This window comes from Drosophila biarmipes, unplaced genomic scaffold (assembly GCF_025231255.1).
Source record: "Drosophila biarmipes strain raj3 unplaced genomic scaffold, RU_DBia_V1.1 ptg000005l, whole genome shotgun sequence".
NCBI lineage: Eukaryota > Metazoa > Arthropoda > Insecta > Diptera > Drosophilidae > Drosophila > Drosophila biarmipes.
The window spans coordinates 5940200-6084378 of NW_026114527.1; the positions used below are offsets into that span (position 1 = coordinate 5940200).

Here is a 144179-nt window from a genome sequence, read left to right on the forward strand (position 1 = left end):
AAAGTGAAATTTCTCGTCGATATCTATCAATAAGGCCAAAAAAAATTGCCACTCCCACTCTAACGCTCACAATTCACCGAACACTGTGGCAGCCACAGTTTTTGATTTGTTATTTTTTATACCCTTGCAGAGGGTATAATAATTTCAGTCAGAAGTTTGCAACGCAGTGAAAGAGACGTATCCGACACCTTATTATATTATATTATATTCCCAATATTATAAGATAATATCTCAAAAAGCCCCAAAGCTAAATTTTGTTTCATATTATTTTCCCACCAATATTCCGATCAATCATATGACAGCTATACCGATTTTTTTCCGAATTTGACAAAATGCAATTCGAAATTCGATATCAATTAAAAAATGCTATTTCCAAGCGTAGGAGGTTGCATGATAAAAAACACCATAGATCTAATTTTTTTGAAAGGCGTTTTGATAAAATAAACCAACTAACAAATGCTTGCCAAGAATAAAACTTTATTTAAGACAACATTAATGAAATCTGCATACTACAATTTTTATATTTATTTTGGGTTATATTAAAAAAAACATTTTATTAGTTCTACAAAAACAGTCTGAGACTGTTCAGCCTGACCATGGTACCAGTTTGCTCGAACTTCAAAATACCCAATTTCGGAGTAGCTATTGGAATGTTGTGTCAACTAATTATAATGAGTACGGTACTTAGTTTTGCAGTGTGTAAAAGAAGTTTTAGTTATTAAGAAAAAATATAAAAACATGCCGCCTTTTCAAAAAGCACTGTCGTAAAACGTGTGCCATTTTTGCTTTCTTTCTATATGTTTGGGAAATAAGCTTCTTTTTTTAAATTCTTGATAATTTACAAATGTAACTAAACCAGTTCAGCAGACGCAAACAGATGATGAGGGCTGTAGTACGTAGACTGGGTAATTTAACTTATTTTGTTCATTTTTTTTCTATTATTTTGTCAAATATGCACTTTAAACAAGTATTATTTATGAAATTTTGCATTAAAAGCATACATTAAGTTTAAAACTTATTGGAAAATGGAGAAAATAAGTCAAATAAAATACAGTTTAATGGGTTGGTTTCTAAACACCGTCCCTTGATATTGAAATAGCGGGTATGGGGCGCTTTTTAATCAAGCGTTCCTACTTGTATACTTTCACTTCTCTCTTTTACTGCCTTTAGGTGAGTAACGTATATCTGACTATCAAGGCACTTGACCAAAGCGTTCTTCCTTCTTTTTCCAACGCTTTTTTACACAAACATGTGAACTGTAAGTAAAGAGCGTTCTCTATATTATAACTTATTTTGGTTCGTTGAGCCGATCAGAGCGGAAAAGTTTTAAAGCGCTTACAGCGGTACATGTGTAGACAGGTGTGTCTCGGATCCCTCCGAACTTATTCAACGTGACGTGTTCCGCACTAAAGGGATTACATCCACGGCATTCTAATATACCCACAAGTGAGTATATAATGCACGGGTCTGGTCTAGTCCAACGCCCCGCACTAGAAGCTATAGCTATGTACATAGCAACCACCCCAGTAGCAATTTAAGTACTTGCTTGTCGGGCAAGCACTTCCCCTTGCGTAGGGGTGAGATCTATCTAAAATCTCTTCTGTTCTTTGGGTCGCAGCACCCGAGTTGTATAAACGCAATATCCACGTCGAGCCCGGAGACTCTACCCGCGATATAGGTGTCAACCACAGCCACCACGAAACTCCCACTAGGGGGCCGACCTCAACGAGTAGCCTTGGAGAACCAATCAACCCGTGGAACCGAAATTTCAGGCTCGGTGGGCTTCACCCCTTCAGCTCCGACAAGGGTCCACTTTCAAGACATAGGAAGTATAGCGAGCTTGTAAACAGGGCGCCAACAGGTTCCCTTGGGGGTGCGCAGCCAGTAGGCCTCTTGAGTAGGCCTGTTGCGCTCTTTACCTCCGGTTCCCACCGCCCACCAAAAAGCGGAGCCCTGGATGGGCTCCCCCTGTTTGGTGTGCGTGATCCCGCTCAGCCGTCCAGTAGAAGGGGATATCCAAATGCTGCCCTTAGGCTCGTGGGCGCGGCGCGACCGCGAGCGGTGGCTGCAACTACCACCAAAAAGCGGAGCCCTGGATGGGCTCCCCCTGTTTGGTGTGCGTGATCCCGCGCAGCCGTCCAGTAGAAGGGGATATCCAAATGCTGCCCTTAGGCTCGTGGGCGCGGCGCGACCGCGAGCGGTGGCTGCAACTAAGAAGCGGAATAATAGGATTTTTGACGGAGGTTGCCGGAGTTTTGCATAGAACTTGTGTTCTTTATTCTTTGAATGACGAAATTGAACTGACTTTAGGCTAACCAAAATTGAATTTCATAGCGGCCTCGCAAATATGCCGGATGCCCGGAATCCGGCCAGACGCTGTGTCAGCGAGCTCTTGGACGACCGGTCGTCACCGTCGCCCAATTGACTTAGTTAACTACTCCCCCTCGAAATGATGCCGCCCTCGGCTGACCCCATTTGGGCAATCATCTGGGGCCCTTTTCTGGGATATGTCATGATTGACAAATCTGGTTTTGTTAAACGTGGCACTATCGGTAAAGGTGATGAGGTATGTACCCCGTATATAGACATAGTGCCATTGTCCACACTCACGAGAGCGGGGCCATCATTTACAATGACAATCCCATCGTCAACGTATGTAGCGGGATGCAGGTCACTTTGCTGGATCTCGCAATGCCTCCAACGTGGAGTTCTTGAGCGCACGATCTTCATAGCGCCAGCTGGCAAAACGTAGCTCCTTGTGTTATGGAGCAATGCTTCACCGTGTGGATCTCCCCGTCGCATTCCGCTATTACGTTCTCTTTCAGCATGAGCATGGTGTCGTGATGCTACACGGGAAAATAGTAATATTATTGCAGGCTGACTTTATTTTAGGAAATTTAATAATAAAGTGTAAAATGTTAACGGATTGTAGGATTTTAACGAATGGTACGGATAAAACGTCCTTAATCGCGGTCTCAGTGGGCTCTTCCATTCACACACTTTCCAGGTCTGCATGGTCTAGTATGCTAGGGCTAACGACATTAACTTTGGCAAGAGCTACTGCGAGCATTGTGTTTTGCAGCTCCATTGCGATCGTCCTATTTCGAGTTTGTAATATCTCAAATAGGTGCCTTATATCAATTTGTGATTCTTTAGCCGACCTCAGGGGTTGATTGACAGTTGTGGAAATTCTATTGATTTGGTCCTGTATTTTGTTATTGATATTTACTTGCCAATTGTTTGCATTTGTTAGTTGGACTTCATTAAATTTAATTTTTTCAAAATCTTCAGCGTCTGGAGTTCTCGCCACTACTTTCAACGCCTGGGTACTCTATGATGGATGCTCAACGAGTCGACCAGGTCGCGCAGGTGAGCGACATCAACGCTCAAGAGTTTTTGCATGTGCGATTGGGGGAACATGTTGGTCATTCCGTCAGTCTCTTCTACCACGCGCCTATATTCTGAGAGATTCGCTGAATGTTTAACAAATGCGAATTCCTCCCATATTAAAATTCGACCATCAACGATCGGAATATATTTAGCTTTTAAGTAGTCCGTGACTCGTTATGCTTAGCCTACCTAAGGTTGTCCTTGTGGACCACCCTCCCCTTAATGAGGACTGTGGTCCTAATGTCCGTTTCCACAGTTTTCACTTCACACAATGGTGAGAGTTTGTTTCCTAGTCATCTCTTGGACCTCACTAGAACCTTTCCGCCAACTTCGAACACCCTGTTTTGTCGGAAAGTGTTTTCCCTGTTTCGGAGCTTATCCTGGGCGTGTTTATTCTTATCCTGTATCTCGTATTAAGGGTTGGATAGATTTGTTGTATCTTGCAGTGGCCAGCAGAATTAACTCAACTGTATCACTAATGCCTTTATCAATTTTAAGACATCTAGCAAACTTTACTAGAGTCCTGTGGGAACGTTCCACTTGTCCGTTTGTGACACTTTGGAGGGGAGGTGCATTCGAGTTCAACGATGGTTCGTTGTCGCAATATATGGCCTTGGCTCTAGGGAAAATATTTATAAGTTGCAGCAGCGCCGGCTTGAGATCCTCTATTGTTCTAGAGGGAATTGGTTGGACCATTGCAAATTTCGATAATTTATCCACGCACGTAAGGAAATATTTTTTTCTGTGGAGATATTGTCTACATGTAGCATTTCTCTAGCAGTGCTCGACAGTGAGAATTTCGCGCCTCTCAGCGACTGCAAAAATATCCGTTACGCGGTTTTTGCAATGCCAAAATTTGGTGGCAGGGAATTGCCTGACCAATTCATTCTGTATTATCGCTAGCGTGTGCAAACCGCAATGAATGGCATTTACGCCATTAGGAACAATAATGTCCGTGAGCTCCTTAAGCAATGACTCCTTGCATGTGAAGTCAACGTTATGCCGTCTTTTGTTTCCGAAAAGTACGAAGCTGCACTTCGACGAAGAGCGTGCTTCCTCCAGAGTTATCTGGGTTTGAAAGCGATTCAAAGGTTTGTCTTTGGTCTAAATCGTGTGCGTCATTGACAGCTCACTGTGAATTGTGGCCGCGCTTGAAAAAGCTTCTTCCCCCTCCACAACGTTCAGTTGTTGTCTTAAAAGGGCATCCGCAAAGAGGTTTTCATTGCCAAGCTTTTAAAAAATGTTAGCGCCAGACTCGTCAATGCGAGCTTTCCACCATTTGATTTTTGCATACGGATTGGATCCGATACTGCAAAAGTCCGAGGCTGATGGTCTGCGAAGATGTTTATATCTTTGATCGCGTACAGATAGTGTCGCAACTTAGCTAGTGCCCATACTATGGCTAATAGCTCCCTTTCATTGGCGGCTTAGTCCCTGTCACTTAATATCCTACAGATCATAATTATGAGGCGTTCTTCTTGGGACAGCAGTGCGCCAAAGCCGTAGGCTGACGCATCTGTCATTAGATCAAATGCTTTTTATAATTTGGATACTTGAGGATGACATCCTCGAATGCTAGGATGTTCCGGAGTTTCTCGAAGGCCCTACTAACACTTCCATTTTCCCCTTTCAAAATATCAGTGATGGGCCTAGCTATGGACGCAAAATCTTATATAAAGCATCCATAATAGCTGGCCAAGCCAAGGAATGATCTGACCTCGAATATGTTCTTAGGCTCTGGGAATTCCTGAATGGCTTTTATTTTTTCTGGGCCTGTGGTAGCCCCTTTATTGGTGACTATGAACCCTAAAAAGCTAAAGCTTTTCTTTAAATACCCTCATATTTGCATCGTGTAGGCTCTTGAGGACCCAATCCACTTGCCGGATGTGGGAGTTTTCGTCCTCCGAGAAGACAATAACATTATCAACATAGACATAGCAAAATTAGCCGATCTGCTCTCGCAGTATGTCGTTAATTGTCTCGCTATTGATGCAAAGTCTTTGATGAAGCATCTGTAATAGCTGGGCAGACCTCGAAATGACCTTACCTTAAACACATTTTTGGGTTCTAGAAATTCTCTAATGGCTTTGACCTTTTCCGGGTTTGTTGCTGCACCGTTATTGGTAACTATGAACCCTAAAAAGCTAACGCTTTTCTTAAAAAAAATTGTTTTTTAAGCTGATACCCTCATGTTGGCATCGAGCAACCTCTTAAGAACCCAATCTACGTGCCAGATGTGGGAGTGTCGTGAAATACATGGTCTTGCCTAAGTTTCCTTATATCATCAAGATGTTCGGCATGGGGTATCGGTCGGGTATTGTTCTCTCATTAAGTTTGCGAAAGTCTATTAACAGTTGCATGTTCTTGTTACCGTCTTCGACAGTGCCCTTCTTGTATATATATATAGGTCCGTAAAAATCAACACCACATTTGCTGAAGGGCTTACTGATTGCCAATCTTGCCTTGGCTATTACCCCTTTACTTGCTGCGGTAGTACAGTTCTTTATCGAATGCAAGGGATACAGGCTTAAACAATACGGAGGCTTAAACAATACGGAGCGCTCCTCCCTCGCATTGATGATCCAGAGTTTCAAACGAAGTAGCGTCACCAAAGCCTTTGGTCCGGGTGGAAGTGTGAAGGTGGCGGAAATATTTAACTGCCATTGATGATTTTCTAGGAAGTAGTACTTGGTGCTTCTCACTCTCAGAAAGATCGGAATAGTCGAGTCGTCCTCCTTTATGAGTTCGAATCCAGTATCGGTGTCTACGAAAGGAAAAATAAACTTTAGAGAACCTCTAAGTACCTGGTTTTTCTTGAGTTATCGAAGTTCTCCTGGTTTTCAAGATTCCAGGTTATGCAGTTTGATGTATGCTCTAATTCTTCCAGAATTAGGATTGGACGCTTTAGCTTATATGATTTCCGAACGACGTGTATAAATTGAAACAACCAAGCGACAATGCGTAGGCAAACGGTGTATGAGCTGTGCTTTTCGAGTGACGCCTGCAGATAGTTCTTTGTAGATGTGTTTGAAAATATGTCAGTTTCTCGCAGTTAACGATATCCAAATCGATGGCAGCATTTTTTGCAACAGACCACTTTGATATGTCTTAACACAAAAATGGAGGACCGGTAAACCATATTGATGCGTCTAGTTCGGTGACAGTGCAACCACAAAAGACAATACCGCCATTTGGAGGCAGTTTTTAAACTCTGGATTTCTGAAACGCAGTTTCCTACGAGCGTAACGGAGTCCTGTTGGAGCTAATGAAGTACTATTTGTTAGTCTGACCAAAAGTAAGGCAGTGGTCAACGGAAAGTTCCCCTTTTTGAAGAATGACTTCTTGTATGTCGAGTTGCAAGGTATGTATATCGGCTGCTCCGCAAAGCAGGTCGTTCGCGTGCAACGATGATTTTATAATTGATGCGCCGGTCGGGAATTCCTCCTCGCACTTGTCAGCCACAAAGTGTAAACTGCGTACTGCTAGATATGGTGCAACGGCGGTTCCTCAAGTGACCGTAATCTCGCCAAAGTATATATTGATATTTATAAAATTAAAATTATAATTTGCTGTATAGGCCGGAATAAAAAAAAGGTTCAAATGTCCTTAAAGACCTACCAGGCATGGGAAAACCTATGCTGCTTAGCAATGCAGGGCAGTATATTTTGGAGGACAGCAGGTCACAAATAAAAGGTACTGCGCTAGTTATTCTACGGTTTTGTAGGGGAGAGGTTGCACAAGACAACATTTCGCAGAGTAAGAGGGGACCGCGTCATAAAAACTTAAAGAAGGAAGGGCAAGTCGGACTCCAGATAAACGAAACTTCGAAGATTCCAATTTGGACCTAATGGACAATGCAAATATGTTTAATTTTGTTTACATGTCGTTAAATCATTATATTGGAATCAAACATAACTCGTTAGTCCGGGGATTCATTTCTTAAGAAAATAATATGGGAACTAATGGAATACGAGCAAAGGACATTAATCAATCGTTTGCTGTATCTAACGTAGAAACGTTTTGACAAGTCCGGTCATCTTAATAAGATGTAAACCAATTTAGTATTGATGAGTGCAATCTAATATCTAAATAAAAGAAAACAAAAAAGATTGAACATAGCTATGTTAGTGGTAGTTGACCGTCCAGGCATAAAACCATGTCGGTTAGGACTGATTGTCCGACTAGCAAGAAAAATAGCTGCTTTAGTTTAGCTAAAGATCGTTCAAACATTTTTGAGACTTTAGCTTTGCAATTGGCCTAGAATTTAAAAAAAAAATATTTTTTAACCAGTTTTGAATAATATGTTAAAGATTATTCTAAGGGGCTCACAAAGATGACGTATACAGTTTTTCAGAATAGAGTCGTTAAAACTCTCAGCCACCGTATAGCAGTCTAAATCAGTGATATCTTTTCAGCATCGTGGTAATGGCATTGAGTGAATCATCTTCATTTCACAGCATGCTCAGTTCAAAGTTAGATGCAAAGTACTTAGCAAATAGATTAACCAATGTCCGAGGAAGCTGAAAGACTTTCAAATGACATATGGGAAGGAAAGTAAGTGGTTGTTCGTTTAGAATTGACAAAGAGCCAGAATTTGTACTTAATTTACGCTTTATATCAGCAATATATTGGCTGTATAAAAATTCATTAAGGAACTCAAACTTACGCTTATGTTTCATGTAAAGATCAAAGTCAGCAGCAATACCGCTTTTTATGCAGCGTTTATAGAAGTTATCTCTGAAACTTTTAAATTTCTTCAGACCTTCTGAGTACCATGGTAGTCTATAAGAACTGTGAACTCTAGGTTTAGAGTATCTGCCACAATATTAGAGAGAAAAAAATAAATAAACTTCATAGCTGGTATTCACATCAGCATGCGAAAGGACTTTCTCTCATCTTATATTAAAAATATCATTACGGATAGAATCTGAACTGCCAGAATTAATACATGTAAGAGGCAAGCGATAATTGTTTGTGAAAAAAATATAAAAAGTAATTGAGATTAATAGGGGCTTGTGATGAGGATCACACGCGGCGAAAGCATTATCGCAGTTACAAAAGTTAAGGCCTAAATCAGGATGTACAAAAATTAGATCTAGAAGCTTTTTTTAGTTATTCAATACATGGTTAATCCGAACATTAAGGAACTCAAACTTACGCTTATGTTTCATGTAAAGATCAAAGTCAGCAGCAATACCGCTTTTTATGCAGCGTTTATAGAAGTTATCTCTGAAACTTTTAAATTTCTTCAGACCTTCTGAGTACCATGGTAGTCTATAAGAACTGTGAACTCTAGGTTTAGAGTATCTGCCACAATATTAGAGAGAAAAAAATAAATAAACTTCATAGCTGGTATTCACATCAGCATGCGAAAGGACTTTCTCTCATCTTATATTAAAAATATCATTACGGATAGAATCTGAACTGCCAGAATTAATACATGTAAGAGGCAAGCGATAATTGTTTGTGAAAAAAATATAAAAAGTAATTGAGATTAATAGGGGCTTGTGATGAGGATCACACGCGGCGAAAGCATTATCGCAGTTTAAAAAGTTAAGGCCTAAATCAGGATGTACAAAAATTAGATCTAGAAGCTTTTTTTAGTTATTCAATACATGGTTAATCCGAACTAATACCACACTAAGAATCGATTTCGTGGGAAAGATACAAACCAAATTAGCACACGAGAGGAGAGAGGTTGAACTCGCCTAAAACACATATTTTCAGGCCATCTTACAGCTCCTGGTATAGGTAAGCAATGTGGTTCACATGCGGTTTATATAAATCAAAATTGCTGCTTGGGGTAATGTATGATAATAGCAGGAACATTGTCTCCATAGGACCAGCGAGATATACACAGAATTGATTGAGTTGAGCAATTAAAATGCCGCCACCTCTGGAGCATCGTGTTTTAACAGAATCTCGATCTTTACGGAACACATGTAAAGATTCGTATCGAAGATCAGAATCAAAGAAATCCATGTTGAGCCAGGTTTCAAGAAAAATGATAACGTCATGATCACCATGAGACGTTGCCTGGAAGAGGGATTGAGAATTCGTACGATACCATCGATATTGTGAAAATAAGTATTAAAATTTATATTGTTTCCGCATATCCGGTCATCCATGGTTGTGCTATCCATAATTGGCAAATGGCCATTATCCAACATCATGGCCCGAATCCTTAAAAAGCCTCTCTGGGATTCTATCATAATTACTACAATTATTTGTAAGGTGGTAATACGGATACGAATAGGCTGATGATTATCGCTCCAAACATTTGGTAGGCAGTCAATATTAGTAATCAAAACATAACTGCACGCAGGTGAATGCACTCCTAGTAATAATGAGCGAGAGCATGTCCAGAGAGTACCTTCCAGACAAATGTGTGGAGAAAAGTTGTTGTAGAAAGTCGAACGCCACAAACGGTAGAGAGGAAGAGGGCATATCTATCAGGTGATGATGAGTAAGAACATTAGATGTTCAGTATACTTCGGGAGATAGACGAAAGATGATAAAAGAGCAAGTCCTAGGAGCGTGCCAATATTAGGGCCAGGCGGACGACGTATGTCGCGCAAAACGGACTACAAGGGCGATGGAAAATGATGTAAACGTAACTCCGAGAAGCGCGCCAATATTAGAGACAAGCGGACAACGAATAAGGCGAAAAGCTGACAACGAAAGCTCCAGCTGATGTTGTTGACGGTGCGTTAGGATAGACGGAGAGCGCAGTGAGAAGGCAAGCAGCTGCCGATGTTGTTGCGAAAACGCATTCGACAAATGAATGACAAATGTCAATGACCTCAGCTGAACTTCGGCCAGAAATCGTTTTTGAAGAATGAATCGTAAAGCTAGTCAGGGATACCAATCTTGAATTAAAATACTTTAGAGATTTAACGTCAGCCTTTTTTACATGTTTTACACAAGTACAAGACTTAGCTTCCACCTTAAGCTTGGTGGACAAATATTTAAATCAGCATTCGGTTCTGTATCTGTTTCAAAATTTCCGACATGCAAGATCTTCGGAATTAGGAGCCACTCGACTTTGTTGGGCTTGTTGTTCTTCCTTCTGTTCCTATTTTTAACTTGTATAAAATTTCCGCTCTCAACATGCAGAGCTTGATTAGAAGGGTCAACGACCGCGGAAGACGTATCAGCAGCAGCCGCATACGACTGGGGAGCTGCAGTTACGTTGGTAGACCTCGGATCAAGATTTTTATTTAAATTTTAAAGCTCCTAATATAGGCGCTCCAGGCCTTTCAATTTATCATAAAGTACGTCAATTTTAGAATGCGAATTATTCGCAAGCACACATTTGTCACATTGCCACAGTATGTTATGATTTAATAAAAGTTTGAGCACATCGTCTGGTAGGACAAGAAGTATGATAAGCGCGACGGCACATAGAAAAACAGCGGACAGCATCTGAAGCGGTCTAATGTAACATCGGTATTGCACTCGGGATAGCAGCGAAGTAACATAAAGAGAATTTTAAGCACGTCCTAACGCAAAGAAAGCTAGATGACGACTTTTTGAAAGCTTTGATCGACGTGAACTTTTCTGTACATTTTTGCCAGCGTCATTAAGGGACAGTTTCGAAGATGTTGTGAACAAGGCGGGGATACCACGCCAATTCGGAAAGTGAAGTGCAAGCCTTATTTGCCCAACGGCAAGTCAATGGTAGAAGACTTCAGCGCAAAGTATGCGCCGAGATTCATGAATTCATTCATATGCAAAAGGTGTGTTGGTGAGAAAATTCCAAGAAGAGATGTCAATTTCAGAGTCTTGCTGGTACAAGATGTGGCCGATGACACAAAGAGACGCACAGAGAACTACGAAGTAAAGGCGTATTAAATGTAAGTAAATAAAAATGTATCTTATTTCAGATGTCAACCGAAGAGTCGTTCAAAAAGCTATCTAAAAAGTTTTTTTGCGTTCTGGCTTCCTCCTGTGAGTCGGAACGCGTATTCAGCAAGGCGGGACAGCTTGTGTCCGACCGTCGCACCCGTCTTTCGTCCTCTATCGTGGATAAACTCTTATTTTTAAACAAAAACAAACATTTGAATAAACTGTGATAAACAACAACAAAAAAATGTTCCGCCAACATCGATGTTTCTCCACCTTTACTACGACTGCTTGATAAGCACTGAGCGATTCGATACCTTTTTCAAACAGATCAGGTGTTGTCATCGATTTGAATGTTGGGCATCCAAAAGCCAGCTGACGAGCATAGCGCACATGCAGATTGAGTAATTGAGAACGGTGATACCCATCCTTGCTTGGATGGCCTGGTTCTTGTGATGTGGGGTTGCTTGATTGAAGATATTGACAATAGCGTTCCAACAGCTTCGAACACTGCTTCCAGGTTGGCAGATCTCATTCCATTCGTTCCATTCGGTTCATGCTGGTCTTCAAGAAAGAATAAACTCCTTTATCTCTGAGAATAAGGGTGCATAAAAGTTTAAATATAAACTGACCGAACAACCTAAAACTCAATACCAAGACTAAGGTGATATGTTACTGCTCTTAGAGGGAGTTATCAGAGGGTTTACAGCTGAACATGTATAGACTTTAGGGCTATACAGTATTTTGTTAAAAATCTGAACAACACCATGTTTCCTTCGATGGTTTCAGTCAAGCATTCCCTAAACAGCAAAGCTTTTATATTTTCATCGAACATGTGCATTTTATCATCATCACTGTGGGCAGAAAACGTACACGAAAAAATGAAAATATACTGTAATCGTCCGATTGTTTCGGGTGTTACATCTAAAAACTAAAAAGATTGCATAACACGACTTTAAGAAAATCAATTGGTTTGGAAAAGAGTGGTAAAAGTGTAAGAGTGCAATTTTTTTAATTTAATCTGTGTGCTGGTGAGAATAAATATTTAGTAGGCGTCGAATGACACCTCAACTGTGGATGCTTCGTTCAAAATGGTTTTTTAGGGTCCTGACGATGTTGAAAAGCTAAATTAACTTTATATTTACCCCCTTTGAAAAAACAAGATCGTTTGTAAACTATATGTCGTTAGAAATGAATTTTAAAAAATATATTAAACGACTTTCTTACATATTTTGTCCAAGTACTACCGTTTAAATTAAATTATTGGCAAAATTTTGTAATTATTTTTTATTTGTTTTTTTCCATTTCTCAATCACGGCTGTAAGAGTTTTTCAATTAAAGACCTTGAGAGTGGTCGACTTTTGACATACAACACATTGTTGTAAAGTATAGTGGCAATCGGATTCAACAAACACAAGTTAACTTCTACTCTTGGGAATATCGTTCTTTTATTTTTTTACAATGTTGAATAAAAACGAATATTTTTTTTAGCTGACATAGGAACGATTGGATAATTAATGTCAAAATAATAAAAAGAATTTTGTCATTTTCGAAAAGCATATACGGTATTAAATTAAAATTTTACAGTAAATTTATATTTCTGTAGATAATTTTTTTTTAATATATGGATTTGTGAGAGGCAGACAGATTTAAGCGATTTGTCCCTTTGTGGACTTTATAGTGCGCGTGCAAACTTTTTTCAGGTCACTTTTAGGTCATTCGACAGGTATAAATAATGCTAATAAATTTCAGTTCAATTTCAGTTTTCTAACAGGAAAGCTATTGCCGCCACAGTTTTAGACGGATTGTGGGCGTTAAAGTGAGCGTGGCAACCTCCTGAAAGAAACTGCTGCGCAGAAAGCCCCGAAACCTACATGCCAAGTTCCGCTCCTCTAGCTTTTATAGTTTCCGAGATCTCAACATTCATACGGACGGACGGACAGGAGGATTCTCGCTCTTTGCACTACCCCTCTCTCTATTCTTACATGCAGTCTATCCACATAAGAAAGAAAGAGAACGAAGACCGTTTACCCAGTTTTGCAAACCACTAGAAGGCAGTGAAAAGACCAATAACTTTAGAACGCATTCAGTTTTCACATTAGTCTATGACTAACTCTCGTAAGGCGAGGCCAGTGTGCCTGATGCTTTTTTGGGAAGTTTTCAAAACGTATTCCAATTTTAAAGCGGTCATCTAAATTTAACTTTTATCAATTTTTTTAAAGCTGTGTAACGGGTATCTAATAATAAAGACACTTGACTTATAGCGTTACCTCTTGTTTTATTTTCATTTCTTTTTGTGAAAGTTAGGTCTGCTGCTGACTTTTGTTCAATATCATTGTCTGGTTGCCCGTTTGATTAACACTCCCAGCTGGTACCCTTTTAAGTTACGGTTGATATTTCTGAGTGTTCTGGGTTTCATTTCATTTAGTTTGAATATATTTATTCTGAATATAATTTTACGTTGATATTTATTATAACATTGGCTGTAACCATTATTGATCCTGTTCTGAATTTGAATAGACTCGTCTATCTTCACTGATTTTTTTGGCTATTATTACGAAAAACGAGGCTACAGGAATTATTATATCCGTTACTCGTTGCGTAAAATGGTATACTAGATTCGTCGGAAAGTATGTAACAGGTAGAAGGAAGCGTTTCCAACCCTATAAAGTAGTTATATTCTTGATCAGGATCACTAGCCGAGTCGATCTAGCCATGTCCGCCTGTACGCCTGTCCGTCTGTGATCTCGGAAACTTTAACAGCTAGAAGAATCGGACTGGGCATGCATATTCCCGGGATTTCTTTAAGCAGGGTTCCTCGCGCATATCCTCGACAAACTGTAGCGCGTACAATTTAACTGAATTGTATTTGTCTCATCAATACCTATCTTTTGATCTCGGGAACTATAAAAGATAGATGAGTCGGTGTTTATGTCAGCATGGTACCATGCTCTAACGCCCACAATCTGCGAAAAAATGTAGCCGCTAAAGTTTTCATGATAGAATTAAAATTTTAACTAAAATGTATTCGTAAAAACTTAAAAAGTCTACTTTAACGCTTACAAACCGCACAAAACGGTGGCGGCCAGAGTTTTAATTCTAAAAATATGTTGTAGCTGAAACTTATTTCATTAGTTGTCGATTTACTTAAAAAAAATTGCCACGCCCACTCTTACGCCCACAAAAAGCCAAAACGCTTAAATCCGCTTGCTGCCAACATAACATATACTGAAGTTGTGGGTAGGTGGCGCCTTACAATATCGCTTTGCTGCTCTCTATCAATTTCCCTTTTGAAACGAGCATTCCTTATAATTTTAATTCCGATTTTAATTAATATAGGTATTTCTTTTCTAATTATTGTCTTGGTTAAGCCTTAAGTTATTATTTTTCCTCTGGTGTTTATAATCAAACAAAAACACCTCAAACCAAAGTTTTGAATTCAACTTTTGTGACGAAAATTTATTAAACGATCTACCAAAAAATTCACTTTCTACATTTGGAGCATAATGCTGAAGTGGACAGAATGAGAACATTTAAGAAATCGCATATATTTTTTGTCAATTTTACAAGCGTTATTTGATAATGCGGTATCCCCACGACCCCTTACCACGTTAAGAGGAGTAAAGGAGTTAAGAGGAGAACAAAAATAGTGTTTTGATTATTACTTTGGGAGCTATAGTACATAGTTTTCCCATCCGACTGTTCCGACTTATTTACTACCTGCTCTAAGACCTCATGGTATAACACCCACCGGGGACTTAGTTTTCCCCAAAACAGGTTTGACAGTCAGGGTCCGCTCGATGGTGAGGGTGAAGTGGCATCTTTCGCTCTTTTTGTTCCACTCTTTGCTTCCAATTTGAACAAAATTTAAATGACAGGTGACAAAAAAGCTGAGACATCAAGCATTTCAAAGTTTTCTCCAAATTTCGAGAGTTCATATGGCTACTTAAGGTGATAGTGAAAATGTTGAGGAGATTGAAGCAGTTGGCGCTGAAGGGTAAATTTTGAGAATATTTGGCAGCATTAGTTTTTAACCAATTTATTATGAGCTTTCCTGGTCCAATATTCGAGCGCATTTGTGAAGAGGACGATAATCGTTCATTACCTGAAGCATCAGGAAAGGCAATGATAGTCAAAACAAAGATAATCACAAACAATTTAAACGACAGCATTAATTACGTAAATAGGACGATCAACAATAAGTACCAGAGGCAAAACGGATTCAACAAAAAAAACGGCAGCTTAAGCTTTGTCAAAAATGTCAAGGACAATGGAAGTCAAAAAGGTCCCGTATTGTCGCTTCCACAAATGTGGAAAAATAGAGCACTTGGCGAACGTTTGTAAATTAAAATCAAAATCTGTATCTTATGTACCAAAATCTCAATTCGAATACGGTTGTTATGGTGGGTATGTGGGCGTTTCAGTGAGTGTGACAACCTTATGAAACAAACTTGCGCTGCGAAGGAAGCCCAGAAATTTGCATGCCGAGTTCCACTCATCTAGCTTTTATAGTTTCCCACATGGTTAGATCAACTCGGCTAGTGATCCTGATCAAGAATGCGGTCGGAAACGGTTCCTTCTGCCTTTTACATTTTTTTCGACGAATCTAGTATAGCCTTTAACTCTACGAGTAACGGGTATAAATAAGTAATAATTTTTTTTCTGATCAAATTACTGTTGCATAGTTTCGGCATACAAGAAAGCAAAAAAATGCTTTTTACACTAAACTGAAAGGGGTTGATCTTTTTATTTCTCAATATCTTCGAAGCCATAATTTTTATGATAAAAAGTGTTGTATATCAAAAGTTGAGCATTCTTAAACTACGTAACACACTCATTTGGTTGAGCAGACTCTTAAATCTAAAAGTGAATTTACAAATGGAAAACCATTTTCATTATAAGAAGAAAAAGAACATTTTTGTTTTTACTCTTGATTGGGACATCGGATTTCAACAAGTTAAGAGCCATTCGACGCGTATTTTCATTAAGAATGGAACTACTTTAACACCCGGTGGAATTTATCCCCACCGACCACCTCCCTTCAAATTATATACAATTTTCTCTTCTTATGCTCTCTCTCCCAACCGATAAAAATGTCGAAAGTCTTGGTATATAATCTTCTTAGTTTTTGCTGACACCTTTCGATGTGTATATCATTCGTTACGATCGGACCATAATAACAGATTGAAGGGGAGTGGCTTTCCTGGGTTTTTGGCTTTCGTTTTGGTTCCGTTTCGAATTGAGAAATCATTTTTTAAACTTTTAAAAGAATATTTCACTTTATTGGCCGCGGCGTGGGCTTTCTTTCACTTGTAAATAAGAACTAACAGCTATTACTTAACTCTTATGTTAGTAGAGCGGGGGTGGAGACAGTCATCAGTCCGTGAGCGAGATGAGAGGCCATCTGGACTTAACGGCTCTCGCCTAACCACTAACACCTCCTTGGCGCGGTCATTCTCATTTTCATCCGACGCCACAGAAGGAGCTGCAGGTGGCGCTTCGAACAGGTCGGAACACCGGAAATGGTTCCGCGGGCTTTGCGTTGGGTTTGGCGTAAACCGTAATCTACAGGTGGTGGTGACGTCGCCGAAGGTCGCAACGGAGAAATTGATCGGCGGCGCGAACTGGAAGATTCGCGCAAATGGAGCAGCTTGTGGTGGTCCCGCACACACCGCCGCATCATACTGCTTCGGAATGCTGGTGGGCCAGGTATTTCGCACAATATTTGTTTATGATAACGGCGCGGTGGAGGAGGAAATGGTTGCTCTTCTGTAGACTCGGTAGCGGTAGGATCGAGTACCTTGTAAACGTCAGTCGTCCAAAGTTTAGGTGTGCGGGGACGTGGAGCCATGTTTTTAATGAGATAAGCGCATTTAGTATAAATTGGGAATGGATTCTGAAGCAAGAGGACAGCACTATTTTGGAAGGGCGGAGGTTGCCTTGGAAGAAGTACTAGCTTGTGGATGGATATTGTCTTCTTTAACGACCACCATATCATCGATTTGGATATCTCTGGAAAAGTTCTGCCATTTATTCCGCTTGTGGAGTTTTTTAAGTACTCCTCTTTCCATCGCGCACTGAACTGCTGATGCAGGGTCTTTAAGTGTTGCCAGCGATGTATAATCGTCTAAGCTTCCCCCTTTATTTCGGGTTCAGCTGTGGAAAGCAATCAAAAAGTGGCCTGGCGTTAATGCCAACAACTCAGAAGAATTTTCGGACATTGGAAACTGGAATTGAGCCATGCTTTAACTTTTTCTAGAAGAGTTGAGAACTCTTCAAACGTGTACTTCCGACTTGACGTCGACTTGTAGTAAAGTGCCTTGAAGCTTTTCACTCCAGCCTCCCACAATTCTCCCATATGTGGAGCTCCTGGTGGAAAAAACCGCCACAAAATTCCCTGATGGCTTTAGGTATCAGTCACAGACTCCTTAATCGTCTGAATGAAATACAGGGAAAAAAGAGTCGCTGCCCTCACAAAGGTTTTGCCGTTATCCAAATGGACCCACTGAGGACAACCTCTTCTTGCTACGAATCGGGATAATGCCGCGAGGAACCTCTCGGTTGTCTGGTCGGACGTGGGCTCTAAATGGATAGCCCTTGTGGAGAGACACACAAACACGCAAACATATCCCTTGGTAATAAGGCATCCTCTTTCTGCGTAGCTTTTTATCTCAAAGGGGCCTGCATAATCAATGCCAGTATATGTAAATGGCCTAGAAATGGAAACTCGATCGGTATCACCCATCAATTGCGTCTGTATTCTCTTCTTGCAAATAGTGCACACCTTGCAGGACTTTAGCACAGGTTTTACCAGATTCATGATTTTAGGAATCCAATACTTCAATCGAATGAGGCGTACCACTAGTTGGTTGCCGCCATGCAGGGAAATCTGGTGTAAAAAAAGGACGAGCAGACAAGCTAGTCGACAGTTGTATGGCAGTATAGTAGGGCCTCTCGGCAGATTGCGGCAACGTTGAATGAAACGTAACACATACGCAAGAACCCGCAGAGCCTTGTCCAACTTAAAGAGCCGTTCCAAAAAATCTTCGGATGGGGCTTCTGAGAATTGACCTTTACAGCACGATGCTCTAAGTCTGTGACTGGAGGTGTAAACCCCAATGTTGGCCACTTGTCTTTTGGCTGTTGTAACTAATTCGGTCCTTACCACCAGAGTTGGCTATGAACCAGCTCCCACAGCGAAACGCCTCGTCTGGCTAGGCCCACGGAATGGTACTCAGATCGCACATACGCCCAAAGCTCAGTGCTTGCCACCTGAGTAATCTTGGTCACTCGGTTGGTCACTCGGTTGGGGATGCCGGTTTATTCAACCATGCGAGGACGATGGTGGAATCAGTCCAGCAGAAAATATAGGAATTGAAAAAGATAGCTGTGATCATTTCGGACAACAACAATGCCCCACACAGATCCAGCCGTGGAAGGGACCCCGTTTTAACAGGGGCGACTGGGGTTTTGCCGGTAAGCAGACGTGTCATAATGTTATGGCCTACTTCAACCCGTAAGTATATTGCGGCCCCATATGCCTTCTGCGATGCATCACAAAAACCATTATGATCTACCTTCACCTCTGGCTGGAAACCAAGTCACCTTGGAATACGGATCTGTTCAAGCTCGGAATAGCTGCGCAAAAATTCTTGCCATCTTTGATTAATTTCTGTGGGGATATTTTTATCGCAGCCCAACCCTTGCAACCAAATCTCTTGCATAAAGATTTTTGAGCGGACAATAAAGGGGGACATCCCTCCGGCTGGGTCAAAAAGTTTCGCGATTTGGGAAAGAACCTCTCCTTTCGTATAAGTAGATTTAATCCAAACTGGCGGTGGAACAAAATATAACTCATCCGAGGTCGCATTCCACCAAACATTAAGTGCCTTGACAAAGCTTTTGAAAATAAGGTCCCAAAAGAATGCTCTCCTGAGTAGCTGTCCACTTTCTCAATGGGAACCCGGCGCGGTTAAAAGCGTGGTGAAGCTCTCTTAAATGGAATTGGCTTAAGGGAAGTCCTTTTCTACGTCATCTGCCGGCTAGAAGCATTGAATACCACGCAAAGTTTGGTGGTGGTACTCTTAGGTTTGAGCACCGCGTGATGTGGAAGATAATAGCGTGGAGAATCGTAAGACGGGGGGACTTCTCTCATGTGACCCAGATCCAAATATGCTTGAATGACTGAGTCATATTGCTCTTTTTATGGAAAGTTTCTTTTCAAACTTTTCTTTTCTAAGAAACTAAGCTATGGCAATGGATCGCGAGTACGCCAGTTTGGATTTTTAATTTTCGGGTTCGCGAAACGGTAATGGTATTACGTATATCCCACTTGCGTCTCTAGTGGTGGTTTGGAGAAAATTGCTCTCACAATAGGAATCGGATTCTTTTAACCTTTTAGTTGGTATGTTTTCCACCTCCCAAAACTTAGTGAGAAGTTTTTCTAAGCCCCTGTCACTCGTTTCGGTTATCTTGGTCGTGAAAGCTGATACCCGATTTTGGCTAGATGTACTAGCAACTGGGCCGGTAAGCACCCAGCCGAAAATAGTTAGCTGACCTAGGAGAGAACCACAAATGTTTGTGCGCGTGCCGCTTAGCAACACGGACGGTAAAATGTCGGCTCCAATCAGAACATCTATCTGGGAACTCTCTAAAAAAGTTGGATGTACCAGGGGAATGGCAGGTAAATCAATCAGCGAATCTGGTGGAATTGGGTAAGACGGTAGCTTTCCGGCCAATTCAGGCAAAACGTATGCTGCGGTTTCTAGCTGAAGGCCTGGCTTATAAGGGGCTCGAATAGAAAAATGGCAGAGTCGCTGGGCGCCACCTGTGCAGCTGGATTTTGCGGACCTTCTTGCGAACTAACTGCGGAAGTTGGGGTTGCCTTTATGCAACAGTGTATTATGCCGCGCTCGGCATGTGAAACAGCTGTGAGTGCTAGTACATTCACGTAGGGTGGCCTCTCGCGAAACAATTTAGGCAAAGCTGTTTTTTTTTGGCTGTAATTCATTTGCGCATCCACAGAAATCTGTAGAAAACGCTGGCATAAGCGCACTGGATGACTCATATTTTTGAGAACAGATCGCAATTCTTTGGTTTTGTGAGTTGAGCTTCCTGGAAACAGGTTGCCTCTTAGCGTTAGAGTGATTGCTGGTGCTGGGTTTCATATCCTCAACCGCCTCTAGCGTTCGGTATCGGTCGCTATGAAACGTGTTCTCTTTATCCCAGGTCGGAATTTGGGATTTGGATGACAGAGACTACTCCCATAAGGAGAGGGTTTGGGAATCTACTGGCGCACAGGAGTACCAGGAAACAGTCCCAGTTCCTTTTAGAAATGTTGGAATGAGTTAGCGCTATGAAACACCCTTGGATTGTGCTCTGTATGTCTTTCAGAGCCTGATTAGATTCCGACCTTAAGGAACTTAAATTAAAAAGGAGTTTGAGTTGGCTGTTTACTAGCAACCTCTTGTTTTCGAAACAGTCTCAAAGAGCTGCCCATGCTGAATCGAAACCCTCATTTGTGAGATGGGACTTGGGTACCATTGCCTTAGCCCCTCCGCTAGTTTTAGCGTTAAGATGAAAAACTTTTCCGACCGATGTTAGCCTAGAATTGTTGACGTAAACTGCTGTAAAAAGATCTCTTATTTTCGAAACGATCTTGAAGCGCACCCCATACTGAATCGAAACCATCATTTATAAACTGCTGTAAAAAATCCCTTGATGTTGGCCATTTCAGATAGACCCCTTCGAATACTTCAGTATCGCATGGCGGTAAACGGCACCCAGACGGAATGTAAGTGGACTGATTATTGGTGCTCGTGGGCGGATGCTGAGAATTGGCGGTGCAGCTCCGGTTTACCTTTAGAATATTTGGAAACTGAACAGTCGCACATTAACTACTTGATGTATGATCGCTCACATCTCAGAAACTACAAATGCTAGAAAGTCGGAATTGGCATTTAAATTCCTGAGCTTCGTGCACCGCGCATGTTTGTTTCTGCAGGATGCATTGGTGCCATAATCTAATTTCGATTAGGTTAATGTTAGCTATAAAATGCTGAAAAACATTGATAGAAGTGCGTGAGGAGGATTCTCGCTCTTTGCACCACCCCTTTCTCTATTTTGGCAAGCAGTCCATTCCCATGGTAAAAAATGAGAACGATGATCGTTAATCCAGTGTTGATAAGCACAAGAATGCAGTGAAAGGACCGAAAGCTCATACGCGTAATATTGACGTGCAATAACTTTACAGCTTTATAAATCGTTCTGTTTACCTACTTCAATGTCTAACTCTCGTATGGCGAGGACTGTGTGCGTGTAATTTTTAAGCGTATTCCAATTTTAAAGCGGTCATCTAAATTTTGAATAAAAATCTGTGTAACGGGTATCTAAAAATCGAGACACTTGACTTCAGCGTTTCCTCTTGCCTTATTTTCTTTTTTTTTTGTGTAGGTCCTAACTTTTTTCAGGTCTTCTTTAGTATTGTCCAGTATCATTTTCTTATTACCCTTTTATTTTACGATTGACCTTGCAGAGTGTTCTGGGTTTGCGTTTTATTTAGCTTGGATTTATTTGATCTGAATATAATTTTACGTTGGTATTTATTATAACATTGGCTGTATCCGTTGTTGACCCTGTTTTGAATTTAGGGTTCCACGCCCACGCTCAATTCGCAATAAACTGTAGCGCCTACAATTTTTATGATAGAATAAGCATTTTAACTGAAATTTACTTGTCTCATCAATATATATCTATTGACCTCGGGAACTTTAAGAGCTAGATGAGTCGGATTTATTTCAGCATGGTTTAAAGTTATCGAATTACTTTGAAAAAAACGCTGGCCACGCCCACCCTAAAGCCCACAAACAGCCAAAACGCTTTAATCCGCTTGCTGCACACATAACATATTCTGAAATAGTGGGTAGGTGGCGCATTACAATATCGCTTTACTGCTCTTTCTCAATTTCTCTTTTGTAACGGGTATCTTATAATCGAGGCACTCGACTAGCATTCGATCTTGTTTTTGTTCTGATTTAAATTACTATAGCTATTTTTTTCCTATTTATTGTCTTGGCTAAGCCTTAAATTATTATTGTTCCCGTTAAAATCAAACAAAAGCACCTTAAACCAAAGTTTCGAATTCAATTTTTGTGACGCAAATGTATTAAACGATCTACTAAAATATTAACATTCTACAGATATTAATTTTACGTTGATATTTATTATAACATTATAACCGATGTGGACCATGTTCTGAATTTGAATAGACTCGTCTATCTCCACTGATTTTGTTGGTTAGTATTAAGAAGAACGAGGCTCCAGGAATTATTATTTCCATTACTCCTAGATCACCACCTGTCCGTCAGTTCAGCCATCCGTCCGTTTGTCTGTCCATCCGTCCGTCCTCCCGTCGTATGAACCCTGTGATTTTGAAAACTATAAAAGCTATACGAATCGGACTGGGCATGCAGATTACTGGACTTTGCTTCAGTAGGGTTCCACGCCAACTCTAACGAGCACAATCCGCGAAAAATTGTAGCGCCTACAATTTTTATAATAGAATTAACATTTTAACTGATATGTACTTGTCTTATCAATACCTATCTACCCTGCAAGCAAAAAGGCGATAATTCTATCGCATAACGTCTAAGTCACTTCTGGAAGATAGAAAGGCGATAGTACACATTTTACAAAAACGAAATATACATATATCGCGTAGAAGTAACTTCTAAGTCACTTCTGGAAGATAGAAAGGCAATAGCACACATATCGATCGCAAAGAAGTAAAGAAAGAAACCAAAAGAAGAAGAAGACCTGGTGCATTCTGTTTTAAATATGAAAAAGGAAGCAGCAGGCTGGTTTAATTGTGCGCTGCAAAACATTTTCATTGAATAATTAAAGTGATATATGAAAATAATAAAGTCAGGTACGTGTTACATAAAGTGAAAGATATTGTGCGTTTATCTAAGCTTAAACTACTTTCCTTTTTTACAAAGGAACAACTTTATAGTCGAGTGTCTCGACTATCCGATACCCGTTACTCAGCTTAAGGGGGCAAAAGGGAAATGGAGAAATATAAGCAACAAAGCGATATTTTACTTATTTACGCCACCTACCGGTTATTTCAGTAGATATTATGTGGGCGGCAGACAGATTTAAGTGTTTAAACCGTTTGTGGGCGTTAGAGTGGGCGTGCCACATTTTTATAAGCAGCAAAGCGATATTTTGGGTCGCCACCTTCAGCAGACAGATTTAAGCCTTTTAATTTTTTCGTTTAAGCCGTTTGTGGGCGTTGGAGTTGCTGTGGCCAATGTTTTTAGGTCAGTCGATAGGTATTAATGAGACAAATACATTTCAGTTACAATTTTTGTTCTATCTTAAAAAGTGTAGGCGCTACATATTGTGGATTGTGGTCGTTAGGATGGGCGTGGCACCACGCAGCGCTCCCCAAGAAGACCAGGAATCTGCATGCCAATTCTGACCGTTCTAGCTCTTATAGTTTCCGAGAGAGTACAAAATTAATCAAATTTTCGGTGGAAAAATTTTGATTGAAGATTTTAGACAACAGTCTTCATGCCTCAAAAAAAAAAAAAAAAAATTCTTAATAAATTAAGAGGCCTATTAGAAGGGGGATGACTAAATGAATTTCATGCTGGTCGTGATCTCGCAATTACGTTCTCCGCCGCGTTCTCCAATGTGGGAATACTGGATAACAGCTGCCAATTACATGGCAGCTAATGTGGTGCTGGAGGACGCGCTGTGGAAGAATGTAAATATCTGGGGAAAGCTGGGGATGACATTGCCAGGAGCTGGCCTTTCTGCAAAAGTAGTAGTACAACTCCTTTTCCATCCCGTTTCCAAAGTCCATTTTGGTATATTGGAAATCGGAACTGCACTGCAGAATGCACGAAGAAGATGGCGACACTAGAAAGAAACCTTAGACTACTCAATGAGAAAGATTAAAATATATTTTTATAAAACCCATTTATTTGAATTTTTCAGTACTCTACAAGATTCAACTTTTTTAAATTGCTTAAATTTTTCGCGGCTTGACAGTAAGACCATCCTAAATGGATTGCGGGTGAATTTAAAACTTTCGGTCACACTACAAAGAATAGGATTTTTCGTCTAGGGAAACTCTTAGCCGATCTAAGTACTAGGCCTAAGGGTCAATGAAAAAGTGTTTCGATTAGTTTGTATGATTGAAAAACATTTAAATTTAAAATACTGGCCCAAAAAAAAGAGTGTAAAAAGTACAAGTATTTCTGAACATTAAATTTTTTATTTTGCATGAGCCGGTGTCGATTTGCTGACGGATTTGATATACATATGTATGTATGTACAATGAATGCATATTGTGTGCAATGTTAGTAATGTACTTTTTTTAGTTTCAGAAAGTAATTTCCTCCCGTAAAATTTTTGATAAATAATTTAAATTTTAGGCTCATTGAAATGGTCCCGAAGCGTAAGCGTGCTTATGTTATAGTGCTTTTTGCCGTTGTGATAGTTTGTTGGCTAAAAATATTGTTATGGAATTTACCTCTGCCAATTTTAAATGTAAGTACTTGTAAATTACATTTATGTGGTTGTTCCCGGCTGTTCCTCGCCGCTGTTCGTAAGGAGGTAGGGATAGCGCCACTGCTTGACGTTCCACTAGTTTTTTTTGAGCGATGTGTGTGCCCGGATGATGCGCCTGTGGACTCGTCGGTCTTTAATTGTGCAGAATACGATGGGATACATTCCCTTCGTTAATAGCCCTGAAGGCGCGATAACCAATTGAATAATTTTGCATCTTTAGATAGATTCAATTTCATAGAGCTATGCTCTCTTCATTGGTATTGAAATGAAACTGTACACTAGCTAAAATGCTGACACTTACAAAAAGGGCACAACTCACCGTACAGGGAATATACGAGAATATATAAGAGGCCGGCAAGCCTTCTTCTTGTCAGGCAAAAATCCTGACACTAGCAGGAAGTGCACCATTCCTAGGAACAGATTTATGTTGTTTAAAGATGTAAACGCTCAGTTCGCTTTGGCGGCGGTGTTCTTATTGCCGTTAAGGCCAATCTTGTCTCTCAACGTATTCTGATGATTGGTACGGATAGTACGTTAGAGTTTGTTGCTGTTCGAATTCAGGTTCACGATTATTATGTTTTATATCCTGCTCGTATATTCCCCATCGGTCTGATACTGGTCTATACCTTCATCATTTGGTTCACATACAGAGTATTCATTGGACCGTTGGCAATAACGACCATCTTATCGTTTTTGGGCGATTTTAACCTTCCTACCATTTCTTGGATGCCCTCAACTAATTAAAATATTCTCCTTCCCACAAGAGCCCATGAGTTTGTTCACAATTTTATTGATCTTTCTTTAGGACAACTTAACTCAGTCTTGAACTGCTCTGGTAAAATTTTAAACCCTATTTTTTCCTTAGAGTTCGCAAACGCATATGTCACTCGAACTAGTCCTTTTTCGAATCCTGAAGACGGGTACCATCCTACATTTGAGGTAGCCTTAGAAGCATTTGCTTCAGTACTGCCATGTCCCGATACCACACCAGCATCCTTTCGATGTTTTCGTAGTTCTTTGTTCACTGAAATGAAAAGGCATTTATCGGGAATCGACTTGTCCTTCACAGACTCAATCGACAACCTCTCTCATATTGTGGAACGGTTTTATGGAACTCTATGTTCTGCTTTCGATATGTTTGTCCCGTCATTTCTCTCTGCCACCGAGTCTTGTAAGCCCCCTGGTTCTCTCGTAAACTCTTTCCTAAAAAAAATTCCATGCTAAGGCTTTTAAAGAGTTTTAAGAGAACCGGACAGCTTGCTGACCATTCGAGGTATTTAATTGCTCGCTCGAATTTCTTAATCTTTAATTCCAATTGCTACAATAGATACTTAAACCGTTGTAAAACCGAATTCAGTGATAACGCCTAAGTCGACACAAAAATCACAACAATTTCCATCTTTTCACTTTGATACTTCATCCGCCTCTTGTGATTCTGATATCCACGTACTTATCCGTTGCTTACGATAATACTTCAGCCTACCCGTACCCTCTCCCTTACTCTACCTCTATTTTTATGCCACTAATTAGTAAGGATGATGTTTTTCAAAGCCTTTATACAGTCAAGCTGTCTTTCCCTTCGGGCCCTGATCTTGTACCGAGATGTGTTATAAGAAAATGTGCTGATGCGTTCTTCCAACCATTATCTAAACTTCTTTAGATATCCCTTCTACATTCTTACTTCCCTGAAGTTTAAAAGGAATCTTTTATCATTCCACTTCATAAAAAAGGGAGTAAATCGGATATAAAAAACTACCGTGGTTTTGCAAAACTGAGTGTGATTCCCAAGTTTTTGAACAGCTAATTACCGCTCAGCTACAGCACCAGTGCAGTTCAGTTATATCCCCTTCTCAGCATGGCTTTATAAAACGAAGGTCAACGTCTCCTGGAATTTATTTCAATTATCAGAAACGCTTTTAAAAACAATTATCAAACTGATGTAATTTTTAAAGACTTCACCATCGGTTATTATTAAAAAACTTAATCTAACAGGATTTCCAAACCCGTTGATTAAGTAGGTTTTAACTTATTTATTGAAACGGACTTTAAAAGCTCAATCTCTTACCATGTCTATGTGACCTATGGTGTTCCGCAAGGAAGCACCCTAGGACCTCTTCTTTTTGGAATTTTAATTAATGAATTGCCTCAAGTAGCTCTCTCCTCTCACATTTTGATGTTTGCTGACGATTTTAAACTTAGAATGCCGTTAATGAATACCGATAACCATGCCCTTCTGCAAGCCGATCTGAACAATATGCATTCCTGGTGCATGCAGAATTTGTTGTTCTTAAACCACTCTAAATGTAACTTTACGTCTTTTTATCGAAAGAATCTCTGTCATACAATATATTTTATCGCGTCTAGTGATCTTGAACGCATAAATTCCCCTACAGACCTTGGAGTCTTATTCAACCGCGACTTAAACTTCATGGATCACATTGGCATCATAGTTAAGAAAGCAAAAGAAGGAATTTAGTGACCTCTATACCACGAAACACTTATGCATTTCCTTGGTTCGTCCAATCCTGGAATACTCCTCGTGTGTTTGGTCACCTCCCTCGAGGTTCGTCGGACCTCTTTCATAATCTAATGACTGGTCTTATAATTTCAAGCTACCTTCTCGGTCAAATACAGTTCTTCATTCCTGTAAGGTTAACTTGTTACATTCGACATTCGAATATTTGTCAAACGAATTTTGAATTACATGCTAATAAATTGAAATTTTTAATATTCACTAAATGTTCCGTTAATCCTGTCTATGCCACCGCCCACTTAATGTGAGACTGGTACTTTGTTTATGTTGGCAGATATTTGCTGACTTTAATGAAATATATAAATATACGTATTTTTCTTTAAAAAAACTGGCCCAATCTAACGCTTAAATCCGCTTTCCGCCCACACAACAAATTCTGAAATAGTGGGTAAGTGTCGCTTTACAATATCGCTTTCCTGCTCTCTCTCAATTTCCCTTTTGTAACGGGTATCTAATAGTCAGACAACATAGAGGCACTCGACTATAGCATTCCTCCTTTTTTCTATTCCGCTTTTAATTACTCTAAGTATTTAGTATAATTATTGTCTTTGTAGGCGTGACGCAAATCTATTATACGAACTACTAAAAAAATGCACTTTATACAATTGGCAGTTTATACTTTATAAATGTTCTCTCTGTATGTTTGTATGTTGATCATGGGGAATCTCTACGACCCCTTACCTTGTTAAGAGTGCTTTTTTTTATTTATTTAAATTAAAAACAAAAATAATGTTGATTATACTTTGGGAACTATAGTACATAGTTTTCGCATCAGTCTCATTCCGACTTATTTACTACCTTTTTTAAGACCTGCCAGACAGACGGGAAGGCTTAGTTTTCCCCAAAGCGGTCTGTCTGCGGCCGGTCGACGGTGTTCCACTCTTTGTTTGTGCAGTTGCTACCTAATTGTTTTCATTCGCGCTCTTACTTTAAAAACAGGCCATGCAAATAAGTGAGTGAGGTAGCAAGAATAGAAAAATTGGGAGCTTTATTAAAATAAATATTTTGTTAACTTTAGTTCTAAACTTAATTTAATTTAATTTAAAACATTAAATTGTAAAATGCGATTAAAGTTACAAAGCTAAAAATTTTCTGCGCTGAAAGTTAAGACACACTTAATTCTTCAGCCGGAGAAATGGCCAACCGGGCCACAACAAAGCCGGGAGTTAATAGCCAGGGAGCTGAGAAAGCTAAATTATTACCAACCCAATTGGAGAAGACAGAGGAACAGTCGGTTGTTCAATGTGTAGTCTTTTATGTAATCGATACTTTTATACAATAATAATATTAATAAGTTTAGATTACAATGGGAATGGAATGCGGACTTACTTGAACAAAAACTGTAAAAAAACCGCATAAAAAGAAAAAGACGTAAATTAGACAACCGCGTATCTTTTCCATCATTGGTGTAATACTCTACGTAATCGAAGAGCGAAAAAATTTCATATAGAAATCGAGATATGCATGCATGTTCACACCTAAGTGGAATATTCTAAAGGGAAATAATTCTAATGAGCAAAACGGACCTCATGTGTACAGCAAAAACACAGTTTGACGTGGAACTGCTAGAATTCTCCGTTCCGAGTCTAAGGGCGCAGCGGTGGCAACCACACGGCCATACTTAGAGTCATGCACGACATAGAGAGAATATGCATTGATAAGGGCGAAATCTGGCCGGGTTAGACTTGGAGCAAAGCCCGCCCTAAGATAAGCGGGGGCCTGTGGAGCACCAAGCCAGTAGTTGCCAAGCAAAGGCCTGCTGCCTTACCTGTAGGAGAACTATTTTTGACTTGAATACTTGCAAATCCACGGATTGTGTATCTACCCAAACGAATGCAAGGGCATGCTCTCAGAATGCATTACAGAAAAAAAGACGAGACTTGCAAATAATGCTTAAAAAGAGCAAACGCAGGTGCTTCAACGGTATGGGCTACAATCTTTGGCTTAGCATATAAACTTGTTACAAAATGGCTCCGTCGTTTGATAGGCCACACCCAAGATGCCCGGTAGGAATAAAAAGGATAATGAAAATACTAATTTCTATCAAGAGATTATGTCGCGAACTCCAAAGGCATTGTGAGCAATATACTCGCAGCGGCCGAATAAGTCTTTTAATTACTGAATAAAATACTGGACGACAAGGCACTGTGACCAAAGTATTTTGACATGTATAATGAGGGTGTGTTCCACAGTTGCTGGGAAACGCAACAGATGCTGCTTTCACGAAAAACACCTTTTTCATATAGGCCCCTCTACATGATGCATATACTATGCATTTTTGAAAGAATAACTTACTTACGGCTCTAAGGTGTCATTGCCAAAGTCAACAGTCTCTCAGAGACGCAGTAGGCTGAAGGTATTGCCTATCTACAATCAATACCGTTAGCAAACTGTGCGAAATCGTACATAATCTTACAGAATTACTTCGAATAGCGGTGACGTTGGTTTTAGAAACGCATTCAACTACCTTAGCTTGGACCACACATGAACTGCGTTGGGCAACATAAATATTTCAATGTATAAACAGAAAGCAATAGAGTGGAGAAGTCCCCCAAGCATCTCTTCTAAGACCATTAATGTCCTCTACCTGTGTCTCAATTCGGAGATTCCTGGTAACCCAATCCCGGACGTCTCTGCTCCTTGAAACTCAATCGGCGCTGTTTCCTACGATTCGACTTGTTATGGCTCCCTTGTAGATGACTTGGTTGATATTGATGGTTTGACTCCTCGTGATCCAGTTTGATTCACTTGTCCCTCATGCGCAGCTTCCCTACCGAAGTCCTGCAAAACCTTTGGCCGGTCTTTTTTGTATGCGCCTCTCCTTTATGTTCAGAAAGAAACCAAAAGAAGAAGAAGACCTGGTGCATTCTGTTTTAAATATGAAAAAGGAAGCAGCAGGCTGGTTTAATTGTGCGCTGCAAAACATTTTCATTGAATAATTAAAGTGATATATCAAAATATTAAAGTCAGGTACGTGTTACAAAAAGTGAAAGATATTGTGCGTTTATCTAAGCTTAAACTACTTTCCTTTTTACAAAAGAAACAACTCTATAGTCGAGTGTCTCGACTATCCGATACCCGTTACTCAGCTTAAGGGGGCAAAAGGGAAATGGAGAAATATAAGCAACAAAGCGATATTTTACTTATTTACGCCACCTACCGGTTATTTCAGTAGATATTATGTGGGCGGCAGACAGATTTAAGTGTTTAAACCGTTTGTGGGCGTTAGAGTGGGCGTGCCACATTTTTATAAGCAGCAAAGCGATATTTTGGGTCGCCACCTTCAGCAGACAGATTTAAGCCTTTTAATTTTTTCGTTTAAGCCGTTTGTGGGCGCTGGAGTTGCTGTGGCCAATGTTTTTAGGTCAGTCGATAGGTATTAATGAGACAAATACATTTCAGTTACAATTTTTGTTCTATCTTAAAAACTGTAGGCGCTACATATTGTGGATTGTGGTCGTTAGGATGGGCGTGGCACCCCGCAGCGCTCCCCAAGAAGACCAGGAATCTGCATGCCAATTCTGACCGTTCTAGCTCTTATAGTTTCCGAGAGAGTACAAAATTAATCAAATTTTCGGTGGAAAAATTTTGATTGAAGATTTTAGACAACAGTCTTCATGCCTCAAAAAAAAAAAAAAATTCTTAATAAATTAAGAGGCCTATTAGAAGGGGGATGACTAAATGAATTTCATGCTGGTCGTGATCTCGCAATTACGTTCTCCGCCGCGTTCTCCAATGTGGGAATACTGGATAACAGCTGCCAATTACATGGCAGCTAATGTGGTGCTGGAGGACGCGCTGTGGAAGAATGTAAATATCTGGGGAAAGCTGGGGATGACATTGCCAGGAGCTGGCCTTTCTGCAAAAGTAGTAGTACAACTCCTTTTTCATCCCGTTTCCAAAGTCCATTTTGGTATATTGGAAATCGGAACTGCACTGCAGAATGCACGAAGAAGATGGCGACAGTAGAAAGAAACCTTAGACTACTCAATGAGAAAGATTAAAATATATTTTTATAAAACCCATTTATTTGTATTTTTTCGGTACACTACAAGATTCAACTTTTTTAAATTGCTTAAATTTTTCGCGGCTTGACAGTAAGACCATCCTAAATGGATTGCGGGTGAATTTAAAACTTTCGGTCACACTACAAAGAATAGGATTTTTCGTCTAGGGAAACTCTTAGCCGATCTAAGTACTAGGCCTAAGGGTCAATGAAAAAGTGTTTCGATTAGTTTGTATGATTGAAAAACATTTAAATTTAAAATACTGGCCCAAAAAAAAGAGTGTAAAAAGTACAAGTATTTCTGAACATTAAATTTTTTATTTTGCATGAGCCGGTGTCGATTTGCTGACGGATTTGATATACATATGTATGTATCTACAATGAATGCATATTGTGTGCAGTGTTAGTAATGTACTTTTTTTAGTTTCAGAAAGTAATTTCCTCCCGTAAAATTTTTGATAAATAATTTAAATTTTAGGCTCATTGAAATGGTCCCGAAGCGTAAGCGTGCTTATGTTATAGTGCTTTTTGCCGCTGTGATAGTTTGTTGGCTAAAAATATTGTTATGGAATTTACCTCTGCCAATTTTAAATGTAAGTACTTGTAAATTACATTTATGTGGTTGTTCCCGGCTGTTCCTCGCCGCTGTTCGTAAGGAGGTACGGATAGCGCCACTGCTTGACGTTCCACTAGTTTTTTTTGAGCGATGTGTGTGCCCGGATGATGCGCCTGTGGACTCGTCGTTCTTTAATTGTGCAGAATACGATGGGATACATTCCCTTCGTTAATAGCCCTGAAGGCGCGATAACCAATTGAATAATTTTGCATCTTTAGATAGATTCAATTTCATAGAGCTATGCTCTCTTCATTGGTATTGAAATGAAACTGTACACTAGCTAAAATGCTGACACTTACAAAAAGAGCACAACTTACCGTACAGGGAATATACGAGAATATATAAGAGGCCGGCAAGCCTTCTTCTTGTCAGGCAAAAATCCTGACACTAGCAGGAAGTGCACCATTCCTAGGAACAAACACGGCCCTTAAGGCGTTTATGCTGAGTCTGGATCAATACTAGGTAGATTTCTGCCCTTTAATTGTGTTAACTCTTCCCCTTTAGATGTATACTTTTTCATCCTTCTTAACTTTTTGGATACCTTTCAAGTTTTAGTTTTTCATTCTTTGGAGGTTTGTTAAACTCAACTCTGTGCCATGACCGATGGTGTTTAAGATCACTAGCCGAGTTGATTTGGCCATGTCCGTCTGACCGTAGAACATTCAGACTTAGAATTCAGATTCCTGGGTTTCCTGCGCAGCGCAAGTTTGTTTAACGGGGGTGCTGCGCCCAAAATAAACTAAAAACAAGAAAGGAAGTTAACTTCGGCAAGCCGAAGTTTGTATACCCTTGCAGCTATAAGAAATAATCAACTTTAGTAACACCTTGTCAAATTTTTAAGGATTGTTGCTGACTTCTTTCATTTTTTTATGACCAGTTTATGACATCTATATGTTAAAGTAGTCCGATTGTTATTAAATTGAATTCGAAATTCATAAAAATATTAGAAATTATATTTCACAATATTATAATTTAATATGTCATAAAGAACCAAAGCAATAATTTTTTTATATTATTTTACCACTAATTTTCCGATCGCTTCTATGACGCTGAGGAACTTTTAAATATTTTTAAACTTCAGACTCTTTGTTAGATTTTGTTTTTTTTTTGTGATATTAATCATTATTAACTGATCTCAATTTGTGTCTTCAAGGAAGATACTAACTACTAGCACTAACCATTTTAAATTCGAATAACGAAATGAATGAAGGGAGAAGAAAATAAATTATTTTAAATATCTGCTAGGTTTGTTTTTCCCGGTTATTACCTTCGCACCATCTGTGCAAACACAACTTAGTTTATTTCAATTTATTCCAAAAAACTGTTTTATATAGTGTATCGAAAATTATTTACCCCGTTACAAGCCCGTGAAGAGAAACAAAATCTCAAGGAGACTCATAACAAATTAAATTTTTTTTCCACAAATGTTATAAATGTTGTTACTTGGAAAATATTATTTATGTCAGTACTTTCATCCAGGCAAACAGAAAAATATTTATATATCTCCATTTTCATTTTGATCCCTCAAGCAGAGTAACGGGTATTTGATAGTCGAGGCAATCGACTATAGCTTTCTTTCTTGTTTCATATTACTTTCCTGCCAATTTTCCGATCGTTTCTATGGCAACTGTATGATATAGTTGTCAGAACTAAAAGATGTTAGAAATTAAAAAATGTTATTTCCAAGCATACTAGGTGGTTATATATTAAAAAACATTGGTGTTTTTATATTTTTTATATAATTTTTAACGGTATTCATAGAGTAAAAGGGTATACTAGATTCGTCGGAAAGTATGTAGCAGGTAGAAGGAAGCATTTCCGACCCCATAAAGTACTTATATTCTTGATTAGGATCTCTAGCCGAGTCGATCTAGCCCTGTCCGTCTGTCCGTTTGAACGCTGGGATCTCGGAATCTACAAAAGCTAGAACAGCCAAACTTGGCATGTAGATTCCTCGGCTTCCTGCGCAGCGCGGGGTGCCCTAATAAAATATCGCTTTTCTGATCATATATCTCCCTTTGCTAAGTTAAGCTGGGTAACGGGTATCTGATAGTCGAGGCAATCGACTAGAGCGTTCTTTCTTGTTTCATATTACTTTCCCGCCAATTTTCCGACCGTTCCTAGGCAGCTATATGATATAGTCGAGGTTTATAAAATTTAATTAAAAAATCAAAACATTTAAAAAAATGTTATTTTCAACCGTAGGAGGATGTACGAGTATATTAAAAAACACCAAAGCTATATATATAGTTGTCCGATTTTTATAAAATTAAATTCGAAATTCAGATTTTCCAAGGTTAGGAGATTATATGTTAAAAAACACAAAACATATATTTTTTTTCATATTATAATATTTTCTTACCAATTTTCCGATCTACGGCAGCTATTTGATATAGTCGTCCGATTTTGATAAGTTTAAATTACAATATCTTATTTCCAAACGTAGGATGCTTCTATGCTAGCATTAAAAAACCATGAATCTCACTCCTAGCATTTGGAAAACAAACAAGAACAACGCTAGAGATATCCGTTACTTAGCATAAATGGAGATATATAAGCAGCAAAGAGATATTGTGTAGCGCCACATGAAAATCTTCGATATTGTAATCACAGGTCCAAGCAACCCGAGTGCATCGTAAAATCGCGCAATGGCAGACAAGACAGGCCGCGTACAGGGGATAAGGGGAGAAGTAACTGGCCAAAAACAGGATCCCAAGCGAGACCTTGCGATTTTGCTAGCATTTTAGATGTTTGATCCATGATGATGATTTTTATTCAGATCGTCTCGTCTACTCACAATGGAAATGGTGCAAGAGAGTTTCTGAGCCTGGAGTCGACTCAGTCTAGCCAGGATCTTCTTAGAGAACAGCCCTCGCGCATGTCAGATACTCCGATACAGCACGTCCTAGTCCTTTTTCACTGAGTGGTCATATTACTAGGCACTCAAGGAACTGCTTGAGACTTGGAATTATAAATAAAAATAGTTGTAATAATATCAATATACCGCAGGTAGGTGTCAGTCGCCGGATTACTTATTTAAGATAACAGAAAATAAGTTCAAGGACTTAAATACATTTTAATATTCTTTTAGGTACAAATAGCAATGGAGGGCAGGGTTTATTAGCTGTTTGCTTATTTATTTTGCGAAGAGGACTTTACAATAGACGTTAATGTTATTGTTATGCTCTCACGAGCTTCTTGGGGCTGGTCGATTACTTCTGAAAATTGTTGAAAGGTTCGTAGCCCTTGCTAGCCTTAAGGTACTTTTAAACGAGCCGATGATAACCGTAAGCAATCTAACCTAATCCTAATACGGCACTGCGTCAAGACCAGGGGGGAACATTTACAAGCACGTGTGGGTCCGCACTCCTTCACTCACTCCTCTGATTTGGCTAAACGCTGCCAACCCAATTCCAGCATGCGTTCTTTCGTTATGAAATGGCATCAAAAAGGTGTTGGGGAAGTGAGGAGTTTGTCCATTCCTTGTAAACGGGTGAGTGACAAACAAGAAAGGAAGTTAACTTCGGCAACCGAAGTTTGTATACCCTTGCAGTTTTAAGAAGTAATAAACTTTAGTGACACCATGTGCAATTCCATTTGCAATTTTTAAGGATTGTTGCTGACTTCAGTGAGATTTAAAACAAATTATTTTCTTTTTAGACCATTTTTTTTTCATCTATATGTTAGAGTAGTCCGATTTTTATTAAATTGACTCCCAAATTCTTAAAATTATATAAAATTATATTGTAAGATAATATGTCAAAAAGCCCCAAAGCTATAATTTCTTTCATATTATTTTTTCACAATTTTTCCGATCATTCCTATGACAGCTATACGAGGTGTGTTCAAAAAGTAAGGTGACTTTTCAAATTTTGCGGGCAACATATTTTCGATTATCGATTTTTTTGTTTTGTTATGTTGGTACACTCTTCTCTAACATCTGTACCAAGTTTCAATTGAATCCCCTTTTTGTTTTGCGTGCTCAGCGATTTTGTTATCAAAAAATGTGGATCAAAGGATTTGCATCAAATTTTGTGTAAAAAAGAGACGTCGCTGAAGATATCGGTATATCGCTTGTCTCGTGCCATGAAATTTTTTCAAACGTTTTGGGCATGAGTCGTGTGTCAGCGAAGTTTGTTGAATTGCTGAATTTTGACCAAGAGAACTGTCGCATGAGCTCAAGAGCTGTTGGATGACGTCAAGGACGACCCAGATTTACTCAAAAGGGTCATAACTGGTGACGAATCATGGGTATATGGTTATGATATCGAAACCAAAGCCCAATCGTCACAATGGAAGAGCCCAGGTGAGCCAAGACCGAAAAAAGCACGCCAAGTTCGATCAAATGTCAAAGTTTTGATCACTGTATTCTTCGATTACCATGGCGTGGTGCATCAGTTCTTACCATATGGTCGTACGGTCAATAAACAGTATTATCTGGAAGTTATGCGCCGTTTGCGAAAAGCAATACGAAAGAAACGTCCAGAATTGTTGAAAAACAATTCATGGCTTTTGCATCACGATAATGCCCCTGCTCACTCATCTTTGCTTGTGAGAGATTTTTTGGCCAAAGCAACACCACAATAATGCCTCAGCCACCATATTCACCGGATTTGGCCCCATGTGACTTTTTCTTGTTCCCAAAACTAAAGAGACCTATGAAAGAACGGAGATTTGCAACGATTGAAGAGATAAAGACTGCATCGCTGGAAGAGCTCAAGGCTATACCGAAAAGTGCTTATGGGAAGTGCTTTGAGGATTGGAGTGTAAGTGTATTGCAAGTAAGTGTATTGTACTTTGAAGGGGACAGCATTAATATTGATAAATAAATTAATAGTTTTTCTTGAAAATACAAAGTCACCTTACTTTTTGAACACACTTTGTATTGTTGTCCGATTTTGAGTCTAAAATTTATTTCGAAATTCAAAACAAATTAAAACATGTTATTTCCAAGCGTAGAAGGTTATATGTTAAAAAACCCTTTGCAAGGGTATAAAAAAAATATAACCGTAGCATGCTTCTATAAGCATATTTTGCATGCACTTGGAAGAAAAAAAAGAAAACACTTTCTTTGGTCATTTTTTTAATGAACCTTGAAGAAAAAAACTAAACACATTCAGGGTGCACTCTTTTCTCATGCACCCGTAAGCAACAACCAAAACATATTCTGGGTGCATTTTTTTTTAATGCACCTGTAACATGTACACAGGAATGCAGCTTGAAGCATTCAAAAATCAAATATGTGGAAGCTCTTCCAAGGAATACATAAAACTGGATTTTAATTTCATAATTTGTATTTTTACTCGGAATCGCTCTCCTTCTGTCCTGGGGTTTGTTTGATGCTTTGGTGTTTGCTTTTTTACTTCACTTTATAACTTCTTGTACTTTTATCCTTTACGCACACAGTACAAAGTCCTCGGTGTACCCATCCCTTTCTTGCGATTCTAAAAGATATAAAGCAAAATTAATATTATGTACTGTGTAACGAACCGATTTTTATGGTCTGCTTACTACAATATTCGTGCGGCTAGCTCAGTAGATTGTGTGTTCGTCACACCAAATTGATATAAAGGTCAGCGCGCATTAGTTTAGTGAGAACACACAGCATTCACTGGATCATAGTGGGCTTATTGGGGGTATATTATTACAAATGGCTTGGTGGCTCGGATGACCGTCCCGCTGGTTCCCGCGATGCATGTGGCAAGCTTGTGTGCCGATCCGCTCCGAGATGTGGCACTTCCTTTCCCGGTCCAAAGTTCACGTCAGAGTCTAAAGTCCGGTGGAGTTCCGTTATTCCTTTTTGCACACGGCACTCTCGCTCTTCCCGCCAAGTCTCCATTCTCTCATTCTCCACCCTTGGTCTCCAAACTCCCTTGGTCCACAAGGTTGTCCTCCAAACTCTTTTTTTCTCCAAGCGCTCTTTGCCGCGCCGTTACTACTCGAATTCGGCGTGTATCTGGTAAGCTGCCGTCCATTTGTTCTTATATACCTACACATATTGATACGAATATACAATTGATATACAATTATACAGAGTTACAATGTAGATAAAAATAAGGAAGAACGCTATAGTTGAGTGCCTCGTATATCAGATACCCGTTACTCAGCTTGGGGGAGCAAAATAAAAATAGAGATACTTTAGCAGCAAAGAAATATTTTAATGCGCCACCTACTGGCCATTTTGGTAAATGTCATGTGGGCGGCAGACAGTTTTAACCGTTTTAGCCGTTTGGGGTCGTTGGAGTGGGCGTTGTAAACATTGTTTTTAGGTCATCGAATGGTTTAAATGCGACAAATTCATTTTAGCAAAAATGTTCTAACATGACAACCGAGTGAGCGTGGCCAATTTTGGGTCAATTGGTAGATATTAATAAAATAAATACGTTTTACAAAAAAAAAATTTTTAGCATGACAATTGTGGCCACCGAAGGTTTGGGCGGTTGATGGGCGTTGGAGTGGGCGTGGAACATTTTTTTGTAGGTCAATCGATAGGTATTGGTGAGAAAAATACATTTCAGTCAACATTTTTATTCTATCTATATTCTATGGGGTTTAATATATTTTACTAACGTGTATAATAATTATTGTTTAATTTCATTTTTTGTTTTGCGCTAGTATGTTCAATGTTTATACGTATATATGTATTATGGAATTTTTTTCTATTTTCACTATATTGCTCATATTAAACTGCAATTATGCGATGCCGATTTCTCGCTTTCAAATTTTGTATCACGCTTTTAAGAAATCATAAAAAATATATAGCATTTTATCGTTTGCTTTTCAAGAGCGCCGTATTTTCGGGCTTTGCTTGCTTCTGTCACAGTGGCGACAAAAATATGTCATCGAGGCTAAGTCTTCCCTTTTTTGCCGTAAAACAAAATTTGAAATTAAAAATATTTAATAGGAATTTTGGTTGTATATGCAATTAAGTAAACCATAGGAGCTTATAATTCTTGTCAGTTCCATATTTGTATAGTAAACATTAGAACTCGCAAATAACAGTTGACCGTTTCTTGCAGTTACCAAAAAAACTGTTTTTTTGCGCACCACTTTGCGCATTCGCTGACCGGTTTGTCAAGGAGCGAAGAAAATAAATTTCATTTGCGTTTGTATGAGTGTATATGCGAGTCCCTTTAGCTCTGCAGACCCGTTGCCGGGACATGTCCGAGCGCAAAAAGCTGTTTTTTTTTTTTTGTCTACCTAAAACTGTCAGCAGAGAATTCGGAGCAGCGTACAGCGTACGGAGCAGCATCTCTCTTTCTGTGTTTTATAATCTGTCTGCCCTCGGCTCTCAGAGAGTAATATTCGGCCGGTGCTCTCTTTTGCGTCTCTCCGTTATGTTTAGAAAGAAACCAAAAGAAAAAGAAGATCTGGTGCACTCTGTTGGAGTTCTGAAAAGAGGAGCAGCGGCTGTTTAAATTGTGCGCTGCAACACATTTGTATTTATTAATAAAAGTAATATTTTTTGAAAAAAAATCAAGTCAGGTAAGTGTTTCCTTAAGTTGAAGATGTTGCGCGTTGATCCACGTTTAAAGAACGTCCCGTTTTGACATTTTTTTTAGGTTTTATCACATAACCCAAAAAATTCTTGTTCCGTTACCCGAAAGTGGCGTGATGAAATTCCTTAAAGGGTTTGAAAAGGTAAATATTCAAGTATAAAAGTAAATCACATTTTTTTAAGCACATGCCTTTATTTTTTCAGGAGCGTTGAACAGGCATTCCGAGGATCCAGACCGAAAAGCAAAGTTAAATATTAAAAGCAAATTATCCAAATTATCTGAATGGCTTCTACAGAAAATTTAAATGATACAATTTAAATAAAATATAGTGTAAAGCTAATTAATATTTATGTATTTTAAATTCAATAATTTTCGACGGGATTTCCCTGGGACGTGTTCCTTGCATCGGAATGTCCCTGGAAAAATAGCGAATTTCCGACGGGATTTCCCTGGGACGTTTCCGTTGCACAAAAAAGTGCAAGGAAAAATCGCGAATAACCGATAGGATTTCCCTGGGACGTTTCCCATGCACGGAAAAGTGCATGGAAAAATCACGAATTTACGATACGATTTCCCTGGGACGTGTCCCTTGCACGGGAAAGTGCTTGGGAAATCGCGAATTTCCGATAGGATTTCCCTGGGACGTTTCCCATGCACGGAAAAGTGCATGGAAAAATCACGAATTTACGATAGGATTTCCCTGGGAGGTGTCCCATGCACGGGAACGTCCCTGGAAAAATGAGTATAAGAAACAGGGAAATCCTGGAGGACTTCAAAAAAATTTCCTGTGCATTTTCCCCTAGGAAAAAATGGACATCCCATATAATTTTCTTATGGGTGGTGGCAATAAGTCTAAGTGCAATGTTTGCGGTGTGAAGTTAGCAGGCTTTCACGTGACAAATTTAAAACGGCATTTAAATGCAAAACATGCTTCGAGATCGACGACGTCAAAGTTCAACAAAATATAAAAAAAAAGAACAATTTTATATGAAACCAGTGAAGAAACAATCGTCTCTTCAATTATAAAGATTGTGACCGCCGATAGAAAGCCCTTTTTATTTCTATAAAGCGAAGGGTTTCGACAGATATTAAACCCAATTTATAACGCGCTTTCGATGAATCCCATAACTTCTCGAAATGTTACGGAATATGAGCAGACCATTAAAGAAAATATTCATCAATGACTTATTTTAATATGTCTAAATCTGGGATCGTCATCAAGACTTTTGGCATGATACAGCTACGTCAATTCGCACACTGTAATTTACATCACGAAAAAAATTATGGAGATTATAAATGCCTAAGGAATAACCCTCCATCAAGTCTTCAGGTAAAGTCTTAATTGCAAAATAAGACGTACCATGTCTCGATGTTGTTACGAAAAGGAACTCTACTTATTTAATGATATTAAAATAGTTCGATTTAAAAGAGCAAAATGCATAGCAAAGCTAATTCTAAAAAAATAACATACCGTTTATTGAAGCTCAAGCAAGTGAGGCTCCGTGTTGTTGAAGTTTAGATCCTGTTTTATTGTTGTCAATTGCTGTCAAATGATTTAACAAAGTATATTGTCCATGTCAAAAACCCACACTTGTACTAAATTAAGATTGCAAAAAATATGTTCTAATATATCCAGATTTTAAGACATTCAGGACCAGAAGAAGGAACTCACATCCGAAAGTGATAGTTGTGCTGACAAAGAAGAGACTCTGTTTTCCTTTATTTGGGTGGCGTACAGACAAACCATGTTTGAGTTATCAAAACAGAAGCAGCAGGCATTTATTATGAAAGCGATATGTGAAAATAATAAAGTCAGGTACGTGCTACATAAAGTCCGAGATATTGTGCGATGTGTGAAAAGGATCGTGGTACAAAGAGGTATAGACACAAAGACATCCAGTTTGAAAGTGATTTTATTAGGTTTTTCAAACATTTTTAGCTGCTAGAAGTGAGCAGCGGGCGAAGTAAATGCAACGTTATCATATTAACATACACACATATATGCCCTGAGACGTCTGACTCGATGTGTTAGTGAGAGAGAGAGCCAGCCGGCACCGTGGGAATGCATAGTCAGCATTTTAACGTGGCCGTTGCAGGCCGTTGTCAACCAAATGTTGATATCAATAAGTGTGTATATATATGAACATATATATATTAATGAAGTAAATATATTAAGTACTTCGCTCGCTACACCTCCCCCGTTAAAAAGAATGACGTATATTTCAATGAAGTCATTCTAGATATATCTTAATATTATTTTTACTTTTTGTTTTTGTCTTATTAATAAAAAATGAAGTAAAATGTAATGAAATGAAGTTAAATTATGATTGCAATTTATTTTAAGTATACCTTCTTTTTGTTTTCTAATTTACTATACAAAGGTTTTTATCTGTCTTTGCTTACTACCTGTTGCTTCTTGTTACTGTCTATAATTTTTTAATTAGAAAGTTCTTATCAAGTTTTTGCCCTGTCTCATCTTTAAGTAAGACTTGATCTCCGACTTTTAGATCGAAAGTATTTACGTCTGTGTCGTATAGTTTCTTTCGGTTTTTTTTCCCCCTTTTTAGTTTGGTTCTTGCCCGTTTGTATGCTGTTTCTAACCTAAACTTAATTTCTCTAGCATAATCATCTATGTTGTATATAGGATTTATCTTATTTATTTTAGAAATATCTTTAAATTTTCGAGCTGATGGTGGTGTGCTGTCGAGATCAATTTTCATATATTTACATAAGTCTATTATTACATTGTTCTTATACTCTGCACCCATTTTTGTTAAAATAACTTTCATTGGGCCGTAAACGAGTATAAAGTTTTCGAAGATTGCTTTGCAACGGTATTTGCACTTTTATTCGGAATTGGTACTGTTACCAAAAATTTGGTTAAATCACAAATAATTGTGACTGTGTATTCGTTTCCCTCTTCCACACGCGGTAATGGGCCCATAGTATCAATTAATACCGTGTTAAAGGCTGAAGTAGGTGTCTTGGTAATAGTCATTGGTGTTTTTGTATGAGTGGTTGTCTTAAATTATTATTAGTAACTACTTTTGTCATGTTTGGCCAATAGTAATGTCGCCCTATTTTAAATAAAGCTCTTGTTATTCCTGAATGGCCTCCATCATGACATTTTTTTTAAGATTTCTTTCACAGTGATGGAAAAAATAATAGAAACATTTTCACTTTGGGTTTAAATACGTATTTTTAATAAGGATCGTTGTAATGAGTGGAAGTTTTGATTTTTCTTTAATATATATACATCTATGTAATTCATTTAACTTCATTGATTGAGCTAAAAAAATTTAACTAAAGTTAAATTTTATGTTTTTGATCTGGAAATAAAAATAGAAACGAAATGACTAATCTTTATCCAAATTGACTAGATTAGTAAAATTTACCATGAAATGTTTTTAATATTTTGTTGCGTTACAACTGTTTTTCAACACTGCAGCACACCTACGAGGCATAGACTCCACCAAATTGAAGCATATTTTTGGCTCAATGGAGTACCACTCTTTCTGAACTTTCTCCCACAAACGCTTCTTATTTTTTGGGTGCTGTATTTTGTTGCTAATTCCAGTGGTAAGGCATTATTGACATAAGCTCCTTCAAGGGCTTTTGTAAAATCTTCGACTTCCTTAGCATACACTGTAGCTGTTTTATTTTTATGCTGTAAATTCATCAGTTTGGCAGATAAGACTACTAATTCTCTTTAACCATTTTTGTCAATTTAAATGTTCCTTTCAACTCCTATCATATTGCTAGCGTGCTCTTTTAGTTTTGTTTTTATTAGTTGGACAGCGATATGTTCATAGGTTTCTTTGAAACCTAAACCTATCTACCAATCTTAGGGAATTTACGAAACTTCGAAGGTTTCTGCTTTGCCGTCGAACTCAGGTACGAGTGACGATACAGTCTTTAAGAATTGGACGTTGGTTTGAGCCATTGTTATGACCTCCTCGTCGACCTCGATTGGAGGTAAATTATCGGGTTCTACTTTTATGGTGTTGTCTTCGATTTCTAAGGCATCACTGAACTCAAAAAAATCTTCGTTGTCTTCTTCTAATAAAATGTCAGTCAGCGATTTGTCGATGTCTGAAGTTTGAGGGAATGCTAGATCGACCTCAATTTGTGCATGAAAGACTTTTGGTATTTTAAATGATATGCCATATATTTGTAAGGCTTTCGATAATACAATTATTATACTATAATGTATTTTTACCGCTAGGTTAAAATGTGTAAAAGTTATGTTTGTATTTAAAATTATGTCGGACAGATGTTTTTGAACTGTCTCTTCTCTAATGGGAGTGTTTTTGTTGATACATTTGATACATGATTTTAATTCTTCTTTTCAATAAAGAACTTTTCTAACCTATTCCATCTGGCTAAGGCCTGATGGTTAGACTAACTACTGATTTTGTAATCCTCCCGAGTATTTGGTTGTCATCAACCACATAAATAACGCGTACCCTGGGGATTGTTGATAATATAATTGCTTTTTCTATTGCTGTGCAGCTTATTAGAGGTGAGAATGATAGTGCGAATTCTGAAATGTATTGAATTCATATATATTCTCTGGCTAATAGATTTCGAGTTCTGTTAAAAAAGTTTGGTTCGGCCGAAATTACTGAATCGATTTTAGATTGGGTTCTTGACATCCATGCACTATTATAACTAACTTTTATTATAACTAACTAAAAAAAAAACTATGCCAGAAAGTTTAAATGATAAACTATTTTTATATGTATTAATATTTGGTATTTATAACGTCTAGACCCTGTGCTCGGCTCATGTAATCGCGGTTCTTTTATATCACTTTCTGTAAGTGCTAATAGTGCAAACGGTAAGGATAATCATAAGTATAAACATTAAGTTCAAAATGGATGTGTGGTCTACTACTACATTATTTACTAAGTTGGCCGTGTTTTCTTTTACTTCGGATTCTTAAGAGCTCCACCAACCCATTTTGAATATATATAAAATATTAATTACTGAAGAGGTGAGTGGTCGAGAAAAAAATATTTATGAGGTTAGTTAATATAAAATATTTATGACCTTAGGTTGCATTACCACAAGCAACAAGTTCAAACATTTATTTATACTAAGTTTACACCGAAAGTTGTTTGTTAGTAAATGAACATAATTTTTTTGTTTTTAATGATCTTAATAAACGCACCCCGCGTAAACACGTTTCCAGTGCTACAAAAAATTCAGCGGTGAATTAATTTCTTAGTCCGCTATTCTTCTCCCGGTGGAGTAAGCTATTTAGCTTTTTAAGTCGTTCTTTTAGATTTCCCTCGTTGGCTTGGGGCCTTTTTTCCTTCAGGTCCCCGATGATCCCAGTTCTCTCCTTTAAGAGTCGAGCTCGCTTTCCACCCCTTTGTTTTTTGGTGCTGGGGTCTGTGGAATGCGCGTGAGCTGCTCGTCCCTGTCCTGGGCTCACTGAAGCTCCCGTGAAATCAACCTCGCTTTATAATCAGCGATGCTGATTGGCCTGGGGCCGTGCTTCGGTTGTGTCTCTAGTGCCTCCTCTAGAGTCCGCTTGTCTTTCTGCGGTACGGGTGTACCATTCATTGCATCATACTGTCTACCGCACTTTCAGAAATTCGCAGTTGGAAACTTTATTTTGTTGTTGTGTTTTTTTTTTTTTTTTTTTGAATTTGTAATATTTTTTTATGTTTATTTAAATTTACAGGTAATGCCTATTTAGATAGGGTTTATTTCACTTCACACGTAAACCATCTGTCCACACACGAGAATATATATACAACGATTATATATTTTATATAGCATAGGAATGACCCGAGTCCTATCACGGTCGTAATGTGAAAAGGATCGTGGTACAAAGAGGTATAGACACAAAGACATCCAGTTTGAAAGTGATTTTATTAGGTTTTTCAAACATTTTTAGCTGCTAGAAGTGAGCAGCGGGCGAAGTAAATGCAACGTTATCATATTAACATACACACATATATGCCCTGAGACGTCTGACTCGATATGTTATAGTGAGAGAGAGCCAGCCGGCACCGTGGGAATGCATAGTCAGCATTTTAACGTGGCCGCTGTATAGGCCGTTGTCAACCAAATGTTGATATTAATAAGTGTGTATATATATGAACATATATATTAATGAAGTAAATATATATCAAGTAATTCGCTCGCTACAGTTGATCTAAGTTTAAAGTACGTCACTTTCTTAAGATGTTTTATAGAGTTTACAACATTACCAAATTAACACATGCCCTTATTTTATTCAGGAGCGTCCGGCGTCCGGCGCATCTGGGAAAATGTAAAAGGATGGTGATTGCAAACGTAAAAAAACAAAACAAAAATCTAGGCTAAAAATAACTTAAACTGAAAATTTAAATAACTCACTTTAATTAAAATTAATAAAAAACCTAAATACAAATAAATGTATTTTAAATTTAATATATTGATAAGTGAAAACTATGGAGATGTTTAGAATTTCGATAATGATTTCACTTGGGACGTGTCACATGTAGGGTATTTTGTAGGTGCAAATCATTGGAAATATTTAGAATTTCCGAAGTGATTTCACTTGAGGCATGTCACTTGCAGGTACCAGACCATACAACAAATGAGTACTACTACTGTGGGCAAAAAGTATGGTAAATTTGTTTTTAAAATGAATATTCTTTATTTATTTTCCTGAATCAATTTTATCCCCTTCCCAGTATTCCCCATTTATCCCTTCAATCGACTCGAAACGCGTTCTCCGGAGTGGTCTCTTGAGTTTTGGGAATAGCCAGAAATCACACGGAGCCAAATCAGGGTAATTCGGTTGTTACGGAACGATATGCGTTGAATTCCTGGAGAAATGGTCGCGAAGAACGAGTGTAGCGTGCGACGGTTCATTATCGTGATGCAAAAACCAATGATGCAAACCAAGAGTTGTTGGCCCATAATTCTGTTCTTTTTCGACAAATTGTTTCACGCAAACGACGCATAACGCTCAACAATTAACAGTTTGGCCAGGTGGAAGGAATTCATAGTGCACCACACCACGAAAATCGAAAAAAAAAACTGTCATCTTAACCTTGATTTTTTAAGATTTTGACGTGCTCTTTTTGGTCTGGCCTCGCCTTTAGCACGATATTGATTGGTCTGTTGTTTCAGGGTTGTTAGCTTAAATTCGAGTCTGATCGCCCGAGATTCTGCCTTTGAGCTTGTCCTGATTGTCAGAAAGCATTGTTTCACACATCAACGCGATGCATTTTTTGCATGAAATTGAGCGTTTTCGGTACAAAACGAGATTTGATTTTTGGGAAAACACGAATATTTTAATTTTGGCATTACCTAAAAGGTAGTTCATTTTACAAAACGTATTGACCTAGAATTTACACGTATTATACGCCAAAAAAAACATTTTCAGATTTTTGATGTTACATTGATGGTGCGTGATTCCCACGACCCCCTTAGCAAGTGTTTTTGTTTTTATATAAATTGTGTAGTATTGGCAAAAATTAACTTTTAAAGACATAAAGAAAAACTCTATATGTTATACAATTAATAAATCATATACTTATGGGATCCGAAACGTATCCTCCTACTTGTTACAAAATTTTCGACAAATCAGGTATACGCTTTAAATAGATTATCTAAATGGACTAAGATGCCATTTTCGACCAAAAATGCAGTATTTTTCTTACGTGTTTGGGGGTCCAAGCCCATTTTAGATCATAACTTGCTTCCGCAATATTGCTCAGAACCCTTAAAAAGTTACGTCGCGTACGATTTGTCACCCACCGAGTTGGAGTAACAGAAATTTTTACTGAATTTGGAATTTAATTTTATAAAAGTCGACTTTATCATATAGATGCCATACAAAAAAATCGCAAAATTGGTGAGAAATTAATATGAAAAAATGTAGCTTTGGTGTTTTTTAACATTCATCCTCCTACGGTTGAAAATAACATTTTTTAGTTAGTTTTGAATTTCGAATTAATTTGTATAAAAATCTGGCAACTGTATCTTAAAGCTGCCATAAGAACATCGGAAAATTGGTCGGGAAATAATAGGAAAGATTTATGTATTTAGTGTTTATGGATATATAAACTCCTACGTTTGGAAATAACATGTTTTAATTAGTTCTAAATTTCGAATTTAATTTTATGAAAATCGGACTAAATCATATATCTGCCAAAAGAACGATCAAAAAATTTATGGGAAAATAAAATGAAAAATTATAGCTTTATTATTTATTAACATACTTCCTCCTACGGTTAAAAAACATTTTTTAGTTAGTTCTGAGTTTGGAAATAATTTTTATCAAAATCAGACGACTGTATCATATAGCTGTCATAGGATCGATCGGAAAATTGATCGCGATATAATACGAAAAAATTATATATTCAGTGTTTCTTGATATATAAACTGCTACGTTTGGAAATAACATGTTTAAATAAGCAAAAATATATTTACAGGGTTCATTAATATTTTTGAATATGTTCTGAGTTTTGAATTAAATTTTATAAGATTTGGACGACTAAATGCCATATTTACGATCGGAAAAATAAAAAATATGAAAAAATTCTAGCTTTTAACCTCCTACGGTTGAAAAAAACATTTTTAGATAGTTTTGAATTTCGAAGTGATTTGTATCCAAATCAGACGACTATGTCACATAGCTGCCATAGGAGCAATCGGAAAATTGATGGGTTCAGATACCCTTTTCTAAGCTTGAGGGAGCAAAATAAAAATAAAGGCATATTTTAAAGCGGCTATTTCAGTAATATGTATTATGTGGGCGGCAGACAGTTTTAAGCGGTTTAGCCGTTTGGGGGCGTTAGATTTGGTGTGGAAAACATGTTTTTAGGTCGATGGAAAGGTTTTAATGAGACATACATTTTAGAAAAAAAATTCTAGCATGACAACTTTGGCCACCACAGTTTTTGGCGGTTAGTGGACGTTAGAGTGGGCGTGGCAAATTTTTTTTGTTCAATCGATAGGTATTGATGAGACAAATACGTTTCAACAAAAAAATTTGCTATCATGACAATTGTGGCCACCACAGTTTGGGCGGTTGGTGGGCGTTAAAGTTTTCGTGGCACATTTTTTTTGGGTCAATTGATAGGTATTTATAAGACAAATACAATTTAGTTAAAATTCGTTTTCTATCATTAAAACTACAGGCGCTATAGATTTTGGCGGATTGTGGGCGTTAAAGTGGGCGTGGCACCCGGCTGAAACAAACGTGCGCTGCGTAGGAAGCCCAGGAATCTGCATGCCAAGTATGAATATTCTAGCTCATTGTTTCCGAGATCTTAGCGTTCATAAGGACGGACAGACAGACGGACATGGCTAGATCGACTCGGCTAGTGATCCTGATCAAGAACATACATACTTTATGGGGTCGAAAACGCTTTCTTTTTCCTGTTACATCGTTCTGACGAATCTAATATACCCTTTTACTTCACGAGTAACGGGCATGAAAAATAGCTTTAGTGTTGTTTAACGAATAACCCCCTATGCTTGATTTGAATTTCGAATTGAATTTGTATCAAAATCAGACAACTGTATCATATAGCTGCCATAGGAATTATCGGAAAATTGGTAAAATAAATCGGACGACTTACCATATAGCTGCCATAGGAACAATCGGAACATTTGTGGGAAAATAATGTGAAAAAATTATATCCTTGGAGTTTTTAAACATAAAACATCCTACGTTTGGTAAAAAAAATTTTGGATTCTGAATTTTAAATTTAATTTAATAAAAATCGGACGACTATATCACATAGCCAATATAATCGGAAAATTGGTGGGAAACTAATATGACAAAATTTTGGCTTTAGTGTTTTTAACATACAACCTCTTACGGTTGAAAATAACATTTTTAGTTAGTTCTGAATTTAAAATTAATTCGTATCGAAATCAGACGACTATATAGCTGCCATAGGAACGATAATATAAAAAATTATATCTTTTTTTAATGTATAACATCCAACTTCGATGACCAATCGGCAGACTTTAACAAATGATGTTTCTGGGCCCACACGACATCCCTCACCGCTGGTGTCCATTGTCTCCTCCTTAGGTTGTAATGCCTAGCCTGATCCTGGGAGACTCTCTCTCCAGATTCCGCCCTACAATCTCGAAGATTTTCCCGAGTTTGTTGGCCTTCTCCTCTGGGTTCTCAGAGGGTGTCAGTAGGTTTCCAGGGTCTCTCTGTCGAATAGGGCGCTCGGCTCTCTGCCTTGAGTAATGAACGCCGGTGTGTAGCTTGTGGATTCCGAAACACTCGTATTTACTGCCAGCATGGTCTCAGGCCATTTCTCATCCCAGTTCCTCTGATCCTGTCCAGTGAACTGCGCTATCATTGTCTTCACGGCCCTATTTGCTCTCTCCGTCGGGTTCTCTTACTGGCTGTATGGAGCCGTGAACTGTTGCTTAGCTCCCATCTCGGCCAAGAAACTATTGAAGATTTTGCTGTTGAACTGTACACCGTTGTCCGTTATGACTATGGGACCGCATACCTTGCGATTATGCAGACGGGCTATTGTCCTTCGGCTTCCTATGGGCCAGCTGCCGGTATGCCGTTGCTCTACATCTACACCGTTTCCCGTACAGCTTTCGGTATATTTATACCCTTGCATACGGTATAATAATTTATGTCAGAAGTTTGCAACGCAGTGAAGGAGACGTTTCCGACCCTATAAAGTATATACATTCCTGATTAGCATCACTAGACGAGTCGATCTAGCTATGTCCGTCTGTCCGTCCGTCCGTATGATCTCTGAGCTCTCGGAAACTATAAGAGCTAGAACATTCAGACCTGGTATGCAGATTCTTCGGCTTCCTGTGCAGCTCAAGTTTGTTTCATCAGCGTGCCGCGCCTACTCAAACGCCCACAGTTTCCGAGAAAGTGTTAGGCTAAAAACAAAAATGTAATATCGTTTGAGCCCAAAACCATCTTCCCAATCCGCGGACTGTATCGCCTGCATCTTTTAAGCTAGAAACAACATTTTAACTGAAACTTATTGGTTTCATTAATACTTTAACGCCTAAAACTGTGTGTAATCAATACCTATCTTTTGACTTAAAAAATTTGAAATCATAACGTTACATTTAAGGCAGATCAAACTTAAAAGGTTGTACTCACACCATCCATGAAAACAATCAATCAACAAATCAGCATACATTAGCACACGATAATGTGTTAAGATAGGTTGAAAATCTTCAATAAACAAAGTAAACGGCAAATGGCCCAAATGACCACCCTGAGGCACTCTAGATATCACTTAGATCAATTTTGAATTCTTGAATATAACCCTCTGAGTCCTACCATTCAAGAAACTTAAAATCCTAGTTAATAGTTTTCCAGGACACCCAGGCTTATTTAATTTGTATAAGTTAACGGAGTAAAAGGCCTAAAGTCTGTATATATAACGTCAGTCTGCATTTTTTTCTTAAATTCATTTATTACAATAGATGAAAATTCAAAAAGGTTAGTGGTGGTCGATCTTCGCTTGACACCACCATAAGGTTGTTTTGGATATCGACGGTTCGATGAATTGTACCCATATTCTTGTACCCAGTTCTTGGTCATTGGTGGCTGACACTCCTGGGTTTTAAATATGTTGCCACAACCTTAAGTTCCTGATTCGTTCTTTGTGTGGACCTGTTATTGATGGCCTGTGCTATTCTCCCAAACGGTCTGTGACGGTGGATCCTGGCTCGATTATCCTTCTTCCTCAAGGCCGTTTTGCTGTTGTTCGGTTGGTCGTGCTTGCTTGGTCGTCCGGCGTCTGTTGCTGATCCGCTGGACATGTTTTACGATTCGTTCAGTGACTCAGGTCATTAATATATAAATTTTTTGTTCTATTCTGTAAAATGTCAAATGATATAAGTCGTATTCCTCCTCGTCAACTAGTGGTACCTTTGTATGGAATATCAGAGTTTCGTCTTACTCTCCTTCGGAGACCATCACCTGATATAAGTAATGCAGGCAGATGAGCCTGAATATTTATAAGCTCCTTTTGCAGTTGCGTTACGGAGATCAGCGCTGGGCTAACAATACCTTTTTTTAAGCCCAGTTACAATATTAACTACGGCTGCCTGCGTCTTCTTGATGTGGCCTGCCACTAGTGTTAGCTCTGATGTTATTTCGGCTGTTTCCAGTCTTTATAGTTTTCTCTAGATTAGTGAATTGTGCTTCCATGTGTCTAATCCCGTGGGGGTTTACCTCACAGTTAGTGTACTATCTAAGATTGACGTCTGATTTTTCAATCAAATGTGTATTGTACAACTCCTTCGCTTGTATCTTGCGGATGACATCCTCCATGTTTTGTGCATACTGGGAGTCCGTTGTCGAGATTTCCCACCAGATTTAGAACTCCTCTTCGTTGCCGATGGTGATCGAACACCTGGTGACCATCATATAACACAATTGCCTTTTGGTCGGGTAAATTCGCTCCGCAAACACCATGTTGACAAGTGTTTGATCCCCTTCCCGAAATTTTCTGTGCCAATAACCGCAGATCAAAATATGATATAATTTTCCACTCTGCTTATGTCAGCGCTACTATATTACTTAATTCCACATATGTCCCTGTATTATTTGGTAAAGGTTTCACCCTTACTGTTGGATGGTGCTGGCCAAGACCACCAGCATTATGAGTCGGCACATAATCTTGGGGACCTTCGAACATTTTCCTTTATCTTTTTGGGCACCGCCTGATCGTCTAGTGGTAGTATTGCATGTCGATGAATTCCTCTCGTGCATTCTCCTGCTTACGTCTGGAGCTCGACGGCTCCGACTTCCCCGTTCCCCTGTGCACTACTCTTCCAAGTAGCCATTGCAACGGTGGTATATGTCTTCCTTGATCATCACTACGGGTCCTACGGCCATTGCCTTTTGCTTCATTGTCCATTTCGAGCGATTTTGTAACTCCTGTAGGTACTCGTGGCTCCATCTCTTCCAAAAACCCTGTCCCGACCGTGCTTACTTGTATTTGATTATCGGGAGATGCAGTCAGAGGTCCCGCGATCAGTAAATGTCCAGGAGTTAAGACAGTCGATGGGAGTGAGAGGCCGTGAATTTAATATTGCCTCTGTGTCGATCACAACTGTTTCTATGCCTTTGTGTGTCAAGTCTAAATTTTTTGCTGTTCTGCTGCCTCCCACAGACCCCCAAAATGATATGCGTTTGGTACTCTGTTCCTAGTTTTTGTTTTTGTTTCTCGAGCCTCACCCGAACGCAAGGTTTGTTTTAGCTCTCGGAACTCGTTCCTCGCCCCTACAAAATTTGTGGCGTTGTCGCAGTAAATACTTTTTGCGACTGCCAAGAGAGCTTGAGTTTTTACATCCGGATTCACCTCCAAGTGCACAGCCTTGGTGACGAAGCTTCAAAAGATCGCTAAATATACCTTTTGGTGTTTCTTCCCTCGAATCTAGTAGTGCAAAAAAAGTGGTCCGCAGTAATCTACCCCAGTGATGTTAAAAGGTCGTGTAACTTGTACTCTATCTGTAGGTAATCATCACCTAACAACCTTGGCTGTGCCCGACAACAGTTAATGCAGCGTCGTACGGTTGCCAATGCATGTTGTTTTCCCTTTATCGCCTAGAACTGCTGTCGAGTGTTTGCTAATAAAGCTTGGGAACCGCGATGCCTAAGCTGACGAAGTTTGTTCTCAAATAAGAGGCGTGTTATTATACTGGAAGCATTACCGGAGGTTTTCATCAAAACTTATATTGGAGTTTTGTAATCGTCCTCTCAATCGCACAACCTAGGTGTCGTCCAGAAATGCTACTAACGAACGGTATAGGCCCGAAACTGCCACATAGCTGATCTTCTGCAGTTGAGCAATAGTAAGCTGTATAGATATTCCTTGTATGTGTTGCATTATTTGTTGTGATGCCCGTGCTCGTTGTTTTTGCGTTAATGGTCCTGACTCTTTTAGGGAGTCTGTCCGGCAACGGTTGCAAATTTTTTGTGTGGTCCAGTCAGTTTGCCACAAACGTGTGATACGACGATGTTGTTGCGTTTATCCACGCTAGTACCATGGTTGAGTCAGTCCAATATTGCACGCTATCGATAGTTACATCCTTTTGGATTCGTTCAGATAACTCAGCTCCAAGCAAAGCTGCACACAGTTCCAGTCTGGGCAGCGGTTGTTTTGCAGTTGGAGTGATGTTGGGCTTTGAAGTGATAGTGGACATCAGGGAAACTCAATGGTAGCCAGGTCTGACTATCTTTTCGAAAGATCTGTCAGTGGGTCGGGGCCCCCTTGTCCAACTCAGTATCCCAATCTAACGACTATTGTCATAGTTTCTGCGTGAAGATTTTTGATATTGTAGTTATGGGGAAAAGTAGGACTAGACTATTTTTGCCAGCTTTGTGACCATTCCTTGTTCGTAAGGTGTTGCGCACCCTTGGAGTTTATCCTCCTTAGGAATCCAGATTATTCATAGTCTTTTTATGGTTTTATCCGAAAACTTGCTGAAATCAAGTTCCAAGACCTGGTCACTCCTGGGAAATTTTTTAAGTAGATTTGGCCTGGCAAACATGTTTTTGGGTCGATCGAAAGGTTTTAATGAGACACATGCATTTTAGCAAAAAAAAAAAAAAAGCATGACAACTGTGGCCGCCAAAATTTTGGGCGGTTGACGATTTTTAGATCAATTGATAGGTGTTTCTGAGACAAATACGTTTCAGTTACAATTTTGTTTCTAACATAAAACTTAAGGCGCTACAGGATTTCGTAAGAGGGGGTGTGGCAACCCGGACGGAAGGACGGACAGACGCACAGACGGACATGGCTAGATCGATTCGGCTAGTGATCCTAATGGAGTCGGAAACGCTTCCTGTTACCTGTTACATACTTTACGAATATGGTATCTTCATTATCCTTTTGCTCCCTTAAGCTGAGTAACGGGTATCTAATAGTCGAGGCACTCGACTATAGTGTTCTTAGTTGCTTTTTATATATACTTTGCATTTCGAACAGTACAATCAAGTAGCCCAACGACACCAAGCACGTGCTTGTTACGCGCAGGACCTTATTATATATTTGGGCAAAAATGCGAGTTCGCTAGGAAGATATAAAAAACAAGTAGAGACAGGACTCAACAGAAAATGTTATTTCGGCTGTTTCCAGTCTTTATAGTTTTCTCTAGATTAGTGAATTGTGCTTCCATGTGTCTAATCCCGGGGGTTTACCTCACAGTTAGTGTACTATCTAAGATTGACGTCTGATTTTTCAATCAAATGTGTATTGTACAACTCCTTCGCTTGTATCTTGCGGATGACATCCTCCATGTTTTGTGCATACTGGGAGTCCGTTGTCGAGATTTCCCACCAGATTTAGAACTCCTCTTCGTTGCCGATGGTGATCGAACACCTGGTGACCATCATATAACACAATTGCCTTTTGGTCGAGTAAATTCGCTCCGCAAACACCATGTTGACAAGTGTTTGATCCTCTTCTTAAATGCCGAAATTTTCTGTGCCAATAACCGCAGATCAAAATATGATATAATTTTCCACTCTGCTTATGTCAGCGCTACTATATTACTTAATTCCACATATGTCCCTGTATTATTTGGTAAAGGTTTCACCCTTACTGTTGGATGGTGCTGGCCAAGACCACCAGCATTATGAGTCGGCACATAATCTTGGGGACCTTCGAACATTTTCCTTTATCTTTTTGGGCACCGCCCGATCGTCTAGTGGTAGTATTGCAAGTCGATGAATTGCTCTCGTGCATTCTCCTGCTTACGTCTGGAGCTCGACGGCTCCGACTTCCCCGTTCCCCTGTGCACTACTCTTCCAAGTAGCCATTGCAACGGTGGTATATGTCTTCCTTGATCATCACTACGGGTCCTACGGCCATTGCCTTTTGCTTCATTGTCCATTTCGAGCGATTTTGTAACTCCTGTAGGTACTCGTGGCTCCATCTCTTCCAAAAACCCTGTCCCGACCGTGCTTACTTGTATTTGATTATCGGGAGATGCAGTCAGAGGTCCCCCGATCAGTAAATGTCCAGGAGTTAAGACAGTCGATGGGAGTGAGAGGCCGTGAATTTAATATTGCCTTTGTGTCGATCACAACTGTTTCTATGCCTTTGTGTGTCAAGTCTAAATTTTTTGCTGTTCTGCTGCCTCCCTCAGACCCCCAAAATGATATGCGTTTGGTACTCTGTTCCTAGTTTTTGTTTTTGTTTCTCGAGCCTCACCCGAACGCAAGGTTTGTTTTAGCTCTCGGAACTCGTTCCTCGCCCCTACAAAATTTGTGGCGTTGTCGCAGTAAATACTTTTTGCGACTGCCAAGAGAGCTTGAGTTTTTACATCCGGATTCACCTCCAAGTGCACAGCCTTGGTGACGAAGCTTCAAAAGATCGCTAAATATACCTTTTGGGGTTTCTTCCCTCGAATCTAGTAGTGCAAAAAAAGTGGTCCGCAGTAATCTACCCCAGTGATGTTAAAAGGTCGTGTAACTTGTACTCTATCTGTAGGTAATCATCACCTAACAACCTTGGCTGTGCCCGACAACAGTTAATGCAGCGTCGTACGGTTGCCAATGCATGTTGTTTTCCCTTTATCGCCTAGAACTGCTGTCGAGTGTTTGCTAATAAAGCTTGGGAACCGCGATGCCTAAGCTGACGAAGTTTGTTCTCAAATAAGAGGCGTGTTATTATACTGGAAGCACTACCGGAGGTTTTCATCAAAACTTATATTGGAGTTTTGTAATCGTCCTCTCAATCGCACAATCTAGGTGTCGTCCAGAAATGCTACTAACGAACGGTATAGGCCCGAAACTGCCACATAGCTGATCTTCTGCAGTTGAACAATAGTAAGCTGTATAGATATTCCTTGTATGTGTTGCATTATTTGTTGTGATGCCCGTGCTCGTTGTTTTTGCGTTAATGGTCCTGACTCTTTTAGGGAGTCTGTCCGGCAACGGTTGCAAATTTTTTGTGTGGTCCAGTCAGTTTGCCACAAACGTGTGATACGACGATGTTGTTGCGTTTATCCACGCTAGTACCATGGTTGAGTCAGTCCAATATTGCACGCTATCGATAGTTACATCCTTTTGGATTCGTTCAGATAACTCAGCTCCAAGCAAAGCTGCACACAGTTCCAGTCTGGGCAGCGGTTGTTTTGCAGTTGGAGTGATGTTGGGCTTTGAAGTGATAGTGGACATCAGGGAAACTCAATGGTAGCCAGGTCTGACTATCTTTCATCCAACTCAGTATCCCAATCTAACGACTATTGTCATAGTTTCTGCGTGAAGATTTTTGATATTGTAGTTATGGGGAAAAGTAGGACTAGACTATTTTTGCCAGCTTTGTGACCATTCCTTGTTCGTAAGGTGTTGCGCACCCTTGGAGTTTATCCTCCTTAGGAATCCAGATTATTCATAGTCTTTTTATGGTTTCATCCGAAAACTTGCTGAAATCAAGTTCCAAGACCTGGTCACTCCTGGGAAATTTTTTAAGTAGATTTGGCCTGGCAAACATGTTTTTGGGTCGATCGAAAGGTTTTAATGAGACACATGCATTTTAGCAAAAAAAAAAAAAAAAGCATGACAACTGTGGCCGCCAAAATTTTGGGCGGTTGACGATTTTTAGATCAATTGATAGGTGTTTCTGAGACAAATACGTTTCAGTTACAATTTTGTTTCTAACATAAAACTTAAGGCGCTACAGGATTTCGTAAGAGGGGGTGTGGCAACCCGGACGGAAGGACGGACAGACGCACAAACGGACATGGCTAGATCGACTCGGCTAGTGATCCTAATGGAGTCGGAAACGCTTCCTGTTACCTGTTACATACTTTACGAATATGGTATCTTCATTATCCTTTTGCTCCCTTAAGCTGAGTAACGGGTATCTAATAGTCGAGGCACTCGACTATAGTGTTCTTAGTTGCTTTTTATATATACTTTGCATTTCGAACAGTACAATCAAGTAGCCCAACGACACCAAGCACGTGCTTGTTACGCGCAGGACCTTATTATATATTTGGGCAAAAATGCGAGTTCGCTAGGAAGATATAAAAAACAAGTAGAGACAGGACTCAACAGAAAATGTTATTTCGGCTGTTTCCAGTCTTTATAGTTTTCTCTAGATTAGTGAATTGTGCTTCCATGTGTCTAATCCCGGGGGTTTACCTCACAGTTAGTGTACTATCTAAGATTGACGTCTGATTTTTCAATCAAATGTGTATTGTACAACTCCTTCGCTTGTATCTTGCGGATGACATCCTCCATGTTTTGTGCATACTGGGAGTCCGTTGTCGAGATTTCCCACCAGATTTAGAACTCCTCTTCGTTGCCGATGGTGATCGAACACCTGGTGACCATCATATAACACAATTGCCTTTTGGTCGAGTAAATTCGCTCCGCAAACACCATGTTGACAAGTGTTTGATCCCCTTCTTAAATGTCGAAATTTTCTGTGCCAATAACCGCAGATCAAAATATGATATAATTTTCCACTCTGCTTATGTCAGCGCTACTATACTACTTAATTCCACATATGTCCCTGTATTATTTGGTAAAGGTTTCACCCTTACTGTTGGATGGTGCTGGCCAAGACCACCAGCATTATGAGTCGGCACATAATCTTGGGGACCTTCGAACATTTTCCTTTATCTTTTTGGGCACCGCCTGATCGTCTAGTGGTAGTATTGCATGTCGATGAATTGCTCTCGTGCATTCTCCTACTTACGTCTGGAGCTCGACGGCTCCGACTTCCCCGTTCCCCTGTGCACTACTCTTCCAAGTAGCCATTGCAACGGTGGTATATGTCTTCCTTGATCATCACTACGGGTCCTACGGCCATTGCCTTTTGCTTCATTGTCCATTTCGAGCGATTTTGTAACTCCTGTAGGTACTCGTGGCTCCATCTCTTCCAAAAACCCTGTCCCGACCGTGCTTACTTGTATTTGATTATCGGGAGATGCAGTCAGAGGTCCCCCGATCAGTAAATGTCCAGGAGTTAAGACAGTCGATGGGAGTGAGAGGCCGTGAATTTAATATTGCCTCTGTGTCGATCACAACTGTTTCTATGCCTTTGTGTGTCAAGTCTAAATTTTTTGCTGTTCTGCTGCCTCCCACAGACCCCCAAAATGATATGCGTTTGGTACTCTGTTCCTAGTTTTTGTTTTTGTTTCTCGAGCCTCACCCGAACGCAAGGTTTGTTTTAGCTCTCGGAACTCGTTCCTCGCCCCTACAAAATTTGTGGCGTTGTCGCAGTAAATACTTTTTGCGACTGCCAAGAGAGCTTGAGTTTTTACATCCGGATTCACCTCCAAGTGCACAGCCTTGGTGACGAAGCTTCAAAAGATCGCTAAATATACCTTTTGGGGTTTCTTCCCTCGAATCTAGTAGTGCAAAAAAAGTGGTCCGCAGTAATCTACCCCAGTGATGTTAAAAGGTCGTGTAACTTGTACTCTATCTGTAGGTAATCATCACCTAACAACCTTGGCTGTGCCCGACAACAGTTAATGCAGCGTCGTACGGTTGCCAATGCATGTTGTTTTCCCTTTATCGCCTAGAACTGCTGTCGAGTGTTTGCTAATAAAGCTTGGGAACCGCGATGCCTAAGCTGACGAAGTTTGTTCTCAAATAAGAGGCGTGTTATTATACTGGAAGCATTACCGGAGGTTTTCATCAAAACTTATATTGGAGTTTTGTAATCGTCCTCTCAATCGCACAATCTAGGTGTCGTCCAGAAATGCTACTAACGAACGGTATAGGCCCGAAACTGCCACATAGCTGATCTTCTGCAGTTGAGCAATAGTAAGCTGTATAGATATTCCTTGTATGTGTTGCATTATTTGTTGTGATGCCCGTGCTCGTTGTTTTTGCGTTAATGGTCCTGACTCTTTTAGGGAGTCTGTCCGGCAACGGTTGCAAATTTTTTGTGTGGTCCAGTCAGTTTGCCACAAACGTGTGATACGACGATGTTGTTGCGTTTATCCACGCTAGTACCATGGTTGAGTCAGTCCAATATTGCACGCTATCGATAGTTACATCCTTTTGGATTCGTTCAGATAACTCAGCTCCAAGCAAAGCTGCACACAGTTCCAGTCTGGGCAGCGGTTGTTTTGCAGTTGGAGTGATGTTGGGCTTTGAAGTGATAGTGGACATCAGGGAAACTCAATGGTAGCCAGGTCTGACTATCTTTTCGAAAGATCTGTCAGTGGGTCGGGGCCCCCTTGTCCAACTCAGTATCCCAATCTAACGACTATTGTCATAGTTTCTGCGTGAAGATTTTTGATATTGTAGTTATGGGGAAAAGTAGGACTAGACTATTTTTGCCAGCTTTGTGACCATTCCTTGTTCGTAAGGTGTTGCGCACCCTTGGAGTTTATCCTCCTTAGGAATCCAGATTATTCATAGTCTTTTTATGGTTTCATCCGAAAACTTGCTGAAATCAAGTTCCAAGACCTGGTCACTCCTGGGAAATTTTTTAAGTAGATTTGGCCTGGCAAACATGTTTTTGGGTCGATCGAAAGGTTTTAATGAGACACATGCATTTTAGCAAAAAAAAAAAAAAAGCATGACAACTGTGGCCGCCAAAATTTTGTGCGGTTGACGATTTTTAGATCAATTGATAGGTGTTTCTGAGACAAATACGTTTCAGTTACAATTTTGTTTCTAACATAAAACTTAAGGCGCTACAGGATTTCGTAAGAGGGGGTGTGGCAACCCGGACGGAAGGACGGACAGACGCACAGACGGACATGGCTAGATCGATTCGGCTAGTGATCCTAATGGAGTCGGAAACGCTTCCTGTTACCTGTTACATACTTTACGAATATGGTATCTTCATTATCCTTTTGCTCCCTTAAGCTGAGTAACGGGTATCTAATAGTCGAGGCACTCGACTATAGTGTTCTTAGTTGCTTTTTATATATACTTTGCATTTCGAACAGTACAATCAAGTAGCCCAACGACACCAAGCACGTGCTTGTTACGCGCAGGACCTTATTATATATTTGGGCAAAAATGCGAGTTCGCTAGGAAGATATAAAAAACAAGTAGAGACAGGACTCAACAGAAAATAAAGGGCACAATTAAGAATGAAGCAAATGAGTTTAAATATTAGTTTTTAATACCGGGATAGAAGATCAAATGCAAATTAAATGATAAAGGCTGTTATAGTTAAGCAGACAAAAATTGTATGTACATCGTAGCAAATTTTAAAGGATAATAATTTGGTGTTTGTCTAACAGGAACATTGAAAGGACGGCATATATTGGTTTGATTTTTGGAACAAAAATTAGGTTTATGATTTACTTTTTTTTTATTTAAATATTTCGTTAATAAGACTTATTTGCGATTATGATTCAAAAAAGTCGGGGAAAAGATTTGTTCAAATCAATTTACGAAGCCTTTTAAAACAGAGTTCTAAAACGCTTTAAGAGGATCTTTTGGCGACGAAAAGTGTTGACGACTCATTTTTCTCTTGATGTGCCGGATTTAAGAGAAGGTATTGGTAATTCAAAAAGACGCTGGTATAACCAAGTAAGTGAGTGCTGGCATTGTTAAGGTGCACAATAATCGGTCTTTTCTTGTTCGTTTTAAAAAATCTCTCCGAAGACTACAGGCAAATAAATTATGGTGTACGTCCTGAGTAAAAATCTGCGAAGCGTGCCACCCCTTTTCATCGAACTTTTATGCTTTTCCAGTTCAGAACGACAAAATAAAATCTTCATTTGAATAGTTTTGCGAAATTTGGAGTTTTACCGTAGTTATAGGGGTCAGAATATTGCATTTTTTGGTTTTTTTCGAAAAAGTTGCACTCAGTCATTATTCCATATTTTTGGAACGTTCGAAGATATCTTTACGATGTTTCCACTAATCAACCAAGAATAAAATTTAAAAAAGTTGTAATATATATTTTTTTTTAAAAATAAAACAAAAAAATATGTAATTGAAAAAAAAAAATTAAATTATTATTACATATATTATTTCTTTTAGTGTTCTTTACCAGCTATAGAGTTTAGAATCAAAAATGAAGTTTAATTCATTACATAGATTAAAAAAAGAGGGCCCCGGACAATGGTTTTTGGTTCCCTTTTTGTTTCTGTTTAAAAAAAAAAATCGACGTTGATCGGCATATCTTCCACCCAAAAGATTTTATAAAAGCTAGTCTCCGATATTTCGGTAAGATTGTTAATAAAGGGGATTCCTAAGTGTATTAGTCTAAGTCTGCATAGGGATGGGCAGAAGCAGAGAACGTGTTTTACCATTTCCACTTCTTCTTTATCTCTGCAGCTTCTACAGAAGTCATTATTTGGGGCTTTTAGCCGGCCGGCAATTACCAACATACTATTCGCCGTACAGCTGAGTTTATCAAGTTTTTTTTTACTTTTAATCACAGGCCATGTCTGGTGAGAGATATGACACTGTGGTGCGTTTTGCCAATGAGCGTTGGCGAATTTAATTAAATAGTTTTTCATACTTAGCGTGCAAGTTGCCATGGGCATGCCGACATTCTCCGGAAGGTGATGCATGATGGTGCTCTGTCTGGTTAACTCGTCCGCTATGCAGTTGCCTACGATGTCCCGGTGAACCCGTAACTTATATTAAGCTGATAATAAATTGACTATAAATCTTGTGGAGAGATCTGCGACGGTTTGCTATTGTTCGAGAGTTAGTGTTTGTCGAATATACTGATTTAATTGCCGCTTGGCTGTCATTATGTAAATTTAGGTGTCTTCCTTGGATTCGTATGTTTCCTAAAGAGCAAATGTACTTACTTTATAGCGTGAGCCTCCGCTTTGAAGACGCTACGAGGGTTTGAAGACGCTACGGGAGTCTAAATTACTTCCTGATACATATTTGTTCGGAGTATACGCCTCCGCCAATGTGTCCGTCTAATTTGGAGCCATCCATATAGAAACAGATTGCGTCCATCGAGCCCTTTCGACCCTGTTCCCGATTTGAAATCAGAGTATTGAAGAAGGGTGACTGTATTCAAGAGTTATGCATAGATTCATTTTTTTTCGGGATCGATTTATCACTATGGAGAATTTTAGCGTTACAATAAAACTGGGCTTTCCATTGCCCAGGATCCCTCAGTCGAATGGCTGCCGATTTGGACCTTTCTATTCCGGCTAAACCCAGGCTAGGGAGGTTTAAAATCGCATGCAGCGCTTCATTTGGGGTAGTTCGAAGGGCTCCACTCATACACACATAAATACATTGTTTAGGGAAGTCAAGATGCATTGCTTGTTTATAGCGATCCACCACAGTCCCACCCCATATAGTAGGATTGGCTTGTCTACCGCTGTGTATATCCAGTTGACTATTCTAGGTGACATGCCCCATTCTAGCCCTTTTGCTTTAATTACAGGAGTGAAGTACAATGGTCGCTTTCTTGATTATCTCTTGGTTGTTTAAGCACCATTTAAGACTACTAACTTAACTTACTAAAAGAGAGAGTAAAGTCGTTTCAGATAGGTGGGTTAAGTTGTGAGATTTTGTATCTATTTGTGAATAGAACAAGTTCACTTTTTGGGGAATTCATACCCAGTTCGTTTTGTATCGTCCATTCCAAGAGTATTTTTATCGACATCATCTGCGTATTCCACTACCTTACAGCCTCCTCCCTCAAGAATCCCTAGTACTGTACTTACTGCGATGTTCCACAGGTGGGGTGTAGTAATCCTCCTTGCGGGGTGCCTCTGTTCACTAGTCTAGTCTGGGTCAAGGTCCTTAGTGTGGTCGTCCTGTTTGTTGGATATTTGCCGGTGTTATCCCGTCCGGTCCCGGCTATTTATACGGTTTGAAACTCTGAATGGACCATTTAAATTTGCGGTCTGATAGGCGGAGACCTAGTTTGATAGGTCTAAGGACTCTTTACTAGAGTCTGACCATGATCCATTTGCCTTCTGAAGGTAGCCCAAGGGCGCGGGTATCTAAGAAAGTATATACCTGAGTCATGCGGCATAGGTCGTTATTTCAAATCAGAGCAAAAGATCGATTCGGGGGTAGATTTCCCAAGAATTTATGACATGAGGGGAGGTTTTTGGTGGAAGCAGTGTACGCATTCCCGTAGCACTTGATATATTAGTATTATTTTCCCACCAATTTTCCGTTTTTTCTTATGTCAGTTAAATGATACAGTCGTCAAATTTTGATTAAATTAAATTATAAATTCATAACTAATTTAAAAAAGTTATTTCCAAGCGTAGGAGGTTAAATGTTAGGACATGAGGGGACGTAGCACTTGATGCATTAGCGCCCTACTGTTAAGGGGGAAGTCTGCTTTAGAAGCTTCAAGGCTTCTTTGAGAATGTGTCACAATAATTTCAGAAGCTAATTCAAAATATTGTTAAAGTAACACGGGAGACATAGTGAGCGAGCGTCGAGCAGGCAGACGAGACTTAATATCTCGGTTTCTTTTTTTTATGAAATTTTTGTTCATATTATTTTTCCATTTTTTCCGTTTGTTCCTATGGCAGCTATATGATATGGTAGACCGATTTTGATAAAATTAAATTATAAATTCAGAACTAATTAAAAAATGTTAAATGTTAAAAGAACACCGAAGATATAATTAAAAATAATTGTTGTTCCGATTATTACTTGGGAGCTAGACGATATAGTTGTCCGATCCGGCTGGTTCCGACCTCTATACTACCAAAAAAACAAAGAATGTTTTTGGAAAAGACATCTTTACTGCGTTGCAAACTTCTGATTGGATTCATTATACACAGGGTAAACCAATTAAAAAGAAAAATAATTTATTATATTCGGGACTACATTCACTTCTAGTTGAACCCAAAGTGATTTTTTTCAGAAAAGGATTTTCATTTCAATTTGAGACAATTTGTTCGAATCCCTAACAATTTGTTCAATTTTTTTTGTTTGACTAGAAGCCTAATTATTGAAAATTGACCATTTTTTGGGTTTTTTGTTTCGAACGGAAATTGCGACTTGCACATTTCCTTCCACTTTTTTAAGTGATCCGAAATAGATGTACAACTTTGTTAATGCCAAGCGTAATTCATCGGCATTGCCTTCATAGGTACGTCTAAAGTCAATGGAGGCATCGACGGATTCTGAAATTGCTTATTTATTTGCTGAGTTTTTCCAAACAACCTATAGTTCGGCAGCGTTGTCTAATTCTTACTACCCAATCCCTTAAATGGGGCAAATTGTATTTTTATCCCTGTAATTATGGTAATCCAAACCATTTTCTTAAGAGGTTTAGTAACAACAACGACAACTTATTCTCCCGGTTCAGACGGAATTCCTGGATGTGTACTTAAGTTTTGTGCGTTAATCATTTGTAAACCGATTCTTAACCTTTTTACTTTGTCTATTTTATCATCAGTTTTTAAAACTATCTGGAATGACTCTTTTATTATTTCACTTCATAAAATGAGTGCGAAGGCTGAATGTCGTAGGTTGGCAACCTACGAGCAGCGTACACTGCTAACACGAAACAGCGACCAGGCGTTCAGTGCACTGCTTACATGCAGCAATGACCAGCTACAACAAAGCGCAGACATCACTAGTCCGTGCACTGCTGACACTGCAGTAGGTGGTATCATTAAGGTTGTCTGACACAGTCAGCAAAAGAAATGAGGTCACCGCCGGTCGGTCAACCCAAGTAGATAGTTGCCCTAAACTTGAACGCAGCAGATATCTTATATACCAACGTTAGATCAAATAGTATTTCGGCGAATGGATCTTGACAAACGTCGTCATGCAATAACAAGGGTTGCTGGGTGTGCCAATTGCCTGTCAACTTACCATAAGACAAGCAGCTGCCCATCCCCACTAGCCTGCCGATTTTGTCATCAACGGCACTATTCCATGTTGCACAAACATCCAGAATCAGGTGCGCACGCAGTGACCGTCGGTACCCAAGGGCAACCATTGCAAGCCATGAACACGCCAGCCATGGACCAAAAGGGCCCAATGGTAGACAAGGTGTCTGCAGTGTCTCTCCAACAGCAGCCGAAAATGTACGTGATCCTTGCTACAGCCATGGTGGCAGTCCAAGGACAAAACGCAGAACAGGAACTAATAGACTCTGGATCCCAACTGAATCTAATATCCAGAAGAATGGCATAACAACTAGCACTTTCTACTATCAGAAATCACTAAGTATCCGAGGAGTGGGAAAAAGTACAAGAATCTTCACCACAAGCACATGTCGTATTGTTATCCCTGACGTCAAATTTTCAGAGGAATATCGAAGTCGAAAATCAGTTATCTGAATCCATAGACAACAAATTTCGCAGTCAGGCAACAAGAACCGCCGGTAATGATACGAAGCATCACAACCGACGAAAGGGAAGACCCTATACCAGCCCACACATTTAACTGCGACGTACCTGCAAGTCGAAGAGACTTTGTGAAGAACATTTTTTATCAAACGTCAAGGTTTGTCCGGATCAACGTCTGATGATATGGTTGCTATTCTCAGAAAGTCCCAGAGTGCTGGATAAACACTGGCCCAGGCTCAACGGAGGTTCGCCAGTCTAGAACGTCGACTATAACGAAATCCGGCACTCCTAGAAGGATACGTGGCCGAGTATGAACGCTTGAATCACACGACAGAGGTACCATAATCCGGGATACCAAGGAATCATTACTTCATTCCTCACCATTGTGTGCTAAAACCAAACAGCTCTGTCACAAAATTAAGAGTGGTCTTTAATGCTTCCGTTCCATTCAGCTCATACTTTGGCGGAAGGCCTAACTGGAAAAGTTACGTTGTTTTCAGCTTAACATTGTCACGTACGGGACAGAATATTCACCCTACTTAGCAACAAAATGCTTACAACACTTGGCACTGGTGCTACCAGCAAGTCAACAACTAGGGTCACACGCAATTCTACAGAACTTCTATCTTGATGATTGTTTGTCCGGAGCCGACTCTTTGGAAGAGGTCTTGGATCTTGATTTCAGCAAGTTTTCGGATGAAACCATAAAAAGACTAGGAATAATCTGGATTCCTAAGGAGGATCAACTCCAAGGGTGCGCAACACCTTACGAACAAGGAATGGTCACAAAGCTGGCAAAAATAGTCTAGTCCTACTTTTCCCCATAACTACAATATCAAAAATCTTCACGCAGAAACTATGACAATAGTCGTTAGATTGGGATACTGAGTTGGACAAGGGGGCCCCGACCCACTGACAGATCTTTCGAAACGATAGTCAGACCTGGCTACCATTGAGTTTCCCTGATATCCACTATCACTTCAAAGCCCAACATCACTCCAACTGCAAAACAACCGCTGCCCAGACTGGAACTGTGTGCAGCTTTGCTTGGAGCTGAGTTATCTGAACGAATCCAAAAGGATGTAACGATCGATAGCGTGCAATATTGGACTGACTCAACCATGGTACTAGCGTGGATAAACGCAACAACATCGTCGTATCACACGTTTGTGGCAAACTGACTGGACCACACAAAAAATTTGCAACCGTTGCCGGACAGACTCCCTAAAAGAGTCAGGACCATTAACGCAAAAACAACGAGCACGGGCATCACAACAAATAATGCAACACATACAAGGAATATCTATACAGCTTACTATTGCTCAACTGCAGAAGATCAGCTATGTGGCAGTTTCGGGCCTATACCGTTCGTTAGTAGCATTTCTGGATGACACCTAGGTTGTGCGATTGAGAGGACGATTACAAAACTCCAATATAAGTTTTGATGAAAACCTCCGGTAATGCTTCCAGTATAATAACACGCCTCTTATTTGAGAACAAACTTCGTCAGCTTAGGCATCGCGGTTCCCAAGCTTTATTAGCAAACACTCGACAGCAGTTCTAGGCGATAAAGGGAAAACAACATGCATTGGCAACCGTACGACGCTGCATTAACTGTTGTCGGGCACAGCCAAGGTTGTTAGGTGATGATTACCTACAGATAGAGTACAAGTTACACGACCTTTTAACATCACTGGGGTAGATTACTGCGGACCACTTTTTTTGCACTACTAGATTCGAGGGAAGAAACCCCAAAAGGTATATTTAGCGATCTTTTGAAGCTTCGTCACCAAGGCTGTGCACTTGGAGGTGAATCCGGATGTAAAAACTCAAGCTCTCTTGGCAGTCGCAAAAAGTATTTACTGCGACAACGCCACAAATTTTGTAGGGGCGAGGAACGAGTTCCGAGAGCTAAAACAAACCTTGCGTTCGGGTGAGGCTCGAGAAACAAAAACAAAAACTAGGAACAGAGTACCAAACGCATATCATTTTGGGGGTCTGTGGGAGGCAGCAGAACAGCAAAAAATTTAGACTTGACACACAAAGGCATAGAAACAGTTGTGATCGACACAGAGGCAATATTAAATTCACGGCCTCTCACTCCCATCGACTGTCTTAACTCCTGGACATTTACTGATCGCGGGACCTCTGACTGCATCTCCCGATAATCAAATACAAGTAAGCACGGTCGGGACAGGGTTTTTGGAAGAGATGGAGCCACGAGTACCTACAGGAGTTACAAAATCGCTCGAAATGGACAATGAAGCAAAAGGCAATGGCCGTAGGACCCGTAGTGATGATCAAGGAAGACATATACCACCGTTGCAATGGCTACTTGGAAGAGTAGTGCACAGGGGAACGGGGAAGTCGGAGCCGTCGAGCTCCAGACGTAAGCAGGAGAATGCACGAGAGGAATTCATCGACATGCAATACTACCACTAGACGATCAGGCGGTGCCCAAAAAGATAAAGGAAAATGTTCGAAGGTCCCCAAGATTATGTGCCGACTCATAATGCTGGTGGTCTTGGCCAGCACCATCCAACAGTAAGGGTGAAACCTTTACCAAATAATACAGGGACATATGTGGAATTAAGTAATATAGTAGCGCTGACATAAGCAGAGTGGAAAATTATATCATATTTTGATCTGCGGTTATTGGCACAGAAAATTTCGGGAAGGGGATCAAACACTTGTCAACATGGTGTTTGCGGAGCGAATTTACCCGACCAAAAGGCAATTGTGTTATATGATGGTCACCAGGTGTTCGATCACCATCGGCAACGAAGAGGAGTTCTAAATCTGGTGGGAAATCTCGACAACGGACTCCCAGTATGCACAAAACATGGAGGATGTCATCCGCAAGATACAAGCGAAGGAGTTGTACAATACACATTTGATTGAAAAATCAGACGTCAATCTTAGATAGTACACTAACTGTGAGGTAAACCCCCACGGGATTAGACACATGGAAGCACAATTCACTAATCTAGAGAAAACTATAAAGACTGGAAACAGCCGAAATAACATCAGAGCTAACACTAGTGGCAGGCCACATCAAGAAGACGCAGGCAGCCGTAGTTAATATTGTAACTGGGCTTAAAAAAAGGTATTGTTAGCCCAGCGCTGATCTCCGTAACGCAACTGCAAAAGGAGCTTATAAATATTCAGGCTCATCTGCCTGCATTACTTATATCAGGTGATGGTCTCCGAAGGAGAGTAAGACGAAACTCTGATATTCCATACAAAGGTACCACTAGTTGACGAGGAGGAATACGACTTATATCATTTGACATTTTACAGAATAGAACAAAAAATTTATATATTAATGACCTGAGTCACTGAACGAATCGTAAAACATGTCCAGCGGATCAGCAACAGACGCCGGACGACCAAGCAAGCACGACCAACCGAACAACAGCAAAACGGCCTTGAGGAAGAAGGATAATCGAGCCAGGATCCACCGTCACAGACCGTTTGGGAGAATAGCACAGGCCATCAATAACAGGTCCACACAAAGAACGAATCAGGAACTTAAGGTTGTGGCAACATATTTAAAACCCAGGAGTGTCAGCCACCAATGACCAAGAACTGGGTACAAGAATATGGGTACAATTCATCGAACCGTCGATATCCAAAACAACCTTATGGTGGTGTCAAGCGAAGATCGACCACCACTAACCTTTTTGAATTTTCATCTATTGTAATAAATGAATTTAAGAAAAAAATGCAGACTGACGTTATATATACAGACTTTAGGCCTTTTACTCCGTTAACTTATACAAATTAAATAAGCCTGGGTGTCCTGGAAAACTATTAACTAGGATTTTAAGTTTCTTGAATGGTAGGACTCAGAGGGTTATATTCAAGAATTCAAAATTGATCTAAGTGATATCTAGAGTGCCTCAGGGTGGTCATTTGGGCCATTTGCCGTTTACTTTGTTTATTGAAGATTTTCAACCTATCTTAACACATTATCGTGTGCTAATGTATGCTGATTTGTTGATTGATTGATTGTTTTCATGGATGGTGTGAGTACAACCTTTTAAGTTTGAACTGCTATAAATGAAACGTTATGACATTTTAAAGGTGTGCTTCTTCGAATATATTCAGTTAACGATTTAGGTGTTCTTCTGGACCTTAAACTTAAATTTGACTGCCACATAATGTCCACTGTCAACAAAACCATGAGTGCTTATAAATCGTAGGTCAAACGAATTTAATGACCCTTATACCTGCCTGTCCTATTTCGGAATTATGTTTCGTCGGTTTGGAGTCCTCAATATCAAGTGCACATTGACCGTATTGAGTAGGAACAAAACAAATTTCTTCTATTTGCCCTTCTTAGTTTGAACTGGGATCAAATCGTAAGGCTACCTTCCTACCAGAGTAGATTACTATTGCTTAATTTACATACAATTGTAAATCGTAGAACAATTCTTGGTACTATTTGTATACAAAATCAGAACTTGTACATCGCCTAACTTTCAATGTTTCTGTTAGACCAACACGAAATTATTATCCCCTAAATTTTCCACGATGTACATAAAATGGTTGTCTGCACGAGCCATTTCGCGTTCTATGTAATAACTATAACAAGCTTGATCATTTAATTTGCATATCAACTTCTTTCGCCATATTAAAAATTAATATTTTAACTCATTTGCTTCATTCTTAGTTGTGCTCTTTATTTTCTTTTGAGTTTTGTCTATATTTGCTTTTTGTATCTTCCTAGCGAACTCGCATTTTTGCCCAAATATAATAAGGTCCTGCGCGTAACAAGCACGTGCTTGGTGTCGTTGGGCCACTTGATTGTACTGTTCGAAATGCAAAGTTTATATAAAAAACAACGAAGAACACTATAGTCGAGTGCCTCGACTATTAGATACCCGTTAATCAGCTTAAGGGAGCAAAAGGATAATGAAGATACCATATTCGTAAAGTATGTAACAGGTAACAGAAAGCGTTTCCGACTCCATAAAGTATATATGTATATTCTTGATTAGGATCACTAGCCGAATCGATCTAGCCATATCCGTCTGTGCGTCTGTCCGTCCTTCCGTCCGGGATCCCACACCCCCTCTTACGAAATCCTGTAGCGCCTTAAGTTTTATGTTAGAAACAAAATTTTAACTGAAACGTATTTGTCTCAGAAACACCTATCAATTGACCTAAAAACGTCAACCGCCCAAAATTTTGGCGGCCACAGTTGTCATGCTACAACATTTTTTTTTTTGCTAAAATTCATGTGTCTCATTAAAACCTTTCGATCGACCCAAAAACATGTTTGCCAGGCCAAATCTAACGCCCCCAAACGCCTAGACCTTTTAAAACTACATTATAATAATATGTGTCTGCCAAATTTTATTTACTTTTACTTTTTGCTACCTTAAAATTTATTTCTTAAATTCTTATATTTTTAATTTTTAGAACCAACGCTACTATAGAGGTGCTTCAATGAAAGTGGTCGTAACGGTGTTTTATGAGTCTCTGTGTCCGGACTCGAAATATTTTCTAACCAAGCAGCTTCTGCCAACTTTCAAGGTCGCTGAATCTATTATGGAGGTACAACTTGCACCGTATGGCAAAGCAAGACAAAATGAATTAAATGGAAAAATATCTTTCAATTGTCAACACGGACCTACCGAATGCCAAGCTAACATTTATCACGCCTGTGCAACAAAGATAATTGAAGATCCACTTCTGCGACTACAAGTAATAACATGTATGATTAGAGACAACCGTGTTCCTCAAGATGCTATGCATAAGGTTAGTAGCTTAAATGTAAAAACTCAATCTTCTCTTTATTGCAGTGTATGAAAAACATAAGAACCGAACATTTACCAGCAATTTTTTTCTTTGATCGCTGGTGTTTAAGTGTTTACTTATCCTGAATAAAGGAAGTCTTCATTTGTAACAAAACCTTTACGCCTTTAACAACCAATGAAAGAATGATATACTCTTTAAACTTGGTACACATGTGTTACGTGGGCATATTAGTGACTGAGTCCTGAAAAGGACCGAGGGAGAAGCACCAATTTGGCCGGCATAAGCTACGTCGTATTCGGGACGTGGGATCTTGGTAGGCCTCTCTCCTCTCCAACATAACGAGAATAAATATTTAAAGTGCCTGAAAAAATAATATTAATGCATAAAGTTCGTCAGTCCACACTGCCCCACAAGCTTAGCTGTCGCTTGATCGAAGTACGATCGGGCTGGGTTTCGGCCATATTCCCTCCCCTTCACACATTCGTGTGCCAATGGATCGTCGCGGGCCGCGCAATACGATCCCCTATTGTCAAGGTTGTTCGTCGAAAGTTATAACATTGTTCTTGACCTACTCCACTTCTTCCATTAGCACACCCCCCTTGTTAAAGTTATAGTTCACCACGGTTTCAAATTCGTTTTCACATTATAAATTTATTGATTAATATATGTATGTCGGCATATGCCGTGAATAAGCAATATAAGTTGGCTAAAGCATATGTAATAATTCTACTTGACAAATATTTTTATTAACAAAGAGTTTCGAATTTTTAACCGGTAAGGTGCGCACATCAGCGAAACGCTGACCATTCACGACTACAAACGTTGCTCAGAGGGCTCTAGCAATTATACATACAACTCAAGGCTGAAACTGGCCGCTGAAATATTAAAAACAGTCTATAAAAATAACTTGTTTTGGACTGCACGAATATTTATATATGTATGCTTTAAGAAAGGAACCGGGTTCCGACAAACTTACCTCCTTTTGAACCCTGTGCGATGAGATCTCGACGCTCCGGATCCTGGGACTTTCAAAATATTATATTGGTTACTGCTGCTCTTAAGAATACCAATTCACTTGAACAAAAAAAATATACATGCCAAAGGCACGCGTCGCTTTTCAGGATCAGCACTACCGATTCAAATGTATTTCAATGCATTTTTGAATGCTTCCAATGTTTTTGATTTTCACTTGTGTTTTGGTTGTATTATATGAGGCCATTGGCCTTTGGTTAAGCATAAGTTCTCTTTAGCTTTGATTTGATAAGTATTGGTCACTACGCCTGAACAATCTTCAGGAGCATTAGGATCACGAGTACTGTGGCCACAAAGGTCTCTTTATGGTTGATCCTCCCCTTCTTTGATTATAATGGCGGCGATAATCCGACACATGAACATCTTTCGAGCTATTTGTGTCATTCTCAAGTTCTGCTGGAACCTAGTGGCTTGTCGGAGCTTATCGTCGCACAGCGAAACAACAACTAAGCTTGCATATGATGGGCTTTGACTTACATGCCGCTCTCTATGTAAATGAGCTGCTTTTGAGAGAGCACTTTGTCATGTTTAAAGAGGCAATAAAGCTTAAAAAGAGCTGACTGCTCTCTGCTGTGTTTAGCCGCAGAGGCCTAATCCACGTCCGGTGCAGTACTGTACTACCAATTTATTGACTACAAAAATCAAATTTAATTTTTGTCCTCTATGTCTGTCGGATGTTATCCTTGCTGGGGGTTTTTAACAGAAATATTCCAGAAAAGAATAAATTATCGGACGACATCGAATCCATTGGCTTAAATTTAGTTAAGTCATCAGTACCTACTGTGATACCCTAATTCACTTATTTTTTGATTGTTATAAAATTTCAATGTATGTCAACTTTCAATGTCAATGATTTCAATACACGATATAAATTATTAAATATATAATATTAACTGAAAACCATAAATTCTCACTTATACAAACTATCAGTACTATTAGCGACAAAAATGACCAAGCCACGAAAATGCATGGTTTAGCTTAGCAATTAAGGTACTTACTGACAAACGGGATACTGCATTTTAAAAATGGAAGCGATGCAATATAAAATTCTTAGAAAGAAATATATCACAATTAATTAATCAAAAAAAACGCAAATATTTTTTTAGCAGATTCAATAGGTAAACAACGAGTCAGCAGAATTGGGCTGATATTAAAAAACTAGGCATTGGTTAATCCAACAATAGGATAATATAAATTGCGGTTGTGATAATTGTCTTCTTGGTCAGGTGACAAATTATTTAATAACTAACAATATTCTTACCGAAAAACACTCAGGGTTCCGTGTTGGCAGAAGCTGTTGAGCAAGTTATAATTAAAATAGTTGAAGATTTTAAGGTAAAAATGGATATTGACCCATAACATTTTTGACTCTTTTAGATTATAGCAAAGCATTTGGCACGGTAAATCACGAAATTCTTTGTATTAAGTTAAAACAAAGTTTAAATTAAGTTCTCAATGTATGTACATTATTTACCCAGTAATATGTCAAACTGTGAAGTACTCATGTATGCTGATGATACTCAAGTGTATGTAAGGCGTCCTCTTCATAGAATTAATGAATGTAAAAGTGTGTGTCGAGTGGGCGAAATCAATGGGCTAGGCTTAAGATCGAAAAAGTCTAATGTATTGTTGTAGGTAAAAAAGGGATGCCTACCGATGCATTGCAAAAATTACCCACTTATAAGGTTCCAATTAAGAATGCATACTCCACTCACCTCTCGGAACTGCTCCACCAACCTGTCCCTCTTCCTGTTGACGCCGGCGGACTCTGGGCGCACATATCCCACTCCATGCGAGCTACTGCTGAAACAACCATTGGGTTCAAGCGCCCAACTACACGGAACCAATGGTACGACGAGGAGTGTCGCGTCGCAGCTGCAGCAAAAAACGCCGCCCGGAGAAAAACGCTGCAATCTGGCGCAACGCGAGCGTTACAGGGAGAAAAAGAAGAAAGAGAGCCGACTTTCCAGACGGAAAAAACGGGAGCAAGAAAAGCAAGAGTGCGAGGAACTTGAGGTGTTACAAGACAGGAATGATGTTCGAAAATTCTACCAACAAGTCAACCGTCTGACACAAGGTTTCAAGACCGGAGCATCTAACTGTCGGGATGAAAATGGAAATCTGGTTACGGATATGCAGTGCACACTAAGGTTATGGAGGGAGCATTTCTCCAAGCTTCTAGCAGGCGATGACGGCACCAATCCCGGCATTGGAAGAAGCAGCCCGATACCACCAATTGACGACAATGTGGATATACCACCTCCTAACCATGACGACGTCCGAGTTGCTATAACGCGGTTCAAAAACAACAAAGCAGCCGGTGCTGATGGACTGCCTGCAGCTGCCTGTTGTACGAGTTGTACGACGACGTGGACGTGGTCCGGCGCATCACGATACAACGTCTGCACTGGCTCGTCTACATTGTGCTGATGGATGAAGAATCTCCAGCTCAGAAGGTATTTGAAGCGAGGGTCGATTACGGGCGACGACGATGGGGACGACCAAAGCTCCGATGAAAGGACCAAGTGGAGGAGAACCTGACTGCATTGGGTATTTCCGATTGGAGAAGGCGCGCGAGGATCAGAGGCGCGTGGAGGGAGACGCTGAGTTCGGCCAAAACCCGAATCGGGTTGTAGTGCCACCTAATGAATGAATGAATGTAAGATTTCATTTAATCTATTTAATTTAATATTCGTAGACCGTTGCTCCTTATTGTTTTGTTTGTTTCCTTGGTAATTACGCTGTCCTTTCCGTGTGTCATTTAGTTTTGTTTATTAATAAAGTCATTTATTTAATTAACTTCGTTATAGTATTAAGTAACTGTCATTCGTCCCTGCCTGAGAATACTTAGTTCTGACTCTAGAATATGTATTGGTGGTTTATCGTTATATATAAAATCCAATCAAGATAAGTATGAAAGCTTAAAATGGTACCATGATTGGTAAGAGCATTATGGGCAGCTCCCATAATTTTATTTTGTAAAATTGTTAAAGCGATAAAGTATTGTTCACTACAACCTACTTATTGTGGTAGTTCCCTTTGGTAAAGATTTTACCACTTCAAGTGTTGTATCGCACTTTATAGTTGGGTTGATTGTTTATTTTATAATCCTCAACAGTGTTTGCATCTGTGGCTAATCTTCTATCTAAACCTTTTATTTTACTGCTCACTTGATTCAACTGAACATTTATTAATATATTAATTAATTCCACTGTTAGGCCGCCGGCTGTGGCTGGCTTAACCTCCGGTTGCCATTTTTAATTTTAATTCACCAAAGCTATTTACATAATCTTCTTGATGATATTTTTTAATTCGCGAATCTATCTTATTGCTTTTATCAATTATATTATTATTTTCAATTCCCTGAACTTAAATTAAAATGTTTAATTTTTGTATTATTTTAAATTAATTCCTCACAAAACTGTCCCGCTGTGGTCTTCCTTCTGGAAAGGAAGATCACTATCTTCCAAACTTTGTTTGATTGTTGGCGTGCTGATTTTGGCGGGGAAATGCCCTTCAGCTCTTCCTTCCTTCTTAAGTTTATTTATTTGTTATCGTATTGAGTTTTGCGGGGGTTGCACTACAGCCCTTTTATTATAATTGATTAGAAGATTCTCTAATTCACTTTGTTGTTCTTTGTTAAATTTTTCTGTTTTTATTTATTATTTTTCTCCAATGTATTTTTAGTTTGGTTTTGGTTTTTATTTTGTGTTAGATTCTCTTTGAGTTTTTCTCAGAAGTTTGCAACGCAGTGAAGGAGAGGTTTTCAACCCCATAAAGTATAGTATCAGAGTCACTGGAAGAGTCGATTGGCTCCCGGCTGTCCGTCCGTTTCTACGCAAACTAGTCTCTCAGTTTAAAAGCTGTCGGGCTGAAATATATGAAGTATATAAGTCGGAACCAGCTGGATCGGACAACTATATCTTATAGCTCCCATAGGAACTATTGGTGTTTTTTAACATGTAACCTCCTACGCATGGAAATAAAATTTTTTTGTAAACTTGGAAATACCATTTTTTAATTGGTTCTGAATTTCGAGTTAAATTTTATATAAATCGGACGACTATATCATATAGCTGTCGTAGGAACGATCGGAAAATTGTCGGGAAAATAATATGAAACAAATTATAACTTTGCGGCTTTTTGACATATTATCTTATAATATTAGGAATATAATATTTTATATTTTTAAGAATTTCGAATTCAATTAAATAAAAATCTAACAAATTATAGATGTCAAAAAAATGGTCTAAAAAAAATGGAATAACTTTTTTTTAATACCGCTGAAGTCAGCAAGAATCCTTAACAATATCACATGGTGTTACGAAAGTTGATTATTTTTTATAACTGCAAGGGTATACAGACTTCGGCTTGCCGAACTTAACTTTCTTTCTTGTTTTTATTTATTTATTTCACTTTAAATTTTGTTTGGTTTTTATTTTGTGTTAATAATAAATCTTTCGGTCCACCTTTAATAAATTTCTGGGCTTAAATGAATTATTACATTAATTGATTTTCATTTAATTTTTGAAAAACGATCACTGTCACAATGTTAGCTGTCGTCGATTGGTGATGGATTTTTTTATTTTCAACAACAAATGTTGAGTTATTGGCCGCGCGAGCTCTGTTTTTATTTAACTTATTTTTTTATTAAATAATTACTAGGAACTTTTTTATAACGCGGCCCCACAGCGCGTTTTTTAAAGAAAACAATATAATTTTTTTTATTTTTATTATCGAATGATTTATGATGTTAAACATTTATAGGAAATATTAACATAATACAAAGTATTAGTTTTACTAATACATTACTGTTCTCGACTCGGGTCCAAATAATACTGCCCTCTCCCACCTTAAACAAAATCCAACGAACCTCGGCCAGAAACTTATCTTTTTGTACTTTAGAACTTCAATTTATGTTTAGATTAAAAGCCTTATATGAAACTGTTGCATCCCATTGTGAAATTCATTTGTGCTGACCGATGCAATTTGGCAGACGCAGATATCGAGGTGTCATATAGTGCTTGAAGCTGTCTCACAGACCCGTCAATGGGCACAATCTGAGGATTCAACCTTTTGCAGCATAGACTACCATTATGTGGTTTTTGTACCGGGCTTTTAGTCTTTTCCAGGTTTCGTCATGTACACCTTGAGAAAATGCCGCATTAGTCATAATGTTTATTGGTTCATCGCATATAGATCAACACCTAAGAGGTGGCTGACTGATTACGGTTTATTATGCACTAATTCCGCAAAGAAATCGTGAATACTGATTGGCGGTAGCGACAGATTTAGATTCACTCTCGTAGCAAGGCCATATAAAATTCTTCATATGGGCCTTTCTTTTACAAACCGAACACCTTTTTTATTTAATTTTTTTTTTTAATTTTAAAATATTCCCCCATTTCTCACCTACAATCGGTTTTTTTTTATAGGCTGGAGCTATTTTTTATACCCTTGCAGACGGTATAATGATTTCAGTCAGAAGTTTTCAACGTAGTGAAGGACCCGTTTCCGACCCCATAAAGTATATATATTCTTGATCAGCGTCACAAAACGAGTCGATCTAGCCATGTCCGTCTGTCCGTCCGTTTCTACGCAAACTAGCCTCTCAGTTTTAAAGCTATCGGGCTGAGACTTTCACAACTTTCTATTGCAGGTAGTATATAAGTCGGAACCAGCCGGATCGTACAAAAAAAAAATGATATCTTTGGTGTTTTTTTTAACATATACCTTTCTGAGTGTGGATATAACATTTTTAAATTAGTTCTGAATTTCGAATTGAATTTTATCAAAATCGGAAGACTATATCATATAGCTGCCATAGGAACAATCGAAAAATTAGTGGTAAAATAATATTGAAAAATTATATCTTCGGTGTTTTTTATCTTATAACCTCTTACGCTTGGAAATAACATTTTTTATTTTTTTTTAATTTCGGATTAAATTTTATCAAAATCGGACGACTATTTCATATAGCGGCCATAGGAACCATCGAAAAATTAGTCGGAAAACATGAAATAAACATTATATCTTTGGTCTTTTTAAACATATAAACTCATAAGCTTGAAAATAACATTTTTTAATTAGTTCTGAATATCGAATTAAATTTTATTAAAATCGGACGACTATATTATATAGCTGTCACAGGAACGATCGGATAATTGGTGGGAAATAATATAAAACAAATTATAGCTTTGAGGCTTTTTGACATTTTAACTTATAATATTGGGAATATAAATTTTTATATTTAAGAACTCCGAATTCAATTTAATAAAATTATTGATTATTTTTTATAACTGCAAGGGTATACAAACTTCGGAGATATAGAATTAATGTAATAAGATATTTTAAGCAGCCATTTCGCTCGCCCTCATTATTAAAAATTAAAATTAAAAAATTTTGGGGTGTCAAAAGTTAAAAAAATTTTTAATATTATAATTTGTTATTATTTTTTAGAAATTACAAATTAAAAAAACAATTATTTAAAAAGTGGAGGCTTCAGATCATTTTTTGCAAAAGTCATGAAATCAATCGAATAACTACAGATGGAGATATAGACTTGCAAACAGAGCACAGTGGTTCGGCTTGTATGGAGCCGCGGTCATAATTACTTATAGTTGTTGTATTGCTACAAAATTTTTTACCAAAATTCTATAAAAATATTATAAACATATACACAAAAAATTGTTCATATAGAACGTCTATATCATATAGCTATCATAGGAACGATATGTTATAAATAAGAATTTAGTATGGAAAACTTTTTTATTTTTCCAGATATGTTGGCTAAACTGACAGATTATGACTTCGGTGTGGTTTTATACATACTTACTAAATTTTATACTAATCTGACAACTATTGCATATAGCAGCCATAGGAACTTCCGGTTAGAACTAATCATTTAGTATTGATAACTTTTTCTTTTATGTTGAATTTGTACACTACTCAAACTCTGCTCATCATTCATAAAAAAAATAATAAATTAAACAATACAAAATTATTATAAACAAATTTATTTGACAGCTATGGACCAGTCGACATAAAACAAAAATTTATAATGTCTTCTCTAGTAAGTCAAACACAGATTCAAGTAACATAGACTTATCCTTCTTTCCAAGTTTTCTTTGCCCAGTTATAAATGGATCCGACCGTAAAATAAGAGTATTCATTATGTCTGAGTTTGTTACAATACGTGACATCTTTCGGCTGTGATAGAGTCTACATTTTTTTAGTTCTTTATTATTTGACTCTGCAGCTTCCTCCGAAAGCTCTCCGATTGATACGAGTGCATGCTCTATCACAGAAGATCCGTGGATTAACACCTTATGGACTGTAGCTGGCAAATAATACCATGGATACTCTTTTATCAATTCCTTAGCAGTATCAATAGCGTATTCATTAAATTTGTACAAATTTATTTTGTACCTACCATCTTTGGTGCACCATAAATTTAAAATATACTATCGTGAAAATACACAATAATACTAATCGCCTTTGAAAATGAAAACAAAAATTTTAAATAAAAGCGACAAAATTATTAGAACCGATTGATAAAAAGTATGTAAAGTGTAAACAATCACAAAAGTCGAACACAAAGACGCATCAGATACACAAAAGACGAAAAAATGGCTCCGCTGGCAAAATTTGACCTTGAAAAAAATAAGAAGTCGTGTTAGTATCACAACACATCCGCAACTTTTCGCACCTAACTTTAACAATTTAAGATTCTAAAAATTCTGACAAAGATAAAAAACTATAATTCAATGGGGGAATCGTGGGGGAACATAATTAAAACTTTAGGTAAACAAATTTAAGACACACAAAAAAGGTACAAAGAAATATGTTTCACAAAACATTTATTTCACAAAATACACAAATCTAGTTTGTTTTTATTAATATCATAATTTAAAATAAATACCTTGACCTTCAAAATCAATTTTTAATTATTTTAATTTACGCACTTGAACAGTTGCCACACCGATTTGAAGTGAGCGTTTGCATCGAAATATTTTTCAAGAGCTCCGATGCGCTGCAGAAATGAACACGTGTTCTTGCTTTTAATGGTTTTTCTAGAATATACCATTAGGTTTCCAGCGAAAACTGGTTTGCAAACTTGAAGATTGGTCATTTTAGAATCAAACTGTGTAAATTAAGTTTAAATATTTTTAAATCAGATTTTTTGACTTTTGGCCTATGGGCGGAACCACAGTGCAGAGGGTACTTTTAAAAAACTAGCTTTTTTTATACAAACTTTGAAAAATGTTAACTTAAAAACGAATTTTTTCTCCAAGTCCTTATACTTGTGTTTACTTATTGTTTGGTCATTTCACTGTCTGTTTTTGTTTTCTATGTTCGTTGCGATAATAATAAATTACCCCAACAGGTCCGCAAGCAACGTTTGTACTAAACTTACAACAAAATACTAGACTAAGAATAATACTAGATTACAATAATGTAATCATAATGTAAACCAATTAATATGGAAGAAGATCTGAAGAGAGAGAGAGTTGGTAATAACTCGAATCGAAAAGCTCTTCGAATAAACGCACGATTTACACAAATGGCTAAGCCATTTTTAAAATAAGAAATGATTCTAATTCATTGCATCGTAGTAGAGTTAACGAATAGCCGCGCTGACTCACTCTATATTTGCTTGACTAACGAGTCCTTAGCCGGATGACACTCTGAGTCCTGTACGGCTGAAAGATGCTTAGTATCCTGTCAAGCTGGATGAAGTTACGTATCCTGTGAAGCTGGATCAAACTGAGTGTCCTATGATTCTGGATTAAGCTGAAGACCAAGAGAACCTGGATAAAGCTACGTAACATGTGGAGCTGGATCAAGCTGAGTATCCTGTGGTTCCCAAGATAGCTGGATATAGTGGAAACTTAACGATATTTTTCAGCCGTTTGAGGTTCAGCGTGTTGGTTGTTGGTAAAAGAGCACCAACGTTTGTGCCCAACCGAAGTAAACACTTCTGGCTCACGCCACCGAAAAAGGGGGTTATAGTGAGCGCCTTGTCGCTGGTACGGGAACGCTTGATGGCAGGACGATAACATTGCGACGATGGACGGAGAGTACGTGGTTAGCTGCTAGTTAAGATAGTGTATTGTAAGGCCTATTCCCAAAATTAGTTATGAGTGCGTTGATATCTGATTTGTTTTTGGTATATGCTTATGTTGCTGCTCCCGCTTATCCTAAGAACGTCCTTGCCATAGGTACTGAAGTTGTGCTCTCTTAGAAATCCATCATTTGGCACGTCTATGGTATGTGATCCTTCTGCAAAAAAGCTTAGATATTTCTTGTTTTGCAGGTCTGCCATCCTCTTTAAGATAAGATTCACCTGGGATTCAAAATCTATTACAGCGCGACATTTTTTTAGTTGACCGGTAGGTTCTTGTAATGATATCTAGGCGGTCGCGAGCAGAACGTTGTGTGTCCCCTAGAGTTGTCGTGGCCTGGAATGGTTACTGCCTCAGACACTAGATTGCTAGTCAGTCCCTTGTGTAACATTGAGTAATGCCGTTGCTGGCAGTCTCGACAAGTTGTCAGTGATCCACGGTTTTCAACCTTATGAGCTGTAGACAAACAATTTGTAAATGCTCCTATTTAAACTACCGCGTTTGGGGCAACATGAACTAAAGTGATGTTGTCCTAGGTGATAAATCATGCAACTTTCTTCGTTCCGGACTTCGGAGTGTTCTGTTTTCTTCTAACAAGAAAACACAGAATTTGATCCAAGGATTTTGAGAAGATATCGAAATTTTTAACTTGACATAGGGAGTGAAGTTTACACTCATGTGTGTAAACCAAAGAGTCCGATAAAGACGGGTGACACTGTGAGTCCTGTTTAGCTGGACGATGCTTGGGATCCTGTGAAGCTGGATGAAGCTGCGTATTATGTGGATCTACATCAAGCTGAGTATCCTGTGGTTCCCAGGGTGGGTAAATAAGTATTTTTCACCCGTTAGAGGTTCAATTTTTGGTTGGAAGGGTCCGCTGGCTTGTGATCCTTGTGGCTGGCACGGGGACGCTTTAATAGGAGGTCAATCGCGTTGCGACGATGGACGGTCAGGAGGTTGAGGAGGTTTACTGCTAGTTGAGATTGTGTATTACGAGGCCTATTCCCAAAGGTAGGAAGTAAAGCCGCAAAGTCAGTTTGGACTACATCCACTTGGTCACCACCAAATGGTCTCAAATGGGTTTATACAGAAATGATTAAGAGTTGCTAGATTTGTGGTAGTCGATCATCCTGGCATGCAACTGTGCTGTGACGAGCCACAATTCTTTCAAACATTTAAAAATTTTATTAAATTAGATTTTTTAAAATTAAAAAATTTTTTTTTAATTTTCAAGTTAAATGCATAATATTTGAAGAACATTTTGTTAAATTTTAAGTCAATTGAAGCAAAATTGACCCTCAAAATTTTAAAACTCCTTTACCGATCCTTTTGAAATTTAAGACACTATTTCTGTACATAATTTACAAGGTGACGCTGTCAAGTTTTTTTTTTCATAATTGTAGTTTCGCTAATTATCCAATTGACAATTATCCCATTTTTTCAAAAAAAAAAATTTGTTTTTCACTTCAAAGTCTTTGAAAAAATTCTAAAATTGGAAATACCTCTGGCAAACTTTTATATAACGAATGAACTTGGATTTTTTTTATTTCTGATGATCCTTCACCGAGTTATGAGGGGCACCAATCAACTTTTTTTCGAGACACGTCTACCCATACTTTTGTATATTTCTTTGTAAAAATTTGATAATACATTCTACGAATGTAATACTTTAATGTAGCATTCATTGATTAAATACATTTAAATTGTGTTTTTGTTCTTCAGAAATTCTGAGTGAGCTGCAAAACCTTGCACATTATTGGTTTCGGAGTTATATTTATTTTCTCTTCCAGATTTTCAGCGATGGTTGACTATTTTTTCATATCCTATCGGTTTCAGTCCTTTTTCGCCTCGGTTTACTTTGTTCTGAGTCATCTCAACAAACTTTTTTGCCACGAATGACTTCCCATTGTCTGAATGGATTATCTCAGGGACTCCAAATTTGTTAAAGACTTCCTTATCCAGTAATTTCATTACCGCAGCAGTTGTGGTCTCATTCATTGCCTTCAAAAACTAAGAAACACGAATTATGTAAAATGATACACCACCACAAAGATATAGGCTGACCCGCCCGGGCCATGGTGGTCGTTTCTTATCCAATGCCTGTAATAAGTGGATTTTGTCTCCGCGCAGACCATTCCCCAATAAAATCGCTACCTCAAGAATCTTACAGATTTTGCTTTCCCTCTGTGAGCTTTTGTATGGAGCGAATGTATTCGATCAACATCAACAAGATGCATTTTCAAAAAGAAATGCATTCCGATCTCACAAGATATTCTACTCAAGTTCAACATCATCAGAAATAGAACCTCACCATACTGGTCCTTGACGAAAGCAAACGGAGTAAATCGACTGTGTAACGACTTTAAAGCTCTCAACGCAGCCCTTTGTAAAGAAACGATATCAAATGTCAATTGTAGACAACATGGATTTGTTACGACAGCTAAAGCACCAACGCAACATAGTAAGTTATCATCATCATATTCATCAAAAACAGTTGGAAAAAGACTTGTTATCCTAAATGAGACGAAGGACTCAGGCACCTATTTTATTACAGCAGATTTTGCTCGGAAGCTGATACCTTTGTCTTTGGAAATATTCCGCATTTATATCATTTATCATTAAATCCTCTGCTTTACAACCTCCAATTGCATCTGGTGGCTATGATTATAAGAGTTCCTCTTTAAATGCAAACATCGGCCTGGAGAGCAAATACCTCATGTAGACGGAATGAGTAGGAATCCAGTACATCTACCGGGTGATAAAACAATAACCGTAGCAGACAACATATTGATAGTTCTCATCGACGAATACTGGATTTACATATTTGAGGTTTTTGAAAACTGGGACTCCAGTAACCAGTGGAGTTGAATTTAAACTCTATAAACGGCGATTGTACCGAAAACCTGATCATGGAAAAATGTTAGTGGTACCTCAAGCAATCAGATGGCGCCTAACCAAGTGCAACCACGATAAAGCGGGAACCGAAAAGGGCGACTATATCAAGTCCTACATTGCTTCTTGGTGAACTATACTTGCAAGAAGTGTTACACATACCGTTCCGAACAGTTATAATTGATCATATTGGGCAGTTCATATGAAGTAAAACCAACAGCAGCAATAAAAGCCCTGAAACGAATTTGCTGTGCTTTTGGGCAACCTGTACGCCTAATTTCAGATAGAGCCAACTTGTTTACATCAATGCAGTTCGCCCATCTTATAAATGAAAATGGAAGATATGCTACGATGGCAGGTATACTTCCCCAAAGAAATTCGGTGTAGACGATCTGGTTATAATCGAATTTTTTCCAGCTGCGATAGGAATTACACATAAATTGGATCCAGTTTTTAAAAGGACCTTATTTGTTATCCAAGGTCCTTCTAACGATCGATACTTAATATAGGACCTTACAGATCATTCAGTTTCTCAACGACGATACAACGTAGTATCCATCGATCACAAAAAGCCTTGGTGTGCTTTAATCCCAGACTTCGATACCAATAATGAAAGCTATGACTTCTCAACAGAAGACAAACTATCGCCAGGAAAGGTCGATATGTCAAAAATAGAGCAGTATGGTTGGCAATGTCAAAGGAGTAAGACGTTTGCCGCATGCTCATAAGCCAACAAGATTTCTTTATACTTTGTGTTCTCATATATTTGATTGAATTCCTTGTCAATAAATACTTTATAACCATCCTGAACAAGCGCAGAGAACAAGATGTTTTGAAAACACTCATTCAAAAGTGTATTGAAGAAACAGGATCAGCGTAATGTTGACTCCATGGTTTAGCGAAGAATTAAGGAAAGAACAGATCGAAAAGTTTAAAGTCGAGGAAGGGAGTATTGGCTGCTGCGCTTCATTCTTTTTTTTTATGTTTTTCAAGAAGTTTAATAAGAATAACTATTATTTGTTTGCAAAGACAAAGGCGGTTGCACAGTTGCATCAGCGCGCTAGTAAAAATTAATTAATTGATCCAGGGAAAGCTAGATCGCTAAATTCATAAGAGTTAACCATGTCAGGACGACTGATTTCCCTTCAGTCCCGAAAAATAAATTTCACTTGTGAATCACCTTTTAATAACGTGTGACGAGTCAGCTTGAACGAGTAAAGTACAAGTGACACTCCATATAGACAATTGTGTGGGAGCTGTAAAGTCAGCTTTTTGACAAGTGAAAGTTAAAATGAAGTTAAAACGAAGTCACTCGATATTTCATTTGGTTTTATACTCATTTGTCATATGGGCTCTCACATGCAGGTGACACGACCCATGAGAAATCAGTTGTGAAATTCAAAATTTTTACAATGAGTTTTAACCTATGGTTCTTAGCAGTCAACTTCGAATTTGCGGATTGTTACGAGTTTGCAAATCACCAAGAGTTATATAATAGGAGCAAGCGGCCTAATTTTCGTTGCGCAATACGCTCATCGGCATCGCATACTGGTACATGAGCACGCAATTAACGCCCGTGCAACTTAATTTCACCGCGCATCTCTAAGCTCCATCTCGTCACAGGAGGGCATCAGCAGGCTTCGACTTAACCTCGTTGCGGGAACACCGAGAAGTACAACCCCAATTGTTACCTCATTGCGGGAGCGCGTACAGTGATACGGATTCTATATCGATGGTAAAGTGGCCTTCGTAGATATATGCTAACTTTATTTCCATCACTTGCACAAACACATATCATAATTCACTTGGCTTTCAATCATCAGCCGCATAAAGGTCTTGCTTATGCCGCCTTGCATAGTTCCTCGCGCGCTCCTTGGTTGTGTCGGTGTTTTCGCCTTCCTTGTTTCAATCGCGCATAGTGCAGACATATTACCATTCATTACTTTTATATAATCGTATAATACTGCCTTGACACTATCAATATTTCTCTTGGTCTTGGTCCTGGTCCTACCATATTTTCCAAAAGTCTTTGAACGACTAATGGCTGGTCAGATGACAAATTATTTAACAAGTAACAATGTTTTAACCGATAGGCAGGTTACTGACAACATAATATTTGTGACTGCATTGTGAAAGTACTGCATTTAAAAGCATTTGACACGGTAAATTAAAAAAATTGTTGTATTATGTTAAAACATCTATGTCATTTTTCGCGTGCATCAGTGCAACTAATTTCTTTTTATTTGTGCAATCGTGGGCAGTCGGTTTTCATAAATAATGAGTCCTAGGTTCATTTCTGTTCTCAGTGTATGTAAGTAATTTACCAAGTACTCGTATTATGTCACACTGTGAAGTACACATGTAGGCAGTCACTATATTTAGTGTATGCCAAACTGAATAGCAAATTGTTAGGCAGTGGGCGAAAAGTGGTATTCAGTGACATCAGCTCCGTAGGTCAGCGCAAGCTGCAGATAGCGTTCAATATTGTGGCAAAATATATTTAGAAAAGACAAGTAGACACACATGAGGGCCCTTTTACTAGTCTACAAAATTATAAGCAGACAAGAGTCGTCGTATCTGTATGAAAAACTTATTTTTAGTTTGTCTAGAAGTACCAGAACCTAAGCACACGGAGGAAGTTTCTTTTATATACTGTTCACACTTGGAACCGATTGCCATACACTATCAAGGCAATTAGTAAAGTAGCTCAATTTCAAAACGTACTGCAAAACTATTGAGAGCACCATCTGACTATTAAACTACACAATTTAGGATATTGGAATTTAAGTTAAGAGAGAAAGCGAGAACCTTTAAAAATGGAAAAGAAATAAAAGTAAAATTTAAAGTTTATAGTTTAAACTGGGTATTCCCACCTAGGGTTACTATTTCTCGGTATCCGATATCTTTGGAGTCAACGGCCGGCTATTGAACCTTGACAACTACCGAGGTATGCTTACCAGTAGATCGGTCGTGGCCGTTGTTCTGGCCACGCGACACCAGTAAGTTGCTGAATTGCAATTTTTATTTTACTTTATTAGCCGGAGTCTGGCTAGTCAAACGCACCCTTCCCTCCAACTCAAGATTCGTAGTTGTTTCTCTTTGTGAGTCTTTCCTATGGAAGTCGTACGTAAACATGAAAAGGCAAGAAATCGCACGGCCGCTTGTATATATGTTGGGGACATATTCTTATAGTTCGGGGACACATTTATGCAAAAGATAAAATGGGTTATTTGAATCAAAAAAAGCCTCCCCCCTTAACTTAAAATACTTACTGACTTACTTGACTTTAATGTAATAAAAAGTACCCAAAATGTTTTGGTTTTAAGGAATCATGATTGGAAAAAAAATCATTTCCAAAAAATAGCATATACTTAAAATAAAAAATTCTGTAAATAAAGTATTAAAAAATGTTTCGTTCTGAAGCGACTATCCATATTTTAACAATTTAACATTGTGTTACTTACATTGATTATTTCTTGCAACGGAAGTCAAACTCCGGCTTGCCGGAGTTAGTTAGAGAAGTTAAGAGATATGTATTCAACATTTTCTAAATTTAATTTTTAATGTTAGATTCTATTGAAAGGTATTAACAATTGAATAAAATTTACAAGTGCGATGTGATCATATCGCAAATGGAGATACAAAATCAATGAATAATAAAGGATATTGGTAAGAGGAGACAAACTTGGTTTGTCTGGAGGTAAGGATGCTTGGCTGGATAAACATTTTTCTATCTTATTTGTTATATATGTATTACAATAATTAATAATAATAATTAATTAACAAATAAATAAACAAATAAAATAATAAAACATAGTATAGGTATAATATTTATATGGTAGAGAAAGGATGGCGAGCGTAAATTTGTTCTGAAACCAGTTCTGGGAATAGGATAAGTAATTCCGAATGTCAAAAAATTTTTTTTTAGTATAGTGAAACCATCGATTATCTATAGATAATCGGAGTAAATTACTTATTTTTGAATCGGTTTCTGTGACACCAAATTTTCCTTTCGCGTGAAATTTACTTAAAAAAAATATGCAATACCATAATAATTGAGTAATAGTTGTTTTAAAATTACTTTGGTCGCCCTAAGTCGACCACCATTTGTTTATTTAGTTTGCTTTATTTTATCTTTTAAAATTTTTTTTGCCAACAGATTTCGAATATTTACTTACTAAAACTATAGAAAAACATGAACAAGGTTTTAAAACCCGTTACTCGTAAAGTTTGTCGGAAAGTATGTAACAGGCAGAAGGAAGCGTTTCCGACCACATAATGTATATATATTCTTGATCAGGATCACTAGCCGAGTCGTTCTAGACATGTCCGTTTGAACGCTGACATTACGGAAACTATAAAAGCTAAAGCAGATTCCTAAGATTCTCTCGCAGCGCAAGTTTGTTTTAGCAGGGAGCCACGTCCACTATGAAGCAAACTTACTTTAATAAGTGTACTGTAAAAAAAACTGTCTTGCAGGAATAGTTAAATTGTCAAAATTTAAGAAACCTCTAAACATTTGCTCAGAGCAGAAATTTTTATAAACATGAGGATTAAACTGGGATCCAGAAAAACAATTGCTCTCTTATCATGCCTACTGGACGTATCAATTCTGAAGCATCGTAGAAAGTGTCATGAAGTTATGTTTTTGCATAAACTAATGCAGTCCATTCCCCTGTCCTACTTAGCTCCCTCACTATGTCACGCCTTACTATTTGATAGACCAATGCAACTAATTACGATAAAGAAAAAATAAAAAAAAATAAATCATATACTATTACAATGGATCGCAGTAGAATATTACCACATATGAAACTCATAAAATTCGACGGTTACTAAGCCGAGTTTAAAAATGGTACAGGTTTTCTTTACTCACTTTGCGCTAGAATTCAGCTTGATTTAGGGTCACAGATGTATTTTATTACGAAGGAGCTGGTATATAATATTAAATTAAAACGTTACGTCAGGAATCTAATTTCTCTGGAAAAAAATGCGTGTTCATCTAGCTTTGCAATCCAGACGATAATTGGGTCGCGACTAGACTCAATCAAAGCGACAGTTGAATGCATAATTTTACCATTGATTTCAGGGTATCGCCCAGAAGCAACTGCAATTTTTTCCGATTGGAATCATGATGTATCTTCCTAGTTGACTATTACTTTTCAAACCTAAACACTACCTGCTCCTCGTCGCTGGTTACTCAGGTCCACCCCTTCAAAATACTGAGTTTGGCTGGACAGCGCCAAGAAACCGACGTACCGTACCGTATCTAACGAAATCACAACTAGTGATGAATGAAAAATAATTTGCTTATACTTTAGCACGTGACTATACGCGAAATTTTTTATTTAACCTGCCTTTAAAATCAAATTATTCTTGTCTCAGTTCCTCTTATGAAGCAGCACGAGCGGTATGAGCGGAATAATTTAAAAAAAGGAAGTTGCTGAATAATGGGTGGAAGAACACGCGGCCCTGATTAGGGCATATGATAATCCGTTCCTAATATATACTTTGAAAGTACATCTTGCTTGTATAAAACCCAAAAAAGGAAAGGGCCATTAGCCGCAGTCTAATGGACACCGTAACTGTTATTTATGAATCCCTTCTTTCGCTCTGAAACGAGAAAATTATACTACAGTAGATCCCAAAACGCAATCGCGATGAGAAGAACAACAACTATTTCATTCCGTTATGGAATGACTGCGCAAACTTTTTCAACACTTATCGGTTGAGGAATTCGTGACATGCTGAAGAGCTCCCAATCAGGGGAAACAAGCATAAATATAGGAAAGCAACATTAGCATTTTCCCAAAGCTAAACCTTACTTCTGTAAGTGAGATAATCATTCTATTAAAAGTGTTCTATCTCTGTAAATTTCTCGTTGTTGAGTTTTTAGGAAACCTCATACAGTTCACTATTGATATATTTAAGTCTAGGAATCTATAACCGCCGCCTATTTACTGCAAACTCCCCTAGTTAGATTTCAAATGTTATCGTGCCGACATGTTGATCGGTGCTGACTTATTTTTCGACTTGCTTAGGGAAGGACGAATACGTCACAAGCACTTGGGTTGGCCAAACTTTAATTTGCAGATAATTGGTAGAAGATACGCGTTCCATGCATACCAAAATCAAGAGCAAGAAGTGCGGTAGGTCATTGAGTTGTGCTCTGACACACTTCTCTGCTTAAAAGTATGCATATCATTCGATTACAATCCAAAGGAATAGGAGCTTATTTGTGAATTGTCCTGCGCAGAGGACCTCTGACGGTATGCAGATCCACGACTCGTACTCTTTGGTCTCGCCCAATAAAAATTCTTGCCAAGTTACAGCATTGCGGAGAGGATTTTCTTCATGTACAATTACGAGCTGGTCGACCTGGATGTTAGCTTGCGGCTTGTACCACTTGCTACGAGCTTGAAGAGAATGGATATAGTTCATTCCCCAACTGCGCCAGTTATGTTGCTTGATGAATGTCACGTAATGCCATCTAGTGAGGTAGGCTAGTTGACAGGAGTGTTTTAGCTGATTTAACGGACGCTCCCAGAGGCCGCCGAAATAAGGGGCTCTGGGGGCAGAACGAAATTCCCATGCCAGAGCTGAACGACTTGAGGGCTTCAGGCTTAAATAATGCAGATTGGAAATCCTTTATTTTGATCGCAGCTTCAACGAATTTTTTTGCATTATCAGAGTAGATGCCTTGCTTTTCGTTTTCTAAAATAAATTATGGCCGCGGCGATAAAGAAACAACCCACTTCTCTTCAATATGAAAAGTGTTTTATTGCTTACTTGCATGCCTAAACCTGTAATTTAAATTCGACTTTTGAGAAGGTTTCACAATGAAAACTTCAAAACTAAGAGCCTAGTTTGCATAGAAACGGACAGTCGGATTTGACTAGATCGACTTGTCTTCTGATCAAGAATATAGATACTTTATTGGTTCGGAACCGTTCACTGCGTTGCAAAATTCTCAGAGAAGTTTTTATTATGCAATCGCCACGTTACGACGTGGTTTTATTTGATACTATAAATACACGAAGAAATGAAAATCTACAGTATTCGTCCGATGGTTCTAAGTGAAACCTTGATAGAAAGGTATTAAAAAAACTAAAAGGATTGCATTTCAAGACTTTAGGAAAATAAAATAGTTTGGGACAAAGAGTGGTGAAAGCGAATAATTTAAAAAATGTATATGTTCGGTCGGTGGAAATAATTACCACCCGCCTGTCGAATGACACCTCGGAAAAAAAATCAAATAGTTTTGGAGAAAACGCATGCTCCATTCAAAAGTAATACACAAAACAAGAATTTGGGGGAGCTTTCAAAATGAAAAAATAATTCTGTTGGTCAGTTTATCCCAATATGATGTTTTATGATCCTAGAAATTTTAGACGATGATAAACAGGTCAATAAAGGAAACTTTTTTTTTACCACTTATGGAAAACCAGCTAGTTTAGCGAGGTAATAGCTATAATATGATATGATTTGTCCTAATACCACCATTAAAAAATTATGGTCAAAATTTTTTTTATCTTGACTTATTTGACCTTTTTTTATTGCTTAAAAACGGCCTAACAATTTTAAATTCAATTTCAAGCTTTATAGTTGAGATTCCTCAGCCTCCGATATTCGACACATTATTGTAGAAAGTTTTTAATAAAATAACGACCTTATTTACCAGTATGGAGCACTGCCTGAGCATTGCACTTTTTTTGACGGGCGTGGAAATTTTAGATAATGTTAAACATCTTGATATGAATACATTAGTTCACTTTTGAAGAAAATATCTAGTTTGTCAAAAAAACAGCTTTTAAATGTTTAAATTCATATATCCGCTATATGTGGTTAGAAAGGTATATTGAAATACTTTTTACGCTTTCCTAACATTATTTTTGTACCATCATTTAAATATTATGGCAGTAATTATTTAGCTTTTTTCTATTTCTTAACGTGGCCTTAAGGTTTTCGGGCTAAGTCTTTAAGTGTATACTCTTTGACATTTCTGAACGTCTACCATGGAACACATTGTTGTATAAAGTCATGTTTTAAAATTTGTATTCAACAAAAATCTCCCTATGTACTAGTTTAGAACATAAAACACTGGCTGAGCGGAAAACTTTTTTTGCGTATCCTTTTATTTTAGGATCTTAGAATCATTTAAATTGTTATTAACGGTTCCACATAGGAAATTTAAATTCTATGATTTTTGTGAAATTATAATATTGATTTTAAAAACAAAAACTTCTGATATCAAACAAAAACCTCACTTAACGAGGTTTGAAGATCGTAAATAAGACTTGTTGGATGGTGGGACCTACCATGAGCATGTCGTTCAATGCTATGCCAGACAACGCTTTCGCGCTAGCATCAAACACTACTCGTAGATTTGTTATTAAGCTCTACGGCAGTAACACACTATGGTGGAGAATAAAGCTATGGTGCTAAATGAGTGACATGTCCTGTGGTAATGTATTAGCGCTTAAATTTAATATAGGATTCTTTTACGTTTGAATGAGAAACTTTTGGCTTTTGTATTGTTTCGGTTTAATAGGTAATATCGTACTTCTCCCACTTACCCAACCATGTATTCATTATGCCCTTTCCACCCGGATGTCTTCCAAGAATCCTTCCATTCCGATAAGAATTTTGATTTTGCTGGGCTGATAGAATTTTGGATCGTCTAAGACTATTGCTTCTGGCATGTTCCATTCGATGACATCAAGAGTGCTGTGCACACATTGTTGTGATCACTTCGAAATTCGATGTCTACTTAAAATCCGAAGCTCGTTATTTGAGGGTGGTTTCTATGCTTTAATTGATTTGCCTTTAAGTGTCTGAAATATTGATTGATATATGAACTGACGTGGCATTTTGATAACTGAAGACTTTGTGGTACTCTCCTCCGTGATCAATTTTAACTTTGACTATAAGTCATGTAACTCTCGTACTAACTGAAACTGACAGGTTCCATCATTGATATGGGCTACCGCTGTTGTTATGACACTCTTTCTTGCGGTACGTTCTAGAAGAGAAACCTGTGGGCTTCTGGCTGAAGAGCTGCTGCCTGACCCTGAAGCGAAGCTGTTGAAAGACCTTCGATAGCTGCGGTATTGTTGTGTTTGTTTGAGAATTCAAGTAGAACTGTGTGATGCTTGGCATACCCTGCACCTCGGGATTGACAAAAATCTGCATCTCCAACAGTTTTTATGATAGAAAAAATTTTAACTGAAATATTTGTAATGTAAAAATGTGCCACAGTTTTTTTTTTTTTAATATTCACTTGTGAAGAAGTGGAAATTCCTTAAAATTTTCTATATGTGTCACTTGTTCTTCACTCACAAACAAAACAGGCAAATTGCGAAATAAACTGACTACCTGACAAAAAAGAATAGCGTGAAATTAGAAATAAAGGGGTAACGGATATAATCGCGTCCTCCTTTTCTCAATACCTTTTTTTTTGTGAAATTCTGTCGCCTATGTATCGTCCAGAAGTGTCACTGAAGTTACTTCTTCGCGATCACGACCCTTTTTGTTTTTGTAAAATGTGTACTATCGTGTTTCTATCTTCCAGAAGTTACTAAGAAGTGACTTCTGTACGATAGGCGATAGAATTATCGCCCTATTGCTTGCGCGGTGAGTACATGTGATGTAACGATGATGAATTGTTAGGTTAACCTTGGTGCTTTGGTCTCCAACGCTGTATACAATCCGGAATGTGGCGGACATTGCTGCTAATGTCTTTCCGTCTATTCCGTTTATAAAGTACTCCTCCGTTGTTTAGTTGCCGCTGAAGTCACCAGTTAGTTCCCTATGCGATGAGCTGGACACTTAATCAAAATCTACAGCCAATTTCTTAACCTCATCCCTTTGCATTCTGTCACGGCGGCCAAAATGTTCGAGTGTGGACGAACTTGTTATTGTTTATTGGGCTCAGTAAAAGAATAAAAAATCAGGCGTTGAATTTCGTTGCAGATCTGTTGTTAGAAAAGGACGCGTGCCAAAATCAAGAGCAAGAAGTGCGAGAGGTCAACTGAGAAGGCACGGAATACGCAACACTATAAACAGTAGTTAGCTACAGCTTACAGGGTTACCACAGAGTTACAAAAGGTATTTTATTAATCCGTTGTAATTGAATGGCTCAGATAACTACAAAATACCGCTTTCAGCTGGGAAATGAAATGTTAATGAAGGTCTACCTGATACCACTTTCGTAACTACAGAAGACAACGATTCTGATCACACTTTTAGAAAGTTCAGAGAAATCGATATCGAAATCAACCACAGTTGTATACCCCTGACCAAAGGTCCGTCTCCGTTATTAACTCCGCTCTTCGTCAAATACCTCAATTTAAAGTTTATACCGAAAATGCAGATATCTATAGCTGTTTTTTAAAGGTGATCGAACAAAAGATTCTAAAGATGTTTAACATCATCAACATTTTCCAGGACCTTAAAATATAGTTTGGATACGAACAAAAAAGTTCAATGCTCAGGAATTACATATACAACAATTAAAATCAAATGACCAAACTTACCTATGCTTAAACCAGATAAAATAATATATATTCTAAATCATTTTTATGTCACCGCTTCATTTTTAAAATAATTTTTCAATGTTTTTTTTCAGTGCGCGAAACAACACAATATAGACGATACGCTCATTCAAAAATGTTTCGACAGTAACCAAGGCCTGGATTTGCTTAAATTGAATGGTGAAGCCACTCATGCACTGAGACCTCCTGTAACATTTATTCCAACAATCACAATAGATGGGTCCCAAGGCAGACAAGCGTCTATTTTAAAAGACTTGTTTTCTGAGGTGTGCAAAGCAGTCAGTGATGTAGCGGAAGCCGAAAATATTTGCCAGAACAAGACCTCTTACTCACTAAATATATAATATTAATTGTTAAATGTAAATGCTGAACTAAATTTAAAATTTTAAATTTTTTAGTACACTTATTAAAAGTTTTTAAAAGATTCGCACATAACTATAATAAATAATTTCTTAAAGTGTATATTGAATATGAAATATTGTTTTTTCCATAATTGATGAACTAATTGAAAAAGTTGAGCTCTAATTCAATCTCAATGTAAATGCTGAACTAAATTTAAAATTTTAAATTTTTTAGTACACTTATTAAAAGTTTTTAAAAGATTCGCACATAACTATAATAAATAATTTCTTAAAGTGTATATTGAATATGAAATATTGTTTTTTCCATAATTGATGAACTAATTGAAAAAGTTGAGCTCTAATTCAATCTCAATCTACGAAACGGCGTTTTTATACCCGGTGTTACTCGTAGAATAAAAGAGTTTACTTGATTTGCCATAAAATAGGTAGAAGGACAAGGAAAAGTTTTCGACCCCTCTAAGTATACATATTCTTGATTAGGATGGCTAACCGTGTCGATCATATTTTCAATACAGATCTACGTTCCCCAGATTGGAATCAGACTATTATTTAATAACTTATACCACTCACACATTTTTATTTATGTGGAACTGTTTAAATAATACCATGACCATGGCTAATGCTACCGTAGATATTCTAAGCTACTATAATTGCCAATTTTTATACTCGTACTCGTAGATTAAAAGGGAATACTACAGTCGTTTGATAAGAATCACTCAATCTAGCCATGTCCGTATGTTCATATAAACGCTGATATCTCGGAAACTGTAAGAGTTACAATGCTGAGCAATCCTTTTTCAGCAGAGGGCCGTGACTACTCTTACGCTCAAAAACGAAATCTTTGCCTCATCATCACATGACAATCTAGCATTATCAGTTCACGCACGCCATTAATGATCTCAACAACTGTTCTTAGACATTCTTTGTGTTCGAGCTAGCGTCATCCACGATTGAATTCATTAAGAAGGAAGCCTGCTTTATATCTTCAAAAAATCGATACCTAAAAAATCCAAAGATATCCCAAAAATTTCAGAAGTAAATTTAAAATATTTTTTGAAGTTACAAGAGAAATAGTGCGGAGCCACCGAGCAGGTATACAAGCGGTCGAAACACTTTGACGTCCAATTTCTCGATTTTTAATTTTGTACGATTTTACCTAATTGGGTGTAAAGATAAAGAAAAAAGTAAATTACCAAGATAATATGTATTGAATTGGGAAGAAAATTCTCTTCTAGTTGTGCCAAAGAAAAATTAAGAAAATTATGATTAATCCACTTTTTAAACAATCTGATATGGATTTTCTGACAAAAAATATTTGTAATTTTAACTCTTTAACTCTTTTCGGTCGCACAACATATGCACACTCGAGGCACCCCGCGAAATGATTGTACCAGGCATAATATAAGATAAATTTAATTTAAATAATTTGACATGTAAAATCGATTTTCTTAAAGCTTCCAAAGCAGGTTTCCCCCTTAAACAAGTTTTCAACGCCGTCGTCAACGTTCATTAATGCACTCTTGTCATGATAATCCACCCTGAAAGATGTGTGTTAATTCCCTTTTTGTTGACGTGGTAAGTTTTTGATAAATTTTTATAACAATCGATCACCGATACCATTAGCTCCTGTCCCTTGCTCTGCCCCACAGGTACCGCCAGAAGCACATCTCCACGTCACGATCAGCAGGATCCGCCGGTGCCTCGCCTGCAGTATTCTTTATTTACTATTCGCTTAATGCTCCGACGTCGCTAGAGCCGTCGGAGGACTGTAAGGAGTAACAGTCGACAGGGTTTCTTTTATCCTATCGCATCCTTGTACACTTTTTATCCGCTCTTCTACATTCTCCAAACTTTCTTTTCCCGCAATGCAGAACTCGCTGCGTATTCAGCATTATTTTGGTTCAGTTATTTAACTCCTCCGATTCCTTCCTTTCTTTGGGTAACGAATTAAAGTTCGTTCCATCCACTAATCAGCATGTAGCAGAAAAAAAAAGCTGGCTAACCAAGTTATTTTCAACTCGAATGATGTTGTTAAATAAGACTGTGTGACGACCCGTTGCGATAATAAATAACAAAAAAAAACATAAAATTGTATTAAACGCAATCCTGAGCACCGGATAAGTGATGGATAACTAATAATTAAAAACGCATAAAATCATCAATTTTTTAAATATCAATCTCAATCAACATCCAGAAACTCTGACCGTGGAAGTCCGAAAACAGATTTTATAGAGACTTGTGAACAGACAAAACGATTGATTGATACGCGTACGCAACTTATATCAAGCAATGCTTACAGCATTTGATGTCGAGTCTTGCTACGCTTCTTTGATACAAATATAAGTAAACATCAATATCTACACAATCGTAGTTCTGTGACAGGTAAGACTTTCTTTAATTTACTTCCAAGTAACGAAGAACAAAGAATAACAAAACACAGCGTTGCGGCGTGTAATGGTGATACTTCACAAAGTAATTTGGAAAAAATTCTCGGCTGCTATCCCACACGTTACAGCTACGTATATGACGAAAAGCCAAGAGAAATAAATAATTTGAAAAAAGTTATTTAACAAAGCTTGGGTGGTCTCCATTCCACTCATATAAATTAATTTCCAAATAGTTAAAATTCTGATGTCTTATTTATTCGAGATTTAATTCGGAACTGATTTTACTCTACTTACCCTGATCTAAGCTGTGGATTGGAGCAGCGACGTTGACTTCGGCGTCGGTGCCGCTGACTTTTTAACAGACATTTTTGAAAATTTTTATGCAAATTTATTCACTTGCTCCAGCTTAGTATTTTACGACACCAGGTCTTTCTTGGGTGGTAATTTTTTGTCAGATTACGATTCCTAGAAAGAGTCTTCATTTTTAATGTATGTGGATGCAAATAACTTGTATGGTTCGGCAATGTCACAACATTTACCATATAAAGACTTTAGTGGATGTTTACCACAGACATAGAAAATTTTGATAATCATAATATTCCAATTCATGGTAAATAACAAAAGAAAAGGTAGTTTTAACGAAGCACAAATTTTAGAGTTAAATAATGAAGATCATGGTACAACAACAATAAAACATCAGAGACTAATTGAAAAATATATTTTAGAAAATGTTGAATGGTTAGAAACTAATTCATTTGCTTAGGTGAGATGATACATACCAATTATGTTAACGATGGAGAATCTTTAGATAATCTTTAGATAACCTTTAGTTGCAAAAAGAACACATTGAAAAGGAACTATTTTAAAAATCAATTTAATTGGATATGTTTTATTATGATCGAGACTTTGGAAAATATAAATAAAAAAATATTTTGAGTTTGTAAAAAGTATATTTATTATTTTGAAATTTATTTAAGTATTAAGATTGTACGAAAATTTTATTTCACTAAGTAATTAAACTAAGTAAATTAAATAAATCATTCTATATACCACAAAATGTCTTCCTTATTTATCCAGCTAGTTTTTGAAATTTTATTTCCTTTTCGCCTTAAAAACTAGGTATATATGGGGGTGTTTTTTTTTCTTTCTAGAATCTTTATAAAATCCGCCCTGAATCGGGCTACCATCTAAATCTTCAAGTATGTTTTAGGGTATGTATTGTTCACCTTTCTAATTTTAAAGATTTCAGTTGTAAAGTTTGGTGTATCCTTTCTGAAAAAAATATTTATATTTACTTATTTACTTAAGGAACATCACTTGAAACAAATATTTTCAAGTGATTATAGGACGTTTGTAATATTTGTTTTTCATTGGAGGAATTGACATTTAGAGTACTGAAGGTTGAATAATAATTTATCCTTTTCATTAATATTTTAATTTTCGTATTAAGGAATTCAGTACCATCATCATTTTTCAGGTTTTTTGGTGTTCCATGGCCCGATTTAAATATTATTTCCAAGGCTTGGGACAAATCATTAGCACTTCTTGACTTTAATGCCACACCCCAACCAAATTTCGAAAATGTGTCTATAACAGTCAGCAAGTATCGGTACGCATCATAAGATTTTGAAAAGGCTCCCATTTCAACCAAATTTTTTTACCATAGATCATTTATAATCACTCGCCTTCGTTAAGAGTTTTTTCTAAATGGTCCGTGCAGCACATTTACAATTTCTCGCTAAATCCTATTCTTCTAATAGACTGAAAAGCGACACCTTCTAACTCAATTGTGTTTTTTTCGGTAATTATATCGGTTTTTGTTACGTATTTAAAAATGTAATCCCTAATGCTTTTAATCTTTTTTAGAATTTTGGCAAATATTTGGTCACCCTCTTATTATACAATTCAATTTTATTTTCTAAGCTTAAAATTTTAAATCTCCCAACTTTCCGGAGTTCTGATCAGTTTATTGTTTCGTTGCTAGATCATCGCTATCTAAAGGTTTTGTTCCATTATTGATACGTTTATTTTGAGCATTTTGGTTACCGTCCTCATCGATGAATAATCCTTTAGCAGACTTAACACGTCTTTTTTTTAATTTTCTAATCTCTCCTTATCAACAGAAAAATGTCCAAACTTGTCGACAGGCATTATGTTTATAATTGTAAAACGTATGTGTAAATGCTATTTATACCCATTAAAATATAATCTGTGACTAGTGTTACCCGCTGTTAACTCACTCACATCATTCCAGTATATATAGTTTGGACTTGACTTCTGGAGGGGATGTAACGAAAACCTGTTTTTAAGCAAAGTGGAGTAGACGTTGTAGGATGGAAAGTAATATGACTATATTTGTATGCTCGTGTACCCCTGATTCCGTTATTAGGATTAAAGCCTACTCTATGTATATTCGTTTCTAATATATTTTTTTATACATCTTTAAATCTTGATCATCATAGTTTTCAGGTTTACTAAGAAAAATTATAGTCAGATCACAACTCATTCCACTAGAAAATGTTATTTTATTATCTTTAATTTTTAGTTATTTATTCCCCAATGTTAATGAATTGTTTGCATTTTTTGAAGGTCCATAACCTTTATCAAACAAATTTCCTGTGGCCAAATTACTGATATTATAATCATAATTATAAATAGTGTTTTTATCTTCTAGATCTGCGTCCAGACCCATATCGACCTCTTCTGTATACATTGGTGAAGTTGTTGCCCCTTCTTCTTCAATCTTTTCCGTCTCTTCTTTTTCTTTTTCTACATATTCCTCTATATTCGTCTTTGAAAAGAATTCGTTATAGGTATTACTTTCATCGGAAGACCTTCGTGAAATTATATTTCGATTATATTGAAGGTCTTTCTCATTAGTTGTAAAGTATAAATCGTCCAAATCTTTCTGACCATCGTCGTATTTTGTATATATTCAATTCACGTTTTAACTTTTGTTTTTTATTTTCCTTAACAAGTACATGTATAGGTTCAGTAATGGGTTTAACAGTTTCCTCCAATTGTAAATTCGTTTGACTTCTGACTTGTTTGAGATCATCGAATTTTCGCTTCAATGCGAAACAAGCTTTGGTTAACTGAGACAAAATATTCATCGTAGTATATTTTACAAACTTTATAGAGAAAGAATTTAAATTTTTCAAAATTCATGTAGTCACTCCTCAGATACTAAACAAATACTGTTTAGGGAACGCCATTATCTGTAATATTTATATCCCATTTCCCAATAAATTTCGATATACATATATTGGCTTATTTCTAAATATAAATTGTCATTACTTTTAAGAATATTAAATTTATCATTAACCATCTCATTGATGATATCATCCTAAAGAGAGGTGTACCTTTCTGGCATGTATAGGATGTGTTCCTCCAACTCGAGAGCAATAGATTCTCCAAACTTTGTTGTTTTGCGCTCCGCCTTCAGGATCGGGAATCTTATACTTTCAGGCATCCTTGTCTTCGATATCAGCGTCTTTTTATTAAATTTTTTTAAACACTTTGATAATAATATCCATCTGGTTTTTATGGTTCATGATGGTGATTGAGCTTTTTGGACGTGCTACTGTTGTTAGTTGGTTTTGGACGGTAATTAGCTGAACATGGCTGTACTGTTTCTGTACTGTTGCAGTACTGTTGCTGTACTGTTTCTGTAATGTTTAGTTGATAACTATTACCAGCTGTTCTAGTCTATTGTTAAGAATAATCAAAGTTCTTGTTCACTAGACGACGATTGATGTGGAATAAAGACTTAGACTGTGAATTTCAACGCGTGCGGGTCTACTTATTATACCATACAGAGCTCACACATACACTAACCCACACGGTGATTTTTAAATATTTTTATTTTTATTATCTGCAACCCAATGTGTACAACCTGATTGTGATTTATATAGGTTACTATACCACACACTTTGTTGTTTCTGGGAGTAGATCTCTTATAAATACACCTCTAAAATGAAGGATATGTTTCTTACAAAACATATAATGTCGATATTTGATAGTGGTCTTTTATGTATCAGAGAAATTAGTTTTTTCGCTTCTTAATTCCTTTCCCTTTACTATTTTGCTTGAGAAACCATAGGCCTTTCTATAGGGTTTAAGATATAATCCTACAGCAACACTTTCAATTTTGCTGTTGTGACTTTTCTTCTCCTCCTTATCTACTTTAGCCATTCTTGCATTATTAATTGTCTTTGCAATTGCTGCACTACCACTTGCTAAACTACCAAAAGCGCTGTCGAGATCGGCACGATTGGTACAAAACCTCCAATTTTGGGAACATTAATTACACGAGGTATTTTAACATTTTTCGTAGAACGCATTAATTGATCAATTGATTTACGTGCAACTTTAATTGCACTCAAAATGTCTAATGGTTTTTGTTTTTTTAATGCAGCATTAATAACAGTCGAAAGTTTTTTTTTCTTCATTGTATTCTTCTTTATGGTTTCCTCCCCTTTTTTCCGTCTTATTCAATCCCATCCCAAATTTTTTTTTGGATTTCAATATATTTGTAACAAAGTATGCTGCTGCTTCTTCACCAAGAGTGCTATTTGATGCCTTGACACGCGACCAGGCTTTGTCAATCAATATGGAGTCGGCTCTATGTAGTTCACTCAATTCCTGGTTTTTAAAATATATACAAGATCGTGCTCTTTGCAGGCTTCATCCAATGGGTTTATTCCTTGATCACCGCGTTCCAAAAGTTTTTGTACCCTTGCACCCGGTCCACAAAAATTATATCCCGGAAAATAGGCTTCAAACGGTAAGGTATTGATTAGCTTATCGACAAGACCAAATAAGATTAAAGTGATTATAAAAACGTTTTCCCATTTTATTGATGTTAAATCATCAAAGATTTCTCATTGAAGGAAGTACATTAGACTGGAAGTTGCGTTTAATAAGTCAGAAAAAACTTATTTTACTTAGAAATATTACCGATGAAAACGACCAAAATCTACCTCCACGAAATAGTGTCATCTTACCGAATACAATAAGAGCTCTAACTGTCGTGGTTCCAATTTCGGTAAAACTAGTAAAACTAGAGTCCCAGTGGACTACAATTGGAAAATGTTTATAAATTTTCAAAAAGTTAATATCAACCAAAATATGATTATTTGGACAAATTAATCAAACCGATAAAAAGAATGGGATATCATACATTGTCCCATAATGACGTTGTACTAGACCCCAGTGAAGCCAAAAATAATTCCATTATGATATTTGATGACGTAGCTTGTGAAAAACAAGACAACATAAGTTCCTATTTTTGTATGGTTCGACATAAAATACTCTTTTTATTTATGTCAAACATATGGTCATATACCCAAACACTTGATTCGTGACAATGCCAACTTTATTATAATGTTTAGATTAGGTTAGATACCTACAATCTCACAGTTTATCAATACATTTTACTTACATTATCTTTGAATGGAAATAGTTGCATTATAAATACAAACTTGTTCCACCTATCGAATTTGAATGGGCAATACGAATGCGCTCTTATAGACTTTAATATGAAGAATGCGATTCCAAATATTGACAAAAAATAATTTATTTCACATCGGTGACAATGTTATTACGATTCCTATTGGATCATACGAATTAAATGACATCACCGATTTCAATAACAATAAACTAAAAGACTATATCCTTAAAAAAACATTTAAAGTCCAAAGTAATAATAATACACTTGAAATAACTAATTTAGGAGAGCCAGTTTACTTCAATAAGGAACGGTCGGTTGTACAACTGTTTGGCTTCCATCAAAACGAACTGGAACCACATCCTACAAAACGAACTGGAACCACATCCTACAAAAACCTATCGATCAGATCAGAAAGTGAATATATTAAAAATGAATAGAATTCGTTTGGAATGTAATATAATCAGCGTTTAAAATGTTAATAGTACACCGAATTATGCGTTACATGAGTTTGACATTAATATTCCACCTGGGTATAAAATGACACTGACACCACATAACCTAATTTATTTACCAATCAACTGTGATGAAATAAGCACACTATATATACGCATTGTTGACCAAAACGGTGATTTGGTGAATTTACGTGGTGAAAACGTTTCGATTCACACGCACATTCGGCTGATAGACTGATTATTTATAATAAAAGACGTAGCCTTAGTCCTCAGCCAAGCATTACTAATTGTAAAGCTATAGGAAGAGGACCATCAGTAATAAGAAGCTCACACTTTGAAAAATTAATTATTTTTAAAGTCTTTAGGGTCGAAGCTTCGAGAATAATATAAAAAGTGAAAAGGAAAACAATTTCGACAAACAAATTCGAGTTTCTATCCAAAAAAATGTTCAAGGAATTAGAAAATATTTACCGAATGGATATACAACTGACGGGGATGGGGGCCATTAATATGCTAATTGTGCCAGTATCCGCGTTTTTTATCAACTCCAGTTACAATCGTGTGAAAGTGGTTCGTGATCGGTGTAAATTTGTACCTTAGTGCCACCGTAAAGGTATCCTCTAAGCAATTTTACTGCCCAAGAGATGGCTAACATTTCTTTATTAACTGTTTCGTAATTTTCTTCTGTTTGTGTTCTGCCTTTTTGTGAAAGTAATCCTCCTGTCGTCGGAAGCATCTGTCGTTAGTACGAATCCCTCATTAATGTTTGGATATCGTAGTATTACTTCCTTTGATATTAGGGTGCTATTTAGTTGAAGTGGATGGTTTTTCGCGATGAAGCCTTTTTTGAAATACTTCCGTTCTCTCCTTTTAGTAAAGTCTAAAGGGTTTGCTGGCGTGGTGTATCCCATAATAAATCTCCTATGGGATCCAGACAGTCCAAGGAAAGCTCTTAATTTCTTAACGGTTTTGGGAGAAGGATAGTTGGCGATCGCTTCTACCTTTTTGGGATTTGTCTCTATTCTTTTATCTGATATTACAAAACCTAAGAATTGAAATATATTTTTTTAGAACTCGCACTTGTCCAGTTGTCCTTTAATAATAGCATTATTTAAGGTCTCAAAGGTTTTTCCTAAGTTTTTGAAATGGGTTTTAGCGTTCGGGCTAAATACAATTATATATCGATATAAATGTAACAGATTTTACCTGTTTCCTGAGAATGTCATATAAAATTTCTTCGAATATGAATGGTGCGTTTTTTAACCCAAATGGAAGTCTTCTGAACTCAAATTTCCGTTGTTCACGATAACGGCAGAATTTTACACATCATTTTCTTTTAAAGGCATGGAACGCATGAGATGTAACACAGAAAATATGTTGTTATTTCCTAATTGTGCCGAAACTCCATTAACATCTAGTATAGGGTATCTGTCCTATATTGTTACGCTTTTTAATTTTCTATAGTATATAACTATTCTGTTTTTTTTTCCATTGAAACTATCTGGTTTTTTTTTGGAACTATCCAGACTGCTGAATTGTGATCTTGAGGGTCTTATTATGTTGTTTTCTAAAAGTTCTTCTATTTTGGTTAATTAAATTTGATTAAATTTTTAAAAAGCTGGTTGATTGTTGTCCTCTGCTGGTAGCGTGGTTGGCGCGGAATGCTTGATTTTTCAACCTTATGCATAGGTGCAATGCAGAAGGAAGGTCAGTTGGTTCCTTTCGCCACGGTCGCCACGAAGTCCGTTCTGGTGTTCTGCTTCCGATCCTAATTATATACATCAAATTTTATAAGGTATTAGCAATAGACCGCCTAATGAAATTCTTCTACAGTCTGGTTAGTGCCCTGGCTGGTTGTCATTTTGGTATTTAAGGGTTCCTAAGTCCCGTTTGTCTGCTTAATGAAGTGTGAGGTATTTCGAGATAGCATTCCAATTTAATGGAATGTTGAAGGATTTCAATGCAGTGTCTGCATTCCTCGTTATATTGTTTTAAATAGTGCCTAGAATACCAAAATATTTATCCGATCCTGCTCGATTTCCTGAAAATTCTCGAAGACTTTATACTATGTCTAGTACCCTGTCTTGACCTTCGAGGTAAGCCTTATTTTCTTAAATTTCTTAATGTAGGGCATGTGCAAATTCAAACCCTGGGTTTTGTGCTTGTCGTAATAAAATTGGTGACTGCTCTGCAAGTATCTGCCTAACGGCTACCTATAATTCTTCTGCTGCCATGTTATTCCTGTGTTGTTGCTGTTACATTTCTAGTCTCTGAAGCTGCTGAACTAAAGTGATTTGGTTTGGATCTACTTGCTTACTTACTTAAGATTTCGCTGATGGGCCATTTGTTTTTAAAGAAGGGTACTTTTTATTGGGTGTGTCTAAATAAAAAGGTTTATAAAGGTCTAATTTTGGGGAAAAATTTTAAAATTCCTTATATAATATCTTAATTTGTAATTCAAACCTTAGTATATAATTTAAATTTTAATTTTGTTTAAAATATAACATTTTACTCGTGCAATATAATTATATTTAATTTTAATTTTATTTTATATCCTAATTTTCAATTTTATTGTATAACTTGAGTTTGACAGAATACCTTTCAAATTAAAATTTTAAATTTAAACTATACGCCTGGAGAAGTATATTTTTTAGTTGTAATTGTTTGCAAAAATTTTACTTTTATTTTGATTTAAAATTTGATTTTTACTTAATCGATAGTCTTACTCAATTTACTTCTCCTTAAGGTCCAAAAGTTTTCCTGTATGTTGCCTACTAAGGATCCTGCCACGCACACAAATAGAGAATAAATATACAATTTTTTTTAAATGAAGGCTTAAAAGGGAGGAAAATTATAATTTCGTAGTGTATGGATTATTCTTTAGACCAAATCTTTATTAACCCAAGAACACCCATAGCTGTTTTATGTGGAAGTCAAATTTAAGTTTTGTTTCTAGGAGAGCACACAAATTGTTAATCTATAATAGTTCCATTATGATATTCGAAGACGTAGCTTGTGAACAACAAGACAACATAAGATCCTATTTTTGTTTGGTTCGACAAAAAATATCGACTCTTTTTATTTATGTCAAATATATGGTCATATACCCAAACACTTGATTCGTGACAATTCCAACTTTATTATAATGTTTAAGCACGATGATTTAAATATGCGGCAAATATATCAGGATCATATTAACACTGATATGATCTACGAAACATTTGTAAAAATTTGTCAAAAGAGCTAGGAGGATTCCTCTTCATTAGCAAGGATGATGAAATGGATAATGGAAGGTACAGAGAAGGATTTGATCAATTTATTATCATTAAAGAAGTGATATCAATATAAACTGGGTTAGATACCTGCAATCCCACAGTTTATCAATACATTTTACTAACCTTATCTTTGAATGGAAATAGTTGCATTATAAATACAAACTTGTTCCACCTATCGAATTGACGGGGCAATATGAACGCGCTCTTATAGACTTTAATATGTATAATGCGATTCCAAATATTGACGAAAAAAATAATTTATTTCACATCGGTGACAATGTTATTACGATTCCTATTGGATCATACGAATTAAATGACATCACCGATTTAATTAACAATAAACGACAATAAACAAATTAATAATAATACACTTGAAATAACTAATTTACGAGATCCAGTTTACCTTAATACAACTGTTTGGCTTCCATCAAAACGAACTGGAACCACATCCTACAAAAACCTATCGATCAGATCAGAAAGTGAATATATTAAAAATGAATAGAATTCGTTTGGAATGTAATATAATCAGCGTTTAAAATGATAATAGTACACCGAATTATGCGTTACATGAGTTTGACATTAATATTCCACCTGGGTATAAAATGACACTGACACCACATAACCTAATTTATTTACCAATCAACTGTGATGAAATAAGCACATATCTATACGCATTGTTGACCAAAACGGTGATTTGGTGAATTTACGTGGTGAAAACGTTTCGATTCACACGCACATTCGGCTGATAGACTGATTATTTGTAATAAAAGACGTAGCCTTAGTCCTCAGCCAAGCATTACTAATTGTAAAGCTATAGAAAGAGGACCATCAGTAATAAGAAGCTCACACTTTGAAAAATTAATTATTTTTAAAGTCGTTAGGGTTGAAGCTTCGAGAATAATATAAAAAGTGAAAAGGAAAACAATTTCGACAAACAAATTCGAGTTTCTATCCAAAAAAATGTTCAAGGAATTAGAAAATATTTACCGAATGGATCTACAACGACGGGGATGGGGGCCATTAATATGCTAATTGTGCCAGTATCCGCGTTTTTTATCAACTCCAGTTACAATCGTGTGAAAGTGGTTCGTGATCGGTGTAAATTTGTACCTTAGTGCCACCGTAAAGGTATCCTCTAAGCAATTTTACTGCCCAAGAGATGGCTAACATTTCTTTATTAACTGTTTCGTAATTTTCTTCTGTTTGTGTTCTGCCTTTTTGTGAAAGTAATCCTCCTGTCGTCGGAAGCATCTGTCGTTAGTACGAATCCCTCATTAATGTTTGGATATCGTAGTATTACTTCCTTTGATATTAGGGTGCTATTTAGTTGAAGTGGATGGTTTTTCGCGATGAAGCCTTTTTTGAAATACTTCCGTTCTCTCCTTTTAGTAAAGTCTAAAGGGTTTTGCTGGCGTGGTGTATCCCATAATAAATATCCTATGGTATCCAGACAGTCCAAGGAAAGCTCTTAATTTCTTAACGGTTTTGGGAGAAGGATAGTTGGCGATCGGTTCTACCTTTTTGGGATTTGTCTCTATTCTTTTATCAGATATTACAAAACCTAAGAATTGAAATATTTTTTTTTAGAACTCGCACTTGTCCACTTGTCCTTTAATAATAGCATTATTTAAGGTCTCAAATATTTTCCCCAAGTTTTTGGAATGGGTTTTAGCGTTCGGGCTAAATACAATTATATATCGATATAAATGTAACAGATTTTACCTGTTTCCTGAGAATGTCATATAAAATTTCTTCGAATATGAATGGTGCGTTTTTTAACCCAAATGGAAGTCTTGTGAACTCAAATTTCCGTTGTTCACGATAAGGGCAGAATTTTACACATCATTTTCTTTTAAAGGCATGGAACGCATGAGATGTAACACAGAAAATATGTTGTTATTTCCTAATTGTGCCAAAACCCATTAACATCTGGTATGGGGTATCTGTCCTATATTGTTACGCTTTTTAATTTTCTATAGTATATAACTATTCTGTATTTTTTTCCACTGAAACTATCTGGTTTTTTTTTGGAACTATCCAGACTGCTGAATTGTGATCTTGAGGGTCTTATTATGTTGTTTTCTAAAAGTTCTTCTATTTTGGTTAATTAAATTTGATTAAATTTTTAAAAAGCTGGAGAATAAGTATTCCTACGAATTTTAGCTTTTACATTTGTGGTATAGGTAAGTTTTTCGTCGGGCTCAGCAAAGAGATTTCGGTATTTTTGGATAAGTTGGTTTAGTTATATTTTTTGCGTCGGTGTCATCGAATAAGTTTGCTAATTTATGGCGGGTGACTTTGATTTTCCGCCAACCGGTTTCAAATTTCAAAATATGATAATGAGGAGATTGTTATTCTAAAAAGTTAAGGTAAGTGTAGTCGTATGGATATTCCTGATCTGCTTGGTCTACTATGTCATCGTACTCGGATAGAGTTTAATGGTATTTTGTTGGGGTTTCCACTTATGGTTTTAAAGTTGGCTTGTAATCTGCCAGTGATGATGATTCTTCTTTAACTTCCGTGGCCGACTGGATGTTAAAGTTTCTGGATTTAGTTGGCATTGGTGGCCTCTTGCCATCATTAATTAATCTGTTTGTTTGTAGAGTCCTATATCTAAAAGGTGATTGGCTTCCTGAAGGCCGGGCAGATACATATGGAGCCACTGTTAAACTCTAGTTGTTATTGAATAGCTGTCGAGGTAAATTATGAAGTTGTCTATTTAAGTTGGGCTGTGCAAAGGGAGTCTGGAACTGGGCGTTCTCTATTGGGAATGACCATTGTGGCGAGTTGGTACAGCTGGTTGCGTTTGTGGCACGAACCGTGAAGGTGCATTATTGAAGGTTGATTGTTGTCCTCTGCTGGTAGCGTGGTTGGCGCGGAATGCTTGATTTTTCAACCCTATGCATAGGTGCAATGCAGAAAGAAGGTCAGTTGTTTCCTTTCGCCACGGTCGCCACGAAGTCCGCGAACGAAAGTATCTAAGGCTTTGTCTCTGTACATTTTGGTCATTAATTGTTCTGCTTCCGATCCTAATTATATACATCAAATTTTATAAGGTATGAGCAATAGACCGCCTGATGAAATTCTTCTACAGTCTGGTTAGTGCCCTGGCTGGTTGTCATTTTGGTATTTAAGGGTTCCTAAGTCCCGTTTGTCTGCTTAATGAAGTGTGAGGTATTTCGAGATAGCATTCCAATTTAATGGAATGTTGAAGGATTTCAATGCAGTGTCTGCATTCCTCGTTATATTGTTTTAAATAGTGCCTAGAATACCAAAATATTTATCCGATCCTGCTCGATTTCCTGAAAATTCTCGAAGACTTTATACTATGTCTAGTACCCTGTCTTGACCTTCGAGGTAAGCCTTATTTTCTTAAATTTCTTAATGTAGGGCATGTGCAAATTCAAACCCTGGGTTTTGTGCTTGTCGTAATAAAATTGGTGACTGCTCTGCAAGTATCTGCCTAACGGCTACCTATAATTCTTCTGCTGCCATGTTATTCCTGTGTTGTTGCTGTTACATTTCTAGTCTCTGAAGCTGCTGAACTAAAGTGATTTGGTTTGGATCTACTTGCTTACTTACTTAAGATTTCGCTGATGGGCCATTTGTTTTTAAAGAAGGGTACTTTTTATTGGGTGTGTCTAAATAAAAAGGTTTATAAAGGTCTAATTTTGGGGAAAAATTTTAAAATTCCTTATATAATATCTTAATTTGTAATTCAAACCTTAGTATATAATTTAAATTTTAATTTTGTTTAAAATATAACATTTTACTCGTGCAATATAATTATATTTAATTTTAATTTTATTTTATATCCTAATTTTCAATTTTATTGTATAACTTGAGTTTGACAGAATACCTTTCAAATTAAAATTTTAAATTTAAACTATACGCCTGGAGAAGTATATTTTTTAGTTGTAATTGTTTGCAAAAATTTTACTTTTATTTTGATTTAAAATTTGATTTTTACTTAATCGATAGTCTTACTCAATTTACTTCTCCTTAAGGTCCAAAAGTTTTCCTGTATGTTGCCTACTAAGGATCCTGCCACGCACACAAATAGAGAATAAATATACAATTTTTTTTAAATGAAGGCTTAAAAGGGAGGAAAATTATAATTTCGTAGTGTATGGATTATTCTTTAGACCAAATCTTTATTAACCCAAGAACACCCATAGCTGTTTTATGTGGAAGTCAAATTTAAGTTTTGTTTCTAGGAGAGCACACAAATTGTTAATCTATAATAGTTCCATTATGATATTCGAAGACGTAGCTTGTGAACAACAAGACAACATAAGATCCTATTTTTGTTTGGTTCGACAAAAAATATCGACTCTTTTTATTTATGTCAAATATATGGTCATATACCCAAACACTTGATTCGTGACAATTCCAACTTTATTATAATGTTTAAGCACGATGATTTAAATATGCGGCAAATATATCAGGATCATATTAACACTGATATGATCTACGAAACATTTGTAAAAATTTGTCAAAAGAGCTAGGAGGATTCCTCTTCATTAGCAAGGATGATGAAATGGATAATGGAAGGTACAGAGAAGGATTTGATCAATTTATTATCATTAAAGAAATGATATCAATATAAACTGGGTTAGATACCTGCAATCCCACAGTTTATCAATACATTTTACTAACCTTATCTTTGAATGGAAATAGTTGCATTATAAATACAAACTTGTTCCACCTATCGAATTGACGGGGCAATATGAACGCGCTCTTATAGACTTTAATATGTATAATGCGATTCCAAATATTGACGAAAAAAATAATTTATTTCACATCGGTGACAATGTTATTACGATTCCTATTGGATCATACGAATTAAATGACATACGAATTAAATGACCGATTTAATTAACAATAAACGACAATAAACAAAGGAATAATAATACACTTGAAATAACTAATTTACGAGATCCAGTTTACCTTAATACAACTGTTTGGCTTCCATCAAAACGAACTGGAACCACATCCTACAAAAACCTATCGATCAGATCAGAAAGTGAATATATTAAAAATGAATAGAATTCGTTTGGAATGTAATATAATCAGCGTTTAAAATGTTAATAGTACACCGAATTATGCGTTACATGAGTTTGACATTAATATTCCACCTGGGTATAAAATGACACTGACACCACATAACCTAATTTATTTACCAATCAACTGTGATGAAATAAGCACACTATCTATACGCATTGTTGACCAAAACGGTGATTTGGTGAATTTACGTGGTGAAAATGTTTCGATTCACACGCACATTCGGCTGATAGACTGATTATTTATAATAAAAGACGTAGCCTTAGTCCTCAGCCAAGCATTACTAATTGTAAAGCTATAGAAAGAGGACCATCAGTAATAAGAAGCTCACACTTTGAAAAATTAATTATTTTTAAAGTCGTTAGGGTTGAAGCTTCGAGAATAATATAAAAAGTGAAAAGGAAAACAATTTCGACAAACAAATTCGAGTTTCTATCCAAAAAAATGTTCAAGGAATTAGAAAATATTTACCGAATGGATCTACAACTGACGGGGATGGGGGCCATTAATATGCTAATTGTGCCAGTATCCGCGTTTTTTATCAACTCCAGTTACAATCGTGTGAAAGTGGTTCGTGATCGGTGTAAATTTGTACCTTAGTGCCACCGTAAAGGTATCCTCTAAGCAATTTTACTGCCCAAGAGATGGCTAACATTTCTTTATTAACTGTTTCGTAATTTTCTTCTGTTTGTGTTCTGCCTTTTTGTGAAAGTAATCCTCCTGTCGTCGGAAGCATCTGTCGTTAGTACGAATCCCTCATTAATGTTTGGATATCGTAGTATTACTTCCTTTGATATTAGGGTGCTATTTAGTTGAAGTGGATGGTTTTTCGCGATGAAGCCTTTTTTGAAATACTTCCGTTCTCTCCTTTTAGTAAAGTCTAAAGGGTTTGCTGGCGTGGTGTATCCCATAATAAATCTCCTATGGTATCCAGACAGTCCAAGGAAAGCTCTTAATTTCTTAACGGTTTTGGGAGAAGGATAGTTGGCGATCGGTTCTACCTTTTTGGGATTTGTCTCTATTCTTTTATCTGATATTACAAAACCTAAGAATTGAAATATTTTTTTTTAGAACTCGCACTTGTCCACTTGTCCTTTAATAATAGCATTATTTAAGGTCTCAAATATTTTCCCTTAGTTTTTGGAATGGGTTTTAGCGTTCGGGCTAAATACAATTATATATCGATATAAATGTAACAGATTTTACCTGTTTCCTGAGAATGTCATATAATATTTCTTCGAATATGAATGGTGCGTTTTTTAACCCAAATGGAAGTCTTGTGAACTAAAAATTTCCGTTGTTCACGGAAAACGCAGAATTTTGCACATCATTTTCTTTTAAAGGCATGGAACGCATGAGATGTAACACAGAAAATATGTTGTTATTTCCTAATTGTGCCAAAACTCCATTAACATCTAGTATAGGGTATCTGTCTTATATTATTACGCTTTTTAATTTTCTATAGTCTATAACTATTCTGTATTTTTTTACATTGAAACTATCTGTTTTTTTTTTTGGAACTATCCAGACTGCTGAATTGTCTGGTGATCTTGAGGGTCTTATTATGTTGTTTTCTAAAAGTTCTTCTATTTTGGTTAATTAAATTTGATTAAATTTTTAAAAAACTGGAGAATAAGTATTCCTACGAATTTCAGCTTTTACATTTGTGGTATAGGTAAGTTTTTCGTCGGGCTCAGCAAAGAGATTTCGGTATTTTTGGATAAGTTGGTTTCGTTATATTTTTTGCGTCGGTGTCATCGAATAAGCTTGCTAATTTATGGCGGGTGACTTTGATTTTCCGCCAACCGGTTTCAAATTTCAAAATATGATAATGAGGAGATTGTTATTCTAAAAAGTTAAGGTAAGTGTAGTCGTATGGATATTCCTGATCTGCTTGGTCTACTATGTCATCGTACTCGGATAGAGTTTAATGGTATTTTGTTGGGGTTTCCACTTATGGTTTTAAAGTTGGCTTGTAATCTGCTAGTGATGGTGATTTTTCTTTAACTTCCGTGGCTGACTGGATGTTAAAGTTTTTGGATTTAGTTGGCATTGGTGGCCTTTTGCCATCATTAATTAATCTGTTTGTTTGTAGAGTCCTATATCTAAAAGGTGATTGGCTTCCTGAAGGCCGGGCAGATACATATGGAGCCACTGTTAAACTCTAGTTGTTATTGAATAGCTGTCGAGGTAAATTATGAAGTTGTCTATTTAAGTTGGGCTGTGCAAAGGGAGTCTGGAACTGGGCGTTCTCTATTGGGAATGACCATTGTGGCGAGTTGGTACAGCTGGTTGCGTTTGTGGCACGAACCGTGAAGGTGCATTATTGAAGGTTGATTGTTGTTCTCTGCTGGTAGCGTGGTTGGTCTCTGTACATTTTGGTCATTAATTGTTCTGCTTCCGATCCTAATTATATACATCAAATTTTATAAGGTATTAGCAATAGACCGCCTGATGAAATTCTTCTACAGTCTGGTTAGTGCCCTGGCTGGTTGTCATTTTGGTATTTAAGGGTTCCTAAATCCCGTTTGTCTGCGTAATGAAGTGTGAGGTATTTCAAGATAGCATTCCAATTTAATGGAATGTTGAAGGAGAGCACCCAAATTGTTAATCTATAATAGTTCCATTATGATATTCGAAGACGTAGCTTGTGAACAACAAGACAACATAAGATCCTATTTTTGTTTGGTTCGACAAAAAATATCGACTCTTTTTATTTATGTCAAATATATGGTCATATACCCAAACACTTGATTCGTGACAATTCCAACTTTATTATAATGTTTAAGCACGATGATTTAAATATGCGGCAAATATATCAGGATCATATTAACACTGATATGATCTACGAAACATTTGTAAAAATTTGTCAAAAGAGCTTGGAGGATTCCTCTTCATTAGCAAGGATGATGAAATGGATAATGGAAGGTACAGAGAAGGATTTGATCAATTTATTATCATTAAAGAAGTGATATCAATATAAACTGGGTTAGATACCTGCAATCCCACAGTTTATCAATACATTTTACTAACCTTATCTTTGAATGGAAATAGTTGCATTATAAATACAAACTTGTTCCACCTATCGAATTGACGGGGCAATATGAACGCGCTCTTATAGACTTTAATATGTATAATGCGATTCCAAATATTGACGAATTTCACATCGGTGACAATGTTATTACGATTCCTATTGGATCATACGAATTAAATGACATCACCGATTTCATTAACAATAAACTAAAAGACTATAACCTAAAAAAAAACATTTAAAGTCCAACGTAATAATAATACACTTGAAATAACTAATTTACGAGAGCCAGTTTATTTTTATAAGGAACGGTCGGTTGCACAACTGTTTGGCTTCCATCAAAACGAACTGGAACCACATCCTACAAAAACCTATCGATCAGATCAGAAAGTGAATATATTAAAAATGAATAGAATTCGTTTGGAATGTAATAAAATCAGCGTTTAAAATGTTAATAGTACACCGAATTATGCGTTACATGAGTTTGACATTAATATTCCACCTGGGTATGAAATGACACTGACACCACATAACCTAATTTATTTACCAATCAACTGTGATGAAATAAGCATACTATCTAGATGCATTGTTGACCAAAACGGTGATTTGGTGAATTTACGTGGTGAAAACGTTTCGCATCACACGCACATTCGGCTGATAGACTGATTATACTAATTGTAAATACTAATTGGAAAGCTATAGAAAGAGGACCATCAGTAATAAGAAGCTCACACTTTGAAAAATTAATTATTTTTAAAGTCGTTAGGGTTGAAGCTTCGAGAATAATATAAAAAGTGAAAAGGAAAACAATTTCGACAAACAAATTCGAGTTTCTATTCAAAAAAATTTTCAAGGAATTGGAAAAGATTTACCGAATGGATCTACAACTGACGGGGACGGGGCCATTAATATGCTAATTGTGCCAGTATCCGCGTTTTCTATCAACTCCAGTTACAATCGTGTGAAAGTGGTTCGTGATCGGTGTAAATTTTCACGTTAGTGCCACCGTAAAGGTATCCTCTAAGCAATTTTACTGCCCAAGAGATGGCTAACATTTCTTTATTAACTGTTTCGTAATTTTCTTCTGTTCGTGGTCTGCCTTTTTGTGAAAAAAATGCTCCTATTGTCGGGATGTTTGGATATCGTAGTATTACTTCCTTTGATATAAGGGTGCTATTTAGTTGAAGTGGATGGTTTTTCGCGATGAAGCCTTTTTTGAAATACTTCCGTTCTCTCCTTTTAGTAAAGTCTAAAGGGTTTTGCTGGCGTGGTGTATCCCATAATAAATTTCCTATGGTATCCAGACAGTCCAAGGAAAGCTCTTAATTTATTAACGGTTTTGGGAGAAGGGTAGTTGGCGATCGCTTCTACCTTTTTGGGATTTGTCTCTATTCTTTTATCTGATATTACAAAACCTAAGAATTGAAATATTTTTTTTTAGAACTCGCACTTGTCCTTTAATAATAGCATTATTTAAGGTCTCAAATATTTTCCCTAAGTTTTTGGAATGGGTTTTAGCGTTCGGGCTAAATACAATTATGTATCGATATAAATGTAACAGATTTTACCTGTTTCCTGAGAATGTCATATAATATTTCTTCGAATATGAATGGTGCGTTTTTTAACCCAAATGGAAGTCTTGTGAACTCAAATTTTCCGTTGTTCACGGAAAAGGCAGATTTTTGCACATCATTTTCTTTTAAAGGCATGGAACGCATGAGATGTAACACAGAAAATATGTTGTTATTTCCTAATTGTGCCAAAACCCATTAACATCTGGTATGGGGTATCTGTCCTATATTGTTACGCTTTTTAATTTTCTGTAGTCTATAACTATTCTGTATTTTTTTACATTGAAACTATCCAGACTGCTGAATTGTCTGGTGATCTTGAGGGTTTTATTATGTTGTTTTCTAAAAGTTCTTCTATTTTGGTTAATCAAATTTGATTAAATTTTTAAAAAACTGGAGAATAAGTATTCCTACGAATTTCAGCTTTTACATTTGTGGTATAGGTAAGTTTTTCGTCGGGCTCAGCAAAGAGATTTCGGTATTTTTGGATAAGTTGGTTTAGTTATATTTTTTGCGTCGGTGTCATCGAATAAGTTTGCTAATTTATGGCGGGTGACTTTGATTTTCCGCCAACCGGATTCAAATTTCAAAATATGATAATGAGGAGATTGTTATTCTAAAAAGTTAAGGTAAGTGTAGTCGTATGGATATTCCTGATCTGCTTGGTCTACTATGTCATCGTACTCGGATAGAGTTTAATGGTATTTTGTTGGGGTTTCCACTTATGGTTTTAAAGTTGGCTTGTAATCTGCTAGTGATGATGATTCTTCTTTAACTTTCGTGGCTGACTGGATGTTAAAGTTTCTGGATTTAGTTGGCATTGGTGGCCTTTTGCCATCATTAATTAATCTGTTTGTTTGTAGAGTCCTATATCTAAAAGGTGATTGGCTTCCTGAAGGCCGGGCAGATACATATGGAGCCACTGTTAAACTCTAGTTGTTATTGAATAGCTGTCGAGGTAAATTATGAAGTTGTCTATTTAAGTTGGGCTGTGCAAAGGGAGTCTGGAACTGGGCGTTCTCTATTGGGAATGACCATTGTGGCGAGTTGGTACAGCTGGTTGCGTTTGTGGCACGAACCGTGAAGGTGCATTATTGAAGGTTGATTGTTGTTCTCTGCTGGTAGCGTGGTTGGTCTCTGTACATTTTGGTCATTAATTGTTCTGCTTCCGATCCTAATTATATACATCAAATTTTATAAGGTATTAGCAATAGACCGCCTGATGAAATTCTTCTACAGTCTGGTTAGTGCCCTGGCTGGTTGTCATTTTGGTATTTAAGGGTTCCTAAATCCCGTTTGTCTGCGTAATGAAGTGTGAGGTATTTCAAGATAGCATTCCAATTTAATGGAATGTTGAAGGAGAGCACCCAAATTGTTAATCTATAATAGTTCCATTATGATATTCGAAGACGTAGCTTGTGAACAACAAGACAACATAAGATCCTATTTTTGTTTGGTTCGACAAAAAATATCGACTCTTTTTATTTATGTCAAATATATGGTCATATACCCAAACACTTGATTCGTGACAATTCCAACTTTATTATAATGTTTAAGCACGATGATTTAAATATGCGGCAAATATATCAGGATCATATTAACACTGATATGATCTACGAAACATTTGTAAAAATTTGTCAAAAGAGCTTGGAGGATTCCTCTTCATTAGCAAGGATGATGAAATGGATAATGGAAGGTACAGAGAAGGATTTGATCAATTTATTATCATTAAAGAAGTGATATCAATATAAACTGGGTTAGATACCTGCAATCCCACAGTTTATCAATACATTTTACTAACCTTATCTTTGAATGGAAATAGTTGCATTATAAATACAAACTTGTTCCACCTATCGAATTGACGGGGCAATATGAACGCGCTCTTATAGACTTTAATATGTATAATGCGATTCCAAATATTGACGAATTTCACATCGGTGACAATGTTATTACGATTCCTATTGGATCATACGAATTAAATGACATCACCGATTTCATTAACAATAAACTAAAAGACTATAACCTAAAAAAAACATTTAAAGTCCAACGTAATAATAATACACTTGAAATAACTAATTTACGAGAGCCAGTTTATTTTTATAAGGAACGGTCGGTTGCACAACTGTTTGGCTTCCATCAAAACGAACTGGAACCACATCCTACAAAAACCTATCGATCAGATCAGAAAGTGAATATATTAAAAATGAATAGAATTCGTTTGGAATGTAATAAAATCAGCGTTTAAAATGTTAATAGTACACCGAATTATGCGTTACATGAGTTTGACATTAATATTCCACCTGGGTATGAAATGACACTGACACCACATAACCTAATTTATTTACCAATCAACTGTGATGAAATAAGCATACTATCTAGATGCATTGTTGACCAAAACGGTGATTTGGTGAATTTACGTGGTGAAAACGTTTCGCATCACACGCACATTCGGCTGATAGACTGATTATACTAATTGTAAATACTAATTGTAAAGCTATATAAAGAGAACCATCAGTAATAAGAAGCTCACACTTTGAAAAATTAATTATTTTTAAAGTCGTTAGGGTTGAAGCTTCGAGAATAATATAAAAAGTGAAAAGGAAAACAATTTCGACAAACAAATTCGAGTTTCTATCCAAAAAAATGTTCAAGGAATTAGAAAATATTTACCGAATGGATCTACAACTGACGGGGATGGGGGCCATTAATATGCTAATTGTGCCAGTATCCGCGTTTTTTATCAACTCCAGTTACAATCGTGTGAAAGTGGTTCGTGATCGGTGTAAATTTGTACCTTAATGCCACCGTAAAGGTATCCTCTAAGCAATTTTACTGCCCAAGAGATGGCTAACATTTCTTTACTAACTGTTTCGTAATTTTCTTCTGTTTGTGGTCTGCCTTTTTGTGAAAAAAATGCTCCTATTGTCGGAATGTTTGGATATCGTAGTATTACTTCCTTTGATATAAGGGTGCTATTTAGTTGAAGTGGATGGTTTTTCGCGATGAAGCCTTTTTTGAAATACTTCCGTTCTCTCCTTTTAGTAAAGTCTAAAGGGTTTTGCTGGCATGGTGTATCCCATAATAAATTTCCTATGGTATCCAGACAGTCCAAGGAAAGCTCTTAATTTATTAACGGTTTTGGGAGAAGGGTAGTTGGCGATCGCTTCTACCTTTTTGGGATTTGTCTCTATTCTTTTATCTGATATTACAAAACCTAAGAATTGAAATATTTTTTTTTAGAACTCGCACTTGTCCACTTGTCCTTTAATAATAGCATTATTTAAGGTCTCAAATATTTTCCCCAAGTTTTTGGAATGGGTTTTAGCGTTCGGGCTAAATACAATTATATATCGATATAAATGTAACAGATTTTACCTGTTTCCTGAGAATGTCATATAAAATTTCTTCGAATATGAATGGTGCGTTTTTTAACCCAAATGGAAGTCTTGTGAACTCAAATTTCCGTTGTTCACGATAAGGGCAGAATTTTACACATCATTTTCTTTTAAAGGCATGGAACGCATGAGATGTAACACAGAAAATATGTTGTTATTTCCTAATTGTGCCAAAACCCATTAACATCTGGTATGGGGTATCTGTCCTATATTGTTACGCTTTTTAATTTTCTATAGTATATAACTATTCTGTATTTTTTTCCACTGAAACTATCTGGTTTTTTTTTGGAACTATCCAGACTGCTGAATTGTGATCTTGAGGGTCTTATTATGTTGTTTTCTAAAAGTTCTTCTATTTTGGTTAATTAAATTTGATTAAATTTTTAAAAAGCTGGAGAATAAGTATTCCTACGAATTTTAGCTTTTACATTTGTGGTATAGGTAAGTTTTTCGTCGGGCTCAGCAAAGAGATTTCGGTATTTTTGGATAAGTTGGTTTAGTTATATTTTTTGCGTCGGTGTCATCGAATAAGTTTGCTAATTTATGGCGGGTGACTTTGATTTTCCGCCAACCGGTTTCAAATTTCAAAATATGATAATGAGGAGATTGTTATTCTAAAAAGTTAAGGTAAGTGTAGTCGTATGGATATTCCTGATCTGCTTGGTCTACTATGTCATCGTACTCGGATAGAGTTTAATGGTATTTTGTTGGGGTTTCCACTTATGGTTTTAAAGTTGGCTTGTAATCTGCCAGTGATGATGATTCTTCTTTAACTTCCGTGGCTGACTGGATGTAAAAGTTTTTGGATTTAGTTGGCATTGGTGGCCTTTTGCCATCATTAATTAATCTGTTTGTTTGTAGAGTCCTATATCTAAAAGGTGATTGGCTTCCTGAAGGCCGGGCAGATACATATGGAGCCACTGTTAAACTCTAGTTGTTATTGAATAGCTGTCGAGGTAAATTATGAAGTTGTCTATTTAAGTTGGGCTGTGCAAAGGGAGTCTGGAACTGGGCGTTCTCTATTGGGAATGACCATTGTGGCGAGTTGGTACAGCTGGTTGCGTTTGTGGCACGAACCGTGAAGGTGCATTATTGAAGGTTGATTGTTGTCCTCTGCTGGTAGCGTGGTTGGCGCGGAATGCTTGATTTTTCAACCTTATGCATAGGTGCAATGCAGAAGGAAGGTCAGTTGGTTCCTTTCGCCACGGTCGCCACGAAGTCCGTTCTGGTGTTCTGCTTCCGATCCTAATTATATACATCAAATTTTATAAGGTATTAGCAATAGACCGCCTAATGAAAATCTTCTACAGTCTGGTTAGTGCCCTGGCTGGTTGTCATTTTGGTATTTAAGGGTTCCTAAATCCCGTTTGTCTGCGTAATGAAGTGTGAGGTATTTCGAGATAGCATTCCAATTTAATGGAATGTTGAAGGATTTCAATGCAGTGTCTGCATTCCTCGTTATATTGTTTTAAATAGTGCCTAGAATACCAAAATATTTATCCGATCCTGCCGTGTTTTTATACGTTTTTAGCACTCTGTCGACTCCTTTTTTCCAAGAACTGAATACTGCTCGATTTCCTGAAAATTCTCGAAGACTTTATACTATGTCTAGTACCCTGTCTTGACCTTCGAGGTAAGCCTTATTTTCTTAAATTTCTTAATGTAGGGCATGTGCAAATTCAAACCCTGGGTTTTGTGCTTGTCGTAATAAAATTGGTGACTGCTCTGCAAGTATCTGCCTAACGGCTACCTATAATTCTTCTGCTGCCATGTTATTCCTGTGTTGTTGCTGTTACATTTCTAGTCTCTGAAGCTGCTGAACTAAAGTGATTTGGTTTGGATCTACTTGCTGTTCTAACTGTAAAACAGCGATTTGTTCTTCTGGGTTATTTGGTCCTGCTGGCTGTTGTTGTTTAAAATTGAAAATAAGGGGTCTTTTAAGATTTCGCTGATGGGCCATTTGTTTTTAAAGAAGGGTACTTTTTATTGGGTGTGTCTAAATAAAAAGGTTTATAAAGGTCTAATTTTGGGGAAAAATTTTAAAATTCCTTATATAATATCTTAATTTGTAATTCAAACCTTAGTATATAATTTAAATTTTAATTTTGTTTAAAATATAACATTTTACTCGTGCAATATAATTATATTTAATTTTAATTTTATTTTATATCTTAATTTTCAATTTTATTGTATAACTTGAGTTTGACAGAATACCTTTCAAATTAAAATTTTAAATTTAAACTATACGCCTGGAGAAGTATATTTTTTAGTTGTAATTGTTTGCAAAAATTTTACTTTTATTTTGATTTAAAATTTGATTTTTACTTAATCGATAGTCTTACTCAATTTACTTCTCCTTAAGGTCCAAAAGTTTTCCTGTATGTTGCCTACTAAGGATCCTGCCACGCACACAAATAGAGAATAAATATACAATTTTTTTTTTAAATGAAGGCTTAAAAGGGAGGAGAAGTGAATAAATTATAATTTCGTAGTGTATGGATTATTCTTTAGACCAAATCTTTATTAACCCAAGAACACCCATAGCTGTTTTATGTGGAAGTCAAATTTAAGTTTTGTTTCTAGGAGAGCACACAAATTGTTAATCTATAATAGTTCCATTATGATATTCGAAGACGTAGCTTGTGTACAACAAGACAACATAAGATCCTATTTTTGTTTGGTTCGACAAAAAATATCGACTCTTTTTATTTATGTCAAATATATGGTCATATACCCAAACACTTGATTCGTGACAATTCCAACTTTATTATAATGTTTAAGCACGATGATTTAAATATGCGGCAAATATATCAGGATCATATTAACACTGATATGATCTACGAAACATTTGTAAAAATTTGTCAAAAGAGCTAGGAGGATTCCTCTTCATTAGCAAGGATGATGAAATGGATAATGGAAGGTACAGAGAAGGATTTGATCAATTTATTATCATTAAAGAAGTGATATCAATATAAACTGGGTTAGATACCTGCAATCCCACAGTTTATCAATACATTTTACTAACCTTATCTTTGAATGGAAATAGTTGCATTATAAATACAAACTTGTTCCACCTATCGAATTGACGGGGCAATATGAACGCGCTCTTATAGACTTTAATATGTATAATGCGATTCCAAATATTGACGAAAAAAATAATTTATTTCACATCGGTGACAATGTTATTACGATTCCTATTGGATCATACGAATTAAATGACATACGAATTAAATGACCGATTTAATTAACAATAAACGACAATAAACAAAGGAATAATAATACACTTGAAATAACTAATTTACGAGATCCAGTTTACCTTAATACAACTGTTTGGCTTCCATCAAAACGAACTGGAACCACATCCTACAAAAACCTATCGATCAGATCAGAAAGTGAATATATTAAAAATGAATAGAATTCGTTTGGAATGTAATATAATCAGCGTTTAAAATGTTAATAGTACACCGAATTATGCGTTACATGAGTTTGACATTAATATTCCACCTGGGTATAAAATGACACTGACACCACATAACCTAATTTATTTACCAATCAACTGTGATGAAATAAGCACACTATCTATACGCATTGTTGACCAAAACGGTGATTTGGTGAATTTACGTGGTGAAAATGTTTCGATTCACACGCACATTCGGCTGATAGACTGATTATTTATAATAAAAGACGTAGCCTTAGTCCTCAGCCAAGCATTACTAATTGTAAAGCTATAGAAAGAGGACCATCAGTAATAAGAAGCTCACACTTTGAAAAATTAATTATTTTTAAAGTCGTTAGGGTTGAAGCTTCGAGAATAATATAAAAAGTGAAAAGGAAAACAATTTCGACAAACAAATTCGAGTTTCTATCCAAAAAAATGTTCAAGGAATTAGAAAATATTTACCGAATGGATCTACAACTGACGGGGATGGGGGCCATTAATATGCTAATTGTGCCAGTATCCGCGTTTTTTATCAACTCCAGTTACAATCGTGTGAAAGTGGTTCGTGATCGGTGTAAATTTGTACCTTAGTGCCACCGTAAAGGTATCCTCTAAGCAATTTTACTGCCCAAGAGATGGCTAACATTTCTTTATTAACTGTTTCGTAATTTTCTTCTGTTTGTGTTCTGCCTTTTTGTGAAAGTAATCCTCCTGTCGTCGGAAGCATCTGTCGTTAGTACGAATCCCTCATTAATGTTTGGATATCGTAGTATTACTTCCTTTGATATTAGGGTGCTATTTAGTTGAAGTGGATGGTTTTTCGCGGTGAAGCCTTTTTTGAAATACTTCCGTTCTCTCCTTTTAGTAAAGTCTGAAGGGTTTGCTGGCGTGGTGTATCCCATAATAAATCTCCTATGGTATCCAGACAGTCCAAGGAAAGCTCTTAATTTCTTAACGGTTTTGGGAGAAGGATAGTTGGCGATCGGTTCTACCTTTTTGGGATTTGTCTCTATTCTTTTATCTGATATTACAAAACCTAAGAATTGAAATATTTTTTTTTAGAACTCGCACTTGTCCACTTGTCCTTTAATAATAGCATTATTTAAGGTCTCAAATATTTTCCCTTAGTTTTTGGAATGGGTTTTAGCGTTCGGGCTAAATACAATTATATATCGATATAAATGTAACAGATTTTACCTGTTTCCTGAGAATGTCATATAATATTTCTTCGAATATGAATGGTGCGTTTTTTAACCCAAATGGAAGTCTTGTGAACTAAAAATTTCCGTTGTTCACGGAAAACGCAGAATTTTGCACATCATTTTCTTTTAAAGGCATGGAACGCATGAGATGTAACACAGCAAATATGTTGTTATTTCCTAATTGTGCCAAAACTCCATTAACATCTAGTATAGGGTATCTGTCCTATATTATTACGCTTTTTAATTTTCTATAGTCTATAACTATTCTGTATTTTTTTACATTGAAACTATCTGGTTTTTTTTTTGGAACTATCCAGACTGCTGAATTGTCTGGTGATCTTGAGGGTCTTATTATGTTGTTTTCTAAAAGTTCTTCTATTTTGGTTAATTAAATTTGATTAAATTTTTAAAAAACTGGAGAATAAGTATTCCTACGAATTTCAGCTTTTACATTTGTGGTATAGGTAAGTTTTTCGTCGGGCTCAGCAAAGAGATTTCGGTATTTTTGGATAAGTTGGTTTCGTTATATTTTTTGCGTCGGTGTCATCGAATAAGCTTGCTAATTTATGGCGGGTGACTTTGATTTTCCGCCAACCGGTTTCAAATTTCAAAATATGATAATGAGGAGATTGTTATTCTAAAAAGTTAAGGTAAGTGTAGTCGTATGGATATTCCTGATCTGCTTGGTCTACTATGTCATCGTACTCGGATAGAGTTTAATGGTATTTTGTTGGGGTTTCCACTTATGGTTTTAAAGTTGGCTTGTAATCTGCTAGTGATGGTGATTTTTCTTTAACTTCCGTGGCTGACTGGATGTTAAAGTTTTTGGATTTAGTTGGCATTGGTGGCCATTTGCCATCATTAATTAATCTGTTTGTTTGTAGAGTCCTATATCTAAAAGGTGATTGGCTTCCTGAAGGCCGTTCAGATACATATGGAGCCACTGTTAAACTCTAGTTGTTATTGAATAGCTGTCGAGGTAAATTATGAAGTTGTCTATTTAAGTTGGGCTGTGCAAAGGGAGTCTGGAACTGGGCGTTCTCTATTGGGAATGACCATTGTGGCGAGTTGGTATAGCTGGTTGCGTTTGTGGCACGAACCGTGAAGGTGCATTATTGAAGGTTGATTGTTGTCCTCTGCTGGTAGCGTGGTTGGCGCGGAATGATTGATTTTTCAACCTTATGCATAGGTGCAATGCAGAAAGAAGGTCAGTTGTTTCCTTTCGCCACGGTCGCCACGAAGTCCGCGAACGAAAGTATCTAAGGCTTTGTCTCTGTACATTTTGGTCATTAATTGTTCTGCTTCCGATCCTAATTATATACATCAAATTTTATAAGGTATGAGCAATAGACCGCCTGATGAAATTCTTCTACAGTCTGGTTAGTTCCCTGGCTGGTTGTCATTTTGGTATTTAAGGGTTCCTAAATCCCGTTTGTCTGCTTAATGAAGTGTGAGGTATTTCGAGATAGCATTCCAATTTAATGGAATGTTGAAGGATTTCAATGCAGTGTCTGAATTCCTCGTTATATTGTTTTAAATAGTGCCTAGAATACCAAAATATTTATCCGATCCTGCCGTATTTTTATACGTTTTTAGCACTCTGTCGACTCCTTTTTTCCAAGAACTGAATACTGCTCGATTTCCTGAAAATTCTCGAAGACTTTATACTATGTCTAGTACCCTGTCTTGACCTTCGAGGTAAGCCTTATTTTCTTAAATTTCTTAATGTAGGGCATGTGCAAATTCAAACCCTGGGTTTTGTGCTTGTCGTAATAAAATTGGTGACTGCTCTGCAAGTATCTGCCTAACGGCTACCTATAATTCTTCTGCTGCCATGTTATTCCTGTGTTGTTGCTGTTACATTTCTAGTCTCTGAAGCTGCTGAACTAAAGTGATTTGGTTTGGATCTACTTGCTTACTTACTTAAGATTTCGCTGATGGGCCATTTGTTTTTAAAGAAGGGTACTTTTTATTGGGTGTGTCTAAATAAAAAGGTTTATAAAGGTCTAATTTTGGGGAAAAATTTTAAAATTCCTTATATAATATCTTAATTTGTAATTCAAACCTTAGTATATAATTTAAATTTTAATTTTGTTTAAAATATAACATTTTACTCGTGCAATATAATTATATTTAATTTTAATTTTATTTTATATCCTAATTTTCAATTTTATTGTATAACTTGAGTTTGACAGAATACCTTTCAAATTAAAATTTTAAATTTAAACTATACGCCTGGAGAAGTATATTTTTTAGTTGTAATTGTTTGCAAAAATTTTACTTTTATTTTGATTTAAAATTTGATTTTTACTTAATCGATAGTCTTACTCAATTTACTTCTCCTTAAGGTCCAAAAGTTTTCCTGTATGTTGCCTACTAAGGATCCTGCCACGCACACAAATAGAGAATAAATATACATTTTTTTTTAAATGAAGGCTTAAAAGGGAGGAGAAGTGAATAAATTATAATTTCGTAGTGTATGGATTATTCTTTAGACCAAATCTTTATTAACCCAAGAACACCCATAGCTGTTTTATGTGGAAGTCAAATTTAAGTTTTGTTTCTAGGAGAGCACACAAATTGTTAATCTATAATAGTTCCATTATGATATTCGAAGACGTAGCTTGTGAACAACAAGACAACATAAGATCCTATTTTTGTTTGGTTCGACAAAAAATATCGACTCTTTTTATTTATGTCAAATATATGGTCATATACCCAAACACTTGATTCGTGACAATTCCAACTTTATTATAATGTTTAAGCACGATGATTTAAATATGCGGCAAATATATCAGGATCATATTAACACTGATATGATCTACGAAACATTTGTAAAAATTTGTCAAAAGAGCTAGGAGGATTCCTCTTCATTAGCAAGGATGATGAAATGGATAATGGAAGGTACAGAGAAGGATTTGATCAATTTATTATCATTAAAGAAGTGATATCAATATAAACTGGGTTAGATACCTGCAATCCCACAGTTTATCAATACATTTTACTAACCTTATCTTTGAATGGAAATAGTTGCATTATAAATACAAACTTGTTCCACCTATCGAATTGACGGGGCAATATGAACGCGCTCTTATAGACTTTAATATGTATAATGCGATTCCAAATATTGACGAAAAAAATAATTTATTTCACATCGGTGACAATGTTATTACGATTCCTATTGGATCATACGAATTAAATGACATCACCGATTTAATTAACAATAAACGACAATAAACAAATTAATAATAATACACTTGAAATAACTAATTTACGAGATCCAGTTTACCTTAATACAACTGTTTGGCTTCCATCAAAACGAACTGGAACCACATCCTACAAAAACCTATCGATCAGATCAGAAAGTGAATATATTAAAAATGAATAGAATTCGTTTGGAATGTAATATAATCAGCGTTTAAAATGATAATAGTACACCGAATTATGCGTTACATGAGTTTGACATTAATATTCCACCTGGGTATAAAATGACACTGACACCACATAACCTAATTTATTTACCAATCAACTGTGATGAAATAAGCACACTATCTATACGCATTGTTGACCAAAACGGTGATTTGGTGAATTTACGTGGTGAAAACGTTTCGATTCACACGCACATTCGGCTGATAGACTGATTATTTATAATAAAAGACGTAGCCTTAGTCCTCAGCCAAGCATTACTAATTGTAAAGCTATAGGAAGAGGACCATCAGTAATAAGAAGCTCACACTTTGAAAAATTAATTATTTTTAAAGTCGTTAGGGTTGAAGCTTCGAGAATAATATAAAAAGTGAAAAGGAAAACAATTTCGACAAACAAATTCGAGTTTCTATCCAAAAAAATGTTCAAGGAATTAGAAAATATTTACCGAATGGATCTACAACGACGGGGATGGGGGCCATTAATATGCTAATTGTGCCAGTATCCGCGTTTTTTATCAACTCCAGTTACAATCGTGTGAAAGTGGTTCGTGATCGGTGTAAATTTGTACCTTAGTGCCACCGTAAAGGTATCCTCTAAGCAATTTTACTGCCCAAGAGATGGCTAACATTTCTTTATTCACTGTTTCGTAATTTTCTTCTGTTTGTGTTCTGCCTTTTTGTGAAAGTAATCCTCCTGTCGTCGGAAGCATCTGTCGTTAGTACGAATCCCTCATTAATGTTTGGATATCGTAGTATTACTTCCTTTGATATTAGGGTGCTATTTAGTTGAAGTGGATGGTTTTTCGCGATGAAGCCTTTTTTGAAATACTTCCGTTCTCTCCTTTTAGTAAAGTCTAAAGGGTTTTGCTGGCGTGGTGTATCCCATAATAAATATCCTATGGGATCCAGACAGTCCAAGGAAAGCTCTTAATTTCTTAACGGTTTTGGGAGAAGGATAGTTGGCGATCGGTTCTACCTTTTTGGGATTTGTCTCTATTCTTTTATCTGATATTACAAAACCTAAGAATTGAAATATTTTTTTTTAGAACTCGCACTTGTCCACTTGTCCTTTAATAATAGCATTATTTAAGGTCTCAAATATTTTCCCCAAGTTTTTGGAATGGGTTTTAGCGTTCGGGCTAAATACAATTATATATCGATATAAATGTAACAGATTTTACCTGTTTCCTGAGAATGTCATATAAAATTTCTTCGAATATGAATGGTGCGTTTTTTAACCCAAATGGAAGTCTTGTGAACTCAAATTTCCGTTGTTCACGATAAGGGCAGAATTTTACACATCATTTTCTTTTAAAGGCATGGAACGCATGAGATGTAACACAGAAAATATGTTGTTATTTCCTAATTGTGCCAAAACCCATTAACATCTGGTATGGGGTATCTGTCCTATATTGTTACGCTTTTTAATTTTCTATAGTATATAACTATTCTGTATTTTTTTCCACTGAAACTATCTGGTTTTTTTTTTGGAACTATCCAGACTGCTGAATTGTGATCTTGAGGGTCTTATTATGTTGTTTTCTAAAAGTTCTTCTATTTTGGTTAATTAAATTTGATTAAATTTTTAAAAAGCTGGAGAATAAGTATTCCTACGAATTTTAGCTTTTACATTTGTGGTATAGGTAAGTTTTTCGTCGGGCTCAGCAAAGAGATTTCGGTATTTTTGGATAAGTTGGTTTAGTTATATTTTTTGCGTCGGTGTCATCGAATAAGTTTGCTAATTTATGGCGGGTGACTTTGATTTTCCGCCAACCGGTTTCAAATTTCAAAATATGATAATGAGGAGATTGTTATTCTAAAAAGTTAAGGTAAGTGTAGTCGTATGGATATTCCTGATCTGCTTGGTCTACTATGTCATCGTACTCGGATAGAGTTTAATGGTATTTTGTTGGGGTTTCCACTTATGGTTTTAAAGTTGGCTTGTAATCTGCCAGTGATGATGATTCTTCTTTAACTTCCGTGGCCGACTGGATGTTAAAGTTTCTGGATTTAGTTGGCATTGGTGGCCTCTTGCCATCATTAATTAATCTGTTTGTTTGTAGAGTCCTATATCTAAAAGGTGATTGGCTTCCTGAAGGCCGGGCAGATACATATGGAGCCACTGTTAAACTCTAGTTGTTATTGAATAGCTGTCGAGGTAAATTATGAAGTTGTCTATTTAAGTTGGGCTGTGCAAAGGGAGTCTGGAACTGGGCGTTCTCTATTGGGAATGACCATTGTGGCGAGTTGGTACAGCTGGTTGCGTTTGTGGCACGAACCGTGAAGGTGCATTATTGAAGGTTGATTGTTGTCCTCTGCTGGTAGCGTGGTTGGCGCGGAATGCTTGATTTTTCAACCTTATGCATAGGTGCAATGCAGAAAGAAGGTCAGTTGTTTCCTTTCGCCACGGTCGCCACGAAGTCCGCGAACGAAAGTATCTAAGGCTTTGTCTCTGTACATTTTGGTCATTAATTGTTCTGCTTCCGATCCTAATTATATACATCAAATTTTATAAGGTATGAGCAATAGACCGCCTGATGAAATTCTTCTACAGTCTGGTTAGTGCCCTGGCTGGTTGTCATTTTGGTATTTAAGGGTTCCTAAGTCCCGTTTGTCTGCTTAATGAAGTGTGAGGTATTTCGAGATAGCATTCCAATTTAATGGAATGTTGAAGGATTTCAATGCAGTGTCTGCATTCCTCGTTATATTGTTTTAAATAGTGCCTAGAATACCAAAATATTTATCCGATCCTGCTCGATTTCCTGAAAATTCTCGAAGACTTTATACTATGTCTAGTACCCTGTCTTGACCTTCGAGGTAAGCCTTATTTTCTTAAATTTCTTAATGTAGGGCATGTGCAAATTCAAACCCTGGGTTTTGTGCTTGTCGTAATAAAATTGGTGACTGCTCTGCAAGTATCTGCCTAACGGCTACCTATAATTCTTCTGCTGCCATGTTAGTCCTGTTTTGTTGCTGTTACATTTCTAGTCTCTGAAGCTGCTGAACTAAAGTGATTTGGTTTGGATCTACTTGCTTACTTACTTAAGATTTCGCTGATGGGCCATTTGTTTTTAAAGAAGGGTACTTTTTATTGGGTGTGTCTAAATAAAAAGGTTTATAAAGGTCTAATTTTGGGGAAAAATTTTAAAATTCCTTATATAATATCTTAATTTGTAATTCAAACCTTAGTATATAATTTAAATTTAAATTTTGTTTAAAATATAACATTTTACTCGTGCAATATAATTATATTTAATTTTAATTTTATTTTATATCCTAATTTTCAATTTTATTGTATAACTTGAGTTTGACAGAATACCTTTCAAATTGAAATTTTAAATTTAAACTATACGCCTGGAGAAGTATATTTTTTAGTTGTAATTGTTTGCAAAAATTTTACTTTTATTTTGATTTAAAATTTGATTTTTACTTAATCGATAGTCTTACTCAATTTACTTCTCCTTAAGGTCCAAAAGTTTTCCTGTATGTTGCCTACTAAGGATCCTGCCACGCACACAAATAGAGAATAAATATACAATTTTTTTTAAATGAAGGCTTAAAAGGGAGGAAAATTATAATTTCGTAGTGTATGGATTATTCTTTAGACCAAATCTTTATTAACCCAAGAACACCCATAGCTGTTTTATGTGGAAGTCAAATTTAAGTTTTGTTTCTAGGAGAGCACACAAATTGTTAATCTATAATAGTTCCATTATGATATTCGAAGACGTAGCTTGTGAACAACAAGACAACATAAGATCCTATTTTTGTTTGGTTCGACAAAAAATATCGACTCTTTTTATTTATGTCAAATATATGGTCATATACCCAAACACTTGATTCGTGACAATTCCAACTTTATTATAATGTTTAAGCACGATGATTTAAATATGCGGCAAATATATCAGGATCATATTAACACTGATATGATCTACGAAACATTTGTAAAAATTTGTCAAAAGAGCTAGGAGGATTCCTCTTCATTAGCAAGGATGATGAAATGGATAATGGAAGGTACAGAGAAGGATTTGATCAATTTATTATCATTAAAGAAGTGATATCAATATAAACTGGGTTAGATACCTGCAATCCCACAGTTTATCAATACATTTTACTAACCTTATCTTTGAATGGAAATAGTTGCATTATAAATACAAACTTGTTCCACCTATCGAATTGACGGGGCAATATGAACGCGCTCTTATAGACTTTAATATGTATAATGCGATTCCAAATATTGACGAAAAAAATAATTTATTTCACATCGGTGACAATGTTATTACGATTCCTATTGGATCATACGAATTAAATGACATCACCGATTTAATTAACAATAAACGACAATAAACAAATTAATAATAATACACTTGAAATAACTAATTTACGAGATCCAGTTTACCTTAATACAACTGTTTGGCTTCCATCAAAACGAACTGGAACCACATCCTACAAAAACCTATCGATCAGATCAGAAAGTGAATATATTAAAAATGAATAGAATTCGTTTGGAATGTAATATAATCAGCGTTTAAAATGTTAATAGTACACCGAATTATGCGTTACATGAGTTTGACATTAATATTCCACCTGGGTATAAAATGACACTGACACCACATAACCTAATTTATTTACCAATCAACTGTGATGAAATAAGCACACTATCTATACGCATTGTTGACCAAAACGGTGATTTGGTGAATTTACGTGGTGAAAACGTTTCGATTCACACGCACATTCGGCTGATAGACTGATTATTTATAATAAAAGACGTAGCCTTAGTCCTCAGCCAAGCATTACTAATTGTAAAGCTATAGAAAGAGGACCATCAGTAATAAGAAGCTCACACTTTGAAAAATTAATTATTTTTAAAGTCGTTAGGGTTGAAGCTTCGAGAATAATATAAAAAGTGAAAAGGAAAACAATTTCGACAAACAAATTCGAGTTTCTATCCAAAAAAATGTTCAAGGAATTAGAAAATATTTACCGAATGGATCTACAACTGACGGGGATGGGGGCCATTAATATGCTAATTGTGCCAGTATCCGCGTTTTTTATCAACTCCAGTTACAATCGTGTGAAAGTGGTTCGTGATCGGTGTAAATTTGTACCTTAGTGCCACCGTAAAGGTATCCTCTAAGCAATTTTACTGCCCAAGAGATGGCTAACATTTCTTTATTAACTGTTTCGTAATTTTCTTCTGTTTGTGTTCTGCCTTTTTGTGAAAGTAATCCTCCTGTCGTCGGAAGCATCTGTCGTTAGTACGAATCCCTCATTAATGTTTGGATATCGTAGTATTACTTCCTTTGATATTAGGGTGCTATTTAGTTGAAGTGGATGGTTTTTCGCGATGAAGCCTTTTTTGAAATACTTCCGTTCTCTCCTTTTAGTAAAGTCTAAAGGGTTTTGCTGGCGTGGTGTATCCCATAATAAATCTCCTATGGTATCCAGACAGTCCAAGGAAAGCTCTTAATTTCTTAACGGTTTTGGGAGAAGGATAGTTGGCGATCGGTTCTACCTTTTTGGGATTTGTCTCTATTCTTTTATCTGATATTACAAAACCTAAGAATTGAAATATATTTTTTTAGAACTCGCACTTGTCCAGTTGTCCTTTAATAATAGCATTATTTAAGGTCTCAAATATTTTCCCCAAGTTTTTGGAATGGGTTTTAGCGTTCGGGCTAAATACAATTATATATCGATATAAATGTAACAGATTTTACCTGTTTCCTGAGAATGTCATATAAAATTTCTTCGAATATGAATGGTGCGTTTTTTAACCCAAATGGAAGTCTTGTGAACTCAAATTTCCGTTGTTCACGATAACGGCAGAATTTTACACATCATTTTCTTTTAAAGGCATGGAACGCATGAGATGTAACACAGAAAATATGTTGTTATTTCCTAATTGTGCCAAAACCCATTAACATCTGGTATGGGGTATCTGTCCTATATTATTACGCTTTTTAATTTTCTATAGTCTATAACTATTCTGTATTTTTTTACATTGAAACTATCTGGTTTTTTTTTTGGAACTATCCAGACTGCTGAATTGTCTGGTGATCTTGAGGGTCTTATTATGTTGTTTTCTAAAAGTTCTTCTATTTTGGTTAATTAAATTTGATTAAATTTTTAAAAAACTGGAGAATAAGTATTCCTACGAATTTCAGCTTTTACATTTGTGGTATAGGTAAGTTTTTCGTCGGGCTCAGCAAAGAGATTTCGGTATTTTTGGATAAGTTGGTTTCGTTATATTTTTTGCGTCGGTGTCATCGAATAAGCTTGCTAATTTATGGCGGGTGACTTTGATTTTCCGCCAACCGGTTTCAAATTTCAAAATATGATAATGAGGAGATTGTTATTCTAAAAAGTTAAGGTAAGTGTAGTCGTATGGATATTCCTGATCTGCTTGGTCTACTATGTCATCGTACTCGGATAGAGTTTAATGGTATTTTGTTGGGGTTTCCACTTATGGTTTTAAAGTTGGCTTGTAATCTGCCAGTGATGATGATTCTTCTTTAACTTCCGTGGCCGACTGGATGTTAAAGTTTCTGGATTTAGTTGGCATTGGTGGCCTTTTGCCATCATTAATTAATCTGTTTGTTTGTAGAGTCCTATATCTAAAAGGTGATTGGCTTCCTGAAGGCCGGGCAGATACATATGGAGCCACTGTTAAACTCTAGTTGTTATTGAATAGCTGTCGAGGTAAATTATGAAGTTGTCTATTTAAGTTGGGCTGTGCAAAGGGAGTCTGGAACTGGGCGTTCTCTATTGGGAATGACCATTGTGGCGAGTTGGTACAGCTGGTTGCGTTTGTGGCACGAACCGTGAAGGTGCATTATTGAAGGTTGATTGTTGTCCTCTGCTGGTAGCGTGGTTGGCGCGGAATGCTTGATTTTTCAACCTTATGCATAGGTGCAATGCAGAAGGAATGTCAGTTGGTTCCTTTCGCCACGGTCGCCACGAAGTCCGTTCTGGTGTTCTGCTTCCGATCCTAATTATATACATCAAATTTTATAAGGTATTAGCAATAGACCGCCTAATGAAATTCTTCTACAGTCTGGTTAGTGCCCTGGCTGGTTGTCATTTTGGTATTGAAGGGTTCCTAAATCCCGTTTGTCTGCGTAATGAAGTGTGAGGTATTTCGAGATAGCATTCCAATTTAATGGAATGTTGAAGGATTTCAATGCAGTGTCTGCATTCCTCGTTATATTGTTTTAAATAGTGCCTAGAATACCAAAATATTTATCCGATCCTGCCGTGTTTTTATAAGTTTTTAGCACTCTGTCGACTCCTTTTTTCCAAGAACTGAATACTGCTCGATTTCCTGAAAATTCTCGAAGACTTTATACTATGTCTAGTACCCTGTCTTGACCTTTGAGGTAAGCCTTATTTTCTTAAATTTCTTAATGTAGGTTGTGCTTGGGTTTTGTGCTTGTCGTAATAAAATTGGTGACTGCTCTGCAAGTATCTGCCTAACGGCTACCTGTAATTCTTCTGCTGCCATGTTATTCCTGTGTTGTTGCTGTTAAATTTCTAGTCTCTGAAGCTGCTGAACTAAAATGATTTGGTTTGGATCTACTTGCTGTTCTAACTGTAAAACAGCGATTTGTTCTTCTGGGTTATTTGGTCCTGCTGGCTGTTGTTGTTTAAAATTGAAAATAAGGGGTCTTTTAAGATTTCGCTGATGGGCCATTTGTTTTTAAAGAAGGGTACTTTTTATTGGGTGTGTCTAAATAAAAAGGTTTATAAAGGTCTAATTTTGGGGAAAAATTTTAAAATTCCTTATATAATATCTTAATTTGTAATTCAAACCTTAGTATATAATTTAAATTTTAATTTTGTTTAAAATATAAAATTTTACTCGTGCAATATTATTATATTTAATTTTAATTTTATTTTAAATCTTAATTTTCAATTTTATTGTATAACTTGAGTTTGACAGAATACCTTTCAAATTAAAATTTTAAATTTAAACTATACGCCTGGAGAAGTATATTTTTTAGTTGTAATTGTTTGCAAAAATTTTACTTTTATTTTGATTTAAAATTTGATTTTTACTTAATCGATAGTCTTACTCAATTTACTTCTCCTTAAGGTCCAAAAGTTTTCCTGTATGTTGCCTACTAAGGATCCTGCCACGCACACAAATAGAGAATAAATATACAATTTTTTTTAAATGAAGGCTTAAAAGGGAGGAAAATTATAATTTCGTAGTGTATGGATTATTCTTTAGACCAAATCTTTATTAACCCAAGAACACCCATAGCTGTTTTATGTGGAAGTCAAATTTAAGTTTTGTTTCTAGGAGAGCACACAAATTGTTAATCTATAATAGTTCCATTATGATATTCGAAGACGTAGCTTGTGAACAACAAGACAACATAAGATCCTATTTTTGTTTGGTTCGACAAAAAATATCGACTCTTTTTATTTATGTCAAATATATGGTCATATACCCAAACACTTGATTCGTGACAATTCCAACTTTATTATAATGTTTAAGCACGATGATTTAAATATGCGGCAAATATATCAGGATCATATTAACACTGATATGATCTACGAAACATTTGTAAAAATTTGTCAAAAGAGCTTGGAGGATTCCTCTTCATTAGCAAGGATGATGAAATGGATAATGGAAGGTACAGAGAAGGATTTGATCAATTTATTATCATTAAAGAAGTGATATCAATATAAACTGGGTTAGATACCTGCAATCCCACAGTTTATCAATACATTTTACTAACCTTATCTTTGAATGGAAATAGTTGCATTATAAATACAAACTTGTTCCACCTATCGAATTGACGGGGCAATATGAACGCGCTCTTATAGACTTTAATATGTATAATGTGATTCCAAATATTGACGAATTTCACATCGGTGACAATGTTATTACGATTCCTATTGGATCATACGAATTAAATGACATCACCGATTTAATTAACAATAAACGACAATAAACAAAGGAATAATAATACACTTGAAATAACTAATTTACGAGATCCAGTTTACCTTAATACAACTGTTTGGCTTCCATCAAAACGAACTGGAACCACATCCTACAAAACGAACTGGAACCACATCCTACAAAAACCTATCGATCAGATCAGAAAGTGAATATATTAAAAATGAATAGAATTCGTTTGGAATGTAATATAATCAGCGTTTAAAATGTTAATAGTACACCGAATTATGCGTTACATGAGTTTGACATTAATATTCCACCTGGGTATAAAATGACACTGACACCACATAACCTAATTTATTTACCAATCAACTGTGATGAAATAAGCACACTATATATACGCATTGTTGACCAAAACGGTGATTTGGTGAATTTACGTGGTGAAAACGTTTCGATTCACACGCACATTCGGCTGATAGACTGATTATTTATAATAAAAGACGTAGCCTTAGTCCTCAGCCAAGCATTACTAATTGTAAAGCTATAGGAAGAGGACCATCAGTAATAAGAAGCTCACACTTTGAAAAATTAATTATTTTTAAAGTCTTTAGGGTCGAAGCTTCGAGAATAATATAAAAAGTGAAAAGGAAAACAATTTCGACAAACAAATTCGAGTTTCTATCCAAAAAAATGTTCAAGGAATTAGAAAATATTTACCGAATGGATCTACAACTGACGGGGATGGGGGCCATTAATATGCTAATTGTGCCAGTATCCGCGTTTTTTATCAACTCCAGTTACAATCGTGTGAAAGTGGTTCGTGATCGGTGTAAATTTGTACCTTAGTGCCACCGTAAAGGTATCCTCTAAGCAATTTTACTGCCCAAGAGATGGCTAACATTTCTTTATTAACTGTTTCGTAATTTTCTTCTGTTTGTGTTCTGCCTTTTTGTGAAAGTAATCCTCCTGTCGTCGGAAGCATCTGTCGTTAGTACGAATCCCTCATTAATGTTTGGATATCGTAGTATTACTTCCTTTGATATTAGGGTGCTATTTAGTTGAAGTGGATGGTTTTTCGCGATGAAGCCTTTTTTGAAATACTTCCGTTCTCTCCTTTTAGTAAAGTCTAAAGGGTTTGCTGGCGTGGTGTATCCCATAATAAATCTCCTATGGGATCCAGACAGTCCAAGGAAAGCTCTTAATTTCTTAACGGTTTTGGGAGAAGGATAGTTGGCGATCGCTTCTACCTTTTTGGGATTTGTCTCTATTCTTTTATCTGATATTACAAAACCTAAGAATTGAAATATATTTTTTTAGAACTCGCACTTGTCCAGTTGTCCTTTAATAATAGCATTATTTAAGGTCTCAAAGGTTTTTCCTAAGTTTTTGAAATGGGTTTTAGCGTTCGGGCTAAATACAATTATATATCGATATAAATGTAACAGATTTTACCTGTTTCCTGAGAATGTCATATAAAATTTCTTCGAATATGAATGGTGCGTTTTTTAACCCAAATGGAAGTCTTGTGAACTCAAATTTCCGTTGTTCACGATAACGGCAGAATTTTACACATCATTTTCTTTTAAAGGCATGGAACGCATGAGATGTAACACAGAAAATATGTTGTTATTTCCTAATTGTGCCGAAACTCCATTAACATCTAGTATAGGGTATCTGTCCTATATTGTTACGCTTTTTAATTTTCTATAGTATATAACTATTCTGTTTTTTTTTTCCATTGAAACTATCTGGTTTTTTTTTGGAACTATCCAGACTGCTGAATTGTCTGGTGATCTTGAGGGTCTTATTATGTTGTTTTCTAAAAGTTCTTCTATTTTGGTTAATTAAATTTGATTAAATTTTTAAAAAGCTGGTTGATTGTTGTCCTCTGCTGGTAGCGTGGTTGGCGCGGAATGCTTGATTTTTCAACCTTATGCATAGGTGCAATGCAGAAGGAAGGTCAGTTGGTTCCTTTCGCCACGGTCGCCACGAAGTCCGTTCTGGTGTTCTGCTTCCGATCCTAATTATATACATCAAATTTTATAAGGTATTAGCAATAGACCGCCTAATGAAATTCTTCTACAGTCTGGTTAGTGCCCTGGCTGGTTGTCATTTTGGTATTTAAGGGTTCCTAAATCCCGTTTGTCTGCGTAATGAAGTGTGAGGTATTTCGAGATAGCATTCCAATTTAATGGAATGTTGAAGGATTTCAATGCAGTGTCTGCATTCCTCGTTATATTGTTTTAAATAGTGCCTAGAATACCAAAATATTTATCCGATCCTGCCGTGTTTTTATAAGTTTTTAGCACTCTGTCGACTCCTTTTTTCCAAGAACTGAATACTGCTCGATTTCCTGAAAATTCTTGAAGACTTTATACTATGTCTAGTACCCTGTCTTGACCTTCGAGATAAGCCTTATTTTCTGGAGAAATTTCTTGATGTAGGGCATGTGCGAATTCAAACCCTGGGTTTTGTGCTTGTCGTAATAAAATTGGTGACTGCTCTACAAGTATCTGACTAACGGCTACCTATAATTCTTTTGCTGCCATGTTATTCCTGTGTTGTTGCTGTTGAATTTCTAGTCTCTGAAACTGCTGAACTAAAGTGATTTGGTTTGGATCTACTTGCTGTTCTAACTGTAAAACAGCGATTTGTTCTTCTACATTTTTTGGTCCTGCTGGCTGTTGTTGTTTAAAATTGAAAATAAGGGGTCTTTAAAGATTTCGCTGATGGGCCATTTGTTTTTAAAAAAGGGTACTTTTTATTGGGTGTGTCTAAATAAAAAGGTTTATAAAGGTCTAATTTTGGGGGAAAATATTTAAAATTCCTTATATAATATCTTAATGTGTAGTTTAAACCTTAGTATATTATTTAAATTTTAATTTTGTTTAAAATATAACATTTTAATCGTGCAATAATAATTATATTTAATTTTAATTTTATTTTATATTATAATTTTCAATTTTATTGTATACTTTGAGTTTGAAAGAATACTATTCAAATTACAATTTTAAATTTAAACTATACGCCTGGAGAAATATATTTTTTAGTTGTAATTGTTTGCAAAAATTTTACTTTTATTTCGATTTAAAATTTAATTTTCACTTAATCGATAGTCTTACTCAACTTTCATTTTGAAGTGCCTACTTCTCCTTAAGGTCCGGATGCTTTCCTGTTTGTTGCCTACTGAGGATCCTGCAACGCACGCAAATAGAGAATGTCCTGCGGGCTCGCCTGACGTCGGACGATTTCGGGCAAAGCCCTTAGCGTTTTACAGAAACACCTCTAATCGAGGTTAAAATTTAGTGACCATCGCACCCAAAGAAAACAATAGTTGTGATACTAACATTTGTGACGAAAATCTATTAAACAATATTCTAAATAATTTTGTAATTGAATTAATTTTTAATTTAATTTATTTTATTTAATTTGGTCGTGTTTAGTTGTACCATTTTCATAAATATACCATTTTTTTAAATGAAAGCTTGAATGGGAGGAAAATTATAATTTTGTAGTGTATGGATTATTCTTTAGACCAAATCTTTATTTACCCTAGAACACCCATTGCTGTTTTTACATTAGAGGCTATGTGGAAGTCAAATTTAAGTTTTGGATCTTGGAGAACACCCAAATTGTCATTATAATATATTCGGTTCAGGGACATGTTCTGTAGAGAGTAACTCATGTTGTAGTACCCCTAAATAAAGACATAACAGTGCACTTCAGATAGTTTGAATTCAAATAGGAATGACACCTGTTGAGCGCAGCGGCAAAACACTCCAACTCAAACAGTCAGAATCACTAATTTCTAAGCTCTCTCTATTATTTGGAGCACCCTGTCTGAGCCCGCCTCTTAACGCCTACGGCATAAAGTTTGGGTTTTTTGTTGTTATTTGCAAGCTGAGGTGTTCGCCCGTAGCCCTTGTATAAAAATATTATTAACCTAAGGTAATAAATTTATCTCGCCTTGTGATTTACTTTCTTATAGCTAACAAAAGAGCTTGTAGAGCTTGCAGTCAGATTTTAATAGAGCTAGTTGTTGAGCTAACCACCATTCCTAGAATCTATTAAAATCTGACTGCAAGCAAAAACAAGACTATGTTATTATATGTTAAAAAAATGGTTAACATTGCTGATGAATTACGATAAAAGTGAAGATCATTTATGAACAGAGCAAACAGGAGAGGGTCCAAATGACTGCATTGAGGCGCTCTAGATGTCACGTAGCTCAACTTGGAAACAGCGTTTTTATATAAGTTAACACGCGCAAAAAGAATTTGGAAAAATTGCCAAATTGCAGACTGGATCCGACGGCCAACATGCGCAAAGGCGAAACTGCTGAACGCGCATTCCCGGGGCAGTTGCCCGAGGCTCGGTCCCAACACGCCTGCAGCGAGTGATCGTCGCTAGCTGGATACGGAATGCTGACATCGCACTTAGGCGGTTGCGCGGCAGCGCAAATAAGGGCTTTATGGTGCGACCGGGACAGACCTTCAGTTTAGTTTAAAACTGAACTCCTCAGCTATAGCTGGCGGTAAATATTATATCCGTTGTATGAATCAAAATAACTTTGGCTTGAAAAGGCTTAAGTAAAATAAAGAAACACAATTAAATAACTGTCTCCCAATAGGAATAATTTTCAAAAATCCTCCAAAATTAAACCAAATTCAAAAAAGTGAAAAAGTGGAGTCAATTGAAAATCTAGAACCCAAATTAAAATTAAATCAAATTCCAAAAAGTGGAACGAATATTACAAAATATCTGAAAGCTTATAACCAAGAGAGGAATGAAATGGAGCTGCAGGGAAACACCTCGCCCCCTCCGCGGGAATAATATTGAGCAAAAGGGAGCTGTAGGGAAACCCCTCGCCCCCTTCCGTAGGAGTAACACAGCAACAGGGAGCAGTAGGGAAACCCCTCGCCCCCCTCCGTGGGAGTAACAGAGCAACAGGGAGCTGTAGGGAAACCCCTCGCCCCCCTCCGCGGGAAAAATTGAGCAAAAGGGAGCTGTAGGGAAACCCCTCGCCCCATCCGTGGGATCTACAGCAACAGCAGCAGAATCCAGCAATAATTATAAGAATATTTAAGAAAATGTAAGTAGGCTATTTGTCCGAATTATCATAAATAAAAACGCAAATATAAAACGGTTCGCTAAATCTGTGAGCATTGAAATAAAACGATTAAACTTAAATAACACTTACCGTGTCGTCTCGTATTTCAAAGAATACACCGGGAGAATTGGTTCAAATTTTTACCAAATATAAAATATTTTAAAACCAAAGTTTTTGTGCATATTTTTTTTGAAAAAAACCAAAATCGATAAATTTACCAAAAGAAATAATATAAAAAACACACAAGATAATATTTTAAAACTTTAAAACATTTATGAATAGTAAATAAAACTTTATATTTCTTAAACAACGTTTTTAATGATATTTGATATCATTTCTCCCCGCTAATTTAATCAATAATTTAAAAATAATAACTCTTGATCAATTTTTATGATGACCATATATTTTTACCAATATTAACACATGTCCGATTCAGACGAGGAGATTTTAGAAGAGTATAAGACGCTTTTAGAAACCAAAATAAAAAGCATACAACGAGAGAAAATCAGGATTTTAACGAAGAGGGTAGTCACACGTCGACCAGTGGGATCACAGGCAAGGTACTTATCCGGAAGAGTGCCTTCGATACAGAAAATCTAGAAACTAGTAGACAGCACAGACAAGTAGAAATGCAGCCAGAACAATTAGCAAATATGGAGGCCGCAATAAATCAGGCACTTCAAAGACAGCAGACGCAATTTTCGAAAAATTAGCCACAATTATGGGCTAAATTTACTAAGAAAAACTCCGAAAATTCAAACATTCCAAGAGTTTCAAATAGAACCTGAAAAGCAATGTAATGAGCCCCTGGACATTATCAAGTCCGTCCCAGAATTCGACGGGAGTTTCCTGGAGACAAGCTGCTATCGCAGCCTACAGGGTATTTGCGCCCTATGAAGGGAGCAGTCGCTTTTACCAAGCGGTCGCAATCCTCAGAAATAAAGTAAGGGGACCGGCAGCTGCCGTATTAGCTTCATTTAATACGGTGCTAAATTTTCATGCCATATTGGCACGTTTAGCCTTACGTATGCCGACAAAACACCGACACACGTAATACAACAGGAATTAAGCCTGTCCAGCAGGGCGACCTGCCCTTACTCAAATATTATGACGAAGTAGAAGGGAAGCTAACGCTTCTGACAAACAAAACAATAATGACGCACGACGCCGCCGCGGCGTCTGTTTTAAACACACAATTTAGGAGCGACGCTTTACACTCGTTTATATCAGGTTTAAAAAAATCATTAAAGGTAGCTGTTTTTCCAGCACAACCACCTGATTTACCGTCGGATTAGCATTAGCTCAAGAAGCCGAATCGAGTAACGAAAGGAGTATTTTCGCGGCCACTTTCGCTCGACATAACGACGAAAAGACTTATAGGCCAACTAACCAAAACAACCAGCGCCAGGCTGGTTGGAAAAATTCACAATACCAAGAGCAAAATCAAAATTCGGCGGCGATAAAAAAAAACCCTCATTTTAAAAGACCTCAAAGAGGAGGCAATAATCAAACTGCTTCGTCCCGGCAAAAAAAACACACTAATGAGGGAAATAATCAGGGACAAACTGGAACAGAACCGATGGAGGTGGACGCCACCTCATCTCGATTCAGGCAACCCACGACATGGCAAAAGGGACAGTCAGCCCGAACACAACAAAAAATCAACTTCATGCCAGAAGAAGAATCTGGTGGAGAAGATTATGAGTCCGTTGCTCAGGCGTCCGCCACGGAAATACAGGATGATCTAGACAAAGATGATTTTTTAGGGTAAAGTCCCTGCTTCCATACACCACACGTAAGCTAGCAGGAAGAGAAATAAAATTGTTAATTGACACGGGCACCTCGAAGAATTTCATCTCTCCACTCCCGGGGCTTAAAGGCATCGTGGCAGTGGATGCCCCATTCGACGTAAAATCAATCCATGGCATTACTAAAATAAATGAAAAATGCCTGATTTCGCTATTCAAGGTTAAAACTCATTTTTTTATCCTTAGCGCTCTTAAAGACTTTGACGGTATTATCGGGCTCGATTTACTTAAACAAGTAAATGCGAA

General features: G+C 37.1%; 2 protein-coding genes across 22 annotated transcripts in view; one reads left to right on the plus strand and one right to left on the minus strand.

The window, feature by feature from the left end:
* LOC108036641 (protein Exd1 homolog) overlaps positions 1-2730 on the minus strand; it is a 9657-nt gene extending 6927 nt beyond the window's left edge. The window contains exon 1 of the mRNA XM_044093841.2: positions 2611-2730. Coding sequence (XP_043949776.1) covers positions 2611-2730 — 120 coding nt within the window. The remainder of the gene's footprint in view (positions 1-2610) is intronic.
* A 21616-nt stretch (positions 2731-24346) lies between these two features.
* LOC108025963 (gamma-interferon-inducible lysosomal thiol reductase) lies at positions 24347-95689 on the plus strand. 21 transcript variants are annotated; one of them, XR_007764898.1, is made up of 5 exons: positions 24347-24566; positions 24678-24792; positions 71109-71447; positions 94450-94603; positions 95124-95257. XR_007764898.1 is itself a non-coding variant. In XM_050889700.1 (5 exons), exons 2-5 carry the CDS (start codon positions 31679-31681, stop codon positions 95391-95393), a joined length of 765 nt encoding a protein of 254 aa, XP_050745657.1. In that variant the 5' UTR covers positions 24357-24479; positions 31632-31678; the 3' UTR covers positions 95394-95689. The 21 variants fall into 21 exon arrangements, 20 of the variants coding, with proteins under 20 accessions (XP_050745665.1, XP_050745669.1, XP_050745656.1 ...); XM_050889700.1 differs by lacking the exons at positions 24678-24792; positions 94450-94603 and adding exons at positions 31632-31719; positions 31831-31945 and having other exon boundaries at positions 24357-24479; positions 95124-95689; XM_050889712.1 differs by lacking the exon at positions 95124-95257 and having other exon boundaries at positions 24349-24566; positions 94469-94603.
* Positions 95690-144179: the final 48490 nt, after the last annotated feature.

Bases quoted from the DNA above. Each gene is read 5' to 3' on its own strand.
- LOC108025963 (XM_050889699.1), top strand. From the start codon at position 24,526: ATGAGCCGGTGTCGATTTGCTGACGGATTTGATATACATAT. The intron at 31,946-71,108 runs GTAAGTACTTGT...TTTAATTTTTAG, and splicing joins TACCTCTGCCAATTTTAAAT to AACCAACGCTACTATAGAGG. The intron at 71,448-95,123 runs GTTAGTAGCTTA...GTTTTTTTTCAG, and splicing joins CTCAAGATGCTATGCATAAG to TGCGCGAAACAACACAATAT.